Source organism: Stenella coeruleoalba (assembly GCF_951394435.1).
Source record: "Stenella coeruleoalba genome assembly, chromosome: 13".
NCBI lineage: Eukaryota > Metazoa > Chordata > Mammalia > Artiodactyla > Delphinidae > Stenella > Stenella coeruleoalba.
This window is the reverse complement of record NC_137159.1, coordinates 69,993,071-70,111,699: the sequence shown is the minus strand read 5'-3', so window position 1 is coordinate 70,111,699 and position 118,629 is coordinate 69,993,071. Positions and strand designations below refer to the sequence as shown.

Here is a 118,629-nt window from a genome sequence, read left to right as displayed (position 1 = left end):
TAACTCCTAAATGTTTCTTGACTCTGTCCTTTCCTCTCCCTACCCTGGTTTACTTCTGGCCTCCCTTTTCTCTCTCCTGGAACCAGCTTCCAGCTGATTCTCTCCTCACATCCTCTCCGCACATGCACCCTCGTCCCCTCCCCTCCTCCAACACCAGCCTTCCATATTGTATAAAACCTCTCCGTCTTCTGACTCCTGCCACTTCCCAGCCTCACTTCCAGCTACTCTCCTAGAGAGACTCTGTGTTCCACACATTCATTCCTTCAAACAGTCACCCAGCACCTGCTAAACCTCAGGCCTTATTCTAGGAGCTGGACCTTCCTGTCCTCAAGGAGCTCACAATTCTAGGAACCATTTTTCGTTTCCTTCTGGCTGTGCTGTGTTGCATCTTTGTGACTTTGCCAGGAGGACCCTGTTACTCTTCTGTACTTGGTGCCCTGCCGCGTGGGCAGTTCAAGCACCTCCTCCTCCGTGAAGCCTTCCCTGACCAATCTCTTTTCCTTAACAGAGAGAGACACAGAATTTGCATAAAACAAAACTTGGACTCAAGTTGCAGTTCTAATCTCCATCCAACTGTGTGACTTTGGGCAGTCATTTACCTTGCCCTAGCCTTAGTTTCCTCATCTATTTGAAGCAATTAGTTTTAAAATGGTTTTGAGGCTCAAATGAAACCATTGATCCTCCTGAAGTTCTGTACCAATGAGAAGACTCATTTCTAAGCAAGCCCTTAACACATGCATGTGTCCTGGCTTGGCTTGCCTGACAGCTCCTGCTTCCTTGAGAATCCTGGACAGACCAGGCCTGTGTTTGGTGTTCCACTTTGGGGTCTTCATATTTTTTCCTCTAGGATACAAATCAAGTATAATTCCTCAAGCCCAGGGACCAAGCCAGCGTCCTACCCATGCTCCACTCTGCAGAGGGGAGTTGAGTCTATGCATTGCATCCGAGGTGTCCATATTCTCCCACCTTGAGGCCCTTCTTCACAGAGGCGCCAGAAGAATCTTTCCACAAAACATTCCCAGTCATGTTATTCTCTCGAGGGCCTATTTGTTTCGTTCTTCAACTCTACAAAACCTGTCTCCTCACCTCTTCCCCATCTTCGAATACCCAGGACCCAAATGCCAGCGCAACTGGAAACTTGAGGCTTAGCTGGTGGCTTCCCCAGTTCTGAAGTTTCCTGGCCTTCCTTAGCCTTCTCTTTGATCAAGTTCTACTGCTTGTGATTCACTTGATTTTTGGACCAATTACTGGGTGAGGTTTTGGCTCCGGCAACCTGACTTCTGAATGGACCATTTGGCTCTTGAACTGTTTTCCTGTTGCACTTGGCTTTGCTTTTTGGATTACCCTTCCTCTGCTTTGGCTTACCTGCTTGGCACTATAGTGCTGGGTAAAAGGGATTCTGGCCCTGCGCTCCCCACCCAATGTCACTACCTGGCAAGGCACTTGCCCAGATCCTCCAGCACGGGAGGGAATCCCATTGATTACAAGATGTGTGACAGTAACTAGATTATTCAACTTCTCTGAACAGCTATTTCCTCAGTAGAAAAAGTGAGGATAGGAATGCTTACCTGGCTCACAGCGTTGTCATGAGGATTAAGTAAGATAATGCATGTGAAAACTCCCAGAACATAAAAGACATTCAAGAAATAGTAGTTTTCCTTCCTTTTGTCCTTTGCATTTAAGGTTGTTCACATCCTGTGTCTCCCTTTTCAGCAATCCTTAACCAACTGACTTCTTTCAACTCTAACTGTTGAATGGTCCTAAGTCTTCTTTTTCTTCCAGTGCCACCCTCTAGTGATCACTACAGTTTATGGCTTCACTTAGTATCTAAATGATTCCTAAATTTGTATTTCCAGTCCAGACTTCTCTGTGCTCCAGTTCTATATATTCAATTCTCTAATTGATATAGCCACTTGGATAGCTCCCAAGTACCTGAAATTCTACTTGTTAACACCAAACTCATCGTCCTCCCCTCCAAACTTGCTGCTCCAAGAATGGTCCCTAGCTCTGTAAACAGCTCTTCCCCCAACCTCAACATATCTATTCAAATGCCAAATCCTATCAATTCAACTTCGTAAATATTTCTCAGATCTATCAACTTCTCCATTTCCACAGCCAATATCATAATCCAAGCCATCATCTTCTCTAGCCTGGCCTCCCACTATAGCCTCCAATCTGATCTCCCTAGGTCTACTCTTACCTCCACCCATCCATTCTCTACAAAGTATTCTTTTAAAAACACATGTCTGATCATGTCACCCTTTGCTTTAAAACTTTCAATGTTTCTCGTTGCTCTTAAAGTCCAAATCATTAATGCAGCCCCCAAGGCCCCACATGACCTGGTACCTACCCAATATCTCCTGTCTCATCTCAGGCCACTTTCCTCCTTGCTCCCTGTATTCTAGTTCCAATGGCCTTCTTCACCTCCTTTCCATCTCCTACCACAGGGCCTTTACACATTCTGTTTCTGCTGCATAGAACATTTATCCTCACCATCTTTGCCTAGATACCTGATCTTCATCCTTCAGCTCTCAGCTTGAATGTCACTTCCTTACGGTACCTTTCTTGACTTCCCCACCTGTATTTCTTTTATAGAACTTGGCATAATTGTAATTAAATAATTATTCGTCTACCTCTTCTGTTGTTCTGTGAAGACAATACATGTCTGTTTCATTCATTTTTGTATCCACAATTACTACAGATCTTCCTTGACTTATGATGGGGTTACATCCCGATAAACCCACCGTAACTTGAAAATATCTTAAGTCAAAAATGCAGTTAATACACATAACCTACCGGACACCATGGCTTAGCCTACCTTAAAACATGCTCGGCACACTTACATTAGCCTACAATTGGGCAAGATCATCTAACACAAAGCCTATTTTATAATAAGGTGTTGCATACCTCATGGAATTTATTGAATACTGTACTGAAAGTGCAAAACAGAAAGGTTGTGTGGGTACAGAATGGTCGTAAGTGTATCAGTTGTTTACCATCATGATCGCGTAGCTGACTGGGAACTGTGGCTCACTGCCACTGCCGCTGCCCAGCCAGGAGAGAATATCATACTGCATGTCACTAGCCCAGGAAAAGATCAAACTTCAAAATTTGAAGCATTGTTTCTATTGAATACGTATCGTTTTCTCACCATTGTAAAGTCAAAAAGTCATTATTTGAGCCATCATAAGTTGGAGACCATCTGTAGTCTAATTCCTGGCACATAGATATGCTCAATAAATATTTTTATGAATAAACAAAATAAATATGAATGAATGAATATGAATTTGTGCTTCATATGAATATCACCTCTTCTGGGAAACCTTCTTTGACTCCCCTGATTCTACTTTCTAATTAATCTTTCCTTTCCTCATGATTCTATAGCTCGTTGTTTAACTAGTCTTATAGTACTCATAGTCTGACTAGTAATGTGGTTAACTGAATCTGTCTCCCTCACCATATGTGTGGCCCCCTGAAGACAGGAGCTGTGATTTTTGTCTTTGTGTCTCCTTTCCCCATATCTAGCACAGAACTCTGTATACTTTAGGTAAGACCTTCAGGGCAGGAAACTGGAGAGGCAAGACACAGAAGTGACAGTAATAAACTTTTATATTTGTAGAGTGATTTACAGTTAATAGAGTATGATCATCTCTATTACTTTATCCTCACATCAACCCCAGGAAAGGGGAAAATATTAATATCCCCATATTGTGAGGACTCTAAGCTTTAGGCTAATTAAGTGACCAAGGAAGGAAACCCAGTCACCAAGTGGCATAGTCAGTCTTCAGACTCCAAAACTGAAACCCTGGGGGTCTTTCCCCTATGCCACGGGGACAGCTTACCGTGAAGATGGTAGAACAGTTGCTGCTCAGTCCTGGTTTGAATGACAGTTTCCTAAGAGTCCACACCCATCGTTGGCTTGGTAGGAGGAAGAAGCTCCCTTTGCTTCATTTCCTTTGACAATGAAAGTTCTTTTTTCCCGGGGGATTCCCATCCAGCATCTTCTTCCAGTATGGTCTCAGTAACAGTCTGGGTGAGACCATACCAAGAACGCAGCGTTAGCGCTTCAATATTCCCAGGGGCCTGCAAATTTCCAGATGCAAGCAATTCAAGATTTGGGTTTACCTTGCAACGCCAAATTCTACCAGCAGAGGGAGATATGACTATGTGACACCATCCCTAGATGAACAGGAAGTTTCTGGGCTCTCAATCAGTGTGAGAGTATCTCACTCAAGGGTTCCCAGCTATGTCCAAGTCTAGATTACTAATAGCTCCTCTTTTCCCAGCTTATTTTCTCCTGTCTCTGCTGTAATTTCTAGTGAATGGGGAGTTAACTCCCCGCTCCCAACCCCCAAAATAAAAAATAGAAAAATCTGAAAAATTTTAAAATCTGAATATTAAAAAAGAGCTTTCCTTAGAAGCTACCCTGTATTGAGCACCTAATAGGTGAGTTACGGTTGTTTTAACCTTTACACTAACCCAAGTGGTAAGTGGCAATACTTGAACTTGAGCCTAATTCCTCTAACTCCAAAGCTCCTGCTCTTTCTACCACCCTGTACTGGGCCCCCAGGCGCAGCTCTCAGGCTGCTTCTCACCTGGACTAACTCCACCTTCTTCTTTCAACTCCAGCCTCCTCAGTAAAGACTTTCCTGCCTCCTCCAGGCCTCTGGGGTCTCTTCCTTTCCTTACCTCCTGTGGCAATTAGCTTCTGCTTTTTTTATGGTGTTATCCATCCATCTATGAAAATATCCCATCTCCCCAACGGCATTTCTTAGGCTCTGCTGTATTTAAGTTTCTCATCATAGAAGTAATTTAAGAACATGTTTTGAAGAGTTTTGATCAAATATAGAATTGCGCATCCTATTTTTAAGAAAAATATTATACTTATTATTGATGCCTCTTCCTCTTCCCCTATATGCCATCCATCAAAAAAATCCTATCTGGGTTCTATCTGCAAAATCTATTGATTCTGTCTCCAAAATGGCCATTCTAGTCCATGCCACCTTCATCTCTTGCCTGGACACTGTGGTAGCATTTTAACAGGAATCTGTAATTCCACCCCGCCTAGACTCCCTCCTCCACGAAACAGCCAGAGTCTTCCTTCTAAACTATATATCAAATCCTACCACTTCCTGCTCTCAACCTTCCAATAGCCTCTCGTCACTCTCAGAGTAAAATCTGAAGTCCCTTGCAAAGCTGCATTGGCCTTCTGTGATGGGTCCCTCGTTACTTCTCCCGTTTCATGTCTTCATCGTCTCCCCCTCCCTCACTCTGAACTAGTAACACTGGTCTCCTTGTTCCTTAATCCTGCCGTGCACATTCCAGTCATAGGGCCTGTGCACTTGCTCCTTCCTCTGCCACAGGCTTTTTCTCCCGTGGCTACACATGGTTTCTCTCTCTCACGTCATTCAGCTGCATTTTCAAATGTCGTCTCCTCAGAGAAGCCTTTCTAACCATGCTTCCTAAAATCTCTCTTCATCCCTCTCTATATCCTTATTCTGCTTTGTTTTTCTTCATAGCATTTATCACAACATGACATTCCCGATGTTTCAGTATCTGTTTATACATTATCTTCCCATTAGAATGTGAGCACCAGGACCAAATTTTATTCTGTATCCCGGTGCCTAGAAATATGCCTGGTTCACAACAAGCCCCCAGGAAATATCTGTTTGATGCGTAAATGAGTGAATGAAGTTATTAATAGCCTTCATGACCATCATTTTGAATGGCTACTTAAGTTATTTTTAATTATGAAATATTAGGTTGAACCATATGAAATTGCCAGTAGGTTTAACTATTAAGTTAAAAAGGGTTGAATATTGTCAATTTCACATAGTTCAGTTGAATAAACCACACACTCAGAAAGTTGCATTACATAAATATACCACTTAAAGAATTCTCAGAAAACAGCCGGGTACCCACCACCCAGGCCAAAACCAGAACATTGACAGCATCCCAGGAGTCCCCTGCAGGACCCTCTGTGGTCACAATTCCCTCCTTCCTCTCTAAGGTAACCTGTCTCCTGACTTCCATGGTAATCATTTGCTTGCTTCTTGTTTTTTCTTTTACCATCTAAAGATTGTGGTTTTGTTTTGTCCTTTCTTGAGCTTTACCTGAGTGTATTATTTCGTGTCTGGCTTTTCTCCTGTTTCTTTTATTTGAGAGATTCATCCACGTTGTTGTGTCCGGCTGTTGTTCATCCATTACTACTATATAATATTTTGTTGTGTGAATATACAACCTATCATTGTCTCCTATGGATCCTTAGGTTGTTTCCATTTTGGGGTTATTACAAGGTGTGCAGCTATGAGCATTCTTGCTCATGTCTCCTATACACAGTGGACACATTTCTGTTGCACATACACCCAGGGGTGTGATTGCTGGGTCACAGGGAATGCATATCTTCAACTTCAGCTGATAACGTCAAACTGTTTTCCAAAGTGGGAATAACAGTATGCACTGCCAGCAGTGTATGAGGGTTCCAGTGGCTCCACATCAGAACCAACACTTAATATCGGCATTCTTAGTTTTAGACATTTGGTATCTCAGCGTGGTTTTGGTTTGGACTTCCCTGACAACAAATAGAGTTGAACACCTGTTCACATGCTTATGACACGGCACTTCTGTGTCTTATTTTGTGAATTGCCCCTTCAAGTCTCTTGGTCATTTTTCTACTGGGTCACTTTTTTCTTACTGCTTTATAAGAGTTCTTTTATATTTTGGCTTTGAGCCTTTTATGGCTTCCATGCATTGCAAGCATTTTCTCTGTGGCTTGCCATTTCATTCTTTTTTTTTTTTTAATTTATTTTTGGCTGTGTTGGGTCTTCGTTGCTGCGAGCGGGGGGCTACTCTTCGTTGTGGCGCGTGGGCTTCCCTTGTTGCGGAGCACATGCTCTAGGCTCGTGGGCTTCGGTAATTGCAGCACGCGGGCTCAGTAGTCATGGCACGTGGGCTCTAGTGTGCACAGGCTTCAGTAGTTGTGACTCGCAGGCTTAGTTGTTCCGTGGCATGTGGGATCTTCCCAGACCAGGGATCAAACCCGTGTCCCCTTCACAGCAGGCGGATTCTTAACCACTTTAGCACCAGGGAAGTCCCCATTTCATTCTTTTGGTGGTACCATTTTATAACCAGGATTCCTTAATTTTCACATAGACAGACACATTTATCAATTTTTTTCTTTGATTAGCACTTTATGCATTTTACTTAAAAACTCTTCCTCTACCCCAAGGTCACAAAGACATTCTATATTATTTTCTAAAAGCTTTATTGTTTTGGATGGCTACTTAAGTTTATGATTTATTTCAGGTCACTCTCCGTATTGAACAGTTAGGATGTCTCTGATTTTTTTTTTTAACTATTATAAATGTCGTGGGAACAACTCCCATCACTCTTCTCCGTCTCATTCAGCCCCTCGGGGACTCAGGGAAAGGAAGTGGAGGTTGTGGTGGGGTGGGAGGTATTGCCTACCTGGTGGGCTATCGTTCTAGCTTTGCTCTCCTTCTTGAATTTCAGATCGTATCTCCCACTGCCTGTCGCCTTCCCTCTGGAATGCTCGCCATCATCACCGACTTGAGGGGAGGCTCCTACAACAGAAACTCGGGACACCTGAGTTGAGGCCAAACCGGGGCCACCCGGGCATTTGACCTTGACAAGAAAAACACCCGAATCTCTTCGCCTCCTCCGGCTCTGGTGTAGGTCAAGGCGCAGAGTCCTGCATCTCGAGACTGCCGTCTAGTGCCCTTTCCCCTGACTCACACACCACCAATCAGCAGTCAGACCGAGGGCCTGGCTTTCGCATCCTGGAATGTTGCAGAGGCACTTTCCTGGTGTGGTTCACGAACAGCAAGAATGTTTCAGTCTGACTGGAGACCGACTTAGGGGAGGGGGACCGGGTGTCCCCAGTCCGGAAGCTGCCTCGGAGCCTCCCAGTCCCCAGAGGTCTCTGTCTTTCTGTGCTCATACTGTCTTTTATCCAGGAGGGTCATCGTGTCGCCCCCTTGAGAGGGTGCTCACGCCGTCCTCTTTGCCATTATTTCCCGTGCGCTGCTGTTTCTCCAGCTGTGAGCAACTCCCGGTCAGGGAGCAGGCCTGTGTTTCTGTGCTCGCCCTACCCCAGAGGCTGGACAGGGCTGACACTCCCCGGTTGTGAGAATGATGTTTGTGTGGCACTAGGCATCAGCACACTTTGTGGTTAGAATCACACCTGGAGGAAGGATTCCAAAATGATCCAAAAGACCCACCTGCCATGGGGAAGTTCATCCCCTAAGAAGACCCTGCCTGTACCCTCTGTAGGTTTAGAATCTAAAGAAACAACATCAGTACGTGCTGGGAGCAGAGCAGGCCCCACGCTGAGGTCAGGAAACCTGAGCTCGGGCCTGGCTCGGCCACATCATGCCTGCCCGGTGACACCGGACCTTCTGGTGACTTCACCCCTCTGAGCCTCTGCCCTTATATGCCCAGCAAGGGGCAGCCCTGCCCGGCCGCTGCACAGGGATGGTGTCAGAACGAATGACACAATATATATTAAAGTACTTTGAAAAGCGTAAGGTCTTATAATGACATGAAGGATTATTAGAAAGAAAAGCACTAGAGATGAAAGGAGTGGGCCTCTGACACTTCTCAAGGTAGTTTCCTCAATAGTAGGAACAATCCCTTATTTGTTCAGTACTTGATAATTCACAAAGGTTTCTAGGCTCTTTATCTCACCTGAGCCTCCCAGTAACCCAGTGAGGCAGGCAGGGCAGGTTTTATCCTCCCTGACCACTGACCAGGTAAAGAAAAGGAGGCTTAGACCATGATTTTCCCTTGGTCCTATAGTCACAGACCTAGGACTAAAACCCCTTTTTTAAAAAACATAATTAATTAATTAATTATTTGGCCACTCAGTTTGGAGGATCTTAGCTCCCCGACCAGGGATTGAACCCATACCCTCGGCAGTGAAAGCGCAGAGTCCTAACCACTGGACCGTCAGGGAATTCCCCTTAACCCCCCTCCTTGTAGCTCTCAATGCTCCTTATGATGGGCCCGTTGTTGTGCTCCCTCTGTTTCACTTGTTGCAACCCCATGGGGCAATTTCCCAAAAGAGCTGTGTGAACACATCCTCTCAGGCCTCCTATGACTGGAAGGGGTGAGGAGGGAGGAGGAGAAGAGGGAGGGGGGATGTGGTTATCCAATGAGCAATGTGAAGTTATTAAAATATTTTAAGCAGAGAAATACTATGATCAGGGCTGTGCTTTTTTTTTTTATTTGCGGTACGCGGGCCTCTCACTGTTGTGGTCTCTCCTGTTCCGGAGCACAGGCTCTGGACGTGCAGGCTCAGCGGCCATGGCTCACGGGCCCAGCCGCTCCACGGCATGTGGGATCTTCCCGGACCGGGGCACGAACCCGTGTCCCCTGCATCAGCAGGTGGACTCTCAACCACTGCGCCACCAGGGAAGCCCAGGGCTGTGCTTTAAAAAAAAAATGCTTTCCTTCTCCACCTCCTCCTTCCTTTCCTACTCCTTTTCTCCCTCCCCCATCTTCTTTCTCCTTCTCCTCTTTATTCTTCATTTACTTTATATAATTCCCTAGGAAGAGAAAGAAAGGAACATTTTGGGACCTTCCATCACCAGAACCCTTGGGGTTCCCTGACGGGCTGGCTCTTCGACTTTATAGGGTGCCAGTGTTCAGCCCAGGACTCAGGGTCCCGCCCAGAGACTCCCTTCCTCATGGGGACAGTTCTAGGAGTTGCACGCTCCAGGAGCAAGGCCAGGGTTCAGTGAAGGAGTATGATGTAGCGGGCATGTGCCAAGACTGCTTGTCTCCCCAAAGGCTGCAACCAGTCCCTTGGGTGCCTCCCTGGCCCTCTGGGAAGGGTCTTGCTTCGAGAACTGCCTGAAGTGGCCAGAACCTGAGATCCTGGCCATGTGCCCTTCTCCACTGGGTGCCTGCCATTCAGAGTTACACACTCCCCAGGCCACTAGCAAATGGCCAGGTGATGATGTGCACATCCTGGGGTGCCCCTCCAGGCCGTCTGGCCTCTCTTCCTCCCCAGCTTCCTTAGGCTACTGGCCTAACTTCCTTCCCATTTGTCTGTGTCCCTCAAAGATCACATGCCTGGCAGCTGAGTCCCTAGTGGGAAGCTCTGGGGAGGATGTAAGCAGAAAAAGCAAGTGCGTGTGCCTGCGTGCGCGTGCGTGTGCATGTGTGCATATGTGAGCATGTGGCATTTTGGGAGGAAGAAGTAGACACTGTCTCTGTAGAGAACTTCTGCCTAATGGATCTTGCTCAGTATCGTACCTCCAGCACAGGGAAAGTAGCGGCTCTTACCAAATATTCTTTGAATCAATGAATGAATGAACAACAAATGAATGAAACAAGATTAGAGCTGGGGAGTATCTGTCGTCTGGATATGGCGACCAGAAAGCCCTCGGAGACCTTGCTAGCACACTTCTAAGGAGAGCCAACAGGGCAGGCATGGTGCCGAGGGTGGAGGAGTGCGGAGGAGGTGAGCCAGGGAGCATGGGCAGCTTTTAAGGAGTTTGAACCGAAGGAAGGGAGGTGTAGGGGAGCTGGAGGTGGGCTGGGGATGGGAGAGTCTGTTTGAGCTGAAAGGAAGAGTCCGGTAGAGAATGTTACTGGCCGCAAGGTCTTCTAGCATCCTTGGACACATCAGATCTTAACTTTGCTGCTTCCCTTTCCCAGGCTAAAACCAAGCTCTCTTTTCTGTGGCTTTCCTTGAACACAGACCTTACACCTTGTCCACATCAGGAACTGTTCGTCACCCAGTTGGTCACTTCCAGACATATTTGACAGAATTTCTATTGGTGCCTTCACTCAGCTTCTTTCACAGTGGCCTTGCCTCCTTGTGGGGTTCGCAGGGCACTCCAGCTTCTGCCAGGTGGGCCCTCCCTCCGAGGAAGCAGAAGGACCTGGTCGGCAGATGCAGAGAAGAGCAGAGGAAAGACCACATGTGCCCCAGAGATACAGAGGGAGGAGCCTGCATTTTTGACTTCCCAGTTCCCCACTCGAGCTAACTCAACGAAGCTTCTGTTCCTTCCAACCAAATGATATTACAAACCCACAGTTTGTCTCCTTTTTTCTGGCCTCACCTCATGGCATGCGGGATCTTAGTTCCCCAACCAGGAATCGAACCTGTGCCCCCTGCAGTGGAAGCGCAGAGTCTTAACCACTGGACCGCCAGGGAAGTCCCCAGACCCACAGTTTGGATGTTCCCACCTGAACAAGTTCAAAATGTAACCACATACACGCCCCCTTAATATTCCCAACCAGGTCCTTCCCTCTCAACTACCCTGTCTCTGTCATCATTACCAGTATTTGGAGCTATATATTTCTCATGCCCTCATTCATGCAGGAAGCATCTCTCACTTCTCCATCCCTCTCCATCCGTATTCCTACTGCTCTATGCCATCCTTCCTTACCCTACTCCTCCATCTCACTACCAGCTTCCTTCCTGCATCTCTGATTTCAAGGTCTCTCTTCTCCATTCCATTCCGTAATCATCACCTCCACATTATTTATTTTCTTTTTCATTTTTCAAAGGTACACATTATATCATGTTTTTATTCAGAAGAGAGTAAAAAACATACATGCATAATTTAGAGTCAACGTATGTGGGCTATAACCATTCCCCATGCTAAGAAACAGAACACTGACTGTACCGGTATTTTCTTTAAATGTCTCTTTTAAATTGTTCAAGAATCTTTTTTTTTTGTAGAATTAAAAAAAAATTATTGGAGAAGAGTTGATTTACAACGTTGTGTTAGTTTCACAGCAAAGTGAATCACTTATACATATACATATATCCACTCTTTTTTAGATTCTTTTCCCACATAGCCCATCATAGAGTAGTGAGTAGAGTTCCCTGTGCTATACAGTAGGTCTTTATTAGTTATCTATTTTATATATAGTAGTGTGTGTATGTCAATCCCCGTCTCCCAATTTATCCCTCCGCAACCTCCTTCCCTGCTGGTAACCATAAGTTTGTTTTCTACATCTGTGACTCTATTTCTGTTTCATAAATAAGTTCATTTGTATCATTTTTTTAGATTCCACATATAAGCAATATCATATGATATTTCTCTCAAGAACCTTCTGAGGCTCCCTATTCCTGTCTAACTTCCTAGCATGTCTTTTAGTCAGGCCTTACCAGGTTGACCCCACCATGCTTAATAATCCTTTCCCACACTACCATCACTCCAGTTATTATACTTAGTTTAAGAGCACAGGATCAGAATTTAAATACATGGTCTAAGCTTTCTGAATCAGCCAGGACTCTGTTAGTAGCAAGTAACAGAAATAAGATTCAAACTGGCTTAGAACAAGAAGGGAATGTAATGGCTCACCTCTCAGAAAAATCCTAGGATAATGCTGGCTTCAGGCACAGCTGGATCTAAACACCCAAACACACCCAAACACCCAAACGATGTCAACAGAAAATGGTCTCTTGGCTCTGCTTTCCTCTGTATTGGCTTTATTCTCTTCCCCAGTTTTCCAGCAAAGGTTCTGGATGTGAGTCTCATTGGCCTACTTGGGTCACATGCCCATCCCTGAACTACTGTGGTGGTAGTTCAGTAGTAGACCAGGTCTGGTTAGGCCCACCTTGGATTCAGGGGTGGAGTCAGAACACTGGTTGGTCTGAGAGTGGAGAGAGATGTTTTTCCAAGGAAAACCAGGACGCTAGATGCAGAAAATGGGAGAGAGGGAGGCTGAGCAAACAAAATCAACAGACTCTCTCGAGTTTTCACTTTCTTTTGAGTGGGAATCTCTGTTCTGTCAAATGCTTGAGGCTGCTGAGAAGATCAAAAAAAGAGCAGGGCTATTAAGTTTCTTTGAAAACTTTCAAATTCAATGGAAATGGGAGTGATTTGGAAGGTGAATATTTCTTTGCCTTTTCCTCACACTGTTCACCTGTCCAGAATGCCCTTTGTTTGTTTATCCCAAGCCTACCCTTCCTTCAGGCTCTGTCCAGCAAGAATTGTACATTTCCTAGAAGCTGGAACCTCTTGGGTACATGTGGATCCCCTCAGCCCACATAGATTAGCATTTAATTAGATATGGTCTTTCATTATCTTGTTTATTCATTTTTTTAGGGATATTACAGTCTATTTGACAGTTCACACATGGTTCATCAACACTTACGGATGAATTGGAAACAATTCTGAGTCCCAGGATCAGGACAGCTCCTCCCCGCCTCCTGGGATGTTTCACACTCTCACTGTTGCCCAGCTGGTGTCTGCTCAGGGAGTTCATGCTAATTTTCATTTTGGCTTAAAATAGAAACACAAAATCATATCAGTTGTACTACTCCTTAGGCGTTTCACGTGCCTTATTCTTCTCTCTCTGATTACTTAGTAGCCTCTTTGAGGGGAGACCCTGTGTCTCTTGTCCTCTGCTCCTCATAAGCCTCAAGCCACAGGGAACACATTTTAAGTGTGTACGCCTGTTGATTGATTTAAAAGTTGACCTTGGGCTTCCCTGGTGGGGCAGTGGTTGAGAGTCCGCCTGCCGATGCAGGGGACATGGGTTCGTGCCCCGGTCCGGGAAGATCCCACATGCTGCGGAGTGGCTAGGCCCGTGAGCCATGGCCACTGAGCCTGTGCGTCCGGAGCTCCGCAATGGGAGAGGCCACAACAGTGAGAGGCCCGCGTACCGCAAAAAAAAAAAAAAAAAAAAGTTGACCTTGTGGGAATTCCCTAGCTGTCCAGTGGTTAGGACTCCACGCTTCCACTGCAAGGGGCATGGGTTCAATCCCTGGTCGGGGAACTAAGATCCCACAGGCCACACAGTGTGGCCAAAAAAAAAAAGTTGACCTTGTGAAGAAGCAGAAAAATAAGCCAAAAAGCTAGGTTGGAAAGGTATCTATTCATATCCTAGTTAACTTAGTCCCAGGGCCAAATCTCCAGTTGACATCTGATCTCACCATGTACACTCTAGTCCCAGAGTTCTGGTGCAACCATGGAACCTTTCCCAGGTTCCTTGCTTTGGCTTTTGCCTCCTTCTGGGGAGGTGCCATCTTACCACATCTTTCTTTCTTTTTCTTTTTTTTTTTTTTTTTTGCGGTACGCGGGCCTCTCACTGTTGTGGCCTCTCCCGTTGCGGAGCTCCGGACGCACCGGCTCAGCGGCCATGGCTCACGGCCCAGCCGCTCCGCGGCATGTGGGATCTTCCCGGACTGGGGCACGAACCCGTGTCCCCTGCATCGGCAGGCGGACTCTCAACCACTGCGCCACCAGGGAAGCCCCTTTTTTTTTTTTTTATACTGCTTTACTGGGGATGTTCCATCTTTTTTGCCTGATTAATTTCTAATAACATTATCATTAGTTTTTGCTATTCTTCTAATTCAATTTATTTTTATTTTATTTTTTAAACTTCTTATTTTATATTGGAGGAGAGTTGATTAACAATGTTGTGATAATTTCAGTTGTACAGTAAAGTGATTTAGTTATACATATAAATGTATCTATTCTTTTTCAAATTCTTTTCCCATTTAGGTTACTACATAATATTGAGCAAAGTTCCCTGTGCTATACAGTAGGTCCTCGTTGGTTATCCATTTTAAATATAGCAGTGTGTACATGTCAATCCCAAACTCCCTAACCTTACCACTTACTGCTCTAGAGCTACTCCTTTTTTTGCCGGAGCCAAGAGAGAGTCTCTCTGTCATTCCCTGGAACCCTTCCATCAGTCCCAGTTTCTACTTTAAGGAATATATTGTCCAAGTACTTTTTGTCCGAGTAACTGGAAGAAAGGCAGAGCTTGAACATGAACCTCTCCTTCCAGAAGAGACCCTGCTCTCTCTGACAGACGGTGGATAGTTCCTTCTAACCCAACAGGTAGCCCTATTTTAACCATTTAATGCCCTTAACAAGCATACCACACACACACACACACACACACACACACACACACACACACACACAAAGTGTAATGAGGGCTTATAGACAGAGTGTCAACCCAAAAAGTATCATTCTTTCAGAGGGATACCCTTCACTCTGGCAGGTCATGGGGAGATACGTGGGGGACCTGGGATGTTCCTTTCGCTTTCTTGTGCCTTCAGAAACCACTTCCAGTGGCTCAGCGACACAAACCTAGGTGTTAGTTAGGTGGGCACAGTGTCCCATCCAGGGTTACCAATTTTCCCAGGCACGGGAGTGTGCTGAGGCTGCAGGCAAGAGAGGAAGCCCAACATAGAGGAAGGACAGGGCGTTGGTTCCTCAACTTGCTGAGACCAGAGTCATGTAGCAAGACAAGCTGGAGCACACTCAGCATTTCTCCTTCCTGGCTTGGGTTTCACCCCGGCCCCACTTCAGTGGCAGCCCTGTTGGCTCAGAGGCTGAGGGATCCAAGACGAGGAAGCTTGTACAATCCCTCATCCAGTAGGGGCGGGGGCAGAGTGGAGCTTTAAAGTAAGCCTCTGTCAATATCTGAGTCAGTTATACTGTCTCAGTTCCGGATCTGGCTTCTCCTGATTCTCTACCCCACCCACCCTGCCCTCCAGTCACAGCAAATTTCGTATCATCCCTGACCATTAGAGGCATGGCTGCTGTGTACAGATTGATGAGCTGTGCACTGCATAATTCCTGGAGGTGCCATTCCCACAGACAAAGAAGTGAAAAGCGATTCTAAGAATCATGTACAATTGTACCAGGTAGCCCTGAGCCAGGTCCTTTTATGACTTCCTTTCCATGTATTGCTTTCTCTGCCAAGAATGCCCCTGTTTGCCTTCCCTCCCACCATATCTTCACCTGGTGAATCATCAAACAAATTCCACTCAGATAATGTTGATGAACACAAATGTAACAACCGAATGCTTTTAGGAATGCTCAAAGCCATTGAGAAGAAAACCTTATATACAGGAGTCTCAGACTGGTGCACTGTTAGCTCATTCCACCTGGTAGTTTTATTATGTCTATAGCGTGTTCTGAAAGGCAGTGTAAGTAAAATCCATCAGAATGGCTAAAAAGAAAAAGACATAACAGCAAGTATTGGTGAGGATATGGAGCAACTGGAATTCTCATATAAACCTAGAAGGAATGTAAATTGGGATAACTACTTTGGAAAACTATTTGGTGGTATCCACTAAAGTAGAAAAGATGCCTAGCTTATGACGCAGCAGTTCTACTCCTGAAGATACATACATATGTACACAAAAAATATGTGCAAACATGATCATAGCAGCACTATTCATAATAGCCCCCAAACTCGAAATAACTCAAATGCCCATCAACAGTAGAATAAATAATGTGGTATATTCATAAAATGGAATGTTACACAGCAATGGAAATGAATTAATTATTGCTTCACATAACAACATGGATGAATCTGACAAATATGTTGAGTGAAAGAAGCCAGACATAAAGTACATACTATAGGATTCCGTTTATATAAAGTTCAAAAACATGCACTGTGGTGCTACATATTAGAATAGTGGTTATTCTGGGAAGAGAGGTAATGACTGGAAAGGAACATGAAGTTTCTGGGGTGCTAGTGATGTTCTATTTATTAATATGGGAGTTGGTTACACAGGTGTGTTTATTTTGTGGAAGTTAATGGAGCCATTCACTTAGGATTTGTACATTTTTATGTATGTTTGCTATGTTTCAATAAAAAGGATCACTTAAAAGAATAAAAGCAATGTCTACTTTTGGCTATGATGAAGTAGCAGGACCTAGATTTATCCTCTGCCTTAGTCAATTATAAAATTGAACAAAAGATATAAAACAATGGTCTTAAGACTTTGGATAACAGACGGGACAGTGATCCCTGAGAGAATGAAAAGAAATGAGATGAGTCCTACCAATGTCCCCGCTCACTGTCTGGATAGAGTTTCCAGGCTACCACAGAGAGAGAGAGAACACTTGAAGAGTTGGTGTTCCCACCAGCCAGAATAGAAAGACCTCCCAACACACTGGGCATAGATACCAAGCCAAATTAGCTCCCATCTAAGAGGTGTTTTGGACCCACCTAACAAAGCTTAAAAGCACACAGTAAAAGGATTAAATTGTTTCCAAGTAACAACTGCATCCCATATTAACTACCGAAATGTCTAAAAGAAAAAATCCTAAAACAAAAAAATATACTAGTACCCAACAACATAAGATTCAAAATATCTGGCATCCAATTACAAAATTACCTATCATTCAAACAAGCAGAAAAAAAATCAACCAATAGAAACAGATCCAGAAATTATACTGCTAATTTTAGATAAGGACATTAAAACAGCTACTATTAATACATTTCAGATGTTCAAGAAGGTAGAGGAGCGCATGAGCATCATGAGGGTGAAGTAGAAGATATAAAAGAGGCCCAGATCAAAATTCTAGAGATGAAGAATACAACGAATGGGACTGATAGCAGATTAAACAGTAAATGAGAAAAGATTATTGACTGTGAAAACATAGCAATAGAAACAATCCAAAATAAAACACAGATAGAAAAAAAAATGGTTAAAAAAATGAACAGAACATCAGTGAGCTGATATAGCTTTAAGCAGCCTTACATACATATAACTGGAGTCCCAGAAAGAGAGGGTGGGTTGGAGGAGAGGACAGAAAAGATATTTGAAGAAATAATGACTGAAAAATTTCCAAATTTGATGAAAACTAAAAACTCACAAATCAAAGAAGTTCAACAAACTCCAAGCAGAGAAAACATGAAGAAAACCACATCAAGGCACATCATAATCAAATTGCTAAAAAACCAATGATAAAGACAAAAATGTTGAAAGCAAGCAGAGGGGAAAAACAGATGATGTGCAGAGGAACAAAGATAAGGATGGTAGCAGACATCTTGCTGGCCATGATGCAGACCAGGAGGTAGTGGAGAGACATCTTTAAAGCACTGAGAGAGGACTCCCCTGGTGGTGCAGTGGTTAAGAATCTGCCTGCCAATGCAGGGGACACAGGTTCGAGCCCTGGTCCAGGAAGATCCCACATGCCTCAGAGCAACTAAGCCCGTGTGCCACAAGTACGGAGCATGCGAGCCACAACTACTGAGCCACAGGCCACAACTACTGAAGTCCGCGCACCTAGAGCCCGTGCTCCGCAACAAGAGGAGCCACCGCAATGAGAAGCCCACGTACCACAATGAAGAGTAGCCCCCGCTCACCACAACTAGAGAAAGCCCGCATGCAGCAACGAAGACCCAGTGCAGCCAAAAATAAATAAGTAAATTTATTTAAAAAAAAAATGAAGCACTGAGAGAAAAACTGCCAACCAAGAAGGAAAATATCTTTCAAAAATGAAGGTGAAATAGAAATACAAAAGCTGTGACTCTGCTTCCAGGTGTGACAGATTAAGATTCTACCACATGAATCTTCCCTACAGAAAACAGTGGTAAAATCTGGGCTCAGTACCAAAAGGAACTACCTGAAGATACTGGAGACTCTCTACCTACCTCTCTGACCCACCTCACTGACTCATGAATGGAGCACACAAAATAGCCCAGCTAAAGGCAAACTGAACTGAGGCTGGAGCTGGTACTCTGCAGTTAGTGGAGAGTAAACAGAAGCAGATAGACTGAGCCCAAGGCCAAGTGTGTCCCAGGTTGCACACAAAGGGCAGATGGGTTCACAAGGAAAAACACACAGTCCTTATGGCCTGGGAAACCAGAAAAAAGAAGCCAGGAAAACAGTGAGGACTGAAGACAGTAGAACCTCAGAAAGAAGAGAACCAGAGAGGAGATCTCCAAACTCTGTCTACTCATATCTCTTACTGATTCTTGAACCACATATGCATGGAACAGACTCAAAGTAGCTCAGCTAAAGATAAATGACATGAACAAAGGATGAAGATGCTGCACAAGAAACAGGATTTGCCATTCCAGCCCGGTCAAGAAAATTCCCTGCTAAAACAAAGGAAATATACTCATTGGAGAAAAATAACTGTACCAGTCAGGGCTCTCCAGAGAAACAGAACTAACTGTGTGTGCATGCATGTGTGTGCAAAGTGTCTATTGAACAGACACTTCATAAAAGAAGATATGCAATGGCCAATAAGTACATGGAAAGATACTTAACCTCATTAGTTATTAGAGAAATGTAAGTTAAAACCATAATGATATACCGCGACACACTCACTAGAAATGTTAAAAATAAAAAGGCTGACAATACCAAGTGTTGGCAGGACTGTGGAGCAACTCTCAGTTTTTGCTGGTGGAAATGTAAAAATCATACAGCCACTTTGGAAAAGAGTTTTGCAGTTTCTTATAAAATTAAACACACATTTACCCAAGAGAAATGGAAAAGTGTGTCTTACAGAAACACGTACATGAAGGTTTGTAGAAACTTTAGTTAAAATAGCCAAAACCCAGAAACAACACAAAAAGTCCATTATTAATGGAGGGATAAGCAATTGGTGGTATGCCCGTTCAATGGTATGCAATTCAAGAAATACAACTGATACATGCCCAATAGAATGAATCTTACAAGCATTATGCCAAGAGAAAGAAGCCAGACACAAAAGACTACAGAATGTATGGATCCATTTATATGAAATTCTGGAAAAGGCAAAACAACAGTGAGGGAAGTAGATAAGTAGTTGCCAGGGGCCAGAATTTAGAGGGAAAGGATTGACTGCTAAGGGCCACAAGGGAACTTTAGGTATAATAGAGATATTCTATATCATGATTATGGCGGTGGTTACATATCTGTATGCACTTGTCAAAAGTCATTGAACTGGTAAATTTTATTGTATGTAAATTACACCTCCATGAAGCTTACCCCCCAGAACTAAATACATAAAGGCCCACGTTATACACGTAGATTAACTCCTTGCCTCCTGTCTCCAGCATGCATACGAGTTTGCAATCCCTGACTAGTACTTTATGTTTTCAAAGCTCTTTCACGTGCTTTAGAAACATCAGAATTTGCCTTTCAGAACTTGTCTCCTTGGAACCCAAGAGGAAGCAGAAGTTATACAACATGTTAAGATGTAAAAAGAGGGGAGGAAATACATAGGGCAAGGCCAGGGCTGCCCCTAGGAAAAGTGTCCCCTTCCTCAAGTTAAAAACATTTTAAGTTAGCACATTGTTTGCACAAGCCGCGCAGTCGCAACTGCTGGCTAAATCCTGGGCTTGGCCCAGGCAGCCGGTCAGGGTCCTAGCATGAAGCTTCCGTGGCTGCATTCAGGCCTACTCACACCCTTGCTCTTTCACACATAACTTAATGCCACTTCTTTCCCTTTGTCAACTTGTGAGCCCACCACAACTTCATCCTTCCCCCAGCTTCCTAGGTGAACTATGTCAAGTTTAGAGTTGGGGGAGGAGTGAGTGTTAGAAGTTGGGCCTCTGAGAGCAGCAAGTGGTGAGAAAAGAGACCTCAGGTCCACCCACCATGCACTTGAGACAGACATGGCTGGGCACTGGCTGTGAGTATGTGCAAGCGTTTGCTGTCAGGTCTGTGCATGGCTGTGTATGCCAGTCGGGGTTTACATAGCAACCCTCTGGCGTTGCTCCAGCCAGGAGGCCTAGAACATCTGCAACTGCTTGCCCATTCTCATTCAGGTTGGTATATGCCTGTCTGGCCATGAAAGTTGCCTCCTTCAATGCGGTGCCTTTGTGGAGTGCACTATCTGAACCACTGTACCTGGTGGCCCTGGGTAAAGATCCCTAAAACCTCTCCTTTGGGCTTCCCTGGTGGCGCAGTGGTTGAGAGTCCGCCTGCCAATGCAGGGGATGCGGGTTCGTGCCCTGCTCTGGGAAGATCCCACATGCCGCGGAGCGGCTGGGCCCGTGAGCCATGGCCGCTGAGCCTGCGCGTCCAGAGCCTGTGCTCCACAACGGGAGAGGCCACAACAGTGAGAGGCCCGCGTACCGCAAAAAAACCCAAACAAACAACAACAAAAAAAACCCCTCTCCTTCTTCCTGAGGAAAAACCCCTCCCAGTCACCTGAGAAACAATAGGTAGAGGTATCAAATCTATTTTCTTTCCACACCTTCCTGAATGCTAGTTATATGATACATGTCTCAAAGTCTCCATGCCAACTTTTCCACACAGTACCAGGAGGAGCTCTGTGGGCGTAGATGAGCAACCCCTACTGGCTACCTACATCCCTGCAGCCAGGCCACCTCATACAGCAGTCGGAGCCTCCTCCGTCCCTCATTCCTGACCACCCAGAAGCCTCCTTCTTCCTTCTGACACCTTCTCTCCCAGGATAGCACAGTCATCAGTCTTTGTATAGTTCACACTGTTGCTAACAAGTGACAGGAGACCTCAGCCTAGCATGGCCCCTTCCTAGGACCCTCTCTTTTGCATTGTGCAGATGCTGGGCCTCCAAGAAGGAACTGCCTTTTATGCTTTAATATTCAAAGGCTCATCTTTCCATTACATCTTTTTCCTTTTTTTTTTTTAAACTAACAAATCTATGTTGAGCAACTACTGTCTATCATGTGCTGGCTAGATGCCAGCAATATTTCAATGAACAAAAGATATATATAAATATATACTGGACTTCCCTGGTGACACATTGGTTAAGAATACGCCTACCAATGCAGGAGACACGGGTTTGAGCCCTGGTTCGGGAAGATCCCACATGCTGCAGAGCAACTAAGCCTGTGCACCACAACTACTGAGCCTGCACTCTAGAGCCCGCAAGCCAAAACTACTGAGCCCACGTGCCACAACTACTGAAGCCCGCATGTTCTAGGGCCCACACGCCACAACTACTGAGCCTGTGAGCCACAATTACTAAGCCCACGTGCTGCAACTACTGAAGCCCGCGGGCCTACAGCCCGTGCTCCGCAACAAGAGAAGCCACTGTGATGAGAAGCCCACGCACCACAATGAAGAGTAGCCCCCACTCGCCGCAACTAGAGAAAGCCTACGTGCAGCAACGAAGACCCAATGCAGCCAAAAAAAAAAAATTTATATATATATATGTATATATATACTTTTATGCCTTTATCTATTACATCAGGTTTTTAAAGCAACCTAAGGACAATTGCCTTTACCAAATATTTTCTCCTCCCTGTGTTCACTGTCAAGGTAAATCTTTGCCCTCCAAAACTAAGTTCAAATAGCAAAGAGATTGGAAGGTACACACCACCAAATTGTTATCAATGGTGTCTTTATGGGTGGCTTTAAACGCCCTTTGTTTCTGTATTTTCTCAAATATCAACAATTGTTATTTTTGTAAAGAAAAAAATAATAGAAGTTACTTTAAAACAAACAAAACCTCAGTTTAAATATCCCCTCCTCAGAGACACCTTCCTGATCACCCATTTCTCCAGTATGACTTAGGAACCCTCTTCTGGACACACAGCACCCTGCTCTTCCCTCTCTCCTCACCCATAGGAGAAGCACAGAAACCATTAGTGTGTGCTTCCTCCCTTGGACTGTGAACTGAAGGGCAGGGACCACGTCTTATTCATTTCTGAGTCCCCAGCCCCAAATTATTGGTGCCCAGGAGGAGTGCAGAAAGTATCTATTCAGTGAACAAATGGATGAAGTTATCGTCATGGCCTAGGAAACACCACTGAGGTCCAGGGGCTAGACCTCCAGCAGTGAAGGAGGCAGTGGATCTCACTGAAACACACCCTCTCAGGGTCCAGGTCAGACTAGAAAGGAAATTTGATGCTGAACCCTCTGAGATGAGGCTAAGGCCTCTTAAGTCTTCCGAGTGAGTATGGGAGGGGGAGGTTTATAGAACTTGAGGTGTAGTTGAGCCTGTGGGAAGGAATTCAGTAATCCTAGGTGAGGAGTGTCACAGTTTGAAATGATCTATTGATTTGTTTAATTTTCAGTTACATGGTAACCCTCATTAGTGTGTGCACTCCATGAGGATAGAGATCTTATCTGACTTGTATCACAAGGGCTTGGACCAACGCCTGCTGCATGGATGGCACTCAATAAATATTTGTTGAATTAATATTGAATGAATAAACTCACTCTAAACCCAACTCATGAGGGAGAGACCAGATACAGCATTATTCATTCATCCTGTAAAATATAATTGACAATAGGCCTGAAGAAACCCCAGTCAGCACGTTCTTTACTCTGTGGGAAGGCGGAGTTTAGAAGCCAAAAGTAGATCTGAGAGTTGCTTGGTAAATACAGAGTCGGACAAAGTGACTTGGAAGATCTTAAGAGATTGTGTCACTGAGCTGTGGCACCCCGATGAGTCATGCTTTCCCACATGGGGACAGACGTCCCTTGCCAAACAGGATCCTGCCTTGCCCAACGCTGCCATCCCTTTCCTGTCACTGTAGGGGAAACACTGACAGTCTGTCCTACCCCATTCTTCCTTCTCCGTGCTCCTTATCAGTAATAATGCCTCAGTCCTTTAGGCTTGATCTCATGTTACAGTGTTGAGGATTACACAGTGTCCCTTATTGGTTACATTTTCCATTGTGGCTTCCCAGGGAGATTTCAGCCACAATTTCACATAACCTGCTCAAGATAAACAATCCTAGACCCCAGGTCAAAACTTTCCACTAACTGAGCTGCATAGTCACTGGAACTCAGTTTCCCTATCTTTAAAAGATGAAATAATAGAAAATTTTCATGTATCTCACAGAGCTGTGAAGCCAAAGAAATTGAAGACTGTGAATATGAGAGGCTTAGAAGTTGTGCTTTGACCCTTACGATTAAAGTTCTATACCAGATTTGCCATTAATGAGCTACATGACATTAAGTCATTTTTATGAGGTACTTAGCCCAGTGTCTTGTTCTTAATAAGCCTTCACGAGATATGATACGATAAATCAGATTATATGGCTCTATGACCATGGGATGAATTGAGACACCTCCCACTTTCCCAAGGAGAATGCTTGAGGAAAAGTAGTCGGTTGCTTTTCAGGTAGCTATTGTACTATTGCTTTGTTGAGTGTGTATAAACTTGAATCCAGGGACTTCCCTCGTGATCCAGTGGTTAAGACTCCTTGCTTCCAATGCAGGGGGCCCAGATTCGATCCCTGGTCAGGGAACTAGTTCCTGCATGCTGCAACTAAGGATCCCACAGGCCACAACGAAGATCCCACACACGGCAACGAAGATCACGCCTGCGACAACTAAGACCCGGCACAGCCAAATAAATAAATAAATAATTTAAAAACCAAAACCAAAACCAAAAAACCTTGAGACCATAGTTGAATGGTTTGGGAAAAAAGGAGGAATTTCAAATTGCATAGTGGGAGAGATGCAGAGAAGAGACCTGACAATAGGGTAGCAAGGGAGAAAACTTTGGGCGGAAGAACAGGTCTAGCTAGTCAAATGGAGGGATATAATTAAGTTTTTCATTGTGGTGTGTGAAGTAATCCTCTTCTCCATCTTCCCATGAAGCCTTCAATAAAATCTTATTAATCATAAGTATTGTTGAATTTGAATGTATTGGGGAGGATACAAACAAAGTGCTCAGGCTGGCCTTGATGTTTAGAGGGAGTGAGAGCAAAGTCAATCATCAATTTAAAAATGAGGAGGTGAATTTATGACCCTATGGGCTCTTCCATTTCTAATGTTCTATGATTCTATATGTGTAAGAGACAGAATGTTCCCAGGAAATTCTGATGCAGTAGGTTGGGGTGGGGCTTGGGAATTCCCATTAAAAAAAATTTCCTCAGGTGATTATGATGCATACTAGCATTGGGTATCATTGTACACATGTTCATCATCTTCTAGTCAAATGTTTAATCACCTACAGAAAAATCACCCTCATCCCCAATGTCCAGCATGTCACATTGCTGACAAAAGCAACTGGGGTGTGATCAGAGAATATAAATTTACATTAATATTATTCTAAGTAAAACATGTTTACCAAAACAATGTTGTATCCATGGAGGAAAGCATGTAACAAATGGCACTGGGACAATTGGATAGCCACACACAAAAGAATGCTGTTGGACCCCTACCTCACACCATATTAAAAAAAATTAACTTAAAATGGATCATATAACACACCACTGTAAAGCAATTATACTCCAATAAAGATGTTAAAAAATAAATAAATAAAATGGATCATAGACTTAGATGTAGGAGCCAAAACTATAAAGCACTTCAAAGACAAAATAGGAGTGAATCTTCTTGATCTTGTATTAGGCAATGCTTTGTTTAGACATGATACTAAAAGCGTAAGTGAGAGGGGAAAAAAAAAGGTAAATTAGACTCTATCAAAATTTAAAATGTTTGTGCTTCAGTGGATACCATCAAGAAAGTGAAAAGAAAACATAGAGAATAGGAGAAAATATTTGCAAATCATATATCTGATAAGAGACTGCATAAATAGCTCTTACAATTTAAAAAGACAACACAGGGCTTCCCTGGTGGCGCAGTGGTTGGGAGTCCACCTGCCGATGCAGGGGACACGGGTTCATGCCCCGGTCCGGGAAGATCCCACATGCCGCGGAGCGGCTGGGCCCGTGAGCCATGGCCGCTGAGCCTGTGCGTCCGGAGCCTGTGCTCCGCAGCGGGAGAGGCCGCAGCAGTGAGAGGCCCGCGTACCGCAAAAAATAAATAAATAAAAAGACAACACAAGTCAAAACTAGGCAAAAGTTTTGAATATACATTTCTCCAAAGAAGATACATAAATGGCAATAAGCACATGAAAAGATGCTCAACATCATTAATCACTAGGGAAACGCCAATCCAAACCACTGTAAGATATTACTTCACCCATTAGCACAGCTAAAATAAGACAGACAAAATAACTTGTGTTGCTGAGGATGTGGAGAAACTAGAATGCTTATATGCTGCTAGTAGGAATTTAAATGGTGTGGCTACTTTGGAAAATAGTTTGGCAATTCCTCAGAAAGTTAAACAGGAAGTTACCATATGGCTCAGCCGTTCCATTCCCAGGTATGTACCCAAGATAACTGAAACACATGTCCCACAAAAATTTGTACGTAAATGTTCACAGCAGCATAGCTCATAATAACCAAAAGTAGAAACAACACAAAGGTACATCAATGATGAATATATAAATAAAATGTGGTATTTCCACAGAATGAAATATTATTCATCTGCTACAACATGCAAAAACCTTAAAAATATTATGTTAAGTGAAAGAAGCCAGTCACAAAAGTCCATATAGTGTATGATTCTATTTATATGAAATGTCCAGAATAGGCAAATTCATAGAGACAGAAAGTAGATTAGTGGATGGTAGGGGTTAAAGGAAGGTTGTGGGGGGAATTGGGGCTGGGAAATGATGCTTAATGGATACAGTTTCTTTGGGGCTGATGAAGATGGTTTAAAATAAGATGGTGGCAATAGTTGCACGACTCTGTGACTATACTAAAAACCACTGAATTGTATATGTTAATAGATGAATTTTGTGGTGTGTGAATGATATCTCAATAAAGGTGTTTTTAAAAAATGTTGCCTATACCATATGACCATACAAAAAGTTCTTATACAAAATGGAGCATTTTAGATTATGCATTCCATTGCTCAACCGACAACACACACTCTATTAGTCAGGACTTCTTTTGCAAGTGGCAGAAATCCAGTTTAAACTGGTTTAAGAAAAGAATAGAATGTATTGGCTCATGTAGCTGAAAATTACAGGGGTTGCTGGCTTTAGGCATAGCCAAATCTAGAGACTCAAATGATGTAATCCATCTTTCCATCCCTCAGCTCTGCCTTCCTCTGTGTTGGCTTCATTCTCAGGCAGACTCTCCCCAAGTGATGGCAGGATGGCCACCAGTGAATATGGGATTACAACCTAATTTAGCAGGGAAAGAAAATGTGTTTCCCAACAAAAATCCAGGATTAGACTTTGACTGTTGTGGCCTGGGTCATGTGTGTGGAAAGGGGGGCATATTGGCCCAGCATTATGGTAGGGGACAAACTATAGTGAGTTACTGTTGAAGCTTTCAATTTCAGAATTGGATTATCTAGAACAAGTCACCTTTGGGTGTTTTGGAAAAGAAAGATGGATACTTGGAACTAACATTAATTCACTTAAACAAATGGATCAAAACTCTTAATTTAAAAAAATAGATTGCTAAAGTGGCAGATAAGGGTAATGCTTGGCATTTGGCATTTTGATTCTTGCAAGGCACTAGACAAGTTTTTCATGGTACCTTTGTAAACAAAGACTGGATAATTGAGTTAGTTGGAGTCACGTTTCACTGATCAGCCATTTCCAGAAAGGACTGACGAATGAGTCAACCTAGTAGATCTTGGTGGGTCACAGAGATCTGCTCTTAGTGCTGACCTGGTTGACCTGTTTATTAACTACTTAGATACAGATACAGAAATCATGCTTATTAGATGGAGAGAGGTTACAGGACTAAGCGCAGTTAATACATTCGATGACAGAGGCAAGATTCAAAATAATTTTCTTTTAATTTTTCTTTAGGATAATTTCAAACATTCACAGATTTAGACATTATAGTATAATAAACCCTATCTACCAATCATCCAGCTTCAACAATTTTCAACTCATGGTCCATCTTGTTTCTCCTATTCTCCCACCCCAACTTCCCTCCCCTCATTTTATTTTGAAGCAAATCCCAGACATCCTATTTGTTAAAAACAAAATTCTAACACTATTATCACACCTAAAAAGAAAACTCAGTAATTCCTTGATCATAAAATATCCATTTTTCAAATTTCCAATTGTCTCACAAATATTAAAAAAAGTACTTTTTGCAGTTTATTTGTTCAAATCAGGATCTAAACAAAGTCTATATACTGTAATTGGTTGATATGTTAGGTCTCTTTTATTCTACCAGTTGCCCTCTCTACCACTTTTTACCTTGCAATTTATTTGTAAATGAACCAAAATAATCTTGATAACAAAATGACAGTTAGTAGAGATAAACAGATGTAATACTAAAATTAAATCTTATAAAGTCAGCTGTAACAGTACAAAATGCTGGAGACACCTGCAGTTCGTGAATAAAGGTCTAGGATTTTCAGTTGGCCACAAACCTAAAATAGTCAACACTATGATATAGTTGCCAAAGTCCCAATATATACTCAGGTTACATTAACCCCAGTATGTACGCACACCACAAGATGTGGTGGGTCTTTTCTACCATACCAAGTCAAATCCTGCCTGGAATATTGTCCTGATTGTGGCTCCCAATACAGTTATTCAGAGAGACTGAAAACTAGCACACTTAGACAAAGCCCTGATCCTGGTAAGAGAGCTGAAACACACTTCCTCTGGCCAGAGAGCAGCCGGAGAGAAGGGAGTGGGAGAGCTAGCTGTTTATCTGGGTGTGTGACTCAAGGCAGAGAGGGTCCTTAGAAACTGGGTACCCACAAGGAGATGGTGCTGGGAGAAGGAACATTCTTCTGGAACACTCACATTCAGGAGCTTTGAAGCTAAAGAAAGGGAAGAAGAAGCTCATTAGTTAGTGGGCGACACAGAAATAATCAGGTGTGACTACATGGTGGTAGCCAAGGGAACAAATTAAGAGTGTGTAGAATCATGGCGTCAGGACAGTGGTGTAGTGTGGTCTGGGCTGGCAGATGATCAGAAAACGACTGGCCCATGTGGGAATTATGGGAAAGTAGGTCTGAGTACCCAGAAATGAGACACAAGAGCTGGGGCAGTACTTGGTTTCAGGCCTGAAAACTTTGATGTCAGTCCAATTTGAGCAGAAGCCAATCCCCAGGCAGAGTGAAGGAAACTGATGGGTGTTGTGCACCTACTAAGTGCTATACATACAGAACATTGTCTGACCCTCACAATAAACCTGCAAGGTAGGTATTTTATTCCTACTTTACAGACATAAAAACTGAGGCTTGGGACTTCCTTGGTGGTCCAGTGGTTAAGAATCCACCTTCCAGGATTTCCCTGGTGGTGCAGTGGTTCAGAATCTGCCTGCCAATGCAGGGGACACGGGTTCGATCCCTGGTCCGGGAAGATCCACATGCCGTGGAGCAACTAAGCCAGTGAGCCACAACTACTGAAGCCAACGCGCCTAGAGCCCGTGCTCTGCAACAAGAGAAACCACTACAATGATACGCCCATGCACCGCAACGAAGAGTAGCCCCCACTCATCGCAACTAGAGAAAGAGTGCAGGCAGCAACGAAAACCCATCGCAGCCAAAAGTAAACAAACAAAATAAATAAGTTTAAAAAAGAATCCACCTTCCAATGCAGGGGACGCAGGTTTGATCCCTGGTCGGAGAACTAAGATCCCACATGCCACAGGGCAACTAAGCCTGTGCCGTAACTACAGAGCCCATGCAGCACAACTAGAGAGCCCGCATGTCGCAACTACTGAGCCTGTAGACTGTAACTACTGAGCCCACGGGCCCTGGAGCCTGGGCGCCACACCTAGAGAGAAGCCCACGCACAGCAACTAAGAGACCATGCGCTGCAACTAAGACCCGACGCAGCCAAAAAATAAACAAATAAATAAATATTTTTTAAAAACCAAAAATCTGAGGCTCATAGAGGTCAGTTACTAGCCCAAGGTCATGAATGCCTAAGTGGCAGGGCCAGGATTCAGAACAGGCTGGCCTGGAGGCCAGAAGGATAGAGCTGACATGGGGGAAAAGCTAACCTTAGTGACTTAGCCATGGGGTCAATGCCAGGGCACCAACACCTGGGGAATATATCGTGTCAGCACTGGCTGTAGCTTCACATCTAGACCAAGAAATGGGTATAATAAGAGGACAATGGGGAGGGATGGGCTGGGATTTGGGGGTTAATAGATGCAAACTGTCATATATAGAATGGATAAACAACAAGGTCCCGCTGTATAGCACAGGGAACTATATTCAATATCCTGGGACAAACGATAATGGAAAAGAATATAAAAAAATGTATATACATGTATAATTGAGACACTTCACTGCACAGCAGAAATGAACACAACACTGTAAATCGAATATACATGAATTTAAAATATTAATTAAAAAAAAAAAGAGGACATTGAGCATTCTCCACAAAAACACGGACCAAGAATTTGGTCTTCATGTCGCCCCAGCCCTGGGCTCTTCTGGGTTTGAGCCTAGGCGTGGACTCCTCTTCTATAGGAGAGGAGAGATGTCTTTGTATTTTCCTCTGCTTTCCTCCTAAAGCAAATCCCAGAGTCACCAAGCAAAGGAAGACTATCTTTGGTAGACGGTGGGAGATGCTGGGGCCCAGCTCATCCTTTCTACCCAGGGATAGATTCCTGAGCCCTGTCCGTATCTCCAACAGCTCGGGGGTGGTCTTCAGCTCCCTTCAGAGCTGACAGGGGCAGTGCAAGGGTGGGAACCCCACGTAAGAGTCAGGGAGCAAGAAGCCACCCACTGAAGAGGATGCTGGGATGGGGCAGGGCTGGGCTGGCCCAACCAGTTCAGCCCAGCCAGGAAAGGGCAAGTCAGATCTGGCTCAGCAAGGGCCACTGGGTGGGGGCGTGGTGCTGACTCAGGGCCTGGCAAGTCAGGTGACAGCCAAGGACAGCTGTTGCCTGGGTGTTTTTAGAAAACTGGCTGCCAAAGGCTCTCTCATGGGCTGCTTCTGCACCTACTCAGAAGCAGGCAGAGAAAATGGGGGCATCTTCTTTATAATAAGCTGTAGGCGTGGGGAATTAATAACCCGACCATACCCTGTTGATTCTTGCTTTAATGTACCTAGAGAACAGGAGCAGAAATTAGTCGAGTCTTCTGAATTCCCTTTGAATCCTTTGAAAATCACTGATCTGTTCCCCTTAGATCTTTTTAGGTACCTTGCCAGGAATCCAGTGCAGAGGTTAAGAGAGCAGGTGCTGAAGTCAGGAGGGCCTGGGATCAAAACCCAACTTTATCACTTATTATTTGTATGACTTTGACCAAGTTTCTTAAATTAAAACAAAACATACTTTTTTTTTTTTTTTTTTTTTTGCGGTACGCGGGCCTATCACTGTTGTGGCCTCTCCCGTTGCGGAGCAACAGGCTCCGGACGCGCAGGCTCAGCGGCCATGGCTCACGGGCCCAGCCGCTCCATGGCATGTGGGATCTTCCCGGACCGGGGCACGAACCCGTGTCCCCTGCATCGGTAGGCGGACTCTCAACCACTGCGCCACCAGGGAAGCCCAAAACATACTTTTAATTATGGAAAAATTCAAATGTATACGTTAGACATAACTATGAATTTCCATATACCTGTTACCCAGCTTGAACAATTATCGACCCATGGGCAACTTGTCTCATCCACATCCTACTCATCTACCTCCCTCCAATTATTTTAAAGGAGATCCCAGGCATCATCTCACTCCATCCCTCTTTATTCCTTTAAACTCTTGTTTCCTCATTTGAAAATGGGGATTATAATAATCCCCACCTCAGAGTATTAATGTGAGGTCATGCATGTAAAGGGCCAGCACAATGTAGGAACTCAGTAAATGATAACTTATAGTATTAGATTAAAATATAAAAATAAGAAATGTCTCTGCTACCCTCCCATCTCTCTGCCTGTGCCCTTCTTTCCTCTTGGTGACCCTTCCTTCTATCTGAGGACTCTCTCCCCTGGTCAGTACTAGGTCCAGTGCTGACATCACAAAAGGGTTAGGATGACTGCCCAGCTGTCCAGGCCTCAGGATGGGCTGGGAGTACAGGGTGCTTGAGCCCGAGGGAGGGAGCTGGAGGAAGGCAGTGGAGACACAGGGAAGAGGGATCAAAAGTACAGCAGCCTGGGAATTCCCTGGAGGCCCAGTGGTTAGGACTCTGTGCTTTCACTGCTGAGGGCCGGGGCTCAATCCCTGGTCGGGGAACTAAGATCCCACAAGCTGTGCTGTGCAGCCAAAAAAAACAGTACAGCGGCCTTGGGAGAGAGACCGGCAGACAGGGGCAAAGTTTGAGCAGGTCCAAGTGGCAAGGGCAGCAGAAAATAGGAAAGAGAAAGTGGATATGGTGAGAATATCAGGCAAAGTTGGAGTCACCCTAGGAGTTCTACCAGAAACAAGTGTGTCCGTCAGGAATCTTGGTTGCAGCACAGTCTGACTTTGGCAAATAGAAGCAGAAAATAAACTTACTGAAGGGCTACTGGGAAGCTCTCAGAATTACTGGGGAGGCTGGAGAACCAGGCTAAGGAATTGGGGCACAGAAACAGGCCACACATGCAGTCTGTTGAGGCCAGACAATGAGGTCATCACTGCCCTCTCTAGACACTAAAGAGATTCTGCAGCCGGCAGCAGGGCCAGCATTGGACGGAGGATACACCTAGCTCTGGGGCCCACGGGTGCCCTGGAAACCAGGTGCTCCTGCTGTACCCCAGTGCCTTCTCAGTACACACCCCACTGCGCCTGCTTCTTTGTGTCCTAAGCCCCTGTGTCAAGGTTTTGGGCTGGTGCTTGAGACTGGTAGAGCCCCACTCATGTCCCCACAGCCTAGCTGTGTGTTTGGGGGTGCAGTGGGGGTGGGTGCTGGGGAGGAGAAGATAGTGGGAGGAGGGCTCTGCATACTGAAAACTCACGGTGGAGAGTTTCTTAGTCAAAGAAGGGGGTTCGGGCTTCCCTGGTGGCGCAGTGGTTGGGAGTCCGCCTGCCAATGCAGGGGACACGGGTTCGTGCCCCAGTCCGGGAAGATCCCACATGCCGCGGAGCGGCTGGGCCCGTGAGCCATGGCCGCTGAGCCTGCGCGTCCGGAGCCTGTGCTCCGCAACGGGAGAGGCCACAGCAGTGGGAGGCCCGCGTACCGGAAAAAAAAAAAGAAAGAAAAAAAAAAAGAAGGGGGTTTAAGGCTGGGCAGCCAAAGACCTGTCAAATGTCCATTACACAAGGAAGGGAGTGTGAATATGGGTGAGGGGTGGCGGACTGGCACTGGTAAGAACAAGGCAAAGAAACAGGATCTCCATGTGGCTGTCAGGGACACCAGAGCCCTGAGGTAGGGCAAAGGGTAGTGGAATGCTGGATGCACAAGCTACATGGGAGAGAGCCTCGCTTCCTCCTGGGGGTATTTTGGACAAAAGAGATGGCTGAGCTCAGATATTATCTTGGCAGTGTCTAATTCAATTGGTATGTAGCATGAGGGCTTTTGATACCCTGCGCTTCTACCCTCTCTCTGGCTCTGGGAAAGAGGTGGGGCAGCCTGCAAATAACTGGGTGCTTAGTCTGAAAAGCTGGGACCAGACAGGGTTGGGCAAGGGCTGACAAGGGACAGCTGAGAGCAGAGTACAAGCTTTGTGAACAGGCAATTCCATGAAGTCTGAGCTTCCGTGATCAAATAAATGTGATCAAATCAATCTGCCACAAATTTTAAAATCTGCATGACTATTGTTACGCTATGTGTCAGGCATAAAAGCAAACAGCCAGAATCTGTGTTCTTTTTATCAAACCAAACCAAATATTTAGGGGTTTTCCCCCTCACTTTACTATTATTCTGATATCTATAAGGAGTATCAATCAATATCAGTTTCCTCTATCTCCATGTACAATGTTAATCCCTTCCTCACTTTTTTAAAAGTCCTTGTTTATTTATTATTATTTTTGCTGTGCAAACATCACCACCACTTATTTCCAGAACATTTTTATCACCGCAAAAAGAAATCCATACCCACTAAGCAGCTGCTCCCATTTCCCCCAGCAACCATTAATCTGCTTCGTGTTTCTGTGAGATTGCGTATTCTGGACATTTCATGTAAACGGAATCACACTTTATTCCTTTTCATACATGTGAAAATAGAATATTTTCATACTTATGAATCATATAATGTGGCCTTTGGTGACTGGCTTCTTTCATGTAGTGTAATGTTACGGTGCATCTGTGTTGTAGCATGTATCAGTACTTTATTAAAATAATATTTTGTTTATCCATTTGTCAGTTAATGGACATTTGTGTTGTTTCCATCTTTTAGTTATTGTGAATAGTCCTGCTAAGAACATTTATGTACAAGTTTTTGTTGAGCACCTGTTTTCACTTCTTTTGGATGTATACCCAGGAATGAAATTATGAGGTCACATGGTAATTTTATGTTAATTTACTAAGGAACTACTAAACTGTTTTCCACAGTGTCTGTACTATTTAACATTTCCACCAGCAATGACTAAGAGTTCCAATTTCTCCACATCCTTGTCAACACTTGTTATTTTCCCTTTATTATTATAGCTATCCAAGTGGATGTGGAGTAGTATCTCACTGTGGTTTAAATTTGCATTTCTTAATGACTAATGATGTTGAGCATCTTTTCACATACTTGTTGGCCATTTGTACATCTTCTTTGAAAAAATGTCTGAAAAGACATTTTCTGACATGAAATGATCTGAAGAGACGTTTTTAATTTATGTATTATTAATTTATTTTTTGGCCGTTCTGTGTGGCTTGTGGGATCTTAGTTCCCCAACCAGGGATTGAACCTGGGCCATGGCAGTGAAAGCGCTGAATCCTAACCACTGGACCGCCAGGGAATTCCCCCTCTTGTTTTATCTCATTTTATATTTTTCCCTTCTTCCCTTCTCAATGTCCTCTCCCTCCACAGGTTCCCTCTCTAATGTTGGATGGGTGTTATTAAATACCTATGAAACTTCATAAAACATAGTTTTGCATTTTTTTTTTTTTTAGTTTTGCATGTTTTTAATTTACATGAATGGCATTGTACTATAAATCAGTTTGTTTCCTTTGTTTCAGTTTTCTATGTTGCTGAATGTGTAGCTAGTTAGTAGTTTAATATTGCTATAAGGTATTCAATAGCATGTGGGGTAAGCCATGGGCGGGCCTGCTATAGGCCCAATAGTACACCAGGAATTTTCTTTTCTTTTCTTTTGAAGTATTATTTTAAAAACATATTTGTGTATATATGTATTTATTTATTTGGCTGCGCCAGGTCTTAGTTGCAGCATGCTGGATCTTTGTTGCGGCATGCGGGCTCTTAGTTGTGGCATGTAGGGCCTTAGTTGCGGCATGCGGGATCCAGCTCCCCGACCAGGGATCGAACCCAGGCCCCCTGCACTGGGAGCACGGAGTCTTAACCACTGGACCACCAGGGAAGTCCCCAACAGGAGTTTTCTTACGTGGTAGATGGTAGACCCTTGAATGCTGACCCAGCCCCTCCCCAAGCCTAATCTTACAAAAACTTAGTCCTGACTGAACTCATTAGACAAGTTTTCTCCCTCTGAAAAGCCTGCTCTGATCACCAGAATTGGGGCATGTTTCTGTGGGGAACTAGGAAGGCATTGTTCTTTGCAAGTTTGCTAATTTATTAGTAAACTGAAGTGATAACAAACTTGACTTGGGTCTGAGTTTTCATATTAGCCAATTTTCAAACCCAAGCCAACTCTTTATCACCTGGACTAACCACCAGGGAATTCCCCGGGAAGGCAGTTTCCTCTCAGTCAGGTACCAAACCACCTCAGCCTTACAGAGTATCCCAACTGGCCCTTACTACTATAATAAGGTAATAGCCTGATCTGGGCATTTTCACAGGGTTATGTTATCAACTCAAGCACAGTGTTCAATTATGGATGCCACGCTCGAAAACGGACACGTGCAAATCAGAATGGTGGCACTAACAGTTATCTGAGGGTCATCTTATTTGAAGAGGGTTAGTTTGGAGCAGTTTAGAGGAAAATACCAATGCTATCTTTAGATAGTTGAAGAGTTGTCAAGTGAATATAGGGGAAGGTTTATTCTGTGTTGCTCCAGAGGACAGAATTAAAACAAGTTGATGATATAACATGGAAGCACACTTAGACTCAGTGCACTCTTCCGTCAGAAATATCCAGCCCTGCAAACAGCAATCAGCCCTGCAATCAGCCTTCTTGGCATCAGCAGCTCACTGGCAGTGTTCACACAGAGGCTGGACAGGCCATACGTTGGTTTCGGCATTTCTTCACAGAGCAGAAATCAGTTTAGATGACTTCCAAACTTTTTTCTAATGCAGACACAATTCAACCTAATTAATATTCATTGAGCCCCTATTACATGCAAGATACTGGGCTGGGTATTATAGGAGATACAACAGTGCTTCCTTAGATGGTTTACATCTTATGGGGGAAGAGAATTAGTGTTTAATGAACCACTTGTTCTCCTGCCAGGTTCTTTGCATAGATTAGTTTAATCTTTACAATAGCTTGAATTTCACAGCTACTGATAACCTCAGTTTCCAGATGAGGAAACTGACGTTCGGAATGCTAAGAAATGGTCTAAGATGACCCAGCTAAAATGAGATGGAACAACGATTCAAGATCAGATCATTGTGGGGACTTCCGTGGTGGTGCAGTGGTTAAGAGTCCACTTGCCAATGCAGGGGACATGGGTTCAAGCCCTGGTCCGGGAAGATCCCACATGCTGTGGAGCAACTAAGCCTGTGTGCCACGACTACTGAGCCTGTGTGCCACAACTACTGAAGTCCACGTGCCTAGAGCTCGTGATCCGCAACAAGAGAAGCCACCGCAATGAGAAGCCCGTGCACCGCAACGAAGAGTAGCCCCTGCTCGCCGCAACTAGAGAAAGCCCGTGTGCAGCAATGAAGACCCAACACAGCCAAAAAAAAAAAAAAAAAAAAAAATCAGATCATTGTGACTCCATTATACCGTGCCATGAGTCTACGAATTTATGTTAAGTGTAGCTTCATACTTCTTGTCTTGGCAAAGGGTTAAAGCATTCCCCTCTTGTCATTGTCTTTTTAAGTCTGATGAATCCTCTAGGTCTTGATGCTTGAGATACAGTTTTCTGGAGAGATATCTAAGTTTCTGTTCCATTGGGGTTCCAAGTCTTTCCTTGAGCAGACCTCTTTCCTCACTTTGCCAATGCTCCCCTGGGTTCTGCCTTTAGGAAGTGCTTTTTTTCTCCAACTCTATTCTGCCCTAACTTTTAGTGGCTTCTAGGGTTTTCTCCAATCGTCTCAGGCATGTCAAGTTGCCAAAACCTGTGCTCTCTGCCCTTTTCTCTCTCAGTTTACCTAAAGCCTTTTTTGCTCTTCAGAGCTCTGACCGCTGCTACAATAAATACCCCAGTTTTCCTTTGACAGCGGAAGTGTGCCTTATAGCCCTCTTTTGTATTGATCCATCTGGGGGTTTACTATGCACCTCTTCATGTTAAAAGAGAACCACTATGTTTGTTCATTTCTTGGTGCTCTCCATTTTCTAAGTAAAAAATGAATGAGCAGTTATTACTTTAATATATAGTTGAATAGCCAATTATTAGCAAATAATCATCCTTTGCCTTAGATGATTCTTTGATTTTCCTTTAGATATTAAAAAAAAGAGATTAACTTACATATTTACATTTTAATATGTAAATGTAAACATACAGTTCCTAGTGTGGTTAGGGCTCCTGCTTGACCGATAGTCACTTTTAGAAGAGGCATAGAGCTGCAAAGACGGATCTCCTTCTAGGAGATCCCTATAGATTAACAGAATGCATTACTTGTCTCAAAACTATGAGATTTTTTTTTAACTTATGTCCCTCTAGATTTGCTTTTATCAGCAAGCCAATGATCCCCAAACAGCAAAAGTTTTCTCAGTTCTTGTGGTGGTAATAACATTTCTGAACATTAACTAAAGGCCAAACATTATGTCTTATTTCATCCTCACTCAACCCTATAGTAGTTTTTATCTTGTTCCTACTTTACAGATGAGGAAACAGGTTTAGAGAGGTTAAGTAACTTACCCAAGGTCTCTAACAAAGTGACAGATATAGAATCTTAGGTCCAGCCAACTCAAGGCCCATGTTTATAACCACTGTGCTGGACCAATTGCTCCAACAGAAGTGAATAGAGATTCATCCGCTGGAGTTGATGGTGGGAAGTTTTTTTTTTAGGGGGCAGTTGTCTGCTGCCTTCAGCCATTGTATTTCTTTCTTTTGGTCTCCTTTTGATGATTCCATTAAATCTTCACAGCTTGTCAGTTCCAATTCTTGTTTCTCCCTGTTTTAATATTTCATTCTCCTTCTGACCTATTCCTGTTCTTGGTTCAACTTCCTTTGGCACTATGTTTTGTCCAGGATGGCTTGTTGCTTTGATCATTTATAAGTATTCTAAATTTACTTGTAATTTTCTGCTTTCTTTTTCCTTATGGTGCAATTCATTGCTCTTATCTCTTAGTAATAATAGTAATCATTTATATTTGCATAGTGTTTTACAGTATAAAAAGTACATTTACTTGCATTATCTGATTTAATTTTTAAAACAGTCTCATGAGGTACTATATTCTTTTGATGTATGAGGCTTAGTGAGGTTAAATGAATCACAGAGCTAGACAGTAGCACAATTGGTTTTTTTTTTAATTTTTATTTATTTTTGGCTGTGTTGCATCTTTGCTGCTGCACTCCGGCTTTCTCTAGTTGCGGCGAGCGGAGGCTACTCTTTGTTGTGGTGCACGGGCTTCCCATTGCGGTGGCTTCTCTTGCTGGGAGCACGGACTCCAGACGCGTGGGCTTCAGTAGTTGTGGTTCGCAGACTCAGTATTTGTGGCTTGCGGGCTCTAGAGCGCAGGCTCAGTATTTGTGGCGCATGGGCCCAGTTGCTCTGCGGAATGTGGGATCCTTCTGGACCAGGGCTCGAACCCGTGTCCCCTGCATTGGCAGGCGGATTCTTAACCACTGGGCCACTAGGGAAGCCCACACAGTTGGTTCTTGAGTCTATGTTCTCTGATTCCAAGTTAAGTGTTCATTCCACTATATCACAGTTGCTCCATTAGTACTAACAGTATTTCTTGTTCATAGAAATAAACTCTAAAATGGAGTTAGGTGAGTTCTTCATGTATTTTCTAAAATTAATAAAATATTGCTCCAAAGGTATTATCTTCCCATTCACTTCTCTTGAATTTTCAATCCCTCCCCACTCCCAGCATTTTGAAAGTTTCTCCAAATTAGTACTGTTTTCCAGGAAAAAAAAAAAAAAGTGAATCTATCTCTGAATTTCATTTGCTTTTTCCTTCACTAAACATGTTTTGATGTTCTGATATATTCAAGGCACTGTGCAAAGTGATGTATGCAATAGTCACAGCCCTCAAGGATATTCCAGTTTGAGAAAATACGATATGTACATAAATGTCTTTCAGAAAATGTAGAAAATGTGTCATAAGAAATGTCTAAATAAAGAGTTGTGGGAAGAAGAATATCCACGTAGCTATTCACCAAAATGCTAATAGTCGTTATCTCTGGGGTAGAATTTTTAAGAATTAAAATTTTTGTTTTGCTTATCTGCAGGTTTTAAGTTTCTAAAAGTAAATATGTATTATTTGTGGAAATGAAAAGGAGGAAACATACTTGATTTTTTAGTGCTAGGGAGTTCAAAGGTGGAACAAGTTCCTTCTTAGAGAGTGTGCTGTGGAAGACAGGCTATGGTGAGGACATTTAAGTTGAAGGGATGTGGGTGGGATGAGCAGCGGTGTGCACTTTGCATGGAGAGAACCACAGTAAACTAAGCATGAAATCAAGAAGATACAGAGTAACTGTGAGAAAGATGAGTAGTTCAGCCTGTCTAGAGACTAGTATGTGGAAGATAGATAGGGTAGGAAATAAAGTTTGTTGGCTAGGGCCTGGCGCTCCGTAAGTGCCAGGTGAGGAGGCCAGCATTTCAGAACTGAGATATTCCTGCAGACTACAACAAACACATCCAATGTGCTGGGGAAGGCTCATGGGGCAGTAATTCTCTAACAGGAGGTAGGACTAAATCAAGATATGAAGGCAGAGCAGAATATTGGCAGGCTATGGTGATAAGAACAGTGGTAGCCTCTGGGCAATCAGTACTTAGCATCAGGAAGGTCAAACAAAGACCTTCCTCTAAGAAGGCCCTGGGGAAGAATGAGAGTGTGAACACAGGAACTAGGCAGTAGTAAATAGGCAAAGTCCCAGGAACTGGAGGGGTAGGTTTTACAGCAATGTGATGACTTAGCAGTGGGGCTGCCATTCAAGGGAAGACTTCATTCTTTTTTTTTTTTTTTTAAATTAATTAATTAATTTTCGGCTACGTTGGGTCTTCGTTGCTGCATGCGGGCTTTCTCTAGTTGCGGCGAGCAGGGGCTACTCTTTGTTGCGGTGCGCGGGCTTCTCATTGCAGTGGCTTCTCTTGTTGTGTAGCACAGGCTGTAGATGCGCGGGCTTCAGTAGTCATGGCATGCGGGCTCAGTAGTTGTGGCTCATGGGCTCTAGAGCACAGGCTCAGTAGTTGTGGCACACGGGCTTAGTTGTTCCGCAGCATATGGGATCTTCCCGGACCAGGGATCAAACCCGTGTCCCCTGCATTGGCAGGCAGATTCTTAACAACTGTGCCACCAGGAAGTCCCTGGGAAGACTTCACTCTTAACAATAACAGAGAGAGCAAGGGGCAGAGAGATTAAAGAGGAAGAAATCAGGGAGAGAGACTGGGAAATACATGTGGGAAGAATGATAAAGACAATCCTGAGTCACTATCTTTTCACGCAGGGATTTCTTACATGTTGTAGAGGCAGGTCCTGAAAGTTGAAGCTGAAGACTGGAACCATGAACTGGCCAGCTGTGCACTTTCTAGAAAAATACAGAGACAATACCTTAATTACTGGTATGAACATATAAATATACCTATTTTCTTTCTTGGCTTTGCACATATTTGGACTAGATTCTGTACAGAGCAATTCTTTTTTTTTGCGGTATGTGGGCCTCTCACTGTTGTGGCCTCTCCCATTGTGAACACAGGCTCTGGACGCACAGGCCCAGCAGCCATGGCTCACGGGCCTAGCTGCTCTGCGGCATGTAGGATCTTCCCAGACCGGGGCACGAACTCGCGTCCCCTGCATCGGCAGGCGGACTCTCAACCACTACGCCACCAAGGAAGCCCTGTACAGAGCAATTTTAAAAGCAGGTATAAGCTCCAAGCTACTACTACTAAATTGGCATTTTCTTTCACTGTTTCAATTATTATCAAATATTACTTCGCAACTCTAGGTATACCTTTAGGCCTACATGGACTCCCATTTTATTCTTATTTTCTAGAGTCAGAGATCATGCCTGATCACTCTAGTGGCCTTCAGTGGTAGACAGGGCTTGAGGTTTAGGCCTCACTGCAGCAAAACCTTTAATTAATTTTAGGGAAGCCAAACATTAAGTACTTGCTGAGCCTTCCAATTCTCGCCTTCTTGCAGTATGATGTCCTGCAGAGGTGTTCTTCCCTTTTCCCTTGCGCATGTAGTGGCCGGCTCTGCCACTGCCAGTGTGACCTCTGGCAAGTCCCTAAGCTCCCTGAGCCTTAGACTCATCTGTAAATTACGTGCAGGAGTTGAATTATGACTTAAAGATATTACAGCTCTAAACTTCTAGGATCCTGATACAATACTAAATAAACTTCATTAATAGTATAATTAATTACTAAAGTTCCAGAATATTGAGTGCATGGAGAAAAGGCTCTAACTGATAAAACTGTTGGAAACAACTGGGATAAACAAAGAAATTTAAAAAAAATTATTTTTCATTTTTAGTTGCCCACTGTCCCCAACATTTATGTAGTGGAACTAATTAGGCTTTCTATGTTTAAAAATCATAACTTTCTAAAATGCTTCACAACATTGGGGCTTGAGTTAATTGTAGTTCTTTTGAAAGGAAGAATCACATTAATACTGATGATTTTCCTGAATGTTATGACTCTGAATTGATGACAAACCTGTGAGGCACTGATCATAGCTCATTTTGTGATGTGCATGGCTAGGCTATTTTAGAATTGTGGCATTATTCCTAATAAGACATTCCCAATTGGAGAAGGAATGATTCATAGAGAATAAGGTTTAAATGACAAGAGCAATTCCAGAAACAGAGCGGAGAGTGAGATTAGAGAAGACAGGCATCTTCAGAAACGAACGAAGCTTTAGGGGTAGTTGGAAAAGAAGAATGTAAGACAAGTCTTCAAAGAATGGGAGACTGAAATACGATTACCCTACTGCCTAAAGACTAATTTTAATTACATATTAAATACACAAACATTTTGGTGGTGGTGGGGCGTAAAAATGCAGTTTTTACTTTTCCCAATCCCTGTTGCTTTTTTTTTTTTTTTTTTTTTTTTTTTTTTGCGGTACGCGGTCCTCTCACTGCTGTGGCCTCTCCCGTTGCCGAGCATAGGCTCCGGACGCGCAGGCTCAGCGGCCATGGCTCACGGACCCAGCCGCTCTGCGGCATGTGGGATCTTTCCGGCCCGGGGCACGAACCCGCTTCCCCAGCATCAGCAGGCGGACTCTCAACCACTGCGCTACCAGGGAAGCCCCAATCCCTGTTTCTTGCTTTCCAGATGTCTCAGGGTTTTCTCCTGTATCGGGCTGAACCAGCCCACCAGGTTCAACTACTCTGCCATCACATCCTAGGTGTGCTTCGGAGCCATGACACACACTAAGAAAGGTAGGGCAGGAGTATGAACATTTAAACTACAGAAAGGAAGAAGAAAGGGAAGGTATACCTGAGACTGATGGAAAGAGAGGGAAGGAAGAGTGCTAGGCATATGAAAAGAAAGTGCAAGGAAAAGGCAGCGGGGTTGGGGCTGGCTTCACTATCTCTCAATTTGGTACATTGATGGTTCGATTCTGGCGGCAGGGAGGGGCCCCGCTTCCTCAGCATGGTGCTATTGGGCTCTCCCTATTGCAAAAGGGTGGCCAAGGGCTTCCCCGCTGGCACAGTAGTTAAGACTCTGCCTGCCAATGCAGGGGACACGGGTTCGAGCCCAGGTCTGGGAAGATCCCACATGCCGCGGGGCAACTAAGCCTGTGTGCCACAACTACAGAGCCTGCGCTCTAGAGCCCACGAGCCACAACTACTGAGGCCGCGTGCTACAACTACTGAGACCGAGTGCTACAACTACTGAAGCCCAGGCGCCTAAAGCCTGTGTTCTGCAACAAGAGAAGCCACCGCAAAGAGAAGCCCGTGCACCGCAACGAAGAGTAGACCCAGCTCGCCACAACTAGAGAAAGCCCGCGTGCAGCAACGAAGACCCAACGCAGCCAAAAATAAAAATAAATAATAAAAAAATTAATTAATAAAAAAAAAGTGTCCAAGTTCTGGAGCCGGTTCTCCACGTAGAGCACAGCACCGGCGCTTCCACTTGGTGGGGAGGTTGGCCCTGCACCCAAGTGTTCCTCGGCCCTCTACTCCTCGCCCTGGAGGGCAGATTACATCATCCCAACTGAGCAGCGTGGCCAGTTTTTCCCATTTCAAACTCCTGCTCTCTTGAACGCCAACTCTGGTTCCTTAAGTAAACCGGGACGGAGCTTAATGTTTCCCCCGCCCCGACTAGCCACGAGAGAGGGCACTCAGGATGCGCCTCATTTTAGCAAAGAGGCTACTAAATGACCCAGGGCGCTACTTTTTCTCACATTTACGGCTACAGCTACACAGGAACACACGGCGACCCAAGCTCTTGGCTGCGCCAAGACTCTCAGCGAAACACACGCGCCAAACGCGGCCCGAAGCATCCTCAGCTGAGCCCGGTGAGCGACCTGAGGAGGAAAACGGTGGATATCAAAGGGCTACTCCAGCATGCCGCGCCTGCGCAGTCACTAGGCAGCGCCCCCCCGCGGGGCGTGCTCGTAACGCTGCGCACCCTATCAGACGGCCGCAGGGAGCGCGCCCGCGGCCTCGCCCTCTCTCGTCCCTCCCCTCTCTAGTCTCCGTCGGGGCTTAGACTGAGGCTCGGAGACCTAACGCTCCACTCTGCGCCCCCGCGGGCCCCCACGCCCTCTGGTGCGCGTGCGCAGAGGCGGCCCGCAGGGCGAGGGCGCGAGGGGAGGGCGGGCGTACGTCCTTGCGTGCGTCTCAGGCAGCGCGCACGCCGGCGTGAGAGGGCACGGGGAAAAGGTGGCTCTGGCCGGGGCGGCTCGGCTTCCTGTGGCTATGTAGCTGAGCTCGTCGGCTCCGGGTCCTCCTTCGCTGCCATCGCCGCGTCCTAGCGCGGAGCGGCTGCTCGCGAGGGATACTGTCTTCACGCCCGCCGCTCTCCCTCGACGGCTGAGCTTGCTTGCTCGCCCGTGGGAGCGTCCCGGCCGAGCAGCCCTGAGGGGGGAGGGGAGGCCATTTTGTCCCGACCGACTCCCCGGAACCGGGCGGAGCGGCTGGGAGAGGCTGCGGAGCCGCGGTCGCCGCCCTCGGAGGCACCGGACGCTTCCACCGTCGGGGCTTCCTCGACGAGGCTGTTCCTAGGTCGCCCGCGCCCTCTCGAGCCCTCCTTTTTCCCACGCTTTCCCGGTCCTCCGGCCTGAGAACGCCCGAGAGAGGAGGAGTTGGCCGTAGTGAGAGGGACCGATCCCTTGGGGCCGCCGGCGGCGAGAGCCTGTGCCGCTCCTCCCAATGGCGAAGAAGACGTACGACCTGCTTTTCAAGCTGCTCCTGATAGGGGACTCGGGAGTGGGGAAGACCTGCGTCCTTTTTCGTTTTTCGGATGATGCCTTCAATACCACCTTTATTTCCACCATAGGTAAGACCTGTGGGAGGGTGGTGTGCGGTCTCTGCATCTGCAAACCGTTTCTTTTATTCCAGACATCTTGCTTCCAGTAATATACGCCTTTGTTTCAGTGATTCTGATTCCAGGCGACAGACCCAAGTTACTGTTTGAATCGGCATCGAGCTTTCTGGGGCGGGGTCTTCCCAAGCTTTGCATCCGGTCTTTTGCTTTCAAGTCTCTCACTCTGCTCGGTGCCTGCTGTTACAAAATATGCAGCATTAACAGCGTTCCAGAATCCTATTTCTTTAAGCGTCTGGATTGGCTTTTTCCATGTTTGTGTGGCGTTACTAGCTGTACGATATTTGTAAGGGATTTATTTTGGTGGTTGGGACTGAAGCACTAGGAGTCATTTGGTAAAGGCCTGGATTCATACTTCAGGGCAAAGAAGATTCCATATGGTCTTAAAGTAAACTTGAGGATTTGTGTGACGAATAATTAAGGCAAATTAGAAGGGAAAAGTGAGTTGCTCGGCGTTGACTAATCCATTGATGTGTCAAACAATCGGAGGCTCTTCGTGCTTGGGGTGGGACTCTCTGGCATGTTTGCTCACAGAGCTGTTCGAGACATCAACAGAAGCAGTAATCTAATGGAGACGATCAGCTTCTGTCCTCGAACCCGAAAAAATGAAGTTCTCCCTTCTGTTTACGCTAGAATTTACAGGGAAGTGTCTTGCCAGTCCTAGCCTTGGGACTTCTAATGTACTTTTCACCTCATGTTTCAGAATTATTTAGTGTGAAAATAAGAGCTAAAGATTGACCTTTTAAATCGGTTTCCCGTTTAGGAAAAGAAAAGGGAACGCTCTAGGAAAGTCCCATTTGACTCTGCTGAGACAATTTAGTGCATTAACACGAATTGTGTTAAATGGGTTGTATGCGAAATCCGTTTTTTCCCCCCCACACAATAAATATCTTAAAGGACACATAGTTGTCTCTGTCACTTGGGGCCCAGAACACAGCGTTGGGGCAGTGCAATGAAACCCATTTTTAAGTGTAACTAGTTTTATACTAAGATGAGTTTTTAAAAAAGCAACTGTAGTCTTTGAACTCTGGTAGTTGTCACAATTAAGCTGATTTCAAACAGTTTATAGCATTTGGAATCGTTGATTTGGATTTCTTGTGATAAATATTTGTCAGCTACTTAATTCATTCTCATAAAACAAATTTTACTGAATTTAAATTGGGCAAGTGATCATTTAAACTACGTTTTGATTTTACTCCCTTTTTTGGGGGGAGGGGGTCATTGTAATCATTATTTCCTGAGTGTCATACTGCTCTCTAGACCTGTCATAAATTTCACGAAACTTAGAACTTGTTCTCTGCCTGTGGGTTAGCAATTCCTACCACTATGTTTACTTTTAATATTCCACTTTTAGCTGTATCTGGGTGGGTCAGGTAGTTAGATAGTTCAGTAAATATTTATTGAGCACCTAATGCTAGGCACTGTTTTAGGGACTGGGGATAGATAAGTGAACACAATAGACCTTTTAAGGAGCAGTCTAGTGAGGACAATCACAATAGAGTGTGGAAAGTGCTACAGTGGGGGTAAGCATGGGAAGGAGGGGTGACTAGCCCGAATTAGGCGCTTGCATGGAGATGGTGTCTAAAATGAAGTCTGAAGGACAGATAGGAATTGGAACACGGGTGGGGTAGGGCCTTTCTGGAAAAGGGAGCATTGAATAAACCTGTAGTAAGATCAGGGATTTAATTCACGTGGTCAAGTTTAACCTTTCATTGAGAAGGGTAGGGGGTGGAGGGTAGGAAGCAAAACATTAACTCCATCTACTCTTGTCTTTTTTAATGAGTGCATACCCTCAACTAAAGCCCAATCCTGTAAGATAATGACATAATCTTCTTGTGTAGTCTTTCTTTTTTAATTTTTTTTGGCTGCCCCGCAAGACTTGTGGGACCTTAGTTTCCTGACCAGGGATTGAACCTGCGCCCTCTGCAGTGAAAGCTGGGAGTCCTAACCACTGAACCGGCAGGGAATTCCTTGTGTAGTCTTTTTACTAGGGAAAATGTGTAGTAATTTAGGATCAAACCTGCTGGGTTGGAATCCTAGTTCCACAGGTTACTAGTTAGGGAACTTTGGCAAGTTAATTAATCTCTGTCTGCTTGTTTCTTCTTTAAATAGTGTTAATAATAGGACCTATCACATAAGGTAGTTGTGAGGATTTTATGGGTCATTGAGAGCAAAGCACCTAGCGTGGTGCCAGGCACACTGTAGGAGCACAGTGCATGCATATTAGCTGTATGTGGAACTTGTGACCCTTCTGCTGCTGAAGTGAGGCAGAACAAGGTACTTTATGGATTGAATGCCCTGCATGCAGTGTTCACACAAATATTTGTTAGTGCTCTGCTAAACAATTTCACTTTAGATTCTGAAACTTTAATATTTTGATATAAAAGTGTGATATGTATGATATTTTGATATATAAGATATATTGAACAGTGTAAGCTGAGAAATGGATAAATACATGGGTGTAAAATTCTGAGTACAGCTCTAACACATTGCATGTATTAGCTCTGTGTGCAGGTTTTAGAAGTCTGCTGGCATCTTAACACCAGTGCATCCAAAAGAAATATAATGTGAGTCACATAGATAATATTTTTTAGTAGCCACATTTAAAAAGTAAAAGAAGTATTTAATACTAATTTTAACTCATGTTATCCAGTCTTATAATTTTATTATGTAATCAAGATTAAAAAATAGTTGAGACATTTTACATTCTTTTTCTCCAGAGTGTATGTTATATTTACAGCTCATCTCAATTTAGATTAAGCACATTTCAGGTGCTGAGTGTGGCTAGTGCTGCCATATTGGACAATGCATGTTTAAACAGTATAAACTAGCCAGTTGGCTAATGTGCAGATGATTAGAGATACTTGGAATGTGTACTACTTTTAGGACATTTTAAATTTCATCAGTTGACTAGGATGTTTTTTTGTTTTGCTTTGCTTTTTAAAAAATCTAGAGCACTCTCTAATTATGAATGATACTGAAATTTGAGTTGTCACTTGATTGTTAAAACCTCTTGAGGTTTGGACAGAAGTAGTTACCTTGCAGGTGTTCAGTAGGGCCAAACTGCCGGTATAACGCTGGCCCTCATTATTTTAGGCACAGTCATTTCAGTTACTTATTGGCTATTGATTCTTGGAAGAAATAATTTTTATAGGCTTATGGTGCTTACTTACAGTGCTTACACAGACTACCGTATTTAAAATTTTCTGTATATTTTCACTTCCCACACATCTGTGTCAGAAATTGTGTATGATGTTTATGGTCAGATTTATTGCAGACAGAGTTGTAAAAACAAATTACTGGTATGTTCCACACTCACCAATCGCAAAGTGAATCCAAGGGCACTGGAATATATAAGCTGCACAAGGACAGAGGGCTTTGTCTTTTAGCTGATAGATGCTAAGCACCTAGAAGAGTCCCTGCATTTAATGGGTGCATGGTAAATAGTGAATGAAGGCAGGCAGACAGACAGGTAGTAAGTATAATCAGCATCCTCTAGAATTGGCTAGTTTTATTTTAACATTTCTTGTCTACCTACTTTCTGAGCATTAAATATGTGAAGTAGATTGAGGTCACATTTTACATAAGAAAATCAGCTGTTTGGCTAATAGAGTAATTTTAGGGTAAAACTGGTCTTGGAAATTCAGATTGTTGAAGTATTTGCTAAAGAGAGTTACTGGTTTTGGATGAGCAGATTTCATTGGTTTATTTGGCTATAACCCTGTTGGCAGTATGAGCTCAGGAAAGCATTACCCTTTTCGTGATCTGGTAGGTACTTGGACTCGTCCCAAAGCAGAAATTTTTAGTGGGCTGTTTTACTGAAAGTGCTGTCTTTTGGTGGTGTTAATCCTCCCTCCACCCCTCGACTTCATATTACTTTTTCTGTTAGGACTGTCTTTCACTGGGAAACGGAGTCTCTGGGTTCCATGTAAAAAATTAAATTGGTGGGCTTCCCTGGTGGCGCAGTGGTTGAGAGTCCGCCTGCCGATGCAGGGGACATGGGTTCGTGCCCCGGTCCGGGAGGATCCCACATGCCGCGGAGCGGCTGGGCCCGTGAGCCATGGCCGCTGAGCCTGCACGTCCGGAGCTTGTGCTCCGCAACGGGAGAGGCCACAACAGTGAGAGGCCCGCATACCGAAAAAAAAAAAAATTAAATTGGTAAAGGCTCTTGCCTCTGGGAGAGGTATAAAATGAACACACCCTTTTTGTTGTCTTTCTGAGTGTTTTTACTAAGCGTTGGAAGAGTAGGATGGTTCCACTAACATGCATTTAAGAATTGGTTTATTTAATTGGAATGAGCCCATTTTATATGAGAGGCTGCTTTTTAGAGAATTGAGCAAAACCTTTTTCATATTAAACGTGACAGGACTTTGCTGTGACACCCAGGCAGTGGCTCATGCTGCAGGAATGCCAGCGTGCCCAATGAATTTTTCTTTAAAAAAAAAAAAAATTTATTTATTTATTTATTTATTTTTGACTGTGTTGGTCTTTGCTGCGGTGCGCGGGCTTCTCATTGAGGTGGCTTATCTTATTGCAGAGCTCCCACTCTAGGCGTGCGAGCTCAGTAGTTGTGGCATGTGGGTTCGGTAGTTGTGGCTCACGGGCTTGAGAGCACAGGCTCAGTAGTTGTGGCGCATGGGATTACTTGCTCTGCGGCACGTGGGATCTTCCCGGACCAGGGCTCGAACCTGTGTCCCCCACATTCCCAACTACTGCACTACCAGGGAAGCCCACCTAAGGAATTTCTTTCATTTGAACTTGTATTTTTAGGATTGATTAAGAACTATCCCGAGATTTTCCCAAAGAAGATACAAAGGGCCAGTAAACACATGAAAAGATGTTCAACATCACTAATCATTAGGGAAATGCAAATCAAAACCACTATGTGACGTTACTTCACATCCATTAGGATGACTGACATCAAAAATTAACTTTGGGAAAAAAAAAAAGAACTTTGTCATAGACTTATCTGTTCGAGTCCCTGCTTTCAGTTCTTTTGGGTATATACCTGGAAGTGGCATTGCTAGATCATACCATAATTCTATTTTTAATTTTTTGGGAAACCACCATATTGTTTTCCACAGTGGCTGCACAGTTTTATGTTGCCGTAGCACTGCACCAGGGTCTTATTTCTCCGCATCCTCATCAACACTTGTTATTGTCTGTTTAGTAGCATTATTCACAGTAGCCGAAAGGTGGAAACAACCCAAATGTGCATAGACCAATGAATGGATACACAAGATGTAGCATATACATACAATGGAATATTATTGAACCTTAAAAAGGAGTGAAATTCTGATAGATTTTACAACACGGATAAACACTGAAAACACTATGCTAAGTGAAACAGGCCAGACACAAATAGACAAATACTGCATAAAATCATTTATGTGAGGTACCTAGAATAGGTCAATTCATAGAGAAAGTAGAATAGTGGTTACCAGGGCCTGGGGACTGGGTAATGGGAAGTTATTGGCTAATGTGTACAGAATTTCAGTTAGTGGGGAATTATTGCTTAAAGGGTACAGAGTTTCAGTTTGGGAAGATAAAAAAGTTTTGGAGATGGATAGTGGTGATGGTTGCACAGCAGTGTGAATATATTTAATGCCACTGAATTGTATACTTAGAAATGGTTAACATGCACAGAAGGACAAATACTGCATGATTCCATTTATATGAGGTATTTAAAGTTGTCAAATTCATAGAAACAGAAAGTAGAATAGTAGAAAGTAGAATGATAGTCTCCCAGGGACTGGGGGGAGGGGGAAATGGGGAGTTGTTTAATGGATAGAGTATAGTTTTAGTTTTATGAGCTGAAGAAGTTTTGGAGATCTGTTGTGTATCAATGCAAATACACTTAACACTACTACACTATACACTTAAAACTGGTTAAGTTGGTATATTTTTATGTTATGTGTTTTTTTTACTGAAATTTAAAAAATGGTTTAAATGGTCAATTTTATGTTACATATATTTTACTACCAAAAAGCCCCCAAAAAACTCTTTGCCACTTGACACAGCTCTCTAAAAGGGCATTTAATCACAGACAGCCCCTCACTGTTTCATGTGATAACTACTGTTAACCAGTGGTCATTGAGTCAAGAGGATCCTTTAAGGTACTTTCCCATGCTTTATTATTACCGGTCTGTACTTTCAGATACTGAAGGCAGGTTTGTCTTTTTGTTGTGTGTATCTACATAGATCTCCTTGGAATAGTAATACAGGAAAATACCCTAATAAGAATTTTTTTTTCCTTTTTTTAGCATGTTGGGTCTTAGTTGCTGGGCGCAGGCTTCTCTAGTTGCAGTGAGCAGAGTGGGGGGGCTGCTGTTCGTTGCGGTGCGTTGGCTTCTCATTGCAGTGGCTTCTTTTGTTGCAGAGCACAGGCTCTAGGCGGGCAGGCCTCAGTAGTTGTGGCACGTGGGCTCAGTAGTTGTGGCTCGTGGGCTGTAGAGCTCAGGCTCAGTAGTTGTGGCGCACAGGCTTTGTTGCTCCGCGGCATGTAGGATCTTCTGGACCAAGGATCAAACCCATGTCGCCTGCATTGGCAGGCGGATTCTTATCCACTGCACCACCAGGGAAACTGAGTCAGGAAACTGAGACTGATGAGGGGAGGTAACTTGCAGAAGATTATATGGCTAATTAGTGAAAGAGTTTTGACTAAAATCCACATCCAATCCTGTTCATGGCTGTGTTTCTCATCCTGAGAATTTCATTGTTTTGTTTGAAAAAATTAATGATAGGGTCATTCTCCTACTCATCAGTTTTAATTTGAAAAGTGGAGTTACAGTGGTTTATTGTTGTTTTGTCTTTGTTTTGACAGAAGTGGGAAAGTAACAAGTCTCAGCACCAAATACCAAGGGGTTTGTTCAGGTTACTTGTCTTTTGCAAACAGAGCGTAACACAGCAGAGCTGAGCTGATAATGTTAGAAATGATTATTTTATTTTCAAGAATTATCATGTATAATGGTATACGAGATGTGGCAAAGGAAATACTGATATTCCTGTTCGGTTTGTAAAGGGAAAGAATGATAGGAGAAATACTGTCAATCTGTTTCAACTTTTAACAGTACAGAGTTGCCCAGCCAGTGCTGTGATAGCAATTGTGATTAACCGAGAAATAGGGGCTTGTTGAGTTGATTTACAAATAAGAGACCGTTATTTAGCACAAAATATAAATTTGTGAATAGCTAAGAGATCTGCATGGGAAGACTGCTTATGGAGATGGTTCAGTCATAAAGGTAGAGTGTAAAAGAGCTATAAAGTGTTGAGACCATTGTCTGAACCCAAAGACTGATAAAAGTCTTGAAAAGGTCATGGATTTGCTTCCTTCAAAGAGGTGAATATTGGGGGTTAATGGATTAAGTCCTTTAAATTTGGGTCATAAGAAAAGGAATTTGAAAAGATGACTAGAGTAAAATTTTGGTGAAGAAAACTCATCTGAAGGTAAATCTCAAATGAGAAAAAACATTATATTTGAAGATAGTAGTACCATATAGTTTGAGTTACAAACAAAAGTAATTGCTTGATATTTATCCTTCTTTCCAGAGATGAAAAATCATATTTTTGGGGAAAACAGCAACTGGTGATGGAACACTAAGTTTCCAGCAAACAGAGCATCCAAGGTTGTAAAACATTAGAAAATGGAAAGAAACATTATTCTGGAGACCCAAAAAGTACAATGTAGCAAAATCAGAACAGAGGACAGTATTGATTTGTTTCTTTCATATCAGTAGCAGTGCTTACGCAGGCTTTTTTAAACTGACATTTTTATTAAGGCAGTTGTAGATTCACATGCAGTTGTAAAAAGCAGTACAGAAGGATCCCTTGTACACTTTGCCCAGTTTCTCCTAATGGTAACATTTTGTGAAACTGTGGTATAATATCACAACCAGGATATTGTCATCTGTTACAGCACACCAGTCTTACTCAAATTTCTCTAGTTTTACTTGTACTCATTTGTGTGTGTATGAAATTCACTACAGTTTTGTCACTTCTGTAGGTTCATGTAGCCACCACCACAGTCAAGATACTGAACAGTTCCAAGAGACAAGGATCCCTTGTGTTCTTTTTTAACTATACCCCTTTCCTCCCTCCACCCCCGCTTCTCTCCTCCAAAAATTTGTCCTCCATTTATAAAATTTTGTCATTCACAAATGTAATATAAATGGAACCATATACGATGTAACCTTTTGGGATTTGCTTTTATTCAGTCGGCTTAATTCCCTGGAGATTCATCCAAGTTGTATACATCAGTAGTACCTTTTTTATTATTGAGTAGTATTTCACGGTATGCATTCCCCACAGTTTGGTTAACGACTCACCCATTGGGGAACACCTGGGCTGATTCCAGTTTCTGGCTGTTATAAATAAAGCTGCTATGAATTTTTGTGTAGAAGGTTTTGTATGATCATAAATTTTTGTTTCTCTGGGATAAATGCCTAATAGTGCAATTACTGGGTCATATGGTAATTGCATGTTTAGTTTTATAAGAAACTACTGAACTGTTTCTCCAGTGGCTGTGCTATTTTATATTCCTTCAATAGCGTGTGAGTGACCTTGTTTCTCTGCATCTTCACCAGCATTTGGTGGTTTTACTATTTTGTGTTTTAGCTATTCTGATAAGTGTGTAGTAATAATCTCATTGTTGTTTTAAATCGCATTTCCTTGATAGCCAGAGGTGTTGAAAAATCTTTTTATGTTCTTATTTGCCATCTGTGTGTTCTCTGGTGAAATATCTGTTCACGTCAGTTGCCCATTTTCTAATTGCATTCTTTTTTCTTTTTTTTTTTTTTTACTATTGAGTTTCATGAGCTCTTTATACATTTTATTTTATTTATTTGGGTGCGTTGGGTCTTCGTTGCTGCACGCGAGTTGCGGTGAGCGGAGGCTACTCTTCGTTGCAGTGTGCGGGCTTCTCATTGCGGTGGCTTCTCTTCTTGCGGAGCATGGGCTCTAGGCACGTGGGCTTCAATAGTTGTGGCACGTGGGCTTCAGTAGTTGTGGCGCACAGGCTTAGTTGCTCCGTGGCATGTGGGATCTTCCCAGACCAGGGCTTGAACCTGTGTCCCCTGCACTGGCAGGCGAATTCTGAACCACTGCACCACCAGGGAAGTCCCTTGAAAGCTTTTTAAAGTTAATTTTTACCAGTGATGTGTACACATATTTGAAGTTAAGTAAACTGCTAAGAGATTTATAGTAACAAAAAAAGCAGTCTTCTGACTCATTTCCTCTCCATCTTCAGTCCTTTTCTTTAGAAGCATCTTCTACCTCTTCTGTTACATACTCCTATATTTTCAAAATATAAGGTATACAGCCATCTCTTGAGTATTAATATTAGATGAAAATTTTAACCTGTTGTAATCTCATCCCACTTTTATCCCAGTTTTTTTTGTTAAATTGATATCCAGTGGTTACATTAATATGGCCATGTGAATATTCCCTATCAAGCCAAATAGTCTGTTATGACTCTGTTTCCTTTTCTCCGAAGTTGAAAGTTCTCTTTATTTGATTAATTTCCTTTACCCATTAGCAAGTCTTCCTATATCCTTCAACAACCTCTCAGAATGACTTTCTACACAGTCAAGCCATTAGAGATATATATATATTTCTTCCTGGATGCCTCTCTTCTAGGTCTTTCTCCTTCTTGCTTCCGTTCCCTTAGCCTCTCTCATGTGAGATACTGTTGTTAATTTATTGCCTTGGATCATATCATTCTCTAGTAGCTTCTTGCAAAAAGGGTACATGGCAAAGGACATTTTTTGAGACTTTCCATATTTGATAATGTCTAAATTCTTTCCTTTCACTCCATCGAAAGTTTGACAGGGCCTAGGGTTCTGGTTTGAAAATAATTTTCCCTTAGGATTTTGAAAGTATTACTTTTGTCTTTTAGCTTCTGATGTTGTTGGCAGGTACAATACCATTCTGATTCTTTTTTTTTTTTTGCGGTACACTGGCCTCTCACCGTTGTGGCCTCTCCCGTTGCGGGACTCCGGATGCGCAGGCTCAGCTCCGGACGCGCAGGCTCAACGGCCATGGCTCACGGGCTCAGCCGCTCCGCGGCATGTGGAATCTTCCCGTTCTGGGGCACGAACCCGCGTCCCCTGCATCGGCAGGCGGACTCTCAACCACTGCGCCACCAGGGAAGCCCTCATTCTGATTATTTATCCATCGTTTATGGCCTAGTTTGTCTCTGTAAATTTTTAGATTTTTTAATTTTTTTGAATTCTTGGTAACAGATCATGTACCTTAGTGGGTGGGTCTTTTTAAAAATAAATCTATCATTCTCGATACTTGGTGGGCCTTTCCAGGTCCTTAACTTCTTCACGTTTTCTTACATTTTTTCCTCCTGTGATTTTCTTCCCTTTTTTTTCTGTTTTTAGTTGGATGTTGGACTTCCTGGATTGATTGTATAATTTTCTGTTTTCTAGCTTTGCTAATTCGTTCTTTCTGGGAGATTTCTTTGACTTTATCTTTTAAGTTTTCTATTGAAGATTTTATTTCAGCTGTAGTATGTTTAAATTTCTAGTGCTTTTTCTGCTTTATTCCTTAAAATTTGTTTTTTAAGCATTCTCTTCCTGTTTTATAAATACGGTATCTTTCTTGGAAGATAGCTTTTTGACATTTTCTTCTTGACTCTCTTTTTCCTTCAAGTTTTCCATACCCATGTTTGTTTTATTCTGTATTTTATTTTAGAGGCCTTTCTCAAATGATTGGTGATTTCAGGACATACGTTCATAATTAAGAATGGGTCGTTGAATCAGCTGCACTTCAATAAGATTTTTTTAAAAAGTGCCAAAAAAAAAAAAAGAATGGGTCTTTGGAAAGATGTTCGTGAGCTTTGTAAACATGGGTGGGGCTTTTTAATCTCCCTGGTTTTAGATTCATCTCCACACTCCACTGAACCTCTTGTTCCTGAATTCAGAGTGTGTCAGTTTCACATTTTCTAGAGAATAAGTCTTTAGACTCCTGCTAGGTCTTGAGGAGTGGTAATATCTGGTTATGTGAAATGGAGGCTACGTCTTGGGGTGTCCTTATATAAACCTTCAATCAGCCTTTACTTTCTGCCTGGTACCTAATACCTCCTATTGCTAAACCTCCTATTTAGACGTGAATTGGCTTGCTCCTCATTGGTATCTTCTTCAGTGGGTTCTGAGGTCATAAACTTCTTCATCTATTGTGGTTAGTTACAGTGTCTCTCCATTTGTAAACTCTTTATATTTCTTGTTTTCCTTGAAGTTTTGGTGTGATTTTGGAGAGAAGGGGTCAGAAAGATTTTTCTCTTCTAGTTTAACTGGAATTTGAAGTAATTTTTGACTCCAAATGATTTTTGACTCCACTTTTTAACTCATAAATAACATCCAGTAGGATTAGGGATGGACGATAGATACTTTACTACTGTTCTTGTAAATATCTAGTCCATCCTCAAAATACTGATAGTTTTGTTATTTAGGATAGTCAAATGAATGTAGTAGGGAATCAGAGTATTCACAACAGCACCATTTAAAGGAAAGAGCTTTAATTTAGATGTATAATTCTTGGCTGATTTACTTGGGGGGAAGGGAGAGTATTTTTTGCTTTTTGAACAGAGTATGACTGTAGTCTTAAATTTCAGTCTTTTGCTCTCGATGTATACTATTTTATAGAATACTGACCAACAAATGATTCAGCAAACTCATAATCTGTCAGAGGATTGCAGTGGGTCCTATATATTATAGCACTTGGCATTGAATGATAAGGTATCGCCCGCTTGATTTTTAGCTGGTTTGAAACCTACTAGTAAACATTTTTCCCTACAAAGTGTGAGTAGAGTTATTCTACCTCTTTGTATATTCTCAGTCTTACTAACTTTGCCTTCCTTAAATTAGACATTAATGGATACGTGTGAATTTTTAAAAATCCAGTAGTGTCTTTTTGCATATTTTCGTGTGTGGGAATATATATTCAGCATAATAAATGGACAAGAGTGCTGTGGAAGGTAAATATAATATCAAAATAACTGTTCAAGTGTTAGCTCTTTGCTTAAGTGAGTAAGAATTCTGAAAACTTTTTTCTTCTTTTGCAAAGTTTCAGACCTACAGGAAAGATACTTATTATAATGAATCCTCTTATATCCTTCCTCTAGATTCACCAATTGCCAATATTTTGCTACATTTGCTTTTATGTCTCTTTAGATAGTTTATTTTGTGTATGAAGTGGTGTCTGATTCAAAATAGATTAAAGATTTGTGTGCCATAGTCATTTTTCAAAAATAAAGTAGGAAATTAAGCTGTAAGCCTTTGCACTTGCCGTTGAGGTTTTACAATGTGTCAGGCACTCTCTGTGAGCGCCAGAGATGCAGTGGTGAGTAGTACAACTTGGTGCCTATCCTTGTGGTGTTTAAGTTCTAGTGGAGAATTTTGAAAAGTGCACCAAAATACCACTACTTTCTCAGCACCTAAGTTAGAATCTGATTCTCAATATCTTTGCTGCTCTTCTAAGACATTTCATATTTGTGGGAAATACAAGCTTTATGCCCTTTACTGTTTTGTCTTACAAAGTTATGTTTGCTATACCTCATGAAAGAAAGTTTTGTTTTGTTTTTTTTAAGATACAGAATTTTAAACAGTCAGGTGGAAACACTTACATGTATCTAGAGATTAGTCTTCCATTAACCTCTGAACATAATCCAGATGAAAACAAATAGTATATTCACAAATCACCTAAATTAAAGCCACACATAGTACTTAGTGTTTTCTTAGTGCCTTACTGACTTTGTTTTTTAATTCCATTTTATTAGACCCTGAAGAAGCAGCAGACTTTTGTTTTTATGCAGGTGACATGTCCAGCCAGCAGAAATGAGACGAGATAGACATTTAGGTAGGAGAACTGAAAACTAAGACAAAGATTAAAGATTGTATTACCATACGATACAGTTACAGATTTGTGAATTGATGATTATGGCCAATGAGAAGTTCCTTTTTTTTTCTGGGCCGTGCCGCACAGCTTGCGAGGTCTTAGTTCCCCGACCAGGGGTTGAATCCCGGCTGTGACAGTGAAAGCACTGAGTCCTAATGACTGGACCACCAGGGAATTCCCTAGAAGTTCTTTTATCTTCTGTAGTCTCTGTTGAAGTAGAAAGTTTGATATATTTTGGAGACATAATAAAAAATGAGTTTTGTTGCCTTATGTATGTATAATCAGAGTTTGACTTTTGTGGAATAATTTTTCCACAAGATGCTAGATAAATGCTTTATTATAATAAAATGAAATTATTTCTTGTATTCAGAAAGAATTTTAAAAATTGGGATGCATCGATGGAAAAGTAAAGCCTGAGGGTGAATATAATCCAAACAAAATTATGAGCTTGGATGAGGTAAATTTAAGATTTACTCACTAGTTCTCAAGTATTAGGATTGTTGGAGGATTAGCCTTTAAAATGTGAGTGAACCAGTTTTGGGGGATAAATATAAGGATTTTTTTTTCATATTGAATGAAACATTTACAGAAGTAATTTCTCTATTTTAAATGGATTCAAAAAGGGTCTCCACAGATTTATGAATGTCAGGACCATAAATAGCATCTTAATGAAACTGGCTTAAACCTAAGCTCTAAGATGGACTTCCAGGAAGTCAGCCATGCTCTTAACTTAATATGCCTCCCTCAAGAATAGTGGGCTGGGCTTCTCTGGTGGCGTAGTGGTTGAGAGTCCGCCTGCCGATGCAGGGGACACGGGTTCATGCCCTGGTCTGGGAAGATCCCACATGCCGTGGAGCGGCTGGGCCCGTGAGCCATGGCCGCTGAGCCTGCGTGTCCGGAGGCTGTGCTCCGCAAAGGGAGAGGCCACAACGGTTAGAGACCCGCGTACCGCAAAAAAAAAAAAAAAAAAAAAAAAAGAATAATGGGCTTTTTGGATAAGTCAGACAGGGTTTAGCAGTTTGTATTTCTCTGTACAATAAAATATTCTAATAAAAGTGTTTAATAGTAATATCTTATATAACACAGGTAACTATAAATTAAGCAACAGGTGGACAGTTTCCTTTTTGGGGTATTTGTGACTGATGATCAATGGGTGCTTAAGGGAATAAAAATAATTTCATTGTTAACCTGATACACTCAAATAACTAATTTTTACACTATAATATCACAACTTCCCCCTCTAATTTTTTTTTCTTTTTCTTTTTTTAAAAATACGCACACAGTCCTCTTGCATGTGTATTTAGGGGTGGGATTGCTGGGTCATGGTGTACGCATATATTTAGCTTTGGTAGGTACTAGCTTTCACACATAGTACTGAACGATTTTACAAAGTGGTCCTATCAATTTTGGTTCATCTTTTTTTTTTAAAATTTATTTTTATGTATTTATTTTTGGCTGCCTTGGGTCTGCATTGCTGTGCATGGGCTTTCTCTAGTTGCAGCGAGGGGGCTACTCTTCATTGCAGTGCTTGGGCATCTCATTGTGGAGCACAGGCTCGGCATGTGGGCTTCAGTAGTTGTGACGAGTGGGCTCAGTAGTTGAGGCTCACGGGCTCTAGAGCGCAGGCTCAGTAGTTGTGGCGCACGGGCTTTAGTTGCTCCACAGCGCGTGGGATCTTCCTGTACCAGGGCTCGAACCCGTGTCCCCTGCATTGGCAGGTGGATTCTTAACCACTGCGCCACCAGGGAAGCCCTGGTACTTGTTTTTACCACAAAAAAAAAAAAAAAAAAAACCCACATCACAACTAGGTTGAGATTGTATAGCATCCATAGTTCAGGCCATACCAGCATGGTCATGTCCAAAGCGCGCTCAGTACAGGCGCACCTCATTTTACCGTGCTTTGCTTTATTGTTCTTCACAGATTCTTAACTTTTTACGAACTGAAGGTTTGTGGCAACCCTGCATTGAGCAAGTCTGCTTTTCCAACAGCATTTGCTCACTTCGTGTCTCTGTCATATTTTGGTAATTCTCAATATTTCAAAACTTTTTCATTATTATTGTGTTTGTTATAGTGATCTGTGATCAGCTATCTTTGATGTTACTGTGACTTGCTGAAGGCTCACATGATGGTTAGTATTTCTTAGCAATAAAGTATCTTTAAGGTATGTACATTTTTTTAGACCGAATGCTATTACTGAATGGACTACAGCGTTGTATAAACATAACTTTTACATGCACTGGGAAACCAGAAGATTCATGTGACTTGCTTTATTGTGGCATTTGCCTTACTGTGGTGGTCTGGAACAAACCTCCAGTAATTTGGAATATTTCGAGAATTATCAAAATGTGACAGACAGGAGGAAGTGAGCAGTGCTGTTGGAAAAATGATGCCAACAGACATCCTCGACACAGGATTGCCACAAACCCTTCAATCTGTAATACGCAATGTCTTTGAAGCACAATAAAGTGAAATGCAATAAAATGAGGTATGCCTGTACATTATTTCAGTTCATTCTCACACTGATCCTCTGAGGAAATTTGTATTATCCCCATTTTGTTAATGAGAAAATTGAGGATTAGGAACATTAAGTAATTGAGCCAAGAAGGTCACACAGCTAGTAAGTGGTGAAACGAGAATTGTTAATCCTGGTCTCTCAGACTCTAAAGCCCATATTCTTTCCAGTACATTATACCAGAGAAGCTGGAAATACAGACCTTTACAAAAGTGAAATCATTTTTAAAAACCTAGAACAAAACAATACTGGCCAGGCCTGAAATATTGGTACAAGGGCTACCATTATTTGACTCATAAAACTTTATTGAAAAGTATCTTTTCGGACTTCCCTGGTGGCGCCGTGGTTAAGAATCCACCTGCCAGTGCAGGGGACACAGGTTTGATCCCTGGTCTGGGAAGATCCCACATGCCACGGGGCAGCTAAGCCCATATGCCACAACAGCTGAGCCTGCGCTCCAGAGCCTGCAAGCCACAACTGCTGAGCCTGTGCACCACAACTGCTGAAGCCCATGCACCTAGAGCCCGTGCTCTGCAACAAGAGAAGCCACTGCAATGAGAAGCCCATGCACCGCAATGAAGAGTAGCCCCTGCTCACCACAACTAGAGAAAGCCCGCACGCAGCGACGAAGATCCAACATAGGCAAAAAATAAATAAATAAAAAATAGAAGTAGTTATCAAAACACACACACACACACACAAATGAGAAGAAAAATATCTTTATGAGAGTAATTTCTTTGGGTACATAATTTTGGGGATGGTTATAAACAGATTAGATGTAGTTTCTTTATAGACAAAGAATTTGACTTCATATTTTTAGGTTGAAAGAGCTGATACGTGGTTGAGATTTTTTTTCCCATTTATCTCTTTTGTTGATAATTTTAAGCAGCCATTGCTCTTCCCAGCATCAAACATCATACCCCTTAAATGGGACTCACTGGAATGTCAAAATCTAACTACCACCAACCTAAGGTTCTAGGAGCTTTCAGAAAAGGGATGGAGTTGGTTTCTATATATGACATTTTCTTTGGTTTAGAATGTTTTTATCGTGTGGTAAATCACTGTAGTAAGTGCCTTTACTCCTGGGTCAGGAAAGTGATTTCCAGTGACAGGTGCATCTGTTTTTATTTGAATAATATTTTAAAAAAATTTTATATTTAAAGTAATGCCTATTAGCTTAAAAACATAGCATTAGAATGTATAGCATAGAAAGGATAAGTACTGTGATGTCCCTCTTCTTTGCTGCTAATTCTTTGTTCCGCATCCTTAATGTAATTTTGATGGCAATACTTTTTTTCAGTACATTTATGTATTAGGAGGTGACAGCTCTTTGCTTTTCCCTGCCCCCCCCAACCCAGCTGGCTTAAACAACAGCAAAATGTTTGAAGATGTGTCACTTTTAGGGTTAGTTTGTTAAATGCTCAGCATCCTCACCAAGAACCCAAGTTATCTTTACATCCTGCCACTAAGTCAGTTTGTCCTCAGGCTAGGTCTCTTCATTGGTATAGAGATACATGCAGCAATTTTAGGCTCCAGACGTACTGAGTCATAACATCATCCAGAGGAAAAGGGACAATTTCTTCCTCGTGTCTCTTTTTTTTTTTTTTTTTTTTTGCGGTACGCGGGCCTCTCACTGCTGTGGCCTCTCCCGTTGCGGAGCACAGGCTCCGGACGTGCAGGCTCAGCGACCATGGCTCACGGCCCAGCTGCTCCGCGGCATGTGGGATCTTCCCAGACCGGGGCACAAACCTGTGTCCCCTGCATTGGTAGGAGGACTCTCAACCACTGCACCACCAGGGAAGGCCCTCGTGTCTCTGTTTTTCCCTTCCAGCTTTTTATTTTAAAAACGTGCAAATGCACTGAAAATTTGAAAGAATAGTGTAACTATTCACATATATGTCCTTCATGTAGATTTTCTATATTATTAACATTTTGCTGCATTTGTGCACTCATACCATTTGTATTTCTTTTATTTGCTAAGCGATTTGAAAATTTGTAAGTAAGCTGCAGATATCATGACACTTCATCCCCTAAATACTCCAGTACGTATCTCCTCAGAACAAGAATGTTCTCTTATAGAACTACAACCTCATAGTTACACCCAAGAAATTTAATATTAGTCAGTAATATATGCTTTATAGTTCTTATTCAAACTGCCTCAACATTTTTGCCTTTTTTGGGGAGTGGTTGGTGGTGTAGGTGTCCAGAGTCCAATTCAAGATTATGCATTGAATTTAGTTGTCTTGTCTCTTTACTTTTGTTAATCGAGAATAAATAAGATAGTGACATTGACTTTTTTGAATGAGTCTAAATATTTTATTAAGAATGGCCCACATTTTGGATGTTTCCCCATGAATAGATTCAAATTAAACATTTTGGCAAAAATACTACCTAGGTGATGTGTCTTTCTCAGTGCATCACATCTCAGTGCATAATGTCATTTTGTCCTATTATTGGAGATACTAAGTTTGAGCCCTTGGGTAAGATAGAGCCTGCCAGATTTCTCCATTAAAGGTACTTTCCCCCTTTGTAATTAATAAATGATAGGTAGGGTGATGCTTTGAGATGGTGCAACTATCTTATTCTCTAGTAACATTTTACCTGTTGGTTTGATCTATGAATGAATCAGTTATTACATTTTTGGTTGCAAAAACTGCCTTTCTCTCATTTCTTTTTCTCTTTTTTTTGGGTGGGGGGCACACCTCGCCGCTTGTGGGATACACCTCGCAGCTTGCGGGATCTTAGTTCCCTGAGCAGGGATTGAACCTGGGCCCCGGCAGTGAAATTGCCGAGTCCTAACCACTGGACCACCAGGGAATTCCCCCATTTTATCTTCTTTTAGGAGCATAAAAACTCTGACCAGAAGCCCTTTGGCCGGCTTACTTTCACATTTCATTAGCTAGAATTGTGTTAACATGGCCATGATTAAGCAAGCATTTTCCTGACTTTTTTTTTTAAGTCATATTTCTAAATCATATGATTATACTTCTGTATTTATTAATTTTAGACATTATGTGTTGATTTCCTATTGTGGAATATGAGAGTTTGAGTCTAGACATTCTGGAGCCAGAATATATAGGAATATAGGAATGGAGGAGTCATTGGTACATGGTGTGTTTGGGGACTGCAGGTAGTACATAGAGGCTAGAATTCGAGGCATGACAGGACATAAATTGGGGCTAGATTGTAGAAGACCTCAAAAGTCTTGTTAAGGAGTTTGGATTTTCTAAGATATCATCACGTAGGGGAATGACTTCAGATTTAAAGTATGACATTTTCCTCTCTTTAAAAAGTGTGCTGTAGTTGGCCCTCTGTATCCAAGTTACAGAGGGCCAACCATAAGGGACTTGAGTGTCCACTGATACCGAGGGATGACTGTATATATACTTTGATGTGTGTGTTAAAAAGAACACAAAGAGATATATACCAAAATATTAACATGGGAATTAATGGAGGCAGAGAGACAGATTTGCAAAATGCTAGGTAGAATCCAAGAGAGAGATGATGAGGATCCGAGCTGGGAAGGTGAGAATTAACATATTAAAGATTTGGTGTGATTCGTGTTGGGGACAAGATTGGTGAGATCAAGGGACCTAACTTAGGTAACTAGTAACTGATATCTTTAACTGAAGTAGTTAATGGTAGCGCGGGGATGGGGATTTCCTCCCCTTATTTGTGAATTCATTTATGTGAGGTCTCTACTAATCCATATAAACTCTATTGGAAAGATCAAAGGGGTGAGCTCTTCAGTAAGTTGGCAAACATGTATTCAGTACTCACTACGGGCACTGTGCTAGGTTGGTGGAGAGTGAACAAAATTGAGTATGCCTAGTGGCTGGAGTGACCATGTAATTTATCATCCAGACTGAAGTATTGAGAGTGAAAGGGGTGCAGAAAATAGTTACATAATTTATTGAAATATTTGACACTGATTTTATTTATTCCAAAACTATTTTTAAAAATAAGAATTTTTAATTCTTAAAAATGAATGTCTGTATTCATGAAAGTAACACTTTTTTTTAGTATCAAATATTTGATTGTTAAAAAGATAATCAAGGCAGAATAGTCTTTGTGTCATAGTCATATACCTTTATTAACTATTAACTGTGTCTCTAATGCCATGTCCCTTGTATTTCTGTGAAGAATGTGTTTTGTCCTGGTTCGGGAAGATCCCACATGACGCGGAGCGGCTGGGCCCGTGAGCCATGGCCGCTGAGGCTGCGCGTCTGGAGCCTGTGCTCTGCGGCGGGAGAGGCCCGCGTACCGCCAAAAAAAAAAAAAAAAAAAAAAAAGCCTTAAGATGTTTTTGGCATTTCACTTCATTAAATACTTTGATTAAATACTTCCAGCTGATTTTTAAAAATGCAACCAAAATTTAGAAGGCTCATTTATTAAAAAAAAGTTCAGTACCATTGTAGGATACTTAGATTCATGAAGTAGTTCTTTAAAGGCTCAAACACTTCTAAAATATGATTGAGGACATGTAACAAATCACATGCTGCCCGTTCATTCATATGTATTATTAACAGCTTGATCACAGGTTTTATAGTTGAGTCACTGTGTGTATTTCTAAGGTTTAACATCTAAAGCTTGTTTTTCAGTTGGTAGAATATTGTAGCCTTTTTATATGCAGTTATTTATTTATTTTAATTTTCTTTAAAATTTATTTATTTATTTATTTTTGGCTGTGTTGGGTCTTTGTTGCTGCGCACAGGCTTTCTCTAGTTGCTTTGAGCAGGGGCTGTTCTTTGTTGTGGTGCACGTGCTTCTCATTGCGGTGGCTTCTGTTGTTGTGGAGCACAGGCTCTAGGCACGAGGGCTTCAGTAGTTGTAGCACGTGGGCTCAGTAGTTGTGGCTTGCCAGCTCTAGAGCGCAGGCTCAGTAGTTGTGGAGCATGGGCTTAGTTGCTCTGCGGCATGTGGGATCTTCCCAGAGCAGGGCTCAAACCCGTGTCCCCTGCATTGGCAGGCGGATTCTTAACCACTGCACCACCAGGGAAGTCCCTGCAGTTATGAATAATGTGTTCCACAATCATTCCAAGTATATTTTTTGTTGTATAGGTTCTTTTTTTTTTTAAGCTTAGTAGAAATACTGTCTTACCATGACATCTGTACTCCACTGGAATTTGTATCCTCATTATTACTAAGAGAAAAAAATTGTCTTTAATGTTGCATATATTTTTAACTCAATTCACAGTAGCATTCACAGTAATATCAGATGTTTCATCTTCAACAGACTGAACCTACAGAAGCTTTACTCTTATTATTATTTATTTACCCACAACACTTTATAGGGGAGAGGTGTGCCTAGTAAATGGGAGTATGGCAAAACCAATAGTTGCTCAAGTTCTAATTCTCTAGTGTTTTCATGATGAGTCCACTTGTGAAACAAAACTTCTTTAGAATAAAGTCTCCAGTTTTTTACCCTGTGCCTTAAAGTGATTTCTATTCCTGTTGCTCACGTAAAGGCTTATTTGGTGTTTTTAGAAAGCACTTGTAATGACCCTGGAACTGACTTTGAAAATACAGTATTTTCAAAATTTAAAAAAGTACACATAACCATTTTGCCATAGTGTTCATATATAACTAACTTCTTAACATGTAGTTTTCAAATTACATTATTCTGTTTTCAGTGCCAAAAGCTTAATTTTCATTCCATAAATTGGACTAAGTAAAACATGCCATTAATGGGATGATGGTTTTTCTGTTTTAAACATGACTATCTCTTTGTCAAGTTATTCTGCTAATGAAGCCAACAGATTAATAATTATTGATTCATTAAAAATTTTTTTGAGTGACAAGAAACTTGGAATTGAAAAAATGAAAAATTAATTTAGAGGAACGGTGGTTTGACCTAAATTAAGTCATGCTTCACAGAATGTTTGTAATGGCATCTTTTGTAGCTGCATGTGTTATTGTCATCTTCAGACACAGTGTTACAGTAACTACTACCTTCTGAATTAAATGCTGATGCTGCGTCAGATTTGTTTCTTCTCGTCAGTATTATCACTTTAAACATAAACTTTTTCTGAGTAAATTGCTGCCTAGAGGGCTTACTGCAAAATATATAGATTGATTTTATATATACTTGTATAATATAAAATTATCGTAGCAAAAACATTTTTACTCTCTGTATACCTTATAAAAGAACATTTCACATACACGTATAATTTTCCATGTTACCCATTTATCCCACTGACTGGTGACCTGATGACTTCTTGCATCTTGTTGAGGCAGCAGCTTCAAACATTCTCTTCCCAGCATCTGTTAAAACCAGAGGGAATTGAGGACTTCGTAGGTGGTCCAGTGGTTAGGACTTGGCACTTTCACTTCCATGGCCCTGGGTTCAATCCCTGGTCTGGGAACTAAGATCCTGTGAGCAGAGCGGTGTGCTACCCCCCTCCCCCCCCCCAAAAAAAAACAAAAAACAGGGAACTGGCTGCCTTTTATTACACTTTGTCAGCTTGCTATGCTGGAAAGGGAAATGTCAGTTATTTTGCATTTGTAAAGGGTTGGGAAAGAGCAACAGGTTATCACTGGTTATCTTTTTAGATGCAACCATGTGTTAGAAAGTGATAACTGTTTACACTGGACATTTGTCTCACATAACTACTTGGTAAGACCTTGGCAGAAGTTAGTACCAATTCAAGGTCTGCCAAACCCTCTCCACATACTTTAACGCAGCTTTGTTAAAAATATGAAATCTGAGACATAGTAAATTTGGACAGGACATTGGGAAACATGACAAATGAAGACTGTTTTGGTCACACAGACTTAATGATCACCATACTTGCAGCAATTTGGTGGGGGTGATGTGATGCATATTCATCAAACAAAAACACCAAACCAGAGTAATCTCTAATTAGATAATTACTATGAATACAAAATATATTGTGAGATCAGAATAAACAGGTTCTTAATCTGTTTCAGGGAATGGGGAGACAGCTCATGGAATTTGGAACTGAGGAATTGGAATTTATGCTGTTATCTGAGATATTATTAGAAGTTAGGTAGGAGAAAAGAGTGAGGAGAGAAGGAAGAACATTCCAGACAGAGGAAATAGTCAGGAAAAGGTCCTTGGTGAGTAAAGAAGCTTATCTAGTTCAAAGAACGAAAAGGTCTGTGTTGCAGGTATGAGTCAGGTAAGGTGAGCAGAGCAGTAGATGTTGAAGAGGTAGGCGTTGGCCAGATCATCCGGAGCCTGGTAGTCCATGCTAACGATCTGAATTCCAGTGAAGGTCTAAGCAGGTATGTGATGTGGTTAGATTCAGCTTTAAAAGGATGAGTGGCCCAGACAATGTGCAAAATGTATTGGAGTTGGAATTTTCTAGTGAAAGACTTAACAAAGGTGTGTTTAAACTCTTGTTTGTATATTGAGTGATTTAATCTTTAAGGATCATGAGAGAGTATATGTGAATGTGCCTACTGGTGGCTGACAATGAGCCTTTAATTTTTTGGAAATAATCTTTTAGTGCCCAAGTATATGTGACAGAATATTGAGCCGGGGGACAGAATTCTAATCATGGTTAATTTGCTTTGTGAGCTTGAGCAAGTAATTTAATCTCTGAGCCTCTTTCTTTATCTGTAAATTGAGCATGTTAGAGAAATGTGTGTTTAACCTAATTGTGTTAATCGCTTAACTCATATGGGCTGAGTCTTGCTGAGTCATTTTCTCAGACTGACTATGTGGGCAAGGCTTAATAAAGGCCAGTTAAACTTAATGATATCTCATACCTCATCTGTAGAAGTCAGGGGAAAGAAAGAGTCGTTGTGTGTATGTTTTATTTACTGTTTTTTAATAAAAGGGTGTTTTGCAGAGCAGTTAGCATATCAATTCATGCAGATTCGTTGTTGAGGAGAGAGAATACAGTACACTATAGCTAGGGGACAGGACTACTGAGGCAGCTCCTTCTATTTTAAATTTAAGAATTTCTGATTTGCCTTATGCCTATTATGTCTATCATCTCATATATTTTTTAAAAAATTTGAGCTGCTAATACATTCTTAGTGTCTAATGCAGCCTCTTTTTCCCTCTAAACAGCATTGAGATGCTTTGGAATTTTTTTGCCCCCAAAATTGGCTTTAATAGAAGTGGTTTAAATTTTCTGCAGCAGGACCGTGGTTGAAGCTAGTGGTCCTGTCACCAGTAGCAAGAACCTACCTAGTAGCATCAGTAAAACTGCATCTTTGCCTCTGTAAATAAAAAACATAATCCTAACTGTCCCTGGAACTATTGGATTGCAGTGTTCCAGCATTTACAGATTTATGTTTTTCCATAATTTAAACTTTCTGAGGTATATCTTGAAGATATTAATGTATTAGATAGCAAAAAACTTTAAGTGCTCAGATAGCTTTGTTGGTAACAGTCTTGGTGTGGAGCATTGTACTTCATTGCGTGTTAGTCTTAGATTTCTCTTTACTTTTCATTGCCTGTTATATTGAGCCATAATGGACGTGTAAGCTACAAGTATTCAATGAGAGCTCCTTGATTTTTAATGCTTGGGCCCTTGAACTTGAAGCTACGCATCCTTGGCTTTATCACGGAAGTTGGTTTTCTTGGCTTTAAGTTTCTCTTTTTCTGTGTTTGACTTACTGACTTTTTCACATAGTGTAGATGACTTGTTTTTGGCTCTTCTGGGAAGTTCAGAAATTCGAGCTTGCTTCAGAAGGATAGGCTAGAGAGCTCAATAAGATATGGTGGGGAAGACTAGATCAAATCATGAAGTTGTGATTTGAGCAAAACAGTATTAAATCTGGTTTTATCTGTTTGTGTGTTTTACCATTTTAAAAAACATTAAGTTTTCACAGTCAATAGAGTGACTGTACATCTTTTTGAACCTCAAGGATTTATTTTTTCCTTTTTGGAATTAATTTTTTTTTTTTTTTTTTTTTTTGCTGTACTTGGGCCTCTCACTGTTGTGGCCTCTCCCGTTGCGGAGCACAAGCTCCGGACGCGCAGGCTCAGCGGCCATGGCTCACGGGCCCAGCCGCTCCGCGGCATGTGGGATCTTCCCGGACCGGGGCACGAACCCGTGTCCCCTGCATCGGCAGGTGGACTCCCAACCACTGCACCACCAGGGAAGCCCTAATTTTTTATATATATAAATTTATTTATTTTATTTATTTATTTTTGGCTGCGTTGGGTCTTCATTGCTGCACGCGGGCTTTCTTTAGTTGCGGCGAGCAGGGGCTACTCTTTGTTGCAGTGCACAGGCTTCTCATTGCGGTGGCTTCTCTTGTTGCGGAGCATGGGCTCTAGGCTTGTGGGCTTCAGTAGTTGTGGCACACGGGCTTCAGTAGTTGTGGCTCAGGGGCTCTAGAGCACAGACTCAGTAGTTGTGGCGCACGGGCTTAGTTGCTCTGCAGCATGTGGGATCTTCCCAGACCAGGGCTCGAGCCCATGTCCCCTGCATTGGCAGGTGGATTCTTAATCACTGTGCACCAGGGAAGTCCTCCCTATCTGTTTTTTTTAAAAAAGGAACCAACGAAATACATAATGAAAGCGTCTAACATCGTATGGCATGTAAATTATCAACAGATGTTAGTGTACCTCCATGGTTCTCAAAATTTGGATCTCCACTGACCCCACCTGGGGATCTTTTTTGACAGATAGTCAAAAGTATTTTCATATTAATTCTAAGATGTTATTTGCCATTTTCATCATGGTACAGAAACAATGGTATGTAAAATTGCTGGTCTTAGTGTGAACTAAGACAATGGCACCAAGCTGGCCTAGTTAGTTATTGTATTCTTCACCACCATGGACTCTAACAGGAGAAAACAAAGCTTAATTTCACTTAAAAATGTCCTTGATGAAGCGGAAAGAATTTTCAGTTTTATTAAATCTTGACGCATGAGCACACATCTTTTTTCTGTGACAAAATGGGAAGTAAATGTAAAATACTTCTGCCTCATTCTGTGAGAGTGATGGTTGTCTCAAGGAAAAGCACTTGTGAAATTGTTTAAATTGGCGACCTTTTTTAGGAACTTGATTTATACTTGAAAGAAAACTGGCATCGTATGGTTATTCAAACGAGTATTTGGCAGATACTTTCTCAAATGAATGAAATGATAGTATTTGTTGCCAATGATAAATTCATGCTTTTAAATGAAAATTAGAATTTTGGAAAACTTGGGTCTGCCTCCATGAGCTTGACAGCTTTCCAGTTCTTAGAGATTCTCCTGATGAAGTCCATGGTGATATTAATGAATATGATTTTTTTCATATTGTGTAATGAGATGTGTCAACATTTGGAACTTATGTTCTTAAGCTTAGTGAACTGATGTTTTCCAAAAAATTAATGTTTTATATGTTATAAAATCATGCATGGATAAAAAGATCCACTCAAAGTGTAAAGTAACTGATGGATTTAATGTAATAGAATATGAAAAATTCATTGACATGGTTTTAGGTTCCACATTGCAACAAATCTTTAAGAAAGTACCACTTGTTGAGTTTGGTAGTGTCGAAGAAGAAGAATATCTAGGGTGATCTGAGAAGGCTCTTAAAATATTCTTCCTTTTTCCAGCTACATATCTGCATGCAACTAGACTTTCTTCATATACTTCATATTCTTCATGCATTTCAATCAGAAGAGCATATTGCAACAGACTGAATGCCGAAGTAGATGTGAAAATTGTGGTCTGTTAAGCTGGACTTTAAAGTTACAAAGCTATAAAATCATGCCACTCTTCTCACAGTTTATTTTTGTTTTGGAGGATATAGTTATTTTTCATAAATATGTTATTTATGGGTTTGTTGTTATTTTAAAATATATTAATAAATATTTTAAAATGTTTCTTAGTTTTAATATCTAATGTGGTAAGTATAAATTGATGTAATCCACATAAACAAAAGCTTGTTGGGCTCCTTAGTAATTTTAGAAGTATAAAGGGTTCCTCAGCACAAAAAGTTTGAGTCCTGGTGGTCTGCCTCTTTCATTGCTTCTATGTATGGTCCATCCTAGCTCAGTTTATAATCTAGTAGGATAGACTGACACAAAATGAAAAGTCAGATGGTAGGATAATGTATGAAATAATGGTACTGAGGAAAGTCACTTAAAGGGAATCCATTCAAAACAGTAAAAGAAATTTCCTAACAAGTAATGGAAAACAGACAAAAATGTTGGGAAGTTGTTGAGAAATAAAATTAAAACTTACGACACCTAGTTTGTTTTGTCTTGTATTTGACAAAATTTAGATTATAATTTTGATTCCTCGTTACTATTCAGCACTGAGAAAAAGAATCTAACGTTGGAAGTGTTGGCATACTTTATCTGACAAAAGTATATAAATAAAATCCTTGAATCTTTTGACTTTTATAGTATGAACATAAAAATCCATTAAAAACACGTTTAAACAATATGGAATAACAGGAGATTAAAATAGGGCAGAGAGATCCAACAAAGAAGCTATTCTAACTATGGAAAATACATTAAATCCATGGCAGTATCTCAAACTGTTTTATTTTGAAGTGATATTACCTCAGTTCGCCCAAAAAAGTAACACAATAACATACTGTTATTATTACAATTTGTTTAAAAAAGAAACGTACATAATACCTTCAAAAAAAAAAGTTTAAGAGTCTTATTCATTTCTTCAAGGGACTCTCTTAATCCTTTGCTCATATAATTTTTTAAATATAAATTTATTTATTTAATTTATTTATTTTTGCCTGCGATGGATCTTCGTTGCCGCCCATGGGCTTTCTCTAGTTGCAGTGGCGGGGGCCACTCTTCATTGCGGTGCATGGGCTTCTCATCACGGTGGCTTCTCTTGTTGCAGAGCACAGGCTCTAGGCACGTGGGCTTCAGTAGTTGTGGCACATGGGCTCAGTAGTTGTGGCGCACGGGCTTAGTTGCTCCGCGGCATGTGGGATCTTCCTGGACCAAGGCTTGAACCCGTGTCGCCTGCATTGGCAGGTGGATTCATTACCACTGCGCCACCAGGGAAGTCCCTGTTCATGTAATTTTAATTTTAGGCCCACTTGTGCTGCCATCCTTATCTATTTCTGTTTATATGTTAACTATCCACTCCTTTGTTTGTCAGTGACTTATTTCTTCCCTATCATTTTTCAGTGCATCTTTTACTGGATTTCCAGTCTCTCTTTATAATTAAGTTTACACTATATTATTAGAACATACCAACGATGTCTATGTGATGGCTGAGGGATAGATGCTAGTAAGTTGTGTATTTATTAGTATTTTCATGGTGTTATAACTTCAGCTTCTTTTTACAGCCTTGTGACTTGGAATCTATCAGTAGATAAGGAAGACTTCCGTGGGCATGCATGGAATCACACGTTTCAGGAAATGTAAAGAGCAAATGAGGGTACTCCTTTCAGGAAGTTTGGAATTAATGCTTTCTATATTGTTATTACAATTGTTAATTTCTGTTTGATTTAGAAATAGTTAATTTTAACAGTGTATTAGTAGAATGTTTTTAGCAGTCTAGGAACCCTCAAATAGAAAAACAATTCCTTATTCTGTGTTTGCAGTGAAAGAGAACCAAGGTAACCAATTAATGGGAGGTTGATATAAACCAATATGAGTTAGAAATGGCCTTGAACTTCTTAGATTTGTGCCTATCATCATCATTCTGTAGCACAAAGAGTAGAAGAAGAAAGAGCAGTTGATGAAAGTTATGGAATGGAGAGATTAAGAGTTGAGTGACTGAATGAATTGGATTTTTAAACTAATTGCAGAGGCTATAAACTGGAATACTTTCTTTGCTCTGCTCTGTAGTAATCTTTTGGTAGTATAATAGTAGACAACTTTGTACTGGAGACAGAAAACTAGCTTTGGTAACAATAAATTTTTTTAATAGGCAAATGACTTCATATCTTGGCCTTCATTTCCTGTCTGTAATAAAAGTGATACGATCTAACACTTAGGCTAACTAAGGTGCTGGGAGCTGTACTAGGGTTTATATGGATTGTCTTTGTGGTTCCTGTGTTAGCATGGTCTGAGAGATGGTTTGTGCTGTCCTACATACAGAGAAATAGCAGTGTACCAGCAGGAGTGCCTCTGTGAGAGAATAAAGCAACATTTCTTTAAGAGATTTGGAGGAAAGTGACTTAACTGATATGCAAAATAACTTATACACTACTTTGAGGCTTCAAAGGGGAGCAGTAAAGTGAAAGGCTGTATAGCAGTGGTAGTGTTACATTGATTGGATCTTGAGGACTCTTAAATCTTTCCACCTTTTCTTTGTCATCTGTCACCTCTGGAAACAACATAAGATTGGTCCTGTAAAGGAGGGAGAGCCATTGGTCTGATTTCTTGCACAGGCATTCTGTAAGTTACAGATTTTATTTTTCAAGGTAAAAAACGGAAGCGGTGGCATTCATAGTTAAGAGCGTGGACTTTGGAGTCAAACTGACGAGTTAAAAAGCCAGTCTTAGCCATGTGTAAATTAGCCTTGGGTAAATTACTTACCTTCCTTGTGCCTTAGTTTTTCTCATCCACAAAACCCTAAGAGCTACTATGAGGATTAAATGAGTCAATGGGTGTAAAGTGCTTGTGTCTGGCACATAGTAAGCAGTATATAAATGTTAGATAAAACAAAAGTAGTAACAAAAGCCAGGGACCTCTGGGAGGAATAAGAAGTTGGGGCCCATATTTGTTGTGAGTGGAAACTGAGCTTAATTTGGAGGTCTTGAAGAGGCATGCCTGGTTCTAAATTTTGAAGCAGATACATGCAGCAACGTGAGAGTACAGGCTTCCTAGACAGTAGAAGAAAAAAGATGCCAAGATGAGATAATTGAAAGTGGAATATTGCTAAGGAATTAGAGAACATTATGCTTAAATTTTATTAGTACATCCCCTTTCCCCACATCAAACATTCTTAACAAGCCATGCCTCCTAAATTCTTAAGTGCCAAAAGTAGAACTATCCTTTATTTTCCAGTAGGGAAAACAGTCCTCATCCCCTCCATTAAGTCATTTATTGCCTGATGCCATTTGAAGATCCTTCCCGTCCACCTCCTCCCGGCTCTCTGTTGGAATTGAAATGGTTTTGTGCTTTGGCTGGCAGTGTCCTGAGTGGATCAGCACAGATTTAACTTGTTTAAGCAGATGTTTTTGTCTCTCTGATAAATAAGCTAGAGAAGAGGGTTGCTTGAAAGGTTTTTTTGTTTTTGTTTCTTAAGACTAAAAAAAGGAGGACTTCCCTGGTGACGCAGTGGTTAAGAATCCGCCTGCCAATGCAGGGGACATGGGTTCGAGCCCTGCTCTGGGAAGATCCCACATGCTGCGGAGCAGCTAAGCCCATGCGCCACAACTACTGAGCCTGTGCGCCTAGAGCCCGTGCTCCGCAACAAGAGGAGCTGCCGCAACAAGAGAAGCTATTGCAACAAGAGAAGCTACTGCAATAAGAAGCCTGAGCACCGCAAGGAAGAGTAGTCCCTGCTCGCCGCAACTAGAGAAAGCTCGCGCGCAACAGCAAAGACCCAATGCAGCCAAAAATAAATCCATTAAAAAAAAAAAAGACTAAAAACGAAAAACATTAAATAAAACCTCATCTGAAATCTAAAGGGGAGGAGGACTTAAAGATTTGGGGAAGTCAAGTGGATTAGCAGGAATTTAAAGTGGCTATGTTTTATCTAATACAGAATAAACAAATGCCATTGCAAAGTATTATTCTGATGTAAAAATTTCGTGGCTAAATAACAAGTTGTCATATTATTTAGAGAGTAATAAGCATTATGCATTAATAAGTTTGAAACAGTTGATCAACAAGTCCTAGATTCTGGAGATTCGGTGGCCTTTAAAGATAGTATATGAACTCATTTTAATGATTTAGAAAACCTTTTAATACTTGAAAAGTTGCAAATATCCATAAAAGGGGAAGGAAGATAGAAAGCAACAAAGGGTTAGAAGGTGAGTGAGCAAGTTCTGGAAAAATTGAGAACAATGTTGCTGATTTGAGATGCTGCTTGGAATACAGTTTGGTCTGGATCAAGGAGGTATCAGGAGAATAAGATAAGGGCAGGCCAAAAAGAAGATAGACAGTTTGACTCACTAACGGCAAAGCGTTAAGACTGGGAGAAGGCTGAAATTGGGTAGCTAGAGTAATGTTCAGAACCAATGTAATAGCTTCATTGAGGGCTTTTTATGTGCCATCCTAGACTTTTTACACATTAATTCTCATGTAATCCTCGCAGCATACTGGTGATAGAAATTTTAATTCCTGTTGTGGATGAGGGAAACAGGTCTAGAGAGGTTAAAGTTTCACCCAGTGCAACACAGCTAGTACCTGGCAGAGTCAGAGGGCATGTTTGTCTGTATCCTCTTAATCACGGTGGTCCATACTGCCTTTCTTAATTCCTAAAGTTAATTCACTGTCAGCCCTAACCTTATATTTGCTTATTGATGTGTAGTGTATAACCTAACAGATCATCAGTATGATTGGAGTAGTTTTGGAGGGATCATGATAGTTATTTGAGGCAGAGTTACTCTTGATGCTGTGGTACCAAATAAGAACATATGAAGATACCGCCATGTTCGAGAGAACACTAGCTTCTGGAAGGTGCCTCCAAAGTTTTGAGTAGTGGAAGTAGCAACAAAAGCAGCTAATGGTGTTTTATCACAGAATCTACTTGCTCAGTTCTTTGACATGAAAAAAGTTTCTCTTTCCTTTTTAGAAAAGTGTCAAAGGAGCATTATAAAAGAAGCTCAGGAATAAAGGAATGGAGGAAGTTCATTAGGGACTCAAGGAGTTAACTACACATGCCAAATTTAAAACTACCTCTGGAAATGTGTGACTCCAATGAAACAAATCTTGTGACTTCTGTGAAACAGAGCAAAGCTTATTACTTTCTACTACACTAATTTTGAATTCAAAATAATTAAGACATAGTAAGTGGGTTGTGTTTTTTACTTTTTCAGAGCATTTGGGTTTTCAGAAATTGTGTGAGATGTACGTGTGAATTGGTTATATTTTTTTCATTTTTACCAAATTTGGTAGGTGGTAAAATGGAAATTCTAAGTAAATATTTAAAATGCCACATGGGTATTACAAATATAGATATTAAAGGAAACTTTAAATTTTCAAATAGGAAAACTTACTCTGGCAGGTCGAGAAAAGGCATCACATCTTTTGTGCATAGAGAAACATGTTAATTTTCTGTTTTTGTGGTATTGCTTCTCTTGCTTTTATATTACTGTCTATTAACTGATGTGGAATTTGTCAGATTTCCCAGCTGTCTTTTCCAACTATTTTACTTGTGAGAATCCTAATGACTTTATGAATTAGAGGAGTGTCTCTAAAATTAGTGCATAACAAATAAGACTTTCTTCATCCTGACTTACAGATACAGCAGTTCTTGGGCTTTATTATATATTACCGTGTGATGTCAGCTTCTTTGGTTTACTTGGATGAAATTATTTTTTGTTAGAATGACTTTTGTTGGCATTTGTAATGTAATTTTAAGGTAATATAATGTACAGATACTTTAGCTACTTTGGTTTTTAAAAGTCTGTGAATGAGATATAAGAGCAATATGCAGAAATGAAATGTATTTATATACACTGGCAGTGAAACATCCAAAAATGAATTTAAGACAATAATTCCATTTACAGTGACATCAAAAGAAACCAGTATTTAGGAATAAATTTGACAAAAGAACTGCAACACTTGCACACTGAAAACACTGTTGAAAGAGCTTAAAGAAGATCTAAGTAAATGGAAAGATTACCCCACTGCTCATGGACTGGAAGACAATATTAAGATGGCAGTACTACCCAAATTGACCTACACAGTCAGTGCAATTCCTATCAAAATCCTAGCTAGCTTGTTTGCAGAAGTTGACAGGTGGCCCCTAAGAGTCATGTGGAAATAGCCAAAATTACCTTGAAAAGAAGTACAAAGTTGGAAGACACACTACCTGATTTCAAAACTTAAAGCAAAGCTACAGTAATCAAGGCAGTGTGGTACTAGTGTAAAGACAGACATACAGATCAGTGGACTAGAGTGGAGAGTTCAGAAATAAACCCTTAATATTCTGGTCAATTGATTTTTGTTAATTAGATATTAAGTACCCCAAAGTACTGTCCTTTCCAATTCACCCTTCTGTCTCTACCCTCTCAACTTTCTTCCATTACTTAAATCAACAGGTGTTTATTGTGAGCACATAGGACTAGGGTGACTTCTGAGGTGATTTATTCACATACATCTGGCCTGACAGAGCTGGCATGTACTCTAAGGACTTGTATCCTAGAAGAATGCCAGCTTTTAACAGCGGTTAGAGAAGAATGGTGAGTAAGTATGTATATGAAATATATATATTTATAATTCAGTATCAGTGTTGCTCTTGCTGGTGGCTAGATTTGGGATAGTAAAAGAAAATAATTCACCTTTTAATAATTATATAATGAAAAAAGCTAATTACGAAATCGGGTACAAAGTCCAGATGACTTTGGCTTTGTTTCTTCACTCTGTAGTGTCAGACTGCCAGTATATCATCATGAAGATACGTGAGAAATATTATCTGTCACAGGTGGAGAAAGAATAATAGCTGGATTGTTTCTGAACTTCGAATAAACTTAAAAAAAAAGCGTCTCATTTGATTTAAAAAAAAAAAACTTCCTTGGCTCAAATACTTTAATTTCACACTTAGCAAGTTTTCAGTAAATAAAAATTGGCCCTAAAACCTGGAAAGAATGATAGTGTAGTGTACCAATACTATAAGTTACAGCCCTCTGGAACAATAGAAGGTGGGGGGACTGGGGCAGAGGCTATGAACTCCCTGAAATTCTACTTACAAATTTTGTATGTATGCACATTGGTGTGAGGGCATGTGCAAAGGATCCATGATTTTCATTAGGTTCTCAAATGATTTGGAACATATCCCAGGAAAGATTAAGGATTGCTTAAACCTTTAAAAGACAATAAAGCTGTTGAGAACTTTTACTTCTGGACATTACAGAGTAATTTACTGGTACCAGATTAGCCCTCTGGCCATAAATAAGGAGGAACTTGGACAAAACACATACAGCAGGCAGGGCGGGACTGCATTCCCTGAGAGAAGGAAAATAAAATTCAGCCCTGCGAATCTCACAGGCTTTCTTTCTGAAACTAGATTCCAGTTAGAATCTAAGTTAATTAGAATCTAAGCAGGGTGAGGCAGTCTTGTTGGGCCAAGGAGGTACAAGTCAGAGAATAGACTTGAGAGGCTGGAATTTGCAGGGGTGATTACCATAGAAGATGGGGTTACACAGACAGTGAAATCCAGAAATCTGCAGAGGAGCTCCTTTGACTCTTTGGCTGGATACTAAGCTGGGTGGAGCTCCATAGGCTGGGCAAAGAACAACTAACTATTAGAGGAAGAACAACTACCAGAGACTTGGTAGAAGTATTGGGACTTAACGTTGGGTTGTGAGGTATTTCTAGTTTTGACCAGCCGGAATGGAGAGACCTTGTGGAATATCAGAACCATTTGGGAGAGTCCCCAAATACGGTACTCCTTAGGAGTAGGGCCAAAGTAACTTTAGAAAAGGGGCTACTCAAGTCCCACCTTAAAACTGTGCTGAAAAATAGGCCTCAAAAGGATTAAGCTGATTCTCAACTAATTTAGCTGCCCACCTGAACAAAACTCAACATGTAAGAAACCCATGGAAGCATTTAAAGGAAGCATGAACGTGAGAGAAATGTAAGATGTAAAAAAGACCTATTAGAACTCCTAGAACTGAAAAACACAATATCTGAAATGAAAAATTCAGCTGATGGGCTTAACAGCAGATTAAAAGAAGAAAAGACACTGCAGAAGAAAAGATCAGTGTAAGGTAATAGAAACTGTGCAAAATGAAACACAGGGGGGAAAAGTCTGGGGAAAAAAAGGAGAGAGCCTCAGTGATGTGTGGGACATTATCAAGCAGTCTCATGCATGTGCATTTGGACTCTAGGACGGCAGGTGGGGGTCCTGTGGTTGCAGAAGAAGTATTTGAAGAAATAATGGCTGAAAATTTTCCAAGTAATGACGAGAACTGTAATCCCATAGACTTTATGAACCTAGGTAGGATGAACATAGAGAAAATCACACTGAGACACGTGCTAACCCAGTGGCTAAAAACCAGTTACAAGGAGAAATCTTAGAGAAGCCAGAGGGAAAAAAGACCACATTACATATACAGAGGGACAAAGATAAGAACAGCTGTTGACTTTTTATGAAACAATATGAGCCAACAAATGAGCAAATAACCACACTGAGGAAGAAGAAAAGAATAATCAAAATACCTTTAGAAAACAGTATTTGATTAGCTATTGTAAGACTAAAGGTAAAAAGGACTGTAAACATGCATTTTGGTGATTCTGATTTCTCACAAGGGTGGTATGGGTTAGCAAGTTGGAAACTATATACTAGGAATGAACACATAAGTAAATATATTTTAGATAATGAGAGCCAGGTTTCTACTATTAAAGAGGTTAAGGAAAGGAAGAAGACTAGAAGGAACTCTGTGATGTTGAATTGGAATCAGAATTATCAGTAGGAACTCATGGTTTTATATATTATACATGCAGGTGGTTGTGGAAATACAGGTGTGTGTATATGCATGGATTAGTGTACATCAATATATTTTCTCACTCTGTCCTCTGGGAATGCCTAGAAGAAGCAGTGAGCATGCCTAGTGCCCAGATCTTGGACTCTACATTCAGTTTTTCAACAAAAGGAACCAGGACTCTTAAAAAGAACTGACTGCTTCCAGAACTGGGATATATGGGAGCATCTTTGGTGCCAGAAAATGAAGAAGTGCTCAGAAAAGGATGGGATATGTCAAAAGTATGTAAGAACCGGGCTTCCCTGGTGGTTCAGTGGTTAAGAATCTGCCTGCCAATGCAGGGGACACAGGTTCGAGCCCTGGTCTGGGACGATCCCACATGCAGCGGAGCAGCTAAGCCTGTGCGCCACAGCTACTGAGCCTGTGCTCTAGAGCCCATGCGCCACAACTATTGAGCCTGCGCTCTAGAGCCCTTGAGCCAGAACTATTGAGCCCGTGGGCCACAACTACTGAAGTCCACGTGCCTAGAGCCGTGCTCCACAACAAGAGAAGCCACCGCAATGAGAAGCCCGCACACCGCAATGAGGAGTAGCCCCCACTCGCTGCAACTAGAGAAAGCCTGCGTGCAGCAACGAAGACCCAACACAGCCAAAAATTAATTAATTAATTAAAAAAAAGTATGTAAGAACCAACCTGAAAGAGCTTCTAATGTCCAAAGCTGTAATGAAATAATTATAATATTGCATTACTACCAATAGAATAAAATAGCCATTAGTCCATATTGGTATGTATAAAACAAACAGATAGGTTGGTGGGTAGAAGGGACAAATCATAAATGAAGAATTCCAATTAATAAGTGTAAAACCGTGACTGAAACAAAATCACCGTTACGCAAATACTGCAGTAATAGTTGTCACGGGCAGTCCAGTGATGGAAGGTAAAACCACTGGGTGGAGGTACGATGAGAAACGTTTGCATAGTCTCAAGGTATTTTTCTCTTAGAAATTATTGATTACAAAGGGAAAAACAGCAAATTTACAGCGGAGAGAAGCTCTGTAGATACCACCTTAACTAAGTTATTAAGGTTAATATCATAGAAAGAAGACATCCACAATATATACTTGGTATAATGAACCAAGAAAGGCAAAACATTACATCTGTGGTGTTTTGTGGTATTCTTATCAAAAAATGCAAAATCTTACTCTAATTATGAGAAGGCAGCAGACAAACCCAAATTGAGGGAGAATTCTACAAAATGCCTGACCAGTATTCTTCGAAAGTATCAAGGTCATGAAAGACAAGAAAAGACTGAGTAACTGTCACAGATTGGAGGAGACTAGAGACGTATGACAGCTAAATACAAAGTGGGAATCTGGATTGGATTCTGGAATACAGTGACATTAGTTAAAAAAACAAAAAACAAAAAACAAAAACTGGTGGATTAGTTCTGTAGTTTGCATTGTACCAGTGTTACTTTCTTATTTCTGATAAATGTACTATGGTTATGTAAGTGTTAACATTAGGAGAAGCTTAGATGAAAGGTATATGTGAACTCTGAGCTATTTTTTGCAACTTTTTTGTAAAATAATTTCAAAATAAAAAATTTCTTAAATCTACAGTTCTCCCCACATTGGGGAGTTGGAGAAAGAAACAATGCAAGCCAGAAGACAGTGAAATTACATATTGAAAGTTCTGAAAGGAAAAAACTTATCAAGTTAGAATTTAATCCTAACAAAAATATCTTTCAAAAATGAAGTCAAAATAAAGACATTTTCCATACAAAAGCTGAGAGAATTTCTTGCCGGCAGTCTTGCACTATTATAAATGTTAAAGGAAGTTTTTCAGGCTGAAGAAAATCATGCCAGATGGAAACTCAGATCTGCACAAAGGAATGAAGAGATTAAGAAATGGTAAATATGTGGGGAAATATAAAACACTTTTTTCTCATTTTAGTTTATTTCAAAGACAATTGACTATTTAAAGCAAAGATTTCTATGTTTTATAGGATTCATAATATTTAGAAAACGTAGAAGTGTAACATGAAGAAGAAAAAAGATTTTTTAAATAGCCCAGTAATAGGAGAAAATGGAAGTATACTGCTATAAGTGTCTTATATATTAATACCAGAAGTGGTATAATACTGTTTGAAGGTAGACTGTCCTAAGTTAAAAATGTATATTATAAATGCTAGTGCAACCACTTAAAAAAAATTAGGGATATCTAATAAGCTATTAATCATAAAAAAGCTCAAATGACTATTAATATTTGACAAAATAGATTTCAGAGTGAGGGATAAATACAGACTTTACAGTAATACAGACTTTTCAGAACAATAAAGTTGTCAATTTATCATATTTATATACCTAATAGTTTCAAAATACCTGAAGCAAAACCTGACAGAATTGGAAGGAGAAATAGACAATGTACAATTACATAGCTGGATGTTTCAACATTCCTCTTTAGTAATTGATTAAGTAGACATATATTAAAGAAATTGAGGGACTTACCTGGCGGTCCAGTGGTTAAGACTCAGCGCTTTCACTGCAGGGGACACGGGTTTGATCTCTGGTCCAGGAACTAAGAACCCACATACTGTGCAGTGTGGCCAAAAAATTAAAAAAAAATTAAAATAGTAAAGAAATAAAAAGAAACTGAATCTTAGTTTAAAATTCTCTGAAAGAAGCCTCAAGGCCCAGGTGGCTTCACTGGTGCATTTTTTTTTTTTTTTTTTTTTTTTTGCAGTACGTGGGCCTCTCACTGTTGTGGCCTCTCCCGTTGCGGAGCACAGGCTCCGGACGCGCAGGCTCAGCGGCCATGGCTCACGGGCCCAGCCGCTCCACGGCATGTGGGATCTTCCCGGACCGGGGCACGAACCCGTGTCCCCTGCATCGGCAGGCAGGCTCTCAACCACTGTGCCACCACTGATGCATTTTATCTAATGTTTAAGGGAGAAAATACCAATCTTAAACTACTTCAATAAATATAGGAGGAGGGCACACTTCCAAATCATTTATGGGACCAGCTTTATCTTGGATACTAAAACCATATAAAGATAAGACCTATTCCAAATGATCATTGACATGTCTTTCATGAACATGTATATAAGAACTCTTATCTAACTTGCAAATCAATTCCAGGAACTTATAAAATGAATAATATGTCACAACCAAGTGAGATTTATTTCAGGAATCCAATGTTGACTTCACATTCAAAATCAATTTTAATTATCCACCTTACTGGAATAAAGAAGAAAAATCATGAACATCTTTAATACGTATAGAAAACCCTTTGACAAAATGCAACCTCATTTTGCATCATGATACCTCACCAAACTAGGAACAGGACATTTCCTCAACCAACTAAATGATGTACAGTTAACACAATACTTTAATGGTGAAACTTTTAGTCTAAGCTTTCTCTTTTGAGGATCAAGTACAAAACAACAATGTATTAGAGGTCCTAACTAGTACAATAAGGCAAGGGAAAGAAGCAAGTCATAGAGGTTGAAAAGGAAGATGATATGGAAGTGCCTTTATACAGACTACCTGATTATATACATTGAAATTCTAAGCCACCATCACCCCCCCCCAAAAAAAAAGAGCAAGTGTAATTAATAAGTGAATGTAGCAAGGTTGCAGGATACAAGGTCAATACAAAAATAAATTGTATTCTATATTTAGCAAAAAAAAAAACAATTGGAAAATAAAACTTGAAATTACCATTTACGGTATTATCCACAAAATGAAGTAGGGATAAATTTAACAAAATATGTGCAAGACCTAGGCACTGAAGACTACAAAATACTGTTGAGAGAACTTAAAGAAGACCCAAATAAACAGAGATCATGTTTATGTTCATGGATGATGAACCATGTTCATCTACCATGTTCATGGATCAGAAGACTCGTTATCACTGTACCCAAACTCCTACTTATCTTTCCTGAACATGCCAAGCATATTTCTACCTCAGACCCTACGCACTTATTGTTTCCTCTGCCTGAAACACTCTCCTCACGTATTTTATTTTTTTTTGTCTTCTCTCCCTGGAATGTAAATCCCGTCAACAGGATTTTGTCTGCTTCATTTAGTGTCAAGTATATAGTAAGTGTGGTTTATTCTTCTGTAACACACATTACTATAATGTGAAATAGCTTGTAGATAATACATATATAGACATATATATTACATTGCACTAGAAATGCTTGTGTTATCTCTTTATTACATCTTAGGATGTAGTTGGAACAGTTGAAGTTAGCTTTGGTTTTGTCAGTAATTTCTCAGTTCCCAGGAACTTATCCTGTCTCATACATTTCAAAAATTAAAATCAGTAGTTAATGGCATGCAGCAAAAGAAAAAAACAGATCATTTAATTGGACTTCATCAAAATTAAAAACTTTGATGCATCAAAGGTAATTAAGAAAGTGAAGACAGCCTATAGAATGGAGGAAATATTTGCAAACCATATTTGTGATATGACTCTGTTTTCCAGAAGATATAAAGAACTCTTACAACTCAACAACAAAAAGATAACTTGATTTAAAAATGGGCAAAGGGGGCTTCCCTGGTGGCGCAGTGGTTGAGAGTCCACCTGCCAATGCAGGGGACACGGGTTTGTGCCCCGGTCTGGGAAGATCCCACATGCCGCGAAGCGGCTGGGCCCGTGGGCCATGGCTGCTGAGCCTGCGCGTCCGGAGCCTGTGCTCCGCAATGGGAGAGGCCACAACAGTGAGAGGCCCGCATACCGCAAAAAAAAAAAAGAAAAAAAAAAAAGGGCAAAGGACTTGAATAGACATTTCTCCAGAGAAGGTATACAAATGGTCAACAAGCACATGAACTGATGTTTAGTATCAGTAGTCATTAGGGAAATGCGAATCAAAACTACAGTGAGGCACCACTTCATATGCACCCCCTAGAATGACTTATAAAAAGGAAAATAATAAGCATTGGTTAGGATGTGTAGAAAAATTGAACCCTCATACATTGCTAGTGGAAATGTAAATGGTGCAGCTGCTGTGGAAAACAGTGGTTCCTCAAAAAGTTAAACAAAATTACCATATGACCCAGCAATTCCACTTCTTGTATATACCCCAAAGAATTAAAAACAGGTACTCATATAAACACATATACATGCATATTCATAGCAACACTTTACCAAGGCCAAAAGGTGAAAACAGCCGAAATGTCCGTCAACAGATGAGTGGATAAGCAGATAATGGTGTATATACATATGATGGAATATTATTCAGTCATAAAATGGAATGAGGTACTGACCGATACATGCTACAACGTGGATGGACCTTGAAAACATTATGCTAGGTGAAAGAAGCCAGACACAAAAGGTCACATGTTACATGCTTTCATTTATATGAAATATCCAAAATAGGTAAATCTATAGAGACAGAATGCAGACTGGTGGTTTCCAGGGGAGTGGTGGGAGGGGAAATGGAAAGCCACTGACTAATGGGTATGGAGTTTCCTTTTGAGAGGATGAAAATGTTTCGGAACTGGATAGAGGTGCTGGTTGTACAATATTGCCAATATACTGAATTGTTCACTTTAAAATGGTAAATTTTATGTGAATTTTACCTCAGTAGAAAATAGGCTAAGAGCATGTATGGTCTGCAATCAAACAGACATGAAATTGAGTCCTGGTTTTTGCCGCCTATTAATTCTGTGACCTTAAGTAAATTACTGTATATTTTGTCTTCTATAAAATAGGCATATTAGGGGAATTCCCTGGCGATCCAGTGGTTAGGCCTTGGCACTCTCATTGCCGGGGCCTGGGTGTGACCCTTGATCTGACTAAGATCCTGCAAGCTGTGTGGCACGGCCAAAGTAAAATAAAATAGGCATATTAGTACTTTCTCAGAGGATTTTTGTTAATATTAAATGAGATAGTATATGTGAAATGCTTACAATATTTAATTATCCAGTGAATATTAGTGTTAATTGATTTTTCTTTTGCTGCTGCTATTGGTTTTTATTTCACTCATCATTTGTAGAATAGAAATAATAGTATGGACTAGGATTGTTCTGATGACTTAATGAGTTATCTATGCAAAGGGCTTAAAACAGTACCTGGCACATTGTAAATTCCCAAAGTGTTTACTAAGCTATTACTATTAAATGAAAGGATCTTTAGAGGGAACTTTTTTGCATTCTCCATTTTCACATCCATATGGAGATGTCCATTATGGAAAATGGCCTTTTCAAAATTTGTGCTGTTAATGACAGAGCTAGGACTAGGTCTTTTAAATTTCAGACTAAGCTACATTCAAAGGATTGTAGGTATGCGATTCCTATTTCCTCTCCTGGTGTGGTGAAAACACTTGATTTTCACCTGTTAAAAACCACAGATATAGATCATTTAGCTATACGTTGTTGAACTTCGGTTATCTGGAGTTTATTATATAGGTTGTTTCTGCCTGCATTAATTACTATTGATGTGTCATCAGAAGCCAAGTTTTGGAAAACTGATATTTATAATGACTAGAAGTTGCAGTTACTTTTCTTGCCACTGGATGGTGCAACATCATTAAGGCAAATGTTTTGCCTGATATTGTTTCTCACTTTCCTGAGCAACTGAAAATTGATAAATGAATTAGACTGTGGTAAATTGAAATACTTGTTTGAACTGGGTCCCAGGAATCTGTAAAAAGTGGGGATTTCCTCTAGTATATTTTTACGTAAGCAAAAGCTGGAAAAGAATCGCTGGTTGGATCAAACCCTATGATTTTGCTCTAGTCTGTGGTAATTTAACAAATGATAGTGTTGCAGGAGAATCTGATTCTTCCTGGCAGAATCTTAAAGGGTGATAGGTTTTCCTAGCTTCTCTTGGCAGCTGAGTTATTGATTTTGCCCTAATCTTTAACTTGTATCAAAAAGTTTTCTAGGGCTTCCCTGATGGCGCAGTGGTTGAGAGTCCACCTGCCGATGCAGGGGACACGGGTTCATGCCCCGGTGCGGGAAGATCCCACATGCCGCGGAGCGGCTGGGCCCGTGAGCCATGGCCGCTGAGCCTGCACGTACGGAGCCTGTGCTCCGCAACGGGTATTAAAAAAAAACAAAAAACAACTTTTCTACTCTATCTTAAATATAGGTTTTTCCAACCTATGTTTGAGGGTGTGGAAAGTGCGTGCTGGAGTGACTAAGGTATTTACTTGGGAAAAGTGCACAGTTGTAAAAGTTGTTTTTGAGAGTGACTATAGAAAAAAGGCTGGAAGGAATGAGACTGTAGGGGTGGCTTGGGGCCATGCTAGAAGTTAGGTGATCAAGTCGGAGTGTTTGTGTAGTGGAGAGAACATTTGTAAACATACCTCCTCTTCTATTAACCTAATTTTTGTTTCTATTAATGTAATAGCTACAGAGTTTTAGAAGTTAGTACTTTAAGGCCTATGACAACAGCAGCAGCAACAATAAATCCTTGCCCCATGCTCACTTGTGTGTTACCTTTCCCAAACATTTTTTGGCCTTTACTTCTGATATTCAACCCCATATTCCCTAGTCATATGTATTTAACTTTTAAAAAGACTAATTTGAGAAATTTCCTCTTGTTGTTACGGAAGATGAGAATTGGAATACCCTTAATACCATGAGGCATTCTTGGTTCCTCTCCCTTCATCTTCTCAAATAGTTATAACACGTTTTGTTAACTGCTAAACCAAGTAGTGTACTATAATTGCATTTCCTTTCTTGGACAGTTTTCTGTTTTTACTGAGTTTACAGTCCCTTCATTGTTACATATGCTTAGATTTCAAGGCACTATTCATACTTTATCCCAAACTCTACAACAGAATTGCCAGACCTTCTGAACTCTTCTTTTCATTTAAATTCTGTTAATACCATTTCATCCCCTCCTTCTCTTAGGAGGCATACCTCTTGGCACTTTCTCTGCATTTTAGCATTTTATTCTGTCCTGTTGTTTTCTTTCCTCATTCTCTCCTGAACTGGTTGCTTCTCTAGGCCAGTTTGAACTGCCCTTTACATCACTCTTTTTTGGGGGGTGGAGGAGTGTGCTGCATGGCTTGCGGGATCTTAGTTTCCCGACCAGGGATTGAACCTAGGCTACGGCAGTGAAACCACCAAGTCCTAACCACTGGACCACCAGGGAATTCCCTATATCACTCTCTTTGCTGGATTCTTTTTCTTCCTATTCTTGGTAAAGCAGTCTCTCCTAGTAGCTGTCTTAGAAAAGATGCACGAGAGCTAAATATTTTGAGATCTTTCATCTTTAGAAATGCCTTTTTTTTACTCTTATTTGATTTTGGCTGGATATAGGTTGGGAATACTTTTTTTTTTAATTAATTTATTTTTGGCTGCATTGGGTCTTCGTTGCTGCGTGCAGGCTTTCTCTAGTTGCAGTGAGCAGGGGCTACTCTTTGTTGCAGTTCACGGGCTTCTCATTGCAGTGGCTTCTCTCGTTGTGGAGCACTGGCTCTAGGCGTGCGGGCTCAGTAGTTGTGGCGCACGGGCTTAGTTGCTCCATGGCATGTGGGGTCTTCCCGGACCAGGGCTCGAACCCATGTCCCCTGCGTTGGCAGGCGGATTCTTAACCACTGCGCCACCAGGGAAGCCCGAGAATACTTTTTTTTTTTTTTTCTTTTTTGCAGTACGTGGGCCTCTCACTATTGTGGCCTCTCCTGTCGCGGAGCACAGGCTCCGGACGCGCAGGCTCCATGGCCATGGCTCACGGGCCTAGCCGCTCCGCGGCATGTGGGATCTTCCCGGACTGGGGCACGAACCCGTGTCCCCTGCATCGGCAGGCGGACTCTCAACCACTGTGCCACCAGGGAAGCCCCCGAGAATACCTTTTATTTACCTTTTTGTATCCTGGATTCTAGTGTTGCCGTTGAGTAGTTCAGAGTTGTTATTCTTGATTGTTTAATATGGCCTGGTTTGTTTCTCTGCAAGCTTTTATAATATTATCTTTATTCCTGAAATTTATCTTCAGCCCTGAAATTTCGTGATGATATAATTCGGTATAGATCTTATTTTATTCATTATGCTAGGCACTAGGTGAGTCTTTCAGTCTAAAATAGATTCCTTTGATTCTGTTAAGTTTTCTTGCATAATTTTTAGATTACTATTTTTTGTGTGTCATTTTCTCTGTTCTTTCTTGAACTTATGAGTTAGATGTCAGATCTCCTGGTATGATCTTTTGACTTATCATATCTCACATACATTCCATTCTTTGTCATTTTGTTGTATTTTTTGAGAGATCTTAATTTTCCCTTACAGCCTTTCTGTTGAGTATATTATTTCTGCCTTTTTAATTTCCAGGAGTTTTCTAGTTCAGATTACTGTTTCTTCCCCCCACCCCCCCATCTTTTTCTGAGAAGATAAAAAGAACTATATCTTTTCCTCTGTATTGCCCCTGTTTCCTCCAGGTTTCCTTTTTTGTTTGTTTTTGCTTTTTTATTTTGATATCTCGTTGGAACTTTGTCCTTCATGCTTTTGCCTGAAACTCTAAAAAGCTGACTGGAAGCTAAGCAGGCAAGTGTGGAGCTTGTCAAGTGGTGAGTTTCACCCTAAAGGTGAAGCATCTGTGTCTTTTCTCAGGGACCCTTTTATTTTCTCTAGAAAATGTCATTTATCTGTTTATTCAACAGTGATTTCTTGAATGCCTGCTTATATGTCAGGCATAGCTCTAGGTGCTGGGAATTTAATAGAATTGAACAGATAAAAATCCCTACCCTTGTTGGATCTTATATTTGGCAAAGGGAGGCAGAAAAAGAAAAAGAAAAAGTAAATATATACAGTATATTTAAGGAATGTTAAAGATTAAAAAGTAAGGAATAGGGTTAAGGGAGTATTAACAGATAATGGACATGGGGTAAGGGACATGAGGAAAAGTTGCAGCTTAGGATATGTTAGCTAGGGGAAGGAGCTCTGATGGAGAAGAAAGTATTCCAGGATGGGAGAACAGTATATACAGAGACCTTGAGGTGGGAATCTGCCTGACCTGTGTGTGGAACAACTTGTGGAAGCCAGTACCGTTAGCGAGATCAGAGTAAGATGATATAGAAGATGCTGGGGCTCCCCTGGTTGTCCAGTGGGTAAGACTCCATGCTCCCAATGCAGGGAGCCCAGGTTTGATCCCTGGTCGGGTAACTAGATCTTGCATGCATGCCGCCTGCCACAACTGAGGAGCCCACATGCTCCAACTAAAGATCTCGCATGCCTCAGTGAAGGCCCAGTGCAGCCAAAATTTAAAAAATAAATAAATAAGTAAATATTTTTTTTAAAAAGATGATATAGAAAATGCTGAGGTCAGAGTGAACAGGGGGGAGGTGGGCAGAATGTGTAAGACCTTATGGACTATTTTAGGGACTTTTGCTTTTAGTCTTTGTGAAAGATGAGATTTGGAGATAGCCAGTAAGCAGTTGGGTATCTTAAGTTTGGAGTTAAGGGGAGCAGTCTGGGCTATGCTATAAAATTTGAGAGTTGCCAGTGTGTACATGGAATTTAAAGCCATAAAATCAGGGAAAAGACGTTCACTCCAATTTTTAGAAAAGTTAGGTGAGGAGAAACCAGTAATGAAGATTGATGAGTGGCCGGAGAGGTAGGAACACTAGCAGAGTTTTTGTGCAGAAAAGAATGAAGAACTGCTTCAACTGCTGCTAATTATTTTGAGGATAGACAACATGAGATGGAGAGGGAAAATCATGGAGTCTAGGATGAGGTTTCTGTCTTGAACAGTTAGGTGGATGGCTTAAAACAGTCTAAATTCTTGGAAGTTTTCCAGTGTTACCTGGTTTCCATCACAAAGGGTTTAGAGCTTTCAGACTGTCCTAATTTCACTTCTATTCAGGAAAGTTTTCTGAAATAGTATTGATTGTCAGGTTTGTCATTAAGATTAATTAACAAATTCTATGCCTAACTGGGATTGTTCAGTCCTGTTCAGAGTTGTTCTTGACAACCAGATCATTTTAGGACGATTTTCTCAGTAATTCCTAGAGAAACAAAAATATGGGCTGTAGACATAGTCTGAGGTTTGTAAGTGTCAGACAAATGGCCCTCTTTTTTTATTTTAATTGGGTATGGGAAACAAACTGAAAGGGCCAAATTGAAGATTTTAGTTAGTTAAAGAGCAGACAGATCCTGGGGAACCTATAATACTTCTGCTTCATGTACTGTGACACACTGTGTTACTAGATGCATAAACATCTAGTACTTTTACACTTTCTGAATTCATTGACCTGTTCATCATTATGAAACGACCCTCTTTATCCCTGGTAGTATTCTTTTCTGGAAGCTAGTGAAGGGTATGTTTTTTGCTAATAGGAAACATCTTTTTATTCTTTTGCATTAAAATATTAGATATTAAAAAATATTTTTTTAATTTCCTAATTGTAAAATCTCTGTATATAACTATTTCTTCTACTGTCTTGGATCTTATATCACACAGGTTTACAGTTGGACACTTTTGCTCAGAATTGCATACATAGTAAATTTCCAGAACCAAACAAATTTTGAAAGTGTGTTTTTACACCAATTAATTTTAGTATAGCCATGTTCAGAGCCATAGATACAATTTACCTTTTTTTTTCTATGTTGTAGGAATAGACTTTAAGATCAAAACAGTTGAATTGCAAGGGAAGAAGATCAAGCTACAGATATGGTAAGTAATGCTAATTTATTCACTTTATGTAATAGAATGTTAACTTCCTGAAGGTTAGGCAGTGAAATCCTTCCTTGTCAACTGTTTAAATTCTAGGAAACTTCCCATTCTAAGCCAGTAGTCAGGTGACCTTCTTTCAGTGATGTAAAAAAAAATTGTTGCCATGGACTTCGGAGTCCGTGAGATCTGGCTTGAGTGTTTTACCTTTTCTACTTACAGTATGAACTTGGGTAAGTTACATATCACTGTGAGGCCTTTATATCTTCATATGTAAAATGGAGATAATATCACCTATCTCAAAAGATTGTTATAAGGATTACATGAAATAATCTAGGTAATGCCTTTAGCACAATACTTTGCTCAGAAACACTATAAAAAATTAATATAATCTTTTTGTTGTTTGGAGAGTCTTTAAGCTAAAAATGTACTTAATGTGTTTATAACTTTTTATAGGCATTATTATTTTCATTAGTTTGTATAGGATTTGCCCCGTAGAAGCACAATAAAATTCTTTAAATTTGTATTCAGGTATGAATCGTAGACTTTAAAATTATAATAGCAGCATTTTTCAGTGAATATTAAGTGATCACAATGACCCTGTGAGAGATATATTATTCCTTTTTTAAAAAAATTTTCCTCAACAGCCTTATTGAGGTATAACTGGCACACGATAAACTACACATATTTAAAGTATACAGATTGGTAAGCTTTGACATATATATAAATCTGTGAAACCATCACCACAGTCAAGATAATGAACATATTCATCACCTCAGAAGTTTCCTTAAGCCTCTTTGTAATCTTGCCTTCCTATCCCCAGTCCCCAGGCAACCACCTTTCTGCTTTCTGTCACTGTAGACCTGTTTCCATTTTCTAGTACTGTATACAAATGCAGTCATGTAATGTGTTATTTTTCTTTGTCTTTTTTGAGGGGAGGGGTCTGGCTTCTTTACTCAGCGTAGTTATTTTGAAAACTATCAATGATTTTATGTGTATCAATAAGTTCATTACTTTTTATTGCTAAGTAGTTTTCCATTGTTAAGATAAATCACAACTTGTTTATTCACCGTAAAGCTGCTACAGATCTTTGTATAGGCAAATGCTTTCTTTTCTCTTGGGTTATTCCTATTTTATAGATAATGAAATGGAGGCATTTTGAAATAATTTAACCAAGGTCATACAGCACGTAAATAGCAGAGCTGGGATGCATTACATGCTCAGAATGTAGGGTTGAGAGTGACATTCTTAATTGCTATACTGCCTCCTATAAATAGTAGTTTGTCAATTGATTTTGCTGCTCTTTTCAGTAACTATCGTTTTTCTTTCTTCATTGCCAGTCAACAGTTGTGTTAAATATGAATTCATGTTAATCTTTGGTTTTACTGTAATTGGACATATCGTAGAGTGGTTATGAGGATTAGTGATACATGTAAGGCACTTAGAGCAGTCTCCAGTGCATAATTAATGTTCAAGAAATCATAGGTATTATTATTTGGGGATCTCCCATGTTGAGGCTAGAACCCTAAGAATGGTAACATTTTTGAGCAGAGGAACAAGTTAGCAAAGGAAGTTGCAAACCCATAGTTGGAGAGTTAGAAAGGAGAATTAGGAGAGAACAATGTCCCAGAATCCAAAAGACAGTTTCAAAAAGTTAGGTATAATTAGAAGTCCAGTATGTCTAACCAGAATGTCTTCATTACCTGACCATGTAATTAGAAGTACAATCTTTATAACATCTTTAAAATTTAATACAAATTTAAATAAAATCTAGACATTTTAAAGCATTTCCTAAATTTAATGATTCTCTTTGAAGCACAACCCACTTGATGATCATTGATTTTTTCTTTTCTTTAACTGGGAAATAACCCAGCAAATGAAAAATGCCTCATATTCTATTTCATTATAATTAAAGTGATCTCAAGGGAAAGGATGTCAATTACTTATTCTGAATTTCAACCAGCCCCTCACATCTTATTCCGACCTTGTCCCTACATAACATTTGTGTTTCAAGCGCCCTCCTAGGCCTTGCCAGACTGATTGGCTCTCTTCTTAACTGTATCCCTTCTGTATAGGGGATACAATTATTATTTAAGCCAATAATTCTCAAACTTTTTTGACAGTAGGTAAGATACATTTTACATTGTGACTCTGTGACTCAATATACATGTGTATGTGTGTGTATATAACAGAAACAGGAGCATACAAAACAATATTTTTAAGACATATTTTTCTTTATACAGTATATAAAACCTTTGCCCTACTGAATATGTCCTGTTCCTCCTCCTACACTCTGTCCTCCACAGACTCTCCCTTCTGTTTCTTGACCTGTGGCTTTAAACATTTTTCCCTCCTCTTACCATTTTAGTTTCTGTAGCTTTCAGAAGTAAAGAGTAACACGTAATGCTTGTTTTTAAAAAGAGAGCCTTCCTCAGAAGGTGCTCTTTTGAAATAAGAAGTCCTCCAGTGTAGCCTTCAAGATTAATCTAGAAAAGATTTCTAGTGTACCTATAAAATCAAGTATAGCAGAGAAATGGCAACATTTATAATTTAGAGTTTATAACACTTTAGAAGGAAAATTTGATGTAGTTTAGGTTTTCATGTATACAATTGACTGCTTTTTTTTTTTTTTTTTTTTTTTGTGGTACGCGGGCCTCTCACTGTTTTGGCCTCTCCCGTTGCGGAGCACAGACTCCGGACGCTCACGCTCAGCGGCCATGGCTCACGGGCCCAGCCACTCTGCGGCATGTGGGATCTTCCCGGACCGGGGCACGAACCCGTGTCCCCTGCATTGGCAGGCGGACTCTCAACCACTGCACCACCAGGGAAGCCCTGCTTTTTTTTTTTTTAATTAATTTTTATTTATTTATTTTTGGCTACATTGGGTCTTCGTCGCTGCACGCGGGCTTTCTCTAGTTGTGGCGAGCGGGGGCTGCTCTTTTTTCTGGTGTGCGAGCTTCTCACTGCGGTGGCTTCTCTTGTTGTGGAGCATGGGCTCTAGGCATGCAGGCTCAGTAGCTGTGGCTCGCGGGCTCTAGAGCGCAGGTTCAGTAATTGTGGTGCACGGGCTTAGTTGCTCCGCGGTAGGTGGGATCTTCCCGGACCAGTGCTCGAACCCGCGTTCCCCGCACTGGCAGGCAGATTCTTAGCCACTGCGCCACCAGGGAAGCCCTGCTTTTAATTTTAAATATCCATTTTCTTGTAAAGATTAGGAATGAGTGACTGGTTAAAATTTGTGATTAATAGTTTTCAAGAGGTTAGCATTAGGCCAGCTGATTTTGTCTTCTTTGCTTGAGTTGATATGCATGTTAATATTCCAGGGAGAAAAAAAGTCATGTAGCTCCAGGTTAAGAGATCTGCTGGGATATGCTGCAGTGATTCAAGAAAGCTTTTAGGAGGAAAAACCCCATTACTATTAACTTATGATGATACCAAAATTCAAAATGCTATTCTCAACTTCAGTACTTTGCTTCCAGTTGCTACTAAAAAGCACAGTGATTTTTATCTCTCTTTAGTTTGAATGAATATATTCAGGTTCTTGTTTCAGCATGAAAAATTGTTCTGTGATTGAATATTAATTTTGGAAACTTTCTTTAGTCTGTGCTAAAGCTTTGTCTTATTTTTCTTACTCGAATGGTCTTCACTCATTTCTTTCTAGGAATCTTTTAGTTTAACTGTTGCATAAGGGTCTCACCTGTCCAAGGCACATGTATGTGGGCCTGAAATTAGCTTGTTTGGCTGATAGAGAAGCAGCTAGCTATGGTTTTTAAAATCCCAGATCTCTAGAAAATTTCTACCGAAGTGTCTTTTGCTATCTACATTTTCCGTAGAGTAGTGGGTCCTGCCAGGAAAACAGTCATAGTGAGTTACTTTAAGTCTGCCTTTTCTTTCGGTTTTTTTCTTTTTTGTTATTTTTGGGGGTTTTTTTTGGCGGGGGGGTCAGAAATGTTTGCCACTGTCAACATTTGTATCTTGTACCAGCAGCAGATTTTAACGTCAGCGCAGTTACCAGAAACCAGTTAGTATCATATTGTAGAGAAATTAAACATTTACCGACATAAAGTGCCGGATACACGGGAGCCGTCTTTGAGTTTTCCCATTCCCTTAACCCCAACATCCAATTTAGCAAGTCTTGTTGATTCTGTCTCTAAAATATGTCTAGAATCCAAATACAATCTGATGTCTCCGTTGTTACCCCCTAGTTCAAGCCACCATTACCTATTCTTTGGACCATTGCAGTAGGCTTTTAATATTCTAACAGGTCCTTACTTCCCCTTTGCCTTCTTCCAGTACTTTTCCCAGGTAACAGCCTTAGTAACCTTTTTCAAATATAAATATGATCATGGTTGTCATTCCTTCCCCTATTTATAACCATTTTGACTTTCCTTTGCATTTCGAATGAAAGCCGAAATTCCAAATCCAAACTCCTTTCCACAGTTTACAGAGTGGTCCCCTGCCCGCTGTTCTGACCTCCTTTTATGCTCCCTGTATATGTAGTCTCTCCCCACAGCTGATCTCCTTTCAATTCCATGAACATGGCAAGCTCTTCTCCAGTTTAGGACCTTTGTACATACCCTGTAGATCCCCCTTAACCCACCCAAGTGTAGCTAGACTAAGCATTCTGAAGTACCACTCCATTCCAGAGGCTTCCCATTTCAACAGAAATGAATTTGAAAACTCCAGTTTCTGGCTACTGCCTCTTCTGACCTCATCTCTTACCAGCTTTGCTCCAGCCACTGTGGTCATTTTTTCCTCTCCTGAACATGCCAAGCATATTCCCATCTGTGGGCCCTTGTTATTCACCTGTTCCTTCTGCTTGGAATGCTTTTTATCAGATCTTTGTGTTGCTGCCTTCTCTCATTCAATCTCAGTTCATTGTTAGCCTCTGAGAGAGGCCCTGCATGATGACAAACTAAAGCCACCCCAGTCCTTTAGGCACTATCATGTTTATCTTAGTTTATGTTTGTCATAGTATTTTTTTAGTATCTAAGTTTACCATATTTAAAAAATGTGTTCATTGTTGTTCCCCTCACTAGAATGTCAGCTTTTTGAGGGTGGGGATGCCATCTGTCTGATTTGTGGTTATGTAACCATCCCCTACAACAGACCCTGGCAGATACAGATGCTGAATAAATATTTGTTGACTGAATGACTTTGTTTGATTGGTTTCTGTTCATACTTCACTTCTCACTTACCTTAAACATCACCTCTATAGAGAAGACCTCCTTGATTATCAAGATTGCTTCCTCCCTCCCCTTTACGTCATTCTTCATCACTCTACCCTGTTTACCTTGTTAAGGTTTATCACAATTTGGAATTACATATTTATTTACTTGTTTGTTCCTGTCCCCACTGTAATGTAAGCTCTGCAAGGGTAGGTATCAGGCTTTTGACTTTTGACCCGTTTTGGGCGATGAAGACGAGCATAAATTAAACTCACAGTATTTTGGGTGTAGAGAAGTTGCATATCTGTGAGGAAATCCAGGCCTTGTTAAGATAAAACCCAATGTGAGAAATTTAACATCCTAATTTATAAAGTAAATAACTTCATTATGTTACCAAAAGCACAAAGTTACGAAATTTGGGGTGTCTGCCTTGCCGAGGAGCTTGATGTTGTCTCTGGCCTGTTCTGGTGCTGTCAGTGTCCAGCCTAAAAATAGCTGTCATAATAGCAGCCAGAGCACACGGCTTCTTTGACCCTGTGTGTGGGACTAACAGTTAAGGAAATAAGCTCTTTTAGTTCCTAGGAATATATCACTCCTTTCATTATATGTCAGTGGGAAAAAATAGGATTTTACAACATTCTCTTAGCTGTGCATCTGTCATTTTATGTAAGGAAAATTCTATTGCCATTGATTCATAATTTCAGAAATCTGATTATACTACATAGGCTGAGAAGAAAAACATTTTAATAGGAGAGGAAAACCAAGTGGTTTTGAAAACAGGCTCAAAAACCTGTAATATGGGACATGAAAAGGTAATGTGAGTATATACAGTGTTTAATTGCTCTTCAGACAATAAACACCTGCTTTTGCTGATTGGAGTCAACCTGCTGTCTTTAGACCTGGGTATATGTGTTTTAGGTTTTATGCAAACCTAAAAATAATTTGACCATGAATTAGCAGCTGTGGCTATTTTTAGCCCTGGGCGGAGGGTCACCAATTAGCCTAGAGATGGTGAGGCAGGGACTCCCTTTCTGCTTTGAAATAAATTGTTGATTGCATTAACACTTGGTAGGGATTGGTATTATAGGAGGATCCAGGAAAAGGATAATTTTAAAAGACTTAGCAAGGAGAGCATATAAAAAGAAGGAAGAGGGGTTGTAAGAAGTTTTGGGAGATGGAGGAGACAAAAATCAAAGAACAGATGGAGTAGTATGCCATCAGTGAAAACAAAAACTCTTATTTTGTTCTGAAATCATGATTACTTTTTCAGAAGGGCCATTAATATTTCAATATCTTTTTATCAGTATTTCATAACTAAGCAGCATAATAATATAAAAATAAAATTTCCTCTCCAGGTGCCATTGATTTAGATTTAGCTAAGTAGTTTCTTTGCAGTGTGTTTTTTCTTGGTGGAGAATGTAGTCATAGATTTGACACTGAAGTGTGTATATAATTTGCTAGTTGTGAATGAATGGGGACGTGAGCCATATGGATACCTGGGTGTAACAGTGTTCCAAGAATGTTAGACAGTGTTGGTGGTGGTATTCATAGCAGAATGCTGTGGAAGATTTTTTCCCTAAATTGTTATTACTTATGATAAAAATCGAAATGCAAGTTTTCTATCCCTCCTACATTACAGCTGTTAGACACTACTGGAAGCCCGGTCCTGTATGTTCTTTGTCTTGGATAAGTACTTCTTTTTTTTTTTTTTTTTTTTTTTTTTGCGGGCCTCTCACTGTTGTGGCCTCTCCCGTTGCGGAGCACAGGCTCCGGACGCGCAGGCTCAGCGGCCATGGCTCACGGGCCCAGCCGCTCCGCGGCATGTGGGATCTTCCCGGACCAGGGCACGAACCCATGTCCTCTGCATCGGCAGGCGGACTCTCAACCACCGCGCCACCAGGGAAGCCCTGGATAAGTACATTTTTAGCCTGGATTTTAGGTAGGAAACTTTAACCCCTCCCTAGTGGGATAGAGTTATTAGTTAATTTATACTTCTTTTTGCAATTTACAAAAGAACTAAACTATTTCTACTGTGATAGGACAAATTTTTATTGTTTTTTCATGAAAACATTTATAGTTACATCTGTTTTAAGGCAACTTGTAACTAAATAGATTAATAAAAGATAAAATAAGAATTTGGAATTGAGAAAAATGTAAATATACTGTCTCTAAAGGACAACTCATTTGCTATGCTTAATTTGTAAAGTTTACCTATAAACTTCTTGGCGTCCAACACAAAAAGGGCAGGGAGGGAGGCTACCAACAAAAAAAGTAAGTTATTCTTTTCAGAAATAATGTAAAGAAAGCAGGAAAGAACAGGTCATAACTAATACACAATAAGTTTTCATAAAGCTATTTGTAATGATTCTAATTTGTTGACATAATATTGAGATAATGGAGATAAGATTGTGTCTAAGAAGGTATATAAATACATAAATACAAATGCATACATGTGCGTGTCTGTGTGTATGGCCTTTTAGTAGTCTAACCTAATTTAAGGATGCAACATAGAATTGATAGCAAGTCTATTAGATGGTTTTTCTTAAATGTCATTTTTTTGGATAGGTATTACATTACCTCCTAACTCTGCTTTTGCACACACACCCATTTTTAACACAGTAGACAGAACAGTTTTTTTTTAAACCCAGATTAAGTTATTTCTTTTCGTAAAACCCTCCAATAGACTTCCCATCTCACTCAGAGGAAAAGCTGCGATGCTTGCCGAGGCCTATAAGATCCTACATGGTCTGCACTCCCGCCCCACCACCTCTCTGATCTCCTGCTAGTCTGGCTTCACCCCTTCCATTCCAGTCACATTGATCTCCTTTCTATTCCTCAACCATGCCTCAGGACCTTTGCACTTGTTCTTTCCCCTTCTTGGAATACCGTTGCTCCCACATATTTGTATGGCTCACTTCCTTATTCCCTTCACTTCCTCTACTCTGTTTAAAATTTCACTTGTTTGCACCATCCCCAGCATTAGCCCCTAGTCTCTTTACTTTTTGTCTTCTTGACACTTTTCACCCTCTGAAGAAGTGTAACTCCAGAAATTTGTATGACAGGGCTGAGATTCTCTTAAGAAAATTGAAAAGTCCAGCCAAATCTTTAACTTGGCTAAATAAAAAAACATATTATATTACTTTCATACAGAAATAGGCTTCAGGCAAAGCCAGGGTTTTGCTTGTGAAACAATTCTGATTATAGCTTAAACACACACAACTATTAACTTGAGAGAGCTCTGAATACCATAGACATAGAGCATCTCTGTAGAGATGGTTTTGACTTAGGACATTTTAAAAGCACAATTAAATTTTGGGTCACATATAATGATATTATTACATGTTTGCATATTTTTATACTATAGATTCTTTGGGGTTATCTATAATAAATACAAATTAATTATAAAATTTTACTTTAGTTATCCCTACTACTTTGTTTGTTAAAAAAAAAACCCCAAAGATCCAGGGAGGTTAAATACCTTCAAGGTCACTCAGCTGGAAGGATTGGAACCTGACAATAAAGTTGGATCTGACTCCAGACCCATGTTCTGTGTGTGTTCTTGCATAATGCCTAGCACATGGTAGACCCTCAGTATATATTTGAATTGATGGATAAATGGATAGGTGTCAGATATATGAACATATAATGCACACTGTGATTAAATGTAAGGAATATTAACGTATTGGTAGTTCTTTTTTTTTGCGGTACTCGGGCCTCTCACGTTGCGGAGCACAGGCTCCGGATGCGCAGGCTCAGTGACCATGGCTCACGGGCCCAGCCGCTCCGCGGCATGTGGGATCTTCCCAGACTGGGGCACGAACCCGTGTCCCCTGCATCGGCAGGCGGACTCTCAACCACGCACCACTAGGGAAGCCCTGGTAGTTCTTTTACGTTCCTTGCTACTCATATTTTTAGACATATAAGCACTATTTTTAAAAATGTACGTTTTTAAGGGTCATGTAACTAAATTGGAATGCCTTGATTCTAAAATATAATAAAGGACTGCTAGGTAAGATTCTGAAATACTGACTCATTAACAAACATTTGAGTGTTTATTCACCATGTAGATACTCTGGATTTTGCAGTGAACAAGACAAACAAATCTCTGATGGAACCTACATTTTAGAGGACATGGGAGACAGTAAATAAATCTATATTAAGTGCTTTGCAGAGAGGTAAAGCAAGGAGATGGAATAGAGAGAGACTGGATGACTATTTAAATTGGATGGGCAGAGAAGGCTTCTGATAAGGTGATGGTTAAAATGCAAAGATGAGGTGCCAACCATGTACAGGACTGTGGGCACAGCTAGTACAGAAGCTCTCTGGTGAGACCAAGCTTGTGAATTTGGAGACATGAAAAAATGTGGTTCTAGCTGTCAGGGAAAAGAGTGCCTCAGAATTTGGGGGGGGGTGCTGGTGAAAAGTACAAATCCTGTAATACTTTGTAAACTTCAGGGTAAGGATTTTGGGATTGGTTCTGGTTATAATGAATCGCCATTGGAATTTTTAGTTTGTTTTTTTAAGCCTAGTCATGTTTTCCGTTTGTTTACTTGTTTTGTAATGGCTTTATTGAGACATAATTCACATACCTTATAATTCACCCATTTAAAGTATACAATTAAATAGTTTTTTAGTATATTTGCAATGTATATTCACCATGATCACAATTTTAGAACATTTTTATACTTCTGGAAAGAAACCCATACCCTTTAGCAGCCTTTTTCCATCCTGCCCAAACCCTTCATCCAGGGTAACCACTAACCTACTTTCTGTCTCTGTAGATTTTCCTGTTCTGGATATTTCATATAAGTGGAATTATATTACAATATGTGATCTTTTGTGTCTGATTTCTTTCACTGAACATACTGTTATCAGGGTTCACCCATGTTGTAGCATATATCAGTACTTCGTTCCTTTTTATGGCTGAATAATATTCCATTGTACGGATATACTACATCTTATTTACCCATTCATTAGTTGATGAACATTTAGGTTGTTTCTACTTTTTTTTTTGGCCAGTTCTTTCAGATTTTCCACATAGATGATCATGTCATCTGTGAACAAAGACAGTTTTATGTCTTCCTTCCAAACCTGTATACCTTTTTTTTTTTTTTTTTTGTGGTACGCGGGCCTCTCAGTGTTGTGGCCTCTCCCGTTGCGGAGCACAGGCTCCGGACGTGCAGGCTCAGCGGCCATGGCTCACGGGCCCAGCTGCTCCGCAGCATGTGGGATCTTCCCGGACCGGGGTGCGAACCCGTGTCCCCTGCATCGGCAGGCGGACTCTTTGGGAAAATATTCCCAAACCACATAACCTGACAAAGGACTTACATGTAAAAAGAACTCTCAACACTCAATAGTTAAAAAAAAAAGGGGTGGGGGGAACCATCCAATTAGAAAATAGACAAAAGAGGGAATTCCCTGGTGGTCCACTGGTTAGGACTCTGTGCTTCCACTGCAGGGGACACGGGTTTGATCCCTGGTTGGGGAACTAAGATCCTGCATGCTGCACTGTGCAGCTAAAAAAAAAAAAGAAAGAAAATAGGCAAAAGACACGAATAGACATTTCACCAGAGAGGATATATGGATTGCAGATAACTACATGAAAAAGGGTATAACATCATTAGCCGTAGAGAAATACAAATTAAAATGATGATGAGATATCACTGCATGCCCTATTAGTACAACTAAAATAAAATATAGTGAGAACACCAAATGCTGATGAGGATGCAAAGAAACTGGGTCTCTCATACATTGCTAGTGGGAATGTATTAAAGTAGTATAGCTACTCTAGTAGCTACTACTGGCAATTTCTTATAAAGTTAAACATATACTTACCATCTGACGCAGCAGTAACATTCCTGGGTGTTCATCCCAGAGAAATGAACACTTATGTACACACAGAAACTTGTACACGAATGTTCATAGCAACTTTATTTGTAATAGCCAAAAACTAAAAACGACCCAAATATCCTTACACAGGTGAGTGATTAAACAAATTGTGATGAGTCCATTCAGTGGAATACTACCCAGCAATAAAATGAAACACACTAGTATTACATGCAACAACTTGGGTAGATCTCAAGGGCATTATGCTGGAAAAAGTGAAAACAACCGTTTCAAAAGGTTGCATTATGCATGATTCCATTTATATAACATTCTGGAAATGGCAAAAGTAGAGAAATGGAAAACAGATTATTAGCCAGAGTGTAGGGACTATATAGGAGGTAGAGAGAGGAGTGAGTGATACAGCAGTTTTCTGCCTTCTTTATGGCAGTGACTACACAACTCTATACATGTGATAAAATTGCAGAGAACAGTACTCTAATAATGTCTGTAGATTGTACCAGTGTCAATTTCTTTTTGTACTATGATGTAAGATGTTACCATTGGGAAAAACTGGGTAAAGGGTACACAGGACTTCTTTGTACTGTTTTCGAAACTTCCTGTGAGGCTGTAGTTATTTTAAAACAAAAGTTTTAAAAAGAAGTTTGCTGGGAAGGGGAACAGAGAAATGCAGTGTTAGTTGGAGGGATGTGGGGTTGAGAGTGGGGTTTTTTGTTTGTTTGAATTTTGCTTTTTTTAGAAAAGATAGGGGAGGGACTTCCCTGGTGGCGCAGTGGTTGAGAATCTGCCTGCCAATGCAGGGGACTCGGGTTCGAGCTCTGGTCCGGGAAGATCCCGCATGCTGCGGAGCAGCTGGGCCCGTGCGCCACAATTACTGAGCCTGTGTTCTAGAGCCTGCAAGCCACAACTACTGAGCCCGCGTGCCACAACTACTGAAGCTCACACGCCTAGAGCCCGTGCTCTACAACGAGAAGCCACTGCAATGAGAAGCCCGCACACCACAACAAAGAGTAGTCCCCGCTCGCCGCAACTAGAGAAAGCCCGCGCACAGCAACAAAGACCCAACGCAGCCAAAAATAAATAAATTTTTTAAGAAAGGGGGGGGGAGACTTAAACATGTACATATGCTAATTATAATGATCCATAGAAAGGAATTGGTGATGCAAATGAGGGAAAAATTACAGGAGCAAAATATCTTTAGCTTGAAAGCATTGAAAAATACTACTATTTACGTATTTCTGTCCTGTTATTTATAAATGAGGTTATCTTTACAACTTTTTGTAAATGATTCTAAAGATAAATGTGGCTATACTATGGTATAGTCCTTTAATGTTCTCAAAATTCCACAAGCTTTTGTATTACATTGTGGAACTAGATCACTAAATAAATGGAATTCCAAGAGTTTTTATCACACTTGCTGGTATTCATCTTTAAATAACTTTAAAAAGAATTTTATGTCACTTTGTACTGTTCTCCCTTTCAGATTTTCATCCAGTATTGGTAGGTTGTTAATTTCCTTAGACTAAAAAGTATTTGCACATATATATGTTTACAAATAACCTTAATTGCATACTATTTAAGAATTAAATGAGTGGTGGTTCTATTTTGTTTTGTGTCATATAGTGGATTTTAATCTCTATTTTACCAAACTATTCTACTGTTTTGCCCTTTATCTAGAACTTAGTAATATCAAATGCTCAGTGCAAATTATTGGTTGTTTATTTCAGGGATACGGCAGGCCAGGAGCGATTTCACACCATCACAACCTCCTACTACAGAGGAGCAATGGGTATCATGCTAGTATATGACATCACCAATGGTAAAAGTTTTGAAAACATCAGCAAATGGCTTAGAAACATAGATGAGGTAAGACCTAGAAATTGCGTAAACCCTACATAAACACACATTTGTGTCCTTGGTTAAGAAGAATAAATATTCCAGTTGATCTTATAGTGTTTGCTATCATTACTGTTGAATATTTCTACTTGTTTACAGGGTAATGTTATTTTTTGCCTACCTTTTTCTTAAAATTTTGGGCAGATCTGTTTTGAACCCCATCCAAGGCAATTACCAGATTACCCAGAAACTCTATACGGTCATCTTGTAAGATGGCCCCAACTAGAAGCTACCAGTGGTTTTACACACCTGTCTAAATGAATTCTTTCTTGGGGAATTTTTATTGAATGAATGAATTACATTTTCAATAGTAATTTTAAAAACGTATTTTTGGGAATTCCTTGGCAGTCCATGGGTTAGGACTTGGCACTTTCACTGCTGTGGCCCGGGTTCAATCCCTGGTCAGGGAACTAAGATCCCACAAGCCATGTGGCATGCCAAAAATGAATAAATAAAAACGTATTTTAAGTTATGGAAATACCGTATCACTTCTAGACATTTTGAAAGATACAGAGTACTAATACAGTAAAATGCTAACCAAGAAAATAGTGCCGTATCATTGCACGTGAAGATGTCAGTTTTTATAAGGTAATGTGTCAAAGCTTGCCTGTTTCTGTGCTGCAGCATAGGTAGCTTCTTGTTGGAATTATTTTTCATGTCTTATTTCTACCTTCTATGCTTTGAATTTCATTAAGACTAACTCTTGGGAATTCCCTGGCAGTCCAGTGGTTAGGACTTTGCACTTCTACTGCAAGGGGCCCGGGTTTGATCCCTGGTCGGGGAGCTAAGATCCCGCAAGCTGTGTGGCACGGCCAAAAATAAAAAACCTCTTTAAAGCAACTTTTGGCTGGAAACACAAAGACCAAGTCTTAAGCCAGTATTAGACCCAAGGTAATAATATCTTCAATGGTAACAATCCTAAGGGCTTATTACTAACTTTGCCATTGCTACAAGAAGTCTGTTAGTATTTAATAATCTGTTGAGACAGATTTCGAAACCAAAAACAAAGCCTCCATTTTAAAATTTCCTTAGCCTTTATTTTATTGTCTGGCCAAGTAGCATGTGTAATAAGAGCAATTTATATAGAGATACTGTGCAGTGTTCCAGCAGCAACCGATTTTCCAATTCTGTGACATCAACTGGATGTCCTACAATTCAATCCTGTTCTGACACTAATTACTCAGTCTTAGTGTCAGACTCCACAGGTTTAAGGACTCAGTCCCACAAGACTGCTCTTCCTTCAAATGCAAGTTCTGGGTCCCCCAGGCTACCTGCACTTCTGTGTGACTTGGCTACAAATTTGGAGGTTCCCATGACCCATTTTGTGGTTCGGTAATTTGCTAAAATGACTCATGGAACTCAGGAAAGAGCTATACTTACAATTGTATTATAAAGGACACAACTCTGGAACTGCTAAATGGAAGAAATGCATAGACAGTGTATGGGGGTTGGAGAATGCAGAGCTTCTAGGCTGTCTCTGGACATGTAACCCTCTTGGCACCTTGATGTGTTCACCAACACAGAAGATACCCTAACTTCATTGTTTCCAGGTTTTAATGGGGGCCTCGTTACGTAGTCATGATAGTTAAATCACTGACCTCTGGTGATTGACCCTAATCTCTAGCCCCCTTCACCTCGTGGTGGGTGGGGGTTAAAAGTCTGAACCCTCAGTGTTTGGTTCCTCTGGTGACCAGCCTCCATTGTGAAACTCTGTAGAGGCCCTGCTGAGAGTCCTCTATTAGCATAAATTTAGGTAAACAGAAAGAGGCTTGTTATGAATAACAAAAGACACTCCTATCACTCAGCAAATTAGGAGCACTGTGCCAGGAATAGGAACAAAGACCAAAAATATGTTTTTTATTATACCACAGGGTCATACATTTAACTTGGTAGGCTGGATGGCTTAAGTTTCCCAGCATGAGAACTAACATACGTAAAACCCAGCCATTAAAAAAAAAAATCTGTTTTTCTGATATATAAGAGATAGACTTTGTCTAATTTTTAATGTGTTGTAGAAATTTAAACTTTAACAGCTGAATTGATCCAGCAACATTTAAGAAAAGATTATATATATCATGGTCAAGAGAAATTTACCTAGGAATGCAACATATGAAATAATGTAATTCACCATATTAATAAAAGATGAAAACCATATGATCTTGTCAACAGACACACGCAAAAAAACCCATTTGGCAAAATCTAAAAGACATCTGTGAAAATCCCACAGACAACATCATCCTTTCCCCTACAGTCAAGGACATGATTAGGATGCCTGCTCTGGCCACTACTGTTTAACATTGTACTAGAGGTTCTAGCCAGGGCATTTAGGCAAAGAAAAAAAAGAGCACCCAGATTGGAAAGTAAAACTATATTTGTAAATGGTATGATCTTGTATATAGAAAATCCTAAGGAATCCACACACTTCCACCAAAAAATAAAACTATTAGAACTAATAAACAAGTTCAGTACGGTTGTAGGAAGCAAGATTAGTATACAAAAATCAGTTGTATTTATATACATTAGCAGCAAATAATCAAAAAATGAAATTAAGAATATAATTTTATTTATAGTAGCATCAAAAAGAAAAAAATAAGAAAAATTTAACCAAAGAAGCACAAGGCTTTGAAAACCATAAAATGTTGTTAAAAGAAACTAAAGAATATCTAAATAATTGGAAAGACATCCTATGTCCATGAATTGGAAGATTCCATATTGTTAAAATGGCAGTACTGCCCAAAGTGTTCTGAGGATTTAGTGAAATCCCTATCAAAATCCCAGCTGCTTCTTTCGGATAGCGGCGGGAGTTGACAGGCTGATTCTAAAATTCATATGGAAATTCAGGGTACCCAGAATAGCCAAACAGTCTTGAAATAGGCAGTGACGTTTAAGCTGAGACCTGAAAAGGTGAGTAGAAGGTATCCAGATGAGGATGGGGCTGGTGGAAATAATATGATGGATTCAAATTTAAGACAAACCAAGTCTCGTAAATTACTTTTGGTGTCCAGAGAACATAATTGTGTTGCTGCAGGGATATTTCAGGGAAAGGTGCATTGGGCCAAAGATAGACAATTTGAGATATTTTCCCCATCCCATGGGTTGCTTTTTCATTCTGCTGATAGTGATCTTTGACACATAGAAGTTTTTAATTTTGATGACGTACTATTTATCTGTTTTTTCTTTTTTGTTGCTTATGCTTTTGGTGTCATATCTGAGAAATCAATTCCAAGGTGATAAAACTTTTTCCCTATGTTTTTTTCTAAGAGTTTAATAGATTTAGGTCTTCTATTTAGGTCTTTGATCCAATTTTGAGTATGGTGTTGTAAGTTAAAGGTCCAACTTCATTCTTTTGCATGTTGATATCTGGTATTCCCAACACCACTTGTTGAGAAGACTGTCCTTTCCCCCATTGGATGGTCTTGGCACTCTTGTTGAAAATCATTTGATGGTGTACACAAGAGTTTATTTCGGGTATCTCTATTCTGTTCTTTTTGTCCATGTCTGTCCTTATGCCAGGAGCACACTGTTTTGATTACTGTAGCTTTGTAGTAAGTTTTGAAATCAGGAAGTAAGTGTGAATCTTCCAACTTTGTACTTCTTTTCAAGATTGTTTTGGCTATTCAGGGTCCCTTGATATTCCACATGAATTTTAGAGATGGATTTTCCTATTTGTGCAAAAGATTTCATTAGGATTTCAGTGGAGCAACATTTGTTTTTAACTGATTTTTGTGCATGGACTCCCCTAGCAATGTGACTTTTTGAGACTAAGGGCTCTATAGAATTTTAAACTAAGGTTTCTTATAGGGTAATACACATTATCTAAAATCGTGATCCAGCTTGGATTTAGACTATGTGTAAGAAATTACAGTTTCAGATCTTTTGCATATGTCCTCTCTTGTTGAGAATGTTTCTAGAAACTAGACAGCCTCCTATAAAGTCATTTTTATTAAGCCATAATTCATGGTAGTGTGTAAATTAAATTTTTATTTCATTTTAGCATGCCAATGAAGATGTGGAAAGAATGTTACTAGGAAACAAGTGTGATATGGATGATAAAAGAGTTGTACCTAAAGGAAAAGGAGAACAGGTAAAAAGCTCTGAATGAGACTAATATGCTGCCCTTTCTTTGTGAAGATGGTGTTGCATTTGATTGTTTTTATGTTAGTGGTAGTGGAGTGCACTTGAGCTATTTGCATCCTTTTAAAAATGCTATAGGAAATGATAGCTTATCATTTGAGTGAATTTTTGTTTGTTTTCTAAGGAGGTTGACCATTTGAGTCTTGACCCATTGAAATAATCTGTTCATTTTAGATAACCTAGTTGAGATTACTACCTTTAGAATAATATTACTGTTTCCTTTAGGATGCTAAAGTCATCAATTGGTAACCTATACTTGATAATTTTATGATGATATTTTGCTTCTATTTTAGATTGCAAGAGAGCATGGTATTAGATTTTTTGAGACTAGTGCAAAAGCAAATATAAACATCGAAAAGGCGTTCCTCACATTAGCTGAAGATATCCTTCGAAAGGTAAATTTCTTTTTTCTTTTTCTTTTTTTTTTTTTTTTTTTTTTTTTACTGCTAAGGTGCCTGGTGTCACATTTGAACATTTCATGTTTTCTAAAGTACTAGATTTACATACAGAAATTGGGTTTGGGTGGTATTGTTTCTAAACGTTTACCCATCACCAATATATAATCCTCCAAAGTAAAGAAAGGAACTGGAAGGAACAGGCAGCCATCTAGAAATCTCTAGGATCTAGTCAGTGGTAACAGTTGACACTCTGAGCTCCAGTACTCAGTCTCTAGCCTAATTTCATACTCCTTTTTCCAACTTTTTGTCTGGTCCATGGTGTTATGGCTCTTCTGTTTCATTTCTCTTATATATCCTTTGCATTCCCATAGATAAAAAATTTAAGATAAGAGGTGAATCTATGATGTAGTTATTGCTACAAAAGCACTATTCTTCTATATAGTCATTTCTCAGATGTGCCAGTGAGGGGCATGTATATACTATATACTGAATAAATAGAGTAAGTCTGCCCCTAAATTTCATTTACCCAATCATTTCAACTTGTAAGGTAAAAAAAAAAAAAAAAAAAAAAAGCTGAAAATTGATCTCGGGGAATTTTACCTCGAGGTTACTTTCTGGGTTTAATTCGTGAATCCCAAAATTTGCCAGTACAAGTAACTTGTAGCAAAATTGGGAAATCTGATTTTCATATTTTCCCCTCAAATGACTAGATAAAATACACAGTTATGAATTAAGGTTATGAGTCCTGAATTCGCTATTCAATCTTATGGTGTATTTAAAATGCAAGTAAAATAGAGAAAATCTGACACAATCCTGAGGGAGGAGCAAGCATTGTATAGGAGAAAATTTAATTGCTTCTGGTAACCTATTTTTATACTTGAGATATCAGTATTTCCCCGCCCCCAAAAAGCCCCTCAAATTTCATACACACACACACATATAAATCTAAGCTGTAATAGAGATGGTATTATCGAGTGTAAATCTAATGAAATTTCTGAGGAACCAAGCAACTTAATTTTTTTGAGGGGAGAGCTATCTGTTTACTATAGTGTTCAAACTAGAAAAAACAGTTATCACTTATTGCTGTTTAGAGTAACTACAGAAGTTGTGCCTGTTCACATCTGCTGACATCCTGCATATCATGTCTGATATCTATAATGTATTGACATATTGAGTAATAAAAAGCAAGTTAGGATATAACATGTGTGGTAAATGATCTTTTAAAAATTATATGTGATACCAAAAACACATGTACACATATACACACACACATTTGGTTATGCTTAGCAAATAAGGATCTGGAAGGATATATACCAGACTCTATCTAGTGAGTACTCTAGCGTGATGGTGGGAAGGGGAAGGGGATACAGGACAGAATCACTTTTACTTCATGTACAGTTTTGTTTTGAAATTTTAACTTGCTTCTTTTTAAAGTTATAAAAACAATTTAAAAAATATTTTTACACAGCTGGATATAGGTAAAAACCCATTAGAATTCCTTGAGGAAATATATTTTTATTTTAAAAGATTCCTTTAAGAAACAAAAATTAAAGTAGAACAGAAAAATACTAGGTAGACTACGAAAAAACATTTGTATTTTTAATTAAATGAAGGGAATAACAGATAGAAAAATACTTTAATTGGTGGAAAGTATAATACTTTGTATTTCTGAGATTGGTGGGTTACAGTGAAAAATTATTTCAGTACTTATAGGAATTATCACAAAACTTACTGAAATACCCGGGTTCTCTGTGTTTTTTCTCTTTCTGGAAATTTGGTCTTCTCCATTGTTTCTGACTTCTTTCTGTATTATATCCCTTGATCTTCTTCCAAATCTTTGCATTTCAAAAAAATAGTGCTATATAGGCATATAATTTGTGTGTCAGTGAGGTAGATCTTCCTTATCATATTAAAGGTTAAAAGGTATGGATGCACCAATAAAGAAAGATCTCAGTCTAGAGTCTTCCCCAGGTAGACAGGCCCAATTGTGAGGCAGCGTTTTTTCCCCATACACATACATGCACTTTTCAGTGTGATAAAGTTATGAGTTAAAACATCAAATGTAAACTTGCTTTAAAAGATGTAAAATACAGTAGTGATTCCTGACTAGCAACCTTCTGTGCAGTGCTTTTTCTCCTGAGTTGATAAAAGAAAAAAGAACTTTAGAATGAAAGCAATTTAAAACATTTAAAACTTAATTATTTGAATAGATAATTCATTCCCATGATTCAGACATTTAAAATAAAAAGAGTAAACATACAGAGAAGTTTCTCACTATATTCCCCCAACTCCTCATCCCTCCCCCATGGGCAACCAATAATTAATTTCTTAGTTACTAATATATGAGTAAATATGAATATATATACATTTTATTCCCATCCTTCCCCCCCCCCCTTTTTTTTTTTTTTTGCGGTACGCGGACCTCTCACTGTTGTGGCCTCTCTCATTGCGGAGCACAGGCTCCGGACGCGCAGGCTCAGCGGCCATGGCTCACGGGCCCAGCCGCTCCGCGCCATGTGGGATCTTCCCGGACCGGGGCACGAACCCGTGTCCCCTGCATCGGCAGGCGGACTCTCAACCACTGTGCCACCAGGGAAGCCCCCCCTTTTTTTTTTTAAAGAAAAAAAAAACACGTAAGGCAACATGCTCTGCACTGTTTGGCACTTAATATAAGTAAAATAGTTCCATTTTTAAAATAACTGAGTGCTACTCCTTTGAGTAGTCTATTATAATTAAACAGGTTTCCCAGTGAGGGACATTTAGGTGATTTTCAGCCTTATGATCTCATAAATTGTGTTGTAGTGAATAATCTTTATATTATTTTACACATGTGCAAGTATATTTGAAGGACAGATTCCCAGAAGTAGCCAAAGAGCATATAGTACATTTATAATTCTGATACATGCTTGCCACCTTCTGCCTGAGGGCTGTACCCTTTTATACTCCTGCCAGCAATATATGAGAATGTCTGTTTACTCAAACTCTTGACCAACATAGTGAATTATAAGACTTTCAGATGTTTTCCAACCTGACAGGTGAAAAACACAGATATAATTTGCAGCTCTCTTATGAATAATATGAGCATTTTTAAAGATATGTTTACGAAGCACTTTTGTGTTTCCTTTTCTGTAAACTTTTTTGTTTATTCTTTTGCCCGCTTTTGCTATTTAGTTATTGGCCCTTTTTTTGAGAGTCTGTTTCAAGGGTCTAAGTTAAATTATGCAAGGACAGACTGTGAGTGATATGCTAACTGAATAAATGTAGTGACCTCCCTGGCTATAAGCACCCATATATCTTTAACTGACCCACACCCAGGAGTCCCAGAGAAAGAGTACTTCCTATGCAACTTTTTTTTCTGTGGCCAGGTGCTGAGCTGCCTCTTTCTCTTCTGTGCATTTTTCACAAAGACCTTTTTAGTGCAAAACTTGCATCTTTAACGTACAGTGAAAAGAAGAATTCCATAAGGCAGTGAGATTAGGTGGGTTAGCTCAAAGTGCAAGTAGAAATTTCACCTCTGTATGAATTCAGCAGGCCTCTCTTGGGCTATGTGAGTTTTAGAAATTATTTTAGTTCTTTCCCCTTGAACTACCTTAACTTTATATTGTTTCCATGAGAAAATAAGTTCCCACTTATATCCTAGCTTTTAAAATTCCATTCATGATGAACACTGTTACACAACAGCATGGATAAATCACACAGGATAAATTGCATAGGCTGACACTGAGTAAAAGGAAAAAGAAATCAGATACAAAAGAATACATGAAATATGGTTCCATGTATATGAAGGTCAAAAACAGAAAAAACTAATCTATGGTGGTAGAAATCAGAGTATTGGTTACCTTTAGGAGGGTAGTACTGACTGGAAAGGGACACAAGGGAGCCTTCTGGGGGCATATTATATATGTTCTATATTTTGATCTGGTGGTTTCACAGCATATATTAAAAATCCATCAAGCACAGTTAAGATTTGTATACTTTGCTGTAGGTATGCTATCCCTAAAATGAATTCTGCTTTCATACATATAGTATAGGCTATCCACTTAAAATAGTATATTCTTCTGATTATACAAGTAATATTTAGGATGTTGGGGTAATACAGGATTATACAAAGAGGAAAATAAAATAATTCATAAACCCACCACCTAAGGGGTTACTACTATTAACATTTTGGTGTCTCTCATTTTGATTTTTTTCTGTATCCATTTTTAACATGAATTATACAACTTTGCATTCTGCCCCACCCTATTCCCTCCACTTAATGTATCATGGTTAAAATTGCCTTTTTAAAGCAATGCTATGGAAATACAAGCTCCAATCTCAAAAGGCAAGTAAAACTAAACAGAAAAGGGCTGTTTCACTTCTCTGAAGTTAGACATGATCCAACATTGGTTTTATACATATGCTTGATGACGCTTTTTAAGTACTAAATACTCAGGGGTCAGGCCAGGAGATAATATACCTCTCTTCACAAGAGTTAGGGCAGAGAAGATTTCAGAAGTTCTACAAAGGAAAGCCAGGAGGCCTCAAGACATTTCACAACTTGGAAGAAAAAGGCAAAATGAAGATCAAAAACAAAACTTCCATTTCTTTACTTTGCATGGGAGAGAAAACCTATCTCATGTGACTGTAATTGCACTGTTACATAAATTAATATTTGTAAGAATATTGCTGTTAAATCTTGATTTATCCATGGCAGTGTTTTTTCACGGGTTGCTTTCCTTGTGTGTTTGTTCCAGACCCCTGTAAAAGAGCCCAACAGTGAAAACGTAGATATCAGCAGTGGAGGAGGCGTGACAGGCTGGAAGAGCAAATGTTGCTGAACGCTCTCCTGTTCCATCAGTTGCCATCCACCACCCTGTTTTCTCTTCCTGCTGCAAAATAAACCACTCTGTCCATTTTTAACTCTTCAACAGATATTTTTGTTCCTCATCTTTTAACTCCTAGTCCACCTGTTTTATTTGTTCTTTCATCTGTGACTGCTTGCTGACTTTATAATTTTCTTCAAACAAAAAAATGTATAGAAAAATCATGTCTGTGAGTTCATTTTTAAATGTACTTGCTCAGCTCACCACTGCATTTCAGTTGTATTATAGTCCAGTTCTTATCAACATTAAAACCTATAGCAATCATTTCAACTCTATTCTGCAAATTGTATAAGAATAAAAGTTAGAATTAACAATTTTATTTTGTACAACAGTGGAATTTTCTGTCATGGATAATGTGCTTGAGTCCCTATAATCTATAGACATGTGATAGCAAAAGAAACAGAAGCCAGGAAAACACTCATTTTCGCCTTGTGTATGTAAATGGGGTTGATTTTGTCCTGTGCCTTACGTGGAAAGGAACTTCTTTGGTTTTTCCTTTTTTTGTTTTGGTGGAAGCATGTGCAGGAGACATATCATCAAAACATAAAGCATTATAATGTTTGTGGTCTGCTTGGCTGTAATTTTCAAAGTAGTTAATTGAGGACAAAGGATAATGCAGAAATGATAGCTTTGGTTTGTGGAGTCTCATTTTAAGTGGCCTTTATAATTAAAACTATTCCTGCCACCGGTTCTTTTCCTTGGCCACTTTTTCCTTGTGTCTCTTCCTGCATGCTGCTTTATTTGCTTCTCCCCCACCACCCTGTGGTATGATTTATTTAAAAATGAAAGGGGTAAACTAGCAGGTTTGTCGAGTTTAACATAAAGCACTGATTTAACTTGCTAAGTAAACTGAAAGATAAATTCTAACTGCCTGTTATCAAATGTCAGTTAACTGTGTCCTCCCCTCATTTTCTCTCTCCCCTAAAGCTTCTGTCCCAGATTCCTTCATTTGCTGTTCGACTTCATGTTCCTCTTCTCTTTCCCTCTTTGTTCCCTTCCTGTCTCTCCACTGAGTTTATGAAATGGAAGAGTTAATTGCATGCACTAGTGTTTGGAGGGTGTTGTGGTTTGTCTTTCTGATTAGGTGTATAGCCTATTCACTTTCCTAGAATAAATCTCTTAACCTAAATTTGAATAGTCTCCATTTTGGCAACTCCTCTAGCAGTTTGGTAGCCCAGTCAAGGTTGTTTCAAAAAGGTGGGAAGGAGGAGTGAAATTTATTAACATGTTTGCCAAATATATTGAGATTTGGCCTTCGAAGAACATTCTTTCAGTGTTAAGTTGTCTTTACCTTAAGATTTAGAAGTACTTTAGAATATTATTAATTTTAAGTCCTATCTTCACATCCCTTTGGAAAACTTGTATTACCATGGATTTGGAAAAAGGACAACAAAGGCTTTTCATGTGAAGATAAGATACTGTAGCTCTCTCTCACCCTGTCATTTTTTCACTTCATTTTTCTAATTTTGCTTCATTGCTTATCATTAGGATAGGGTAAGTTAAGTTTGCTATGCTGCTAGCATCCTAAGATGATACCTTTGTTGAAATAATTGTGAATAGCATGATTCATTTCTCGCAGAGGCTGAGTTTAGGACAGCAGCTTCCATTGAAAAGTCTTTTTGTGTCGTGGGTAGCATTTTAATGACCTCTTGGCTCACATAAACAACATAGGGACGTATCTGCTATGAACATCCATGAATTTTCAGATAGTGCCCTAAAAGTGATTTTATATGCCTCACTGGTGGTTGTTGTTAGGTTTTTTGCCTCACTTTATCATTGTTTACTACTAGTAAAAGCAGCATTGCCAAATAATCCTTAATTTTCCATTAAAAATAATAATGACATGATGTTAAGCTTCTCAAAAAGTTTTAGGTTAAACCTACTGTTGTTAGATTAATTTTAATGTGTTTGTTGCTTTCCTTTATCTGGAATGTGGCAGTAGCTTTTTTTATTTTTAACCCTCTTTTAATCCTTACTCAGTTCAGTGACTTAAGGTTTGAGAGCTAAACACTGGGATTTTTGGGTAACAGACTGACAGTTTTGTTTGCATACTTATAATTGGCATTGTACATAGAAAGGATATGGCTACCTTTTGTTAAATCTGCACTTTCTAAATATCAAAAAAAGGGAAATGGAGTATAAATCGATTTTTGTATAACCTGTTTGAAACATGAGTTTTATTTGCTTAATAATAGGGCTTTGCCCCCTTTTCTGTAAGTCTCTTGGGATCCTGTGTAGAAGCCGTTCTCATTCAACACCAAACAGTTAAGTCCATTCTCTGGTACTAGCTACAAATTCGGTTTCATATTCTACTTAACAATTTAAATAAACTGAAATATTTCTAGATGGTCTACTTCTGTTCATATAAAAACAAAACTTGATTTCCAACTGCGTGGCTTGGTTTTCATTTATTTATGGAGTTTAAGATGGAGGATTCCTTCTGAAAATAGTGCAGAATAGCAAACTGGATATTAGAGGAGCAGAAATAGAAGGAGAATAACTTTTTCAACTAGGGAATGCTGGGAAGGCAATTTCAAGGGCTATCATTGGAAGACACTGCATTTTAAAAGCAGAATCATCCTGGCATCAAGTGCACAACCGTAGTCACTCCCCAGCTAACACTTGCTAGAATGTGCCAGAGGCCAACTACAACTGAAGTCAGCTGATTACCCAGGGGCACCAAGGTAAGGCTGCCATGCTGGAGGATGAACCCTTGTTTTAGCAGTGACTGTCCTCTTATCTGAAAAATGTAAAGTGTTTCCTACCTTTTTTGTGAACCATAAAAAACAACTTTGGCTTTTTTTATATGTAGTATTGATGAAAGAAATGTTTGATCCTGTATTAAGGCCTTATTAGTCAATAAATAAAGATAAATACTTGTTGACAAGATTATCTCTGCTGGAAGGATATATAGAGGTTTTCTCATAGTGCAGTTTTTATAAGGATCACCTAGAGTGATGTTAATGCTTCCCCGTTCACTCCCATCAACACGGAATTTTGTGTCTCGGGTGGGGCCTATGATTTCTGCCTTTAAGATTGGTATAGGAAAACAGACCATGGCCTCTGCCCTTACGTTTATGACCTAGTTTAGAAAGCAAAAGGAATTAGTGATCAGGTGAACATATACAAGAGCCAAATAGTTGTGACCCAGATTTAAGTGCTGTGTTAATAGAAGAGCAGGTTCAGTTGGTGAGAGTAGTTGGGGTGGTGTTTGAGAGAGGAGGGAGGGACATGAATTGGTCCTCAGGTATGTGGATTGAATGACTAGGGCTAAGGGGAGGTTAAGAAGAGACCACGAGCACATTAGAAACAAGCTTTGCTTGTGTGGCAGACTATAAGTCCAACTGGACAATGTGATAGGCAATTGGAGTCCTGGTGAGCCCTGCAGAGTGGTGAGAGCAGTGTGTTTGAGGAAGGCGAGTCTAGGTGGGTTGGAAGAGGAGACACAAGGGTTCTAGAGATCAGACAGAAGGTTGCTGAATTATTGCGATTTGAATAAGACCAGACTAAAATGATGGCAGAGGGCAGGCTTAATATACAGGGGAGTATGTGAAAGAGAAAGACTGTCTCTTGCCTACTAGGAAGTGGATTAGGTACTTGTGGCACTGTTCTTTGGGTTATGTCGTCAACGGCCTGGTGAAGTAGTACCATTTGTACGAAGTAAACTGTCTTGTGGTGAAGTAATGTGCTTCAGGTTGCACTGCCAGTTGGTGCTGGAGTTGGATTTCGAAACCAAGCCAGTGCTCAGTCTATTTTCACCTTCTCCATATCACAGTTTCTCAGGATAAGGTCCTAAGGTTTGGTTATACTGATTATAATGGGGGCAATAAAACAAACGCGCCAGAGCCAACAGAAAGATAGAACGCTGGAGTGTAACCTTAGCTTATCGAGTTAACGTAGCCGTTTAGCCTAACCTTGGTACCTCGAACAAAGAACAATGCCCTTGAAAAGTACTTAGCACAGTTTACTACTTTTTTTCTTGAAACCTATATTACCCCTTACCATCTTGTTAATTTTGTTTCCTCCTACTTCACACCATCTCGTGGCTAGAAGTAAATGATGATGAAGTTGCTTTTCACGATTCTCTTAATTGGCTGTCTGAGGCTATGTACTTTGAGGGGGACTTTTGCTACTTAATAATGGCCACAGCAGTGAATAATAGTAGTGAAATAAGTCAAAATACAGGGGCGGGAGCAAAGGCAGCTGGGTATAAGTTCATGCCAACTTCCTAGGTGGATTTGAGATCAGTGTGACTCCCGAAGATCAAGTCATGTAGGGGATGTGAGTGCTCCAAGTCAGAATGTTTTGCTGGGACATCGAATTTAGGTCTGAAACTTCCAGCACCAAGATAAAAAGAGGTGGTGTGTTCCTGTTGCATCTAGTCAAAGGGAGAATAACAGTTGCTTAGGAAAAAGTCTGTAGCAAAAAATTCAGGAACTTCTAACATTAATTGTCATTGAAGTACAAAGTGGAAATGTCTCCAGTGCAAGTTCAGAGAAATCCAGACATTTTATCTTCTGACAAAGAACACAATACTTTCTATGCTGAGGCCATGCCAGAAAAAAAAAAAAAAAAAGATCAAACCTCAGGTCAAACTTACCTAGATCCAACTACCAATTTTACAGGAAATCTAAGGACAGAGGAATATATTAAACTACATCAGTCAACAAAATCCAGACTGGTAAATTTTACAGGATAACTGATCCAGTCTCTTCAACAATTAAGTTCCAATGGAGAGAGAGATTGTAAATTAACAAAAGATGGAAAGGAAAAAAAAGCAACAGGCAAAACTAAACCTTAATGTGTTTAGGGAAGTACAGAAATAATATAAAGAATATTAAGGGGCTTCCCTGGTGGCGCAGTGGTTGAGAGTCCGCCTGCCGATGCAGGGGACGCGGCTTCGTGCCCCGGTCCGGGAAGATCCCACATGCCGCAGAGCGGCTGGGCCCGTGAGCCATGACCGCTGAGCCTGCGTGTCCGGAGCCTGTGGTCTGCAGCGGGAGAGGCCACAACAGTGAGAGGCCCGCGAACCACAAAAAAAAAAAAAAGTCAGGGAGGGGCATTCTTAGGGAGGGAGGAGTTATACATTGTAGGGGGACATGAAGGGTTTGGGGGATAGCAAAATCCTGTCATGACATGGATGTTGTTTACAAGGGTGTTTGCTTTATAGCAATACATTAATCTACACATTTGCCCTATGTGGGTTTTAAAGTTTGTATTATATTAACCATAAAGGGTGCCGCGTGTGTATGTGTTTAAATGATATCACAATTTTCAGGACTATAGAACCAGTCTGAGAGGCTTTGCAGCCGAGACCAATGCTCAAAATCAAGCTTAGCAGGATTGGTCTGCTAAGGTGCTACAGCCCCTGCTGCTGAGCATCAGGCCCCAAGAATTGTCACTGAAATAGGGACTTCCCTGGTGTTCCCGTGGTTAAGACTCCACGCTCCCCATGCAGGGGGCATGGGTTTGACCCCTGGTCAGGGAACTAGATCCCGCATGCCCCAACTAAAAGCCTGCATGCCGCAACTAAAAGATC

General features: G+C 40.5%; 1 protein-coding gene across 1 annotated transcript; it reads left to right on the top strand.

The window, feature by feature from the left end:
* The first annotated feature begins 43,580 nt into the window (after positions 1-43,580).
* On the top strand, positions 43,581-115,941 carry RAB10 (RAB10, member RAS oncogene family). The gene is made up of 6 exons (XM_079941276.1): positions 43,581-44,222; positions 90,731-90,791; positions 103,525-103,663; positions 107,688-107,777; positions 108,121-108,222; positions 112,962-115,941. Exons 1-6 carry the CDS (start codon positions 44,096-44,098, stop codon positions 113,043-113,045), a joined length of 603 nt encoding a protein of 200 aa, XP_079797402.1. The 5' UTR covers positions 43,581-44,095; the 3' UTR covers positions 113,046-115,941.
* The last annotated feature ends 2,688 nt before the right edge of the window (positions 115,942-118,629 follow it).

What these genes read in the sequence shown, in the direction of transcription:
- RAB10 (XM_079941276.1), top strand. Translation starts at nt 44,096, where the DNA reads ATGGCGAAGAAGACGTACGACCTGCTTTTCAAGCTGCTCCTGATAGGG. An exon ending in AAGATCAAGCTACAGATATG is followed by an intron (nt 90,792 to 103,524) that starts GTAAGTAATGCT and finishes TGTTTATTTCAG; the next exon opens with GGATACGGCAGGCCAGGAGC. An exon ending in CTAAAGGAAAAGGAGAACAG is followed by an intron (nt 107,778 to 108,120) that starts GTAAAAAGCTCT and finishes CTTCTATTTTAG; the next exon opens with ATTGCAAGAGAGCATGGTAT.